Consider the following 136,914-nt stretch of genomic DNA (forward strand, 5'->3'; position numbering starts at 1 on the left):
CAACTTTCATTCTTACTCTTGTGTGACAATGATAATGTCGCGAAAACTTTCCCGTGGCTCGCCAAAATAAACGGATAATGTAATGTGCATGCCAGGCCACTAGTTGGCGCCACTTTTTATGGAGTTGTTTTAAATACACAAATGACTTTTTTACGGTAATGCGGGTGGCATTAAAAATACAGATGTCTGTTTGTTTTTTAAGTATTAACTATCTGCTTTTAACTGTCAGTGAGGCCAGACTAAATGTGCCTCACTTCAAAAGTACAAGCACAATAAACATATTGTTGAGTTAATGGCTACTATATATCTTTTGATGCAGCTCTTGCATCGGGTCATTGATGTACCTAATGAGCTTGGCTTGCTGCTGCGTTTGAATAAAACACGTCAGTAAATAAAGACTTGACACAGACACACGACGACGTAAGCATTGGACAAGATAAGCCGGACTGTTCTCATTTTCTGCTATATGGCAATAAGCTTCACGGTCTTGATTGGATTTTAATTGAGGGCACATTTTTACTGCTCATCAAACACGACACGGCTGTCGCGCATACTGTACACTGTGACCGCTGACCCGCCGGTCAACCCTGTTGAGATCCAATCTTCTCATCGGTGTCTGTTGACATTGTTTGTTCGCACTTTTTTGATAAAGGTCTCCTCATATCCTGAGTCGCTGCTCAAAATGTTGTAAAGAATGGCAAATATTGACCCTTTAATCTACAATATGGCATTGGTTTCACATCTTGACCAAATTTGTTTTCTTATTGCGCATCTGATGCCCGGCTTCAATGTTACATAAGCAACTTGCTATGTCTTAATTGGTTGTAAAAAAAAAAAAAGCAAACAAATGCGGTGAATTTATAGGGTTAGGAATCAATAGGTAGATTATTTTCATATACAGACAGCAACTTTTTACGCACGCAGGGGTGTAAAAATATATATGTTTTATCTATTTTTCTGACCATATACAATAAATACAAATACATAAATACATTTTCTGCACACATTCTGTTGACAAACTCATTTTGAAATCAAATGTCAACGCAAAGAATTTTTTCAGCATTTGTTCAATTTATTTTGAAAAGGAATTACAAAAGAGTGTGCTACATTTTAATGTTAGGCAATTTTGGTACAGACTTGAACAAGAAACAAGACATCTATGTACATGATTTTGTATTGAGGCAGGACAGAACTGGCCCCGGGGCCTTGAGTTTGACAGCGGTGCAAGTCAATCTTCAGACATAAACCCTAGAGAGGTTACTGCAGTACAATGCATAATCAGAAAGTTAAAAAAAATCTTGCAGACATATCAGTATACTGTCTTCAGTGTCATGTCCATTTTTGTCTCCTCTTCCCAAAAATATTTGATTTATGAGTCAAGATACCAAATGCTTGGTCTGCCTGGTATTCGCAATACTTTCACTTCCACTCTCCTCGGCTCAGTTGCTGGGAAACATACTGACAAAAACACACCCCTCCCTCCAAATGAGCCGGGCCGGGGCAAGGCTGTGGAAAGGGGAAGTGCCGCTTAGCAAGGCAGCAGGCGTACCCTGAGGAGAACTGGACTAGAGCTAATTTAAAGAGCTTCTCCGCGCTGGCCGGATGCTGAAACGTGTCCGCAAATTCCCCTTTGCAAGCGTCCAGGGAAATGTAGGTCAGATAAATGACGGAATTGGACTGACAACCCATCAGGAGCTTCTCCTTGCTGAGGATTGCGTTGGCTTGACCCGCAGCTTTTTGCATCTCCCTCACGACGTACTTCTGGTCATCGAGCTTCCAAAGAGCAAGGTGAACGAGCAAGCTGATTGGAACGGAGAAGAAACCTAGGATGGTTATGGCCCGCTCTCCTATGGAATTGTAGGTGGGGCTTATGGGGAAAATATGCATAGCGCACACTGTCAAATAAAAAAACATTGTGAATAACCCCAAAAAGACAGTCACCCCGGTAACATAGAACATCACCCTCTTCCAGAGTGGCCGCAGCCACACTTTCTTAGGAGACACGCTGTTGATGATGCCAATGGCCTCCTTGTAATTGGTTTGGTCTTCAATGATCAGGCGCAGTTGGTCCGGAACGTCCATCTCACTGAACTGGCCGGCGTCCCACGCCTGAAGACTTTCCACGTTCACGGCAGTTAAAGGCTGCAGGGCCTTCCCGTTGTAGATGGACGGCGGCTGGTAGGGAACCACTGTGGAGCCTTGGAGCTGCCGGTTGGGGGTGAAGAGCACCTTCAGTAGCTTGGCCAAGAATTCTGGATTATGGGCTTCCAGGTAGGTGAGGTGACACAGGTGGAGCGGGACGCAGATGTCCGGCTCCAGGAGCACGGGGACGATAGGCTTCCTCTCCAGGCAGTCTCGGAACAGAGACATGTTGGCCTCCAGGAGACACCAGCGGCTCCTCACAAACTCTGAGCTGAGGACCAGCAGGACTTTCTGGCTCTCCTGGATGCACTCGGACATGTTCTCCAACACCGTGCGTCCCGGCGTGAAGTCGCGCTCGTGGTAGCAGACGTGTAGGCTTTGGGCTTCCAGCTGCTCAATGAGCCCATGCGTCCACTGGTAGTCGGTGCTGCTGTAGCTGATGAAGACGTGGAAGCTCTCGCCTTTCCTCAGAGGTGGAACGTTGGCAGAAGGGACCGCGGTGCTGCCTGCACTAGATGATATCTCATCCATCTTCTGGAGAGAGATCAAAGCGTTTCAAGCACAATTACAACACGGGGTTCGCCGACATGTGCTCAAGAATTCCGACGTCGTAACTCAAATGGACATGCTGAAAAGTATGCAAGTACAAGGCAGACGATGGAGATGACGGGATCAACAGTGTTATTCGAAAGAACCGTTAATGTTCTCCATTGTTATTACTAAAGAAACTAGAAGAATACTCAAAGCCATTTCTGATGGAAAATTTGAGCCATCCAAGAGAGGACTTTGAGACGAGTGTAAATAGAACGCTTGTTTTGTTTGTTGAAAATGAACCCTGCAAAACAATCATGCACCGCACAAAACTGTCCCTTCTTACCTGACGGAGCAACGCACAGAAGTGAAAGTAAACACAGGAAGCGGAAAACAGCTGCAGTTTTCAAGTTTCCTTTTTTTTTTTTTTTTTTAAAACATGTTAAAGAGACAGTGCACAATTGTGCTTTCCGAGGCCTTTTTGTTTTTTTAAATCACAAAACTGCCATTGCACAGGGGTGTGTAGACTTTTGATACCCAACGTTTGAATCCATTTCGTTAGGCATTTCGATTTGTGTCTCTGTATCATGTCGTGACACGGTGAAGTCTGGTATGCGAAGCCTGGCAACGCTGTGGCCCTTGCGGTGTTTTAATATCCGAGAGATAGTGAAAGCCAAAGGGGAATTGATTTGAGTCAAATCCCGTCTGCATTCCTCATGGCATTCAATGACAACTCAGACTAGCAAATATACTCTACTTCCACTTAATGAAATGGACCCTGAATAAGCAATGCAGTGTTTTCACGTAGAGACAGATTTTGATGACTGTAATCATTGTAATCAATTTATTTCAATTTATTTGTTGGCGAGTGAAGCTAATTGAGTAAGATCGACAATCAATTGTGCTCCAAAAAAATTACCCACATGCAAATGGAGAAAACGAGAAGGGAGTGATGAGAATTAGCCCCGAGCGTGTCGTTGCCTCAAATTCTGATCAACCTTTCTGCCTTTTTCCATTCACTTTCCATTGCTGCGTTCCCACACTTTCTCTCCACAAATCATCTGGTGTGTGATGTTACTCGTGAGTTGTGTCTTTATAGGGGGAAAAAAAGCAAAAAGACAGTTTCTTCCTTATTTAATCTGTGGGAGTGTCTGTGTCGTGGAAACGTGACCCTATTCATCACATCGGCTCTGCTCTTCTCCCACATTGGGACAAATATCATAAACACATCTTTTATGCTGGGTTATTGTCACATGCGCTCAAAAAATATAAATAGAAATCAATTCCGATTGTTAGAAAGCGTGTTTATACCCAGTCAGAGCTAGCTTTGGCTAGCCAGCGCTAGCAAGCCAACGCTAGCAACACATGGTGGTTACATCTTCTGCTCTCTAGTGGCAGCTCATTTCATTGTTCTGCCTGTCACCATGCATTGCTGGATTGCCAACATTCAAATTTAATCTGACAAAGGGACCTCGAGTCCGAGGACGTTGGGCCTGTCCTTCATAAAACATCATCAGTCGCGCCACACCTCTTACGTACTACGCGTTCACTCTTTGTAAAGGAACGTCTTGCAGATGGGGAAAGAGAGACGATGTTTAAATCACTGCAAGTTGTTTAAGCCACAGCGCACTCTTTTATTTTGGACCGTAAATTTATAAAGTCATCTCCAAAATATGTCAATTAATATATACAGCCGCTAATGTTATTTACCGCTGTCATTGCGTGAGCATTGGCTGCTTTTTTTTTGCTTACATTGTCCCCTGATTGCCGGCCAAAAAGAAATAACACGCTTGACTAAAATGCACACAACGTGCAGCAGGTCCACCTGACAGTCAGGCTTCGACGTATTTCTTGAAAAGCTTTATAGGTTGACAGCCTTATGGAATCCTGCTTTCTCCGCACCATTGCTTCTGGAAAGCCTCAAACCACTTAAAGCAACAAAATGGAGAAATGAGACACTTTTATAATAACAGCTTGAAGAAAATGTGCACTCTAGCTGGGTTGTTACAAAAAAATAAAAACAGGAGAAAAGCTTCGCTTTCATTCCAATGATAATCCCGGATCACCTGCGTACTTTCTGGTAAGCCAGCCATTACGGCCCTTCTGTTGTCTTAGCGGTAGCGTCATGCAATTGAAGTCAGTAGGGAACAGATGTGTAGCTGGACTTTTGAAACGTATTAGCTTATAAAAAAGTAAAGTCCACAGGGTCTAATTTCAAGGACCGTGAATCTACACTGTGCCGTAAATGGTAACGGAACCAACACAAATCTTGTGTAATATAACGAATATTTTGTGGGATAGCTCAAGGGGCGACACAAACAACCGCAGGTTAGCGACGGTTTTCAAGGGCCACTTCACGGTGCAGATGAACTTCCACAGTGTCCAGACTCGAGCATGCCTCTTTAAAAGGGAATGGTAGAATTTACTATAATGGCTTCAAGTCGACTGTGAGCTCTCCCATAGCGGCGCAGCCCTCCCTGCGCAAAATTAGCGACATCGGGTCCAACCTGCTTCTGTATAACCATTTCATGTCAAGACCAGAAAGGCCTCACATGAAATTGTATTCCTTTTATTTTCATCTTTTATTGCCTCTCTCTGTACCTGCAAGCTAATGGCAGTGATTGTACTAATAATGCTCACAATAAGACAACATTGGATTACAAATAGAGCTTCTCTCGATACGCACGCTCGGGATTTGACCGCATTTCATTTGGGGTAAATAAAGTGGCATTACGACTGGTCCGCAATTCTGTCTTTATTAAAAATTCTACTGCGGAGAGATGAGACGTGGACAGTTGCACATCCCCCTGCTGCACATGTGATCACTTTTCATTAGAATTGCATTCTTCTCGTTTGTGCAATGCTGAAGATGAATGTGAAGTAGCAGCATGCTGAGCAGCCATTTATTTTCCAATGTGAGAGGAGACCTCCTACATGGCTTCTAAATGCTAATTTAAACACAGATATCCACAAGTTTGCAACAGTCTTCTCCGGCCCGTAAGCTACAAAATGAATGCACGCCACATAAATCGGCAGGTAAATTTGTTGGTGATATTGTATGTGGGTGCTTACGTCATTATTCTGACTGAGCAAAAGAGGAACGTCAACAAATAATTCTGTTCAACTCTTCCAACATGACACAGCAGCCAATCAAATGATTTATTGAGGCAAATGTGTGTGCGTGTGTGTGTGTGTGTGTGAGGCAGCCAAGCGGTGACGTCCGAGGAAGAAAGAAAGACCGCGTAGAAAAAAAAAAAGTCCGATTTAATATGCTACTGTCACACAATCAGATAAGTGGAGTGGACTATTGTTCTTATCCACTCAGATCAGTCCGGGATGACATTTTCCAAGTTGTACTAATGAAATAACATTTAGAGTACTGTGTACATATTTTAAATCTTTATCCGCAATTGGAGTGATTTTAAAATAAGATTTTATCGTTCAGCGGCCAGAAACAGTACTCAAGTAAGAATAATGTTACTTGAAAAAAAAAGACTAAAACTATTAATTTTTTTATTGAATATAACAATATTAATTATACTAATAATAATAATAATATATAAAGTTATTATAGATTTAAAAAATATTACTAAGGTGCAGTTTGGCTGGATTCAGACTATGCTTTTCCAATCACACGGTTAGCATGTGCTGATTTTGGGGGTGTCATAATCCTCATCACTTCCAAGTCCGCTCAGACAAAATTTTGGCCTTCACAGCCGTCGTCAAAAGATATTTCTCTGTGCATTTACCGCATTGCGGTGTCAACTTATTTCATGAAACAAATGTAACCGTTCAATATGGTTTCAATATCTTTGTTTCCCCTCATCTGAACTCTTTTGCCTGGCAGGCAAATGCAAATGAACGATGCTGATTTTTTTTTTTTTGGATGAATTCGTCTTGGCGATAAATCACACGAGCATAAGCGGGCTGACAAAGAAAGGGAGCAGGCCGACCGACCGACCGTCAAAGACGTTTGCCGTTCATCACGCATTGCCTCAGCTGCGGCTTGATGTGTTACCTGACAACCTGCGAGCATCCATCACACCCGAACTAAACGCATGCATATCGGAGCAGCTGCGGCGGCTTGTGCAACATATTTCCGTACAGATGACAGCGCTTATTTTTATTTTTTTTTTCCATTCTGTCATAGCCGCATGACCTAACAAGATAAATGACCTGGCCTTTTTCTTACAAAACAACCTTCTCACAGATCACTGTGACCGCCAATACTTACTCAACCTCAATGAAAAAAAAGAATTCAGACCACCTCCAACTATGTTGCTCATTTTCCAAGACTCAAAGATCCAAATTGCGATGCCCGAGGGTCCGAAGGGGGGACGGGATGTTTATGTGAAGCAGATAACATGTAGCCACTGAATTCCACCGCACGTATACAAAACAAGCCCGGCAGAGGAAAATGTATTTTCTCAGTGCGTGGGCCAAGAAAAGTTTGTCCAACCCTCAAAAATATGAGCTCGTCAGTTGCTAGTAGCGCTCAGTTGGAAGTCCCTTCACAAATGAATCAAAGTCTTGCTAAGAACCGTACATAACTTTTCCCTCAGTGGAGTATTATTTCTGTTGATGTGCAGCGTCCTGTTGCCTGCTTTACAGGCAAAACAAAGAAGAAAAAAAAGTACACAGAGAAAAAATTTAAATGCCTTGTAGTCCATATAATTAGCACTTGTAGCTAAAAAGATAAACAATAAAAAATATTAGGTCATCTTAAGTTTGCCTCTTTTTCCCAGTAAAAGCACCCTATTAGTGATTTTTTTTTTTTTTTAAGTAGTCAGACATTTAAAAAATCGTGCAAAGAACTAATGACATTTAACTCTCCAACTAAGGAAAATTTGCTGTTATTTAAAATGTCAGCAGACGCGGGTGATTTAAAAAAAAAAAAAAAAAAAAACAGTCACAATTGCCACTGTCTGGTTGTTGACAACAGAATTTAATAGGAAAAAAGTGAGAGGCTACAAAAAGTGAAGCCATTTGCAGCTCTTTTTATCCCTTGGCTAGTTACCCGCATACTAACGGCTCCTTCAATCGCCTCGCGGCAAAACAGATCGTTTGTGGCCATTTTTCTGCTGGAATGAAACAATCTCGAAGCTGTCAGGGACAAAAGTTTTAAGCCGACAATAGTCGACGGCGCAAAGCTCCTCCTGCCTCGTTTGACTCTCAGCTCCTCGGAAACCGAACCCCGTGGTGTCAGAGGTAGCTCGGAATGTCGGCTTTCTACGAACGGCAATGAATCAATTTGATTCCAAAACTCTCGCGAGAACGCTCTCGCACCGCAAACAAAGGCGGCCGTGCCGAGACAACAGCAAGCTCCATTAAGAAAACATTTGCTCACTTTCACATGGAGGGAGGAGAAGGGGGGGGGGGGGGGTGTTATGCCTGTTGCTCAGCCATCTTCTGCGGCCCTCCAACACATTTTGGATGAACTGCGAGGCTGACCGTGGGCCAAGAAAGACCTTTCACTCTGCGGTCGGCCTTACTATTGCTCTTGGGATGTTAGAGGAGCAGGCGCTCCGCTTGCAAAACTTCAGACACGCATGCTCATTCGCATGTAGGTGACGGGTCTCGCGCATATTTCAAGCCCATGTGGTATGTTAATTCATCAAAAGTTTGAACAGAGCACGGCTGTCTGGTGCTAAGCCCGAATGATATGTACAGTGCGGTGCAGAGTTGAATGTATCAAATCAGGCCACAAATTACAATGTTGGAAAAGATTAAGCACCAGAGGAGTCAGGGGAAAAGAAATATAGTTGTATAGTTAACCTGAGTTTTCATCAAAAAGCAGACAGGTTTTATCCTTCCAATGTATAATTAACAATATTATGGTGAGCTCCTGGTACATTCGAATATTAAAGACGTCCGCGTGGAAGACGAATAGCACCAAATTGTGTCTTCTCATATGAAAAACAATATTAAAGAAAGAGGAACTTTACAAAAGTTTGTAAAAGGCCTCCCCGATTGAGTTTGTGAGGGATTGCGCAATCTAAGGTGAGGCTGGCTGGCTGCCGCCTCACTTGACAACTACCTTGTGTATTTGAACAGCGGTGCCTTAGTCTTCACAATGCAGGTCCGTCCCCGTTTTGTTGACACGCACGCCACCACTAGGAAACCAGGTCTACGTCCTACCGAGCGCCCCCCCCCCATCTCGCTTGTTTTTTACTGTTAAGATCTGTCCAATTCCCCCGATGCTGCGCCGATAATAAACCGCGTGGGATCCCCGACGGGAGGCGTGGGAGGGCGTTGGCCGCTGGGAAATTGCGATTTGTGTCACTGATGCTTGAAGTTGTGATGCGTGTCAGGATGTAAACTGATGGCAGACATCCCGTTTCCCATGGAGGAAAGCGTGCGGGCCTTCGTGTAGTAGAGTTAAAAAAAGAAAGGGAGCACTGATGATGAATGAAATGCATTGGGGAAAATAACAAGCATTTCTGAAAAAGCGTCAGTTTAATAGCAAAAAGTTTGAGAGCCAGCACGCAATTGTCCCAGGTTGTCTTGGTAACAAGAGCTGGAGTGTTTGGAGGATGTTTTAGAATGAGCGCTGGTTCTGATGACTTTTCCATCGGGTTTAACGTGATTGACATTGAAACGCGACCCGGAGTGCGACTTCAGTGTGTTCACGCGGTTGTGGTTGTTCGGGTGATGACTGAAAGGAAAAGCAACCCGGCAATCTTCCGTCGGTCCAAACCATGCTGAAAATTGGCTTCCATCACTCATTTATTGGTGACGACTCTTTTTATTATTATTATTTTCTTTTTGAACATAACCGTTTTGTGAGCAATGAACAAAATGTTTCATCCTGATAATCACTGTAGTAAATGTTCAGATAGAAAAAGTCTACACATCCTTTTTACATGCAGTTTTTGTGATGTTTGATTTTTTTTTAAATTGATTTTATAGCAGAGTTGTACTAGTGATTATTTGTAAACACTGGAAGAGATTTTTTGATAAGTGTATCACAGCAAATGTTCAAATTGATGTTGGTTCAAATTAAAATGTAGTTTGCCTTTTAGTTGTGGTTCAAATTGTCCCACTTGTGGGCATTCAACTTTGGTGGCATATTTTAAGTATTCTATCCAAATTCTACTGAGAGCACAAATCCTTTCCAGAACTTTTTCTGTTTATCTCAAAGTCCAAATTGTGAATAATAGAAATGATTGATGACTTCGCGGAAAGCAACGACACCCTCCTGTCTCATAAGTTAGTACATCTGTGAACAACATGTTACGCAATATCACCCGCTGTGCCAGTTCAGCAACTGTTTTGACTTATGAGCTGGCAACACGGGGATTATGTGTCGTTCTTTTTTATTATTTTTGATTAATGGTAATTTGGAGATGCTTATAATTGAACCGTAAATGTAAATTTATCCTTTAGCGAAACATTTTTTTTGACAGCAAATAAATAGTGACTTGGCGCCATCTATCAGCTCTTCTGGGTCAATTTCATAACACGTTGTTTTTCTGCCGCTTGGTGATCCCATGAACATTTCCCCGACGCAACCATGCGTGGATGTCCTCACCGTGTCTCGTAACCTCTTTGATTCTCCGCTGCTGTGACTCAAAGTTTACCAGTGCGAAGTTCGATGAGAAAACAAGCAAATCTTTTCCAGATGTTCACGCCGACTGTCCGCATTTGTCAAGCGTGCAACGGGTCCAAAACACAGAGAGAAAAAAAAGGTGGAAAAAAAAGTTTTGTGACCTCGGTTGTTGACCCCACGGAGACGAAAACAGGACACGATCAGTGCAGACTTTTTGGAATTTATGCCAGCAGACATTGTGTTTTTTTTGTTAGAAGAGGATCATCGTATTAAAATGACTTTTCCTGCTTTATATCAAATAGAAAAATAAATAAATTCACCCAAGTGTTCCCAGACTGTCTTGACTGGCGTTCCAATTTCCTGCCACTTGTGACCTCACGTGTGCACGAGGCAAGCGAATGTTTTCTTATGTCACAGCGGGGGAATCCATTTAACACGGCGATGACCTTCCGAGTGAAGTCGCGGTTAGCGTGTCTGTCTCACGCTTTTGTGGTTTTGGGTTCCAAAGCTTCCTCACAAATTCCATAATGGACATGGAAGATTCGCATCTGACTTAAGGCGGCCATCTTGCTTTTTTCCGCACAAATTCCAAAATGGACATGCTAGCTCATTGTCCAGACATCGGACTTAAGGCGGCCGTCTTGCTTTTTACCTTTGACCTTATCAAGGAGAGCACACCTTTAAGTTCAGTAGTTAAAATTTTGCCTAACAAGAAAGTTTAATAACAAAAGTTAATTACAACAAGGGAACAATTTCTACATTTATCCCAACTATTATAATCAATTACTTTTTATTCCACAGACAAAACAAAAGTGATTTACAGAAAGATACAACTCCCTTCAGAGATAATGGCTCCAACACAGTTTGATTTATCTCGGGTTTGAAAGTTGCAGTCGATCACATAACTTAATAATAAATGACAACATAAATTGCGTATCTTCTTTTTTTTTATCCCATTCTGGCAGCGAGAAGCTGTAATGTTGCTGGGAAAGCCTCAGAGAAGTCTTGGAGGTCTTTTTTTTTTTTTTTTTTATTCATTTACTTTTTTATTCATTTATTTATTTATTTAAATGTTTTAGTTCCCTGGCACCCCAGGCTCGAGACTCATACTGTGTCTCTCCATGTTTTAAAGTCATAAGATGATTGATTGTGTAGTACATTCTCCTTTTCTGGCTTGGGGTGGAGAGAGAAAAGCGATTGCAGTTGAGACGCTTTCCAGACAGACTTTAGTGGGATGAGCTCCCCAACTGGTTTGAACTGGTCTCTTCTAGTCCCCTAGTCTAGTTGATGACACCATTAAGCATAGCGCCCATTAATTTGGAGCTCCTCAGGGATAGAGACGCTGTAGCTTAGCGACAGTTTACATTGAGATGACAACAGATTGGACATAAAAAAAAATGTTGGGCTGATTTCCAGGCTTGTGTTTCTGCATGCAAATGTAAACAAATGTCCAAAGAAGCCCCATTAAACTGTAATCTGGGAAGTAAATTGGGGGCACAACATTCCCATGGAGGGGTCCTCCAGTTTGAGGAAAAGGGAAGTCCGCCATGTCCCTTATCTGGCCCATCGCGTTCGTGGCGGCTTCAGTGACAACAACTCGATTGGTCCGAGAGCTTCGGGCCTGCTCAATTTTAGCTCAGGATGAAGTGAGTAAGGAAATGCTTGTAGAAATATCCCCTTCCTCAAATTGTCTCCGCTTTCCCTCTCCTTGACCTAGAAAATGGATTATACCATGATTGCGTGTATGTTTATGTGCTGAAAAATCAGGTTCAACTGGCTGACTGATAGTTGCGGCCGACTTTGTGGTTCACAAAGGCGGATGCGGCAATAGGAACGTTTATAAAAAAATTGTTTATTATTATGATTGTTATTTTATTATGATTGTATTATTTATTATTTTGTATATTCATTTTGTTTATATATATATATATATGTATTTTTTAATCCATATTTTGTTTATGCTGGAGGGGGAGGGCACTTCTGATTTATTGATTGGAAGTGATAGAGCTTGTTTGGGTAAAACAATTATTGATTTAAAGGTGAGTTGAAACCAAAATTTCTATTCTATTTCAAGTGTGCATATTTGATGTTTTATTTAACTCTGCAAAGTATTTACTGTAAAAAAGCAATTTACTGTAATAATTTAATGTGCTACGTTATACGATTTCAGTGGTTTTTGAAAAAAATAAATTAGCAAAAAACATTTCCAGATGGCTGGAAACATCCTATGACCAGCAAATGAATTACCCAAATAAAACCGAGGCATTAATTCCAAAATTCCTCTGTGAGGAGACCGAAAGGTGAGTACAGTGGTGTCAACTCGCAGGTATTCCAAAATAAACAAAACGAGTCTGACTGATTACAGATGTCGACCATTTGCGAAGAAACAAATTTGACTATTGATTTAGCACGCTTACATCGTCCAACGACGCAATTGCGTGCTCGGGGTCTTCCCGTCAACGCTGAGGCGTAGTTATGAGCCTCAGAGCTGTCTCGCGGGTCTCGACGTGCTCTCTCTCAAGAAACTAATCGGCACCTCATTAAAAATGATTGACAGCAAACAAATGATCCCTCGACAGGAAGTGGAAAAAATGGCGCCTGTAATGATGTTTTTTTTCCAAGGGTAAAAAATAAATAAATTTGCATATGAAATCAGCATCTGGTTTGCAGATGACGCCGTTCAGGAAATGCAGACCTGCTGCTTTGGTTAGAAGCTGTGCTTTTTATTTCAGGTCTTAAAAACAAAGACGATTTACACCCTAAAGTTGTCTTCCAATCTTCTCACTTGGTAGTGGACACACAAGACCGAGAAGTCCTTGTCGTTCAGGTCAGTTGCATCAAATCGAATGTGGGTAGTTCTCAGAACGCGTGGACCAATATCTGACTTTACAATCATCGGATTTCACCGATTCCAATACTGCGGCGTTTACGCTTATCAGGCGTGAAAGATATTTTGATCTCCTCAAAATACAGTTTTGATGTTTTAATCGGTCAGTTGCTATATTAGAACACAGCCCAGAGCGTCAGTGCACACCTGACCAATGAATGAGACTTTATTCATTCGAAATCAGATCGGCCCTGTCGTCAGCCACTCTTCTCGCGTCGTTAGTTGAGCGGCCCCATCTTCGCAGGGCCCACTTGGACCGGACTGTACCAGGTCCTTGTTGCGAAAGCCGCTGGAGGTGGCAGTCAATGGAAGTGAGCAGCGGGAGAGCCCAAATCTGGAGGCTCTGGAGGCGGTTATTCAACGTGTTCAGCTCTCGCTCCAGCATTTCAAAACCACATCGCTGGAGATCCAGGAACACATCAAAGTCCCGATGCCAGTCCCGTCCTTCATTGGCCGGCTGCTGGTTTTGAGACTTGCCGTCGTCCCCCGTCACCTCGCCGCTTCCATTGCTATCATTTTCCTCGTTGATCTCCACCTCCTCCGTCTCTGGAGGTGGAGGTTCTGCAAGACACATGGAAGGTCATCACGGGTCTCTAAGTGTGATGATTTAGAAGATATTTCCCAGATACGCCGGCCTCACCAATGTTCTGCTGATCCTGATGGAGGGAGGAGGACTCGGCATTGCTTTTGTCTGCCAGCATCTGCGCTTTGACATAATCAGACAACACCACAATCAGATTTGTAATGCTTGAAGTCAAAGCACTCACCCTGGAGGCCTCGTTAGACTCCTTCCCAGGTTCCTCCGAATCTTGCTTTACGGAGGAAGCCTGACTGAGATCGTCCGACTCCAGTCTAAGGCAAACATACAACGGTGTTACTTTCACGCCTCTAGCGGGTCGCCCGGCAAGTGAAAAGTTTCACCTCTGCTCGACCTCCTCGCTGACGGTATCAGCGGCGGCGTGAGCTTCCTTCTGTCTCAGCGCCGCAATGCACAGTTCCCCTTTTCTTTCGTCCAAAAAACTTGCTTGCTCCTTCATTTCTTTCATAACTTGGATGTATTGGGCTTCTCTTTCCAGTAGCTCGTTCTCCATGGAGGAGCCGTACGCCTTGGCCTTGGACAGCTCCTGTGTCAGGCTGGTCAAGGTCTCTTCCCGATTGGCCTTCTCAACTGGAGACAATAATGTTGTTACAAAATCTAGAAAAACCCAGAACATAAAACCCATATAAAAATCCAACCACTACTGACTTGCAAGTTGCTCCTTCAGTCGCTCTTGTTCCTCCTTTTCATGGAGCAGAGCTTTCTCCATCTCCAACCGAAGTTGCTCAGCCTTGGCCAGTCGGGCATTGGCGACGGTCACTTCGCACTTGAATCCCGTAATCATGTTGTTCCACTCCAAGAAACTTTGGGCATCAATGTCGCTGGTGAGTCGGAGATCTTGGCGAACATCTCCCAGCTGCTCATTGAGGGTTTCGTGCTCCTCCTTTTGTTGGATGCTGCTGTGCGCTTCCAGCTCTGTGCTCACATCCTCCTGAAAGATGGAGCTGATCTTCATGTATTTGAATCCTCAAATTGCTCCAAATGAGCTCCATCATACCTCACGATGTTTGCTCCTTTTGCAGTCCTTTTCCGTGGTCGTCTCTTGCTTGCAGTCGTGAGTCTTTGGTTTTTGCCGCTGCTGTGTATTTGCTTCGCGTTCCTGGCGCAACTGATCGTGGGCTTGTTGGAGTTCCTCTTCAACCTGGAACGCAAAAGACACATCAGATCGGAAAGCGCAATTGGACTCTTACGATTTGTCTACTTTGAGATGTTTGCTGCTTTTGCCGTCGTCTTCCTTAGTCTGCTGCTTGAGTTTTTGCTGCAGTTGGGTGTTTACAGAGCGTTCCTGACACAGTTGATCGTGGGTCTTCTGGAGTTCCTGTTCCAGCTGAGGTAGAGCTCAAAAGTCACATCGCTGCCAGATCCGCAACAACGTTTCAATTGGTTTCCTTGCTCACCTCGAGAATATTCACTTGGGCCATCTTGATGGTATTGAGGCAGTCTTCCTGCTGTTGCTTTGACGATGATCTGTTGATGTTGACAGAAGAAGAAAAAAAAAAAACTCAGCAGAGAGCTCAGAGATCATTAGAGAGATGATTGGCCCAAGACCGAGGTTCTACCTGAGGTTGGCAAGTTCATCTTCTATATGTATGTTTTTGTAAGCCACGACACAAAGATCATCTTTAGCCTTCTGCGCTTTAGGCTTCACTCGAAATTGGTCATCTGGTCAAGATAAGCCAAGAAAAGCATATGAGAGCAAGTCCGCAAATTAAATCAGACGAGATGTTGTTCTCAAGTTCCAATGAGTTTGGCATTAAAAAAATAATATAAATTAAATTAAATTAATACACTTTGGCATTACAATCAACATTAATTGGAGGCAAAGACTCCAAGTTCACCTTGAGTGAAAAATGACGAGGGCGTGAAGTCATCAAGGTATTCCGAGACGCCGCCGACCTTTTCCATGCGCTGAAAGCGTCAACAGAATTCAAACTATTGAATTTCACTTTGATACCACATTCAGTGGAAAGGCCATTTTGCTTTATTGGTTACCTGTTTGATCCCATTTTGCGTGGATTGCGATCTGTTGATAACAAATAATATTTGTTTGACCCGCAGTCAAATTTACCTCCGCATCAGCAAGAATTTCATCCAACATAAAAAAAAAAACACACAAAGGAGAAGCTGCAATCGTACCTTCCCTCATCGTCACTTAAAGCGATGTCATCGTACACTGCATTTCGGTTGTAGCGACCGGCTCGGTTCGAATGGGCCTTGCTAAGAACTTCCAGCAGCGAGATCTTCTCGGCCGTCTGTTCTTCCGATTTGTCTGCAATGGAGAGCCGCTCGGACAATGGCGATACCGTCCAAGCTCTGCTTGGGAAACAAACGCAAGGCAAAGCTGGAAGCTCCGTTTATGGTGATTTAAAAAAAAAAAATGTTGCTGTTCAAAATGCAGCTGTGCGTACCTCGCTTCCGGCTTCTCTGTGCACAAAGAGGTGTCATCTTGATTTAACACTTCTTTGTTTTTCAGCGAACTGCTTTTGCTGCCCACTTTGTCCTGTTCGTAGCCTTCTGATCCTCTTCCACTGTCACTGGGACTCCCACTGCACAGAAGATGCAGTCATTGGCTTCATTTATTCTTTTTCAAATCACGGCAACAATTTGCATTACCCAACCAGAATGAAAATATCAACGCTACTTATACCATTGCTGCCGATATATGTGTGTACACAAAGTTGGTCATTACCAAAATGAGAACATGGTCCTCTCGTGGTCCACGCTTGAAAGATAATGCACAAGATTTTTTTTTTCCAAATGGAATAGCTGCTAATGATGTTAGATGAAGCTCAAAATAATTGCTTGAACTATTTTGATAGGCATTTTATGCATTGTGCATATATAGAGCAGACTTTTCAATACATTACAACTTGCTCGTCGTATAATGGAACACAGGTGGAGGTTCCATACAAGAATAAATGATGCATGATTTATGGGGTGACGGTAGCTTCTCCCCTAATTGCATATCCAATACCCTTCACCGCCTCTATTCAGAGGGTCTGATGTGCTTTAAATGATAGATGACGCAAAAACTTTACAGAGCTAAAATAAAGCAGTGACATCATCTTCATTATGTCGTTGGAACCTCCCCCAAGGCCACCGCCCCCAAATCGGGGAAACATTGCTTTTTCTGAACAGGATATTCACAATCTAATTACAATGTATATCTGTGATTAGAAATACTTTAGTCCCCCATGTGGATTTCTACTTGCTGGCTTGCCAGGTTGCAAATGATTTTTGATGTTTCTTGCCATTCATTACTAAGGCAGCAAGGGAGGAGCCTGAGAAGAAAACGTCCTTACAAAGATAATGAGGACTGGAGTACCAAAGTAGAGCTGTTCACAATATCACATGATAGTTTGGCTTGCTCTAAGGGTGTAAATATTACACGTTGGATTATTCTAATTGCTTATTTGCATGTCTGCGCGATGCACTAATTATATTTTGCAATAATTGAAAATTATTGATAAGGTATCAGCTCTGGAGCGAACATGTAATGTTTCCTTTTTTTGTCAATGTCTTTGTCTATGTGCTCCTGCTACAAAATTAATTTCAGTTTCAGGGACAATAAAGAGATTCTGATGCTGGATGGAAAAAGAATGATGTCATGGCATTGCCTCGAACATTTATCATGCATTATTTTTGGGATGATGGGTTTTAATGTCTCAAATGGTGCTCTAACAATTATTTGTCATTCTGTCAGCGTCTCTGCATTCACGTGCATTCGCAATCGTAAATATTTTCTAGACAAACACTGCCACCTAGCGGTCAATTATGGAAACTCAAACCAACTACAAGAACATGCACGACAACGCCACACCGTTATTTGTGTACTTTTTTTTTTTCCGCTTTCAGTCGTCGAGCATGATAAATTGTCTCCGCACACTTTCCGCCCTCTTTTCTTTTTCAAATGTGGCGTTTAAAAACGTCATTAGGTGGAGAACTGAAGATAATTTCTCTGCTTTGAGGCGTGCAGTAAAGCAGCTTGACAGCATTGAGCGTATACCATGCCGCGTTTGGCAGGTTTTTATTTTATTTTTTTTTGCGTTTGGCAGTTTCATCTATCGCTATTTGCGGAGAGAAAAAAAAGAATTTATTTTAGACATTAGTAAATAATCATTTTCACAACAGCTAGGTGACTTAATTGCGTTTTTCTTGGGGCCTTTGTTCGTTTAATAACAATGGATTTGTGACAGGTTATCCAGGGTGTTGAAATGGGCGTTCTGTTGGTAAATTAATTTAAATACCGTTTTGGGGAGTATATAGACTTAATGACCTACTTTTTAGCGTTTTTCTACAATGACGTCACCCGTACTTCCGGGTGACAAAAGCCTGAGCTTTCTTGGTATCAAAAGTAAACAAACACTTTCATGTCATTTCACCCAGGCAGGACGATTAATAACCGTGGTCAGCTTGATTTTTAGACTTCTCTGTTTGAATATGTGAAGTGTCAGTCGAAAGATGTGAGGTACATTGCTTCAACGCGAGTCATATTTTACATTTCAGGTAAGTTTATGGAAGCTCATTGCTGCCACAATAGCGGGGAAAAAAAGTTCAACATCACGTTGTTGCATTCGGCGTCACAAAACGAAGCAATTATTTCATATACAAAAACTACAGTTACCAAGAGTAATGAATTCACTATGTGCGACTTTTCTGGAATAAGGAGTTTTTAATTCTACATCAATTAGGCCACGTTGCTACGCTCCTGCTGTGTCAAGATGAAGAAATTATTTGCCAGTTTCTCAAGTAAGATGCGATCATCAAGTAGTGCTTCAGACAGTGGTAGCCCAGCCACTGCTGGTGCTGGCTACAAGGTGAATAGAAGGAAAATGGAAAAGTTGCACAAGGCTGCCTGGCTGGGTGACGTCACCAAGCTGCGGGGGCATGCCATGTGTGATGATGATATTAATAAGGTGGACGAGCACAACAGGTAAGCCAGATGGATGTCACAAACGGGTAAATAAAAATGCATGCTTATCATCTCTCCTGTTTCCAGGACTGCCCTTCATTTGGCCTGCGCCAATGGATATGCTGAGGCGGTGGAATTCCTTTTAGGGATACAAGCCGACGTTAATCTGCGCGACAACCACAGGAGGACTCCCTTGATGAAGGTGAGCCGAAGCAATTTCATGCCGGATACATTTTGGTTGACGGCTTCCGTTTTGTCGTCATGTGACCAGGCAGTGCAATGCCAGAGTGATCTGTGTGTGAACCTTCTGCTGGACAACAAAGCTGATCCCAACTTGACGGATGTCGACGGAAACACAGCTTTACATTTGGCGGCCAATATCCCCTCTCTCTCTTGTGTCATCATGCTCATGAAGAAAGACGCTGACCTCAATGTCAAAAATCTGGTGATTCCATCTCTGTCCATTCTTAAACACACGTGACATCAAAATGCAACATACTGCTGGTAATTCCGATGTCTGTGATCTTATTTTGAAGAAAGGCCTTTCACCCCTGACCTTGACAGTCCGAGGAGACCACGTCGCGGTGGCCGAGTATCTGTTGAGGAAAGGCGCTGATATTAATATTTTAGACAAACACCAAAGGTTGGAGCAAAACGATGACACGCCCTACAAAATAAATCTTGTTTAAAAAAAAAAAAAAAAAAACTTTCAGGTCACCGTTAATGATGGCCGCTGGCAATGGACACATGGACATGGTGCGGATGCTTTTATCCTTTAAAGCAGATTTTACGCTGAAGGATAACAAGCAACTGTCGGCAAAGGACTACGCTGTTGAGAGCGGTCATCGAGCGTAAGTTTATCTTGTCTTTGCTACCATTTCTTTCCAGACACTTCTGCTTATATAAGTGAGTGGAATTGAGTTCACTGCCACCACTCAGCGCTTGTGTCTGAGGTTTTTGCGTGCAGGTCTAGTCGCCTGGATATGGACTTGTGGCCCCAAAACGTAGTGATGATGTCATCGTCTTGACTCTGTTGTAGCTGCGCCCTCGTTATTAGTGAGCACGCCAACAAAAGGAACCCGGCGGGGTCCCCGGCACCTCCATTTGTGTGTGACGAGATCGTCAACCTTGCTGAAGCCCTGGAGACTTGTGGAGGACCATCCACTAGCAAAGATGGTGATGTCGTCACTTCTTTAGAACTGGAGTGTTAATCAACTTGTTGGCTCGTTGTATAGCGCTTTCAGTTTAGTAGTCCCGTGAGGAGAAAATAAAAACAGCATCTTGAAGCTTTTGATTTGTTTAACAGGCTTCCATTCGCCTTTTAGTGAATTTGCCAGAGCTGGACATGCTATAAAAGAGAAATTTCAATCAAAAGAGGTAAGAATACAAAGCTAGCCAAATCAATATTATTTGTATTTATTATTATTTATTTTATTTATTATTTGATTTATTATTTTTTAACAATAGCATTTCCTCCCTCAGACAGACAAGAACAAATGGCTTTTGAACAAATGTGAAGAAGAGAGCCTGGAAAAGCTTGGTCAGTCTTTTTTTTTTTTTTTCATAACCGACGTGATTGTCTTTAACATCTTACTTGGTTCATTTGATAGAATTGACGGAAGAACTTGGTTTTGGACAATTTGACTGCAACGAAGGTAACGCTTGGAAATGTAACATTGCATGTTTGGTCATTAAATGCCATCCGCCATGCATCAGCCTTAGACAACTCAAGCATTTCCAGTCCTGAAAGTCTGCCTGGATGCAAAAATGACCTTAAGCTTGAGGACGTCCAAGAATGCTTCAGTTCATCTCTTGAAGAAGATGTTTTTTATGTGCCTCCAAAGGCGCCCTTTGCGCTACCAAAACCAATCAACCCGGATGACAAAAAACCCGTAGCATCTTCGAGATCACTCGTACGTCGCCATTCCCCAAACGTGATTCTTCAGGAGAGTGACGGTAAGACTCGAGTGGCTTTTCATTTTTTTCAAATATGCACATTGTTAAAACGTGTCTTTGGAATGACGCCGGTTCTTCAGAATCCGATTGGGACGATGACAGTTTGATTTCATTTTGTGACCGGACCCAAAAGGACAAACGGCCGCTTGAGGAAGCAGTTGCCCGAGGTAAAAAATGCTCGCTAATCGTTTCTCAGCAGTCCGACGAGCGAGAGCGTGTTCTCTGTGTGAAGATCTCACCTCCCCTTCAGGCTCCCCCGAAGTCTCAACGGCGTGTGACGGCAAACCGAGTTTTCATTCTGTTGAGCAGCGGCAAAAGGTGACCCGTCACAAACACACAACTGTATTGGGAAGTGATATTAATGTTAAAATATAAAATGAATGAAAATTCATATTAATATATTAAATATTAAAATAAAAATATTCTTATTAAATTAAATTGTTGTTTTACAACACACAACTGTATTGGGAAGCAATATTAAAGTTGAAATATTAAATGAATAAAAATAAATATTAAATAAATAATAAATAAATATTCAAATAAAATATTACATTAAAATTGTTCCATTTTTTATGCATGATAGAAATAAAATGTGCAGACATATTTTATGCATTCATATAAAAGCTTGCCTCTCTGTCTTTTTTTTTCCCTCCCCAACTCACATTTCAGACGGAGACAGCGCTACCCGAGACCTGTAATGACAGTCTGAGCGACCGAGAGGAGGAGAAATCCGTTTCAAGTCATGTTCAAAGTTTCCTGGAGATGTTCAATGCGCTTGCCAAATCAGGACAACCTAACGAAGAAAAGCAGAGCATCTGTACCTCCAGCTACGAAGAGTCAAACGATGAAGAGGACGCCAAGCCCCTTTGTTCCGTTCGCCAAGCCTGCCGCTCGGAGTCTGGATCAGACGACTCTGTGGCGGAGTCTCCTGGCTGCCCCCTGAAAAATAACAAGATTGCAGAGCGTCAGTCGCCTGCTCGTGAGAACATCATCGTGCTTGGGGAAGCAGAAGAGTCATCTCAGAATGAGGCGCCTCAGTTACTCGCCGAGAAAAAGGTCGTCTACATTGCCCCCGCAGTTTGCACTGCTGGTCAAAACACGACTGCTGAGACCCAAGCTGGACCTTTTCACAACAAGAAAATAGAAGAACCTGCGGTAAGGTTGATGTTGGCTTTACAACTTGTACAAGTTTGTGCTCTCAAGTCGAAGCAAAAAAAATTGAAACTTACTGGAGCTGTCCTAAATTCACCCCAGAGGTTGGATGCTTACAAAATAAACTCAGGCACTGTCTGGGTTTTTTAAAAAAAAATTTACTGTATTTTAGGTGGCCCACGAGACTCATTTGACAGTGGAGACGCCTCCAAATGAGCCTAAAACCAACTTGGTGAATCAAATTGAAGCTTCTTATCAAGTCCAGACAGCTGTCACCTCTCAGAGGTTTGCACCATTTTCCATGTTATGCTTTTTTTTTTTGTCTTCCACAACATTACACTTGAGTTTCTTACCACAGGGCGGAATCGCCACGTCAGCAGATTTTCAACCCGAGCCCCGACGGAAGGACGAAGGACACCTCACAGTTTACCGTGGTTAGCGAAACATGTGACCTCAGTGTCACTCAGATCAAGAGTGGAATCGACAAGGATCTCTTAGGCTTCGGCAGCAGTTTAAGCGACCTGTCAGAAGATGACGGAAGGTATACCTTCATGCTTGTTAGAGCACCTGTATATATTCCAAAATCTAAATTATTATTATTTTTTTTCTATTTTCCGTGGAATATGTGAAAAGAACACCAAGCACTATTGCCGTAAGTTTAATTTTTTTATTATTTTTTTATTTATTCAAATTTTTATTTATTATTTTTCATTGTGCCGAATTTGTGAATGTCAGATCACCGAAGACTGCGAGCTATCCAAAGATGCCGACGATGGTGTCATTTCAGAGGACTCTGACATCATCCTCCACATTGAGAAACTGGACGCGGTCACTAAAGGTAACATTGGTCGGAAAGCCAAATGATGTTTGCTCGATGATCTCTGATCTGGTTTGTATTTCTCAGACTCCAGAAGTAAGAAGAATCTGTGGGACATCGACGAGCGCTGCTCGCTGAACGCAAACGGTCATCATGACAGACAGAGGCTTCAAGAACTGGAAACCGCAAATCATCTCTTGGAGCAAAGCAATGTGGAGTCGAAAAGCGATGTGGAAAATCTCACGTAACGGCCGCTTCGTTTTCTCCTGGCTGCCTTAAATGAAATGTTCAGACCATTTAATTTGATGTTTTCGTGTGAAATTACCAGCTGGCATTGACTTGTTGACTTGATTTATTTTCCCCACACAGATTTCAGCTGAAAATGGCTATTAAGGCCATCGTGTCGAAGGAAAGTACCAACAAGAAGGTAAGGAAGAGCAACATGGAGGTGGGCCATTTTGTTGAACTCATTTGTTGGATTATTTTCATCTGGCCAGTTTGAGGAGGATCGCGCGGACACGCTTTCGGCGCTGAATCACACCACGCTCAATTCATGCATGCACACGTTAAACAGTCAACACGTCAAGCAGAAAGAGATGGAAGAGCAATACAAAAGAAGCAAAAACAATGAGGTCTTGGAATCTATCTCATCCAATCCCAAAGACGATTTTATACGTCTTGGTGTTAAAAAAAAGTTCAGCGTGTCTTCCCCCGTTATCTTTCAGGAGCAACTGAGAGCAGAACTTGAGAAATTACAAGCCCACACCAGCATCAAACAGCGAGACCTCGCCGAGGAAAATGAGGCCCTCAAGGACCAGGTGGAAGATTTTCGCCTAGAACTCCGACTAGCCTATGACAACGACAACCAAAACGCCTTGGATTGGAACGATACCATGACCTCGTTAAAGTACGAGCTCAAACTGGCGAATGAGCGCCTGGAGACTGAGCAACAAGCCCACAACAATTTAGCGGCTGAGTTCCAGTTGGCCCGCACCTGCCTGGCTGAGGTTGAGCGAGATCGGTCGGACTTGAAGAAAGCTCTGCGTCAAGAGAAGGACGAACACCAGCGACTCGCAAGTCAGTATTTGCGTCTCTACTCTCGGGACGGCTCGTTTACAAAGTTTGTTTCTCGCCAGGCGAAGTCGCATGTCTTCGCGACAACGTCAACAAACTGTCCCAGAAGCTGTCCAAGACCAAGACGCAGGCAAATGCACTGGAGAGCGACGTTCGTCGATATGACGTGCAGATGGCGGAGAAGGACAAGCAGCTGAGCTCCGCGCAGCGCGACAGCGACCAGACGGCTTTGCGTATCAAAGAGCTGGAAGCCGCCCTGCAGGCCGAGAAGGAGCTGGTCGCTCGGGCCGCGTTGCACCAAGAAAACGCTCAGGAGCACCTCAAGCAGGTTCAGAACGAAGTGGCGTCGCTGCGGCAACGGCTGGAGGAGGCGCAGAGCAAAGTTGCGGCCAAGGAGAACGCTTTGACGGACGGCAAAAAAGGTTTTGAGGATGCCTTGTTTAAGCTTCGCAGTGATTGCGAGGAAAAGGTCCAGCAAGGGCGGATGGCGCAGAAGGAGCTTGCCTCCAAGGCGAATGAAGTTGAAACTCTCGTTCGGAGATTGGAGCAGGAGAAAACAGAGAGGCAGGTGAGATCAATACTTGATAACACCTTTTTGGTGTACATTACCTAACGCAGTCGTTGGGGGGTTGCCCGAATTTGCTTTGGGCGGCACAGACTTGCCAAAGGCAGCTGCAGCAAGAATTCGATGACTCCTTAAAGAAGCTCTCAAAGTGCGAAGCTTCTTTGGAGTTCAGCACGCGCTACCGCACCGACTTGGAAGAAGAGAAGACTCGGCTCCTCCAAGACAATGACAAGCTAAAAGCAAAGGTGAAGTAAAAAAAAAAAAAAAAAAGATTCAGTGCTGCTTACATTGTTGCCATCTGTAATAAAGCCCAAAATAATCAAGCAAATTAATTGACAACGATTTTCATAGTCAATAAATTGGCGACCCCCTCTTAATCGATTAATCGTTCAAATTAATTTCTTGTCATCCGTATTAAAGCCCAGAATAATAATCAAGCAAATTAATCGACAACTATTTTCAGAGTCGAGTAATCGTTTTAATCGTTCCAATTAATTGGCGACCCCCCTCTAATTGATTAATCGCTCTTATATTTTAATTAATTTACAAATATGTCATAGTCAATTAATCGTTCTACTCGTTTTAATTGATTGACAACTTTTTTTTATAACCAACTAATCGTTCTAATCTGAGCTCCTTGGGAATACCGTTTTTTTCCATGTATAATGCGCCCCCATGTATAATACGCACCCTAAAAATGGCATGTCGATGCTGGAAAAAAGCCTGTACCCATGTATAATACGCACCCAAATTTTGACTCCTACTTAAGTCCGTAAACGTAAAATTATTTCAGAAAAAAGATCATCTTTGGGAACAACCGGATGTTATTCTGCCGGTCAGTATCACTGTGCATGCGCTAGCAAACTCGATAGCGAAGAAATGTTTCGGATTTGTGTAGGGTACATTGTGACAGCAAACGAGCAGGTGATCGAGCAAGCGTCTGATACGAGAGCATTGTGTTCGTATGGAGCGTGTTTGAAGTGAACAGCAGAGAAGAAAGGAACAAGGCAAAGTGTTGTGAAATAAAATATTACCTGTAATACGCATTTAGGTAGAGAACTGAACTCTCGCTCTTTATATAGCTGACGTGTCTTGCGCATCCGTTCTGCGCATCTCTAATGGCGGCCTCCGTATGATATCCGGTTTGCGATGGAGATTAAAAAACAAACAATATTTGACAATAACACACCATCAAGGATTGCATCATCGCATCAAACGATGTGTCGTCAATTATGAATTTTACTGACTAAGTGTGTTGGGCTGGATGGCTGAATGCTATGCGCGATTGACAACAAACAAGAAGAAAGGTGATTTCAAGTTTTATTTCGAGGGAGATTTTCTTCCAAAAAAAAAAAAAAAATGTACCCATGTATAATGCGCACCCCAGATTTTAGGACAATAAATTAGTTAAATTGTGCGCATTATACATGGAAAAAAACGGTATTTCTTAGCACAGACAGTGTTTTGCCGACGATGCCTCTCCTCCATCATTTAGCTGCAGGAAAGCAAAGCCCAATGCATCCAAGCCGAGAAAGAAAGAAATGAGCGAGCGAGTCTTTTGGATGAACGAGAACGAGACCTGAGCATTGCGACGCGCAAGCAGAAGGAAGCTCAGGCTGCCGTGGACGCCTCCAATCATGTCAGCAAACAGCTTGAGGAGGCTGTGCAAAGGCAAACTCACTCTCTCAACACATGCTAGCATATGTTTTGACTGTTTGAATGTCATGTCAACGTGTGCCACACCAGGCTGGAGCTGAACAACATCAGGTTGGAGGCTTCGGCAAAGCAACAGTGCAACAAGTTTGATGCGCTTCAGAAGGTGGCTCAGGAGGACGCCAGGGTGAGCAGCGCTAAAAAAAAGAAATCAAAATCTCACACCAGCTCTAAAATGTGAAAAAAGATATATTTCGACAGATGAGAGCTCAATTGGAGGACTTGGTGACAAATCTTCAGAGTCGGAAGCTTACGTTGGAGGATCAACTCAACAAAGAGGCAAGCGCCGTGTTTTGTCACACTCATCGAACGTGAATAGATGCGGTACGACTTTTGTGGTCTTCTGTTCAGGTTCAAAAACATAACGTGTTGTCAAACAGCGCTCAAGACACTCAGGTCATGTGGGCGGAGGAACTGAAGAGCCGCTCCAAGTTAGGACTCCGTCTAGCAGAGCTGGAAAAGGAAAAACATGACATGAACACCCAGGTGGCCGTTAACTCGTTCATTTAATATCTTTAATAACCATCATTGACACTAAATGTTAAGTAGTGGTCAAAAACTCCAAATGTGACAAATGTTGAACAAGTTCTATTTCAGGTGGAAATGGCCCAAAAGAAAGCCGAGGAATTAACAGAACAAAAATGGTCCGTCAACTCTCGTCTGGACCAGGAGATAAAGAGAAACTCGGAGCTTCAAAAGGAAATCTACAGGTGCTTACAAAACTTAGCCTCATATATGTCATTGCTGCATTTCTGAATTTCACTCCCACATTTAGGCTTCAATCTGTGCTTAAAATTGCCAAGAAGAAACTGCATGATCAGCAAACGAGTGTAGGGGACAGACAAAAGGTTTGTCTCTCGCAAAATCTGCTTCAAATCGACTCCATGTTTTGAATTTTTTCCCATTTGTTCAGTTAAATCTCCAGGTTGACCAACTTCAGGCCAAGCTGGAGAAAGAAATGTCCTCCCGCAGCCAGTTGGAGAGGACCAAGAAGCAGCTGGAGGAGGAGGTGCTCAATCTGAGACGGAATCAAGGACCCCCTTCGGACGGAGTCGGCCCGGCGCCGCCAGCCAACATCCAATACCGATGCCACTGCTCAAAAGTCCCCAACCTTCCGAGCGAAGGACCGAGCTGCAGTGTGGAGGACTACCTGGCCAAGGTTGGTGCGATAAATGTGTCCAAACGTTGAATTGGTAATTGGCCATTTTGTATCAAATTTATTGTCACCTCTTTAGCCTAATGTCGTCCTTAAGAACCAATTGGTGATTTATTTTTATTTTTATTTTTTTAATGTTCTGTATCATACCATGATGGTAGTTGTACTTCATTTTTAGTATGTCATTTTCTCTGCCTTTTCGTAATTCCATTTACAATTCATTCTGTGGCCGTTATGATTTATTCCATTGCGTTGCAGATGCGGCAAGATCTGGACGAAGCCATGTCAAGAGAATTAGGCAATCGTAAGTACCCCGAAGCGATTTTTGCCGCCTTTGTGTACATTCTCAAACTGCCTCCTAAATAACAATGTCAAAATGATGCGGCGTTGGACCTGAACGTTTTGTAACCAGTGTTCCTTCCTCAGCCTCTGTGAAACTGGACATGCCTTCGACGTGTGTGTCGCCTGTGAGTCGGGCAAGACAGCAGTATGTCAATATATTGAAGAAGAACCGGCAGGTATAAAACCAGTTTGGACAAAGACACCGAATTGGACGATCTGAGAAATCCCAACCCAACTCATGTTGGTGCTATTTTCAATCTGTAATATTTTTATAAAGTCTCATTCAAGTGTTACATGAATCGACAAGTCAGTGTAAAGGACATAAATCAGTCGTATATATTGTAGATATATTTTGCTATGTGGGCACCCTTTAGCCAACCAACACTGTCCCTTTGTCCATTAATGTTCTGTATTGTGCAAAGCAAGAACTGACAGATGTGACACATCCAATTCCATTTAATAAACAGTCTTTTCTAGGAAAGTAGCAATTTTGAGTGGTAACGGAACTTATTACATCGACCAACCATCTACAATGGCGAATTATAACATGGGTTCAGTCGTGGTTCAAACAATTACTGTGATTTTTTGTTGTACAAAAAAGTGCTGGAACAAGTTGGACGTGCATTTAAACGTTGGTAGAAAATTTCTACCATCATTTCTACTAGAAATGATAAATGCAGTTCATATGTAAAGGTTATAAGTCATGTTTAGGTTCATATTTAAATTTCCCCATCAAGCGGAATATGACACTCCTAACTTTTTGTCAGTTTTGTATTCCATCATTTAAAAAGAAATATTGAAACAATCATGGTAAAAAATGGTCAGGTGTCCCCAAACAATAACCAGTATGATTAAAACGGACAAAATCAAATTCTGGTCTTCTTTTCTGGGACGTCACGTGACAAAAATGTTTGTAAATTAGGCCGTCCCCCCCACGCAAATATGGTATCTTCCACAACGTTCTTTAAGTGAAGGTCCGGGAAAACCCATTATGAGTGATGACGCAATGACCCGCACACAGCAGGTGAGCAAAATAACTAAGCGCGTTCTAGTACGCCACCGGTGTTAATGAGAGCAAACCACAACGCAAAAACCCAACCGCCATACTAAGTGTACATTGTTCCATCCTTCCTTCCCCCCTTGAAAAAAAACGTGACGTTTTAAATGACGTCACTCGGTAGAGGGAACTAGTAATTTATATGTATAGGCTCGTGTGACAATAAAGCCATCGATACCAATGACCTCATGACGCGTCTGAGATTTTCGTGTTTGCCTGTTTACTTGCAATTGTAAAAATTGGAGAGAAAAAAAAGACAAAAATAAAAAATGAAAAAACGGGTTACAGAAAGTAAGATGGTTTTTTTTTTTGGTTGATCATGAAAATGGTCACGAAAGTTTGCTCGAGTTTAGAGTTTCGGTACCGCGACGATCCAGCTCACTTTAGAAAAGTGTTGGTATGTACGTCATGCACCTGTTCTTATTCTTAGTTTTGTTTATGGAAAATGCATATCTTAACAAATTAGCTAGCTTTCAATCCAAAATGACTCGCCAATTGTTTAGTGAATGAATTTGAGAGCTTAGCTTCATTGTTGGGACGTATCACATGATGCAGGCTATTCTTTTTTTGTTGCCATATCACTTGAGGAAGCTGGTGTGCAAATGACATCATCAAGGTGTTTTTGTTGTTGTTGTTGAAAAAGTAGCATTTTGGCCCTACCTCAATCTATCTATTCAGGGATGAGAGGCGCCACCGGTGATCCTTTAACAGCAGTTAAGTAGCGGAGCGTGGCGGTGCAAACGCTGCTGTGTAAGGATGAAGAAATTATTCAAGTTCCCGAGATGGAAGTCATCAGTTGATGCATGTGACTGCGCTTCCGTAACCACAAATGCCAGTGATATAAGAGAAAATGAGATGGGCAAGTTTCATAAGGCAGCCTGGCAGGGTGATATGGCCAAACTGGAGAAGCTTGTCAAAAATGTTGATATCAATCAGCTTGACAAACACAACAGGTCAGTGTGGGTAGAAGACAGAATGCTTGGTTTAAAAAAAAAAAAAAATATATATATATATATTATATATATTATATATATCTTTCTCTCCTGTTATAGAACAGCACTTCACCTTGCTTGCACCCGTGGAAATGTCGAGGTGGTGAAATTCCTGATCAAGAAAAATGCCCAGGTCAATTTCTCTGACAAACAAAATAAAACTCCTTTAATTAAGGTAAGCCCGGATAGACTTGTAATACGTTTTGTGACTTTGTGGTTTTCTTTGTCCTGATGTGACTTGTTCATTTTCTCAGGCAGTGCAGGAACAACATAATCTGTGCACCAACATTCTCCTTGAAAACAAAGCCGACCCCAACCTGGTGGACTCTGATGGAAACACAGCTTTACATCTGGCCTCCAGCATCCCGTCACTCTCCGTCATCATCTTGCTCGTGAAGCACGGCGCTGACATCAACGTCAAAAATCGGGTGAGCACTTTCTCTTAACTCCTTCAGCGGCAGCCCAATTCAAATGGAAATTTGACATCCATCGTGGTCATTGGCAGTCATTCGCACATACCCGAGTCATTAGTTGTTACATGTCTTAAATTCTGACGCTATTTTCAGGAGGGCATTTCACCCCTGACTGTGGCAGTCCAAGAGGACCACATAGAAGTGGCAGAGTTTCTGCTGAAGAAAGGTGCCAATGTTAATATTGTGGACAGACATCGGAGGTCGGAAAGCAGTGACACGCTTCTTATTTCAATGAGCCCATCTTGTCAAGTGACTTTGCGTCTCCAAAAAAATACACAGGTCGCCGTTAATGTTGGCCGCGGCTAACGGACACTTTGACATGGTGCGACTGCTCCTAAAGTATAAAGCCAACATTGAACTAAAAGATAGCCGAGGACAGTCAGCTGAGAACTACGCCGAGTTGGAATATCATGACACGTAGGTTGATCTTGCGTTTTTTTTTCTTTATAAATCATCTGTCATGGCACAATCATGGTGACGTTTCATTTTGTCCTCTAGCTGTAGCGTCCTCATTACTGAGCACAGGAAGAGACCGCCCACCTCCCTCCTGGTCTTGCCAAGCCCAAGTAAAAGGAGGTCCAAATCCCTGGAACGTATCTCGATTAAAGATGGTATGTATTTAGTGAAGCTCACCTGTGTTGCAAAAACAACTTTATGTTTTGTGTTCACTCCTGCAGTTGGAAGTGTTGACCGACGAAGTTCTACAGGTGGACACAAAGAGGAACTGAAACGGAAAGATGTAGGCCCAAACAAGAAGAATTGATATTGCTGTATTTTGGTGATTCAAATTTATTTTTGTGTGTGTGACCAGAGTGAAATGAGCCACTTGGTGAGGTTTTCGACCCTATTGGATAAAGGAAAAACTGAAAAGTTTGGTGAGTGGAGAATCACAAGTCACAATAGCCAAAGCATGCGTGATTGTCTTGAACATGTCTTTGCTTCTCTCACAGACAACGAAGAAACGGGTTCAGGTGAGCTTCGCTCGTCTTGTATAAAATATTTTTTCTTTTTTTTTTTTTTTTTAAGTTCAGCCGAGCGTCATACTTGTCGCGTTCATTCGATTATACCTTGTTTTTTGGATCAGAATGGGATAAAGCCAGCAACGCCAGTAAAAGGGCTGTGCCCGAAGGATCGGTGGCTTCGCAGAACTCTGAAGAATTCGCGGAATATTCTAATTCCTCTGTGGAGGCCAAGAAGCTTGAGGTGTTTCCAAAGGCAGCCGGAAGGAATCTCTCGGACAGGGTAAACTTGAGCCCACATCATTAAGATGATGTCATCATCATCATCGGTTTAAAGTCCGCTTTCCAGGCGCCGCTGGGTTGGACATCATTAAGATGATGTCACTGCTTTATATCAGATCTTTAAAGTTTTTGGTATCCCCTATCACTTAAAGCACATCAGATCCTCTAAGTCAAAGTGGGCACGCTTACGGCATTTGCAATTGGCCCAAAAAAACGTGCACGTGTTTGGCTGACTGTCATAAATCATGCAAATTGCATTTATTTATTTATATACCTCGTGTCGGAATATATTGAAAAAAAGTCTCCTCCGTTGATAATGTCTATTTAAATCGCTCAAGCCAACATTTTGAGCATTCGCTGATAATGTAATTTAATTTTGGAAAAGTCAAGCAGTAGTGATTCACCCTTCTATTTGGGGGAAAAAAAAACAATTTGAGCGGAGGACCACAAGAAGACCATGTTCTCATTTTGGTAATGACCGACTTTGTTTTCAGGTTTGGATGTCACGAATGTCGAGTAGCTCGATTAGATCTTTCCGTTGCGCTTAAGTAAAGCTAATGTAAGCTCGTGTATTGAGATTGCTGACCTCTGACCTTCTCTTGTAGTGGCTTTTTCAGGGTGCCAAAGAGCCTTCTCAGAGTCTTCCAGTGAAAAATCCAAATACTGCTTTTGACCTTGTCGCCAGAAGATTAGAAGGACATGCAAGTGAGAAAGCTGAGAGTTCAGTGAGCTGCAAAGGCAGTTTATTGGGGAACAAGGAAATGTCAAGTCCACCTGACGCCTCTTCAAATTCAAAGAAGCCAACAGTAAGGTACGCACGCTTCGCACATTAAATTTGGCCGCACACTCCCAAAAGATGGCTGGAAAATGTATGTAGTTATTTTTCATTTCATTATTTATTCTTGTATCTTTTATTTTATTATTTATTTTATTATTATCTATTTTATTTATTTTTCATTTCATTATTTATTGATTTTGTTTCTTTTATATTTTATTTTTCATTTCATTATTTATTCATTCTGTATTTCTTTTACTTTGATCTAAATCTCAATATTTCGTGAATTGAGATTCCCAAAAACGGGGGCAGTACGGTGCCTTAGTGGTTGGCCCTTGTGAGGTTCAGGGCTTGTGAGGTTCAGGGCTTGAATTTCTACTCTGTCCTTCTTCTCTGTGGGGACTGCGGACTCCTCCCGCCCACCCAGAAACCCAAATTAGGTTCATTGAAGCCTGTAATTTCTTTGTAGGTTTGGATGCTGTTATGTCGATTTTCAGCCCTCCAATGATGGGCGTCCAATCGAGGGTGAATCATCACCCAATGACAACTTGGATAGTCCCCAGCACACCCACGACTCAAATGAGGACGCTGGGTATAGAAAATGAATGGTTGAATTTCAATTAGGATTTTTTTTGTCCCAAATCCGGCTAAAAATGCATTCACCAAATTTACTTTCGGGGTCGGGGGTCAAAGAAGCGTAGAATGGCTCTTCCCAGCTTGACTTTGATGGCGAGCTTCGTGTTCTTGTGTTTCCGTAGCAGACCACGGACCACATCACTGCTGCAGCGGTTCTCCATAACAAGGAAACCGGACGAGCAAGCCGCAGAGAAGATTTCACAACTGGAATTAGTTAGCAAGGCTCACTCCAGCAGAGCCGTTACCCTCAACCGAGATCTTCCTGTAAACGACGACACTTTGAGTGATGACTCGGAGGATGAAGGAAGGTAGATATGCAAAATGACTTTTGCTGAGATGAACGTGACACAATTCTACAATAAATTTCTGTTTGTTGGCAACAGGTCGCAATCCAAACAAAAGATGAAGAAACAGGTAAGCAATGGAATGGTTTTTTCCAATACAGTTTGTGGTGCGGAAAGTGAATTCAGTTAACATGTTCTGTTCCAAATCCAGCGCATTGACGAAATGGAGATCTCCGAAGAACTTGATGAGATCACGTCCTCATCGGATGGGACTCTGGAGGAAGGTGAGTTCCCACACCCCCTTCTGAACTAGAAGGCATCGTCTCTAATAAATTTTCTTTCTAATACCAAATTGTCACGGGTACATGATGTCATTGACTTCCTCGTATGCTCCACTTTTTTTTTTCCAGTGGATAACCAATTTAGGGTGAAGCTGGAAGACTTCGTGAGTCAACCGATCAAGCACCCCATTCTCAAATCCACAGACCATCACGGCTCCTCTGTCAAGGTGACCAGACTAAAAGAGGAGACGGCCCAGTTGAAGAGCAGAATGGAGGAGGCCAAAGACGACCATTGTGTCATGGAGCACAAACGCATGCAGCTGGAAGCCGAACTCGCCAACCTCAGGTAGAACCTCAATCATCTTATGATCTTTGAGCTTAGCTGAGCTTGCTTTTTATTTCTTCCGTCAACAGATCGTCGTCAAAGCAACGGCAAGAAGACTCCCTCAATACCATCAACATGGCCAAACTCAACAAAAGCAAGGTGAGGAAGAAGCGTATCCAATTGTTGAAACGCTCTCGAAGATCTGGCGGCCATGTGACTTTTGTTTCATCCGCCCCAAGCTCGAAGAAGACCTCCGACAGGCCCATGTGCAGTTGTCTCAGGAACGCTGCACAAATGCACAACTGCAGCAAAAACTAAAGAGTCAGGACTGCAAGCAACAGACCATTGAAGAGGACTACAAAAGAACAGAACATAATGTGGTAATTTTCAACCCCTCCTCCTCCCCCCAAAAAAAGACATTCCTCATAAAAAGTATCCCAACAAATTTCCAGTCATCTGCAACCTTGAATCTTGTAGGATCATCTAAGAACCGAGCTTGCGCACAGCAGCACCAAACAAAAGGACCTTCTTGAGGAGAACGAAGCCCTCAAGGAGCAGCTGGAAGATCTTCGCCAAGATCTCCGACTCACCAGCGACAACCACGCCCAAAGCGCCTTGGAGTTGAACAACCTGATTACGGGATTGAAGTGCGAAGTGACCCTCGCCAACGCCCGACTGGAAGCTCAGTGTCAGGCTTATAGCCGATTGGAAGCCGAGACTCTGCTCCAGGGGAAGGAGGAACAGGAGCGACTGAAAGACAAACTTGCAAGTCAGTAAACACCATAGCTCGCCCGTACTGTAAAAGCATTGACCGATTTTTACTCATCCGCCGAAATGGATCTCCCCAGGTGAGATGGCCATTCAACGAGAAGCCTTCAACAAACTGTCCCAGAAGCTGTCCAAGGCCAAGGCGCAGGGCAACTCACTGGAGAACGACGTACATCGAATGGAGGCGCAGCTGACGGAGAAGAACGCGCAGATCGCTACCCTGCAGCGGAAGATGGACCAAGTCACCACGCGCGTGAAAGAGGTGGAAGCGCTTCTGCAGACCGAGAAGGACCTGGTCAGCTGGGCCGGAGCGCGCCAGGAGGCCACGCAGGAGCTGCTGAGCAAATCTCAAAGCGAAGGCGCCATGCTACAGCAAAAGTTGGACGAGACCCAAAAATTGTGTGTCGCAAAGGACATCGCCGTGTCGGACGCCCAAAAGTGTTTCAGTGAAATTTGCGAAGACAGAGTCCAACTGGTGCAGGACAGGAATCAGGATCTCACCGCCAAGGCCGCCGAACTTCGAGAATATCTCCACCAATTACAGGAGGAGAAAAAAGATAAAGAGGTGAGGTCATCTTATCACGTTTGGAATGATTTCACGGGTGGCCGATCGCTGTCTAAATGTCGTCTCCGCCGCTCCAGACGAGTCTGAAGCAGTTGCAGGCCGAGTTTGCCGACTTACTGGTGAAGGTGTCGAAGTGTGAAACTTCTCTAGAGCTCCACGAGCGATATCACGTCGAAGCGGAGGAAGAAAAAGCGCGACTGCACAAAGAGGTGGACAAGCTTCAACGAAAGGTATTCAACGTCAATACTCTGGTTTTTTTTTTCCTGATGCCGGTGGTGTCGCTAATACTGACACATTCCAAATATGAAAAGTGATGCATTTAAAAAAACAAAACAAAACAAAAACATTGCTGTTAATGCTCGCACTTTGTCGCCTAGTTGGAGGAACGAGTCAAACAGCTGGAAGAAGTCGTGCACCGGTACTGGACAACGCCACACAGTCGTGTCAGCAGATTTTTGACATTCTTCTAACATTTCCTCGTTTGAATGCATCCAGGCAACGAGCTCTACTTAGAGGCGCTAAGAGGAAATTGCAAGATCACCAAGCAAGTGAAATCATGAGGGATAAGGTTTGTTTCCCCGATGGATACGGTGCGTCACCTCCGGACAACTTCTCGTGCCTCACATTTGCCGTTTTCTCCCACACCAGGTGAACGAGCTGCAAGCCGAGCTGAGGAGGCAAATGTCCTTCCGCGGCCTCCTGGAGAGAAATAAGAGCCAGTTGGAGGACGAGGTGCAGAGCCTGCGACGCCTAGTGGAGATGAACACGGTGGAGCACAGGAATGCGGAACAGTACCGGCGGGAAATCGAGGAGAAGGCCCGACAGGAAATACAGAAAAAAATCCACGAGGTCAACCTCTTCTTACAGGTAGGATGACGCCGAGGCCACGGCAAAAAGACCAGACGAAGTCAGCTTTCGGTTTGATCTTCTCCCCTCAGTCGCAGGCAGCGACGCAGGAGGCGCAGGACCAGATTAAAGCCTGCACCGAAGTCAGCCTGCGCTCCAAGATCCAAGAACTGGAAGGAGAACTGAAACGATCTCGCAGCATCCAGCACGACACCATCGCCCAGAGAGACGCCTTGCACAAAGAGCTGAAGCGCTACCGGCAGATGCACAGAGAAGAGCAATGTCTGCGCAAGTCCCTCAGCAACGACCTCAAAAGGTACAAGTGTGAGTGAGGACGGCGGTCTCCAAAAGCACAATTTCGAGCGAGTCTTCTCAACTGCTCCTTTTTCTCACGTCTGCAGGAGTAACAGTCGCCTGACGGCAGCCAATTCCAAATTGCTCAGCGAGCGCTGCAACTCTCTGGTCGCCTCAGCGACGCCGGTCCCCGTGGCTTCCACCTCCAGCGGCATGGCAGCGCCGTACCGGATGCGGACCTCCAGAATCCTCAACCCTATGGCTGAAGGAGCCAGCGGCAACGTGGAGGGTTATCTTTCCAAGGTTCGTAAAGTCTCTCTGATCATCTTCTGTGTGCGAATGATTATTTTTACACATTGTTTAAAATCTTTTCCTGACTCATGCAAATATAAGCGACACCAAGTGATGGAAGATGTTAAGGCTTCTTCACGTGTGTATGTATTCTTCCTATTCTTGTGCCTAACACCAACCTTGTCATACTTTGGCCTTGGCTGTGGCTCATTCAAACTCTTTGATATCCCCCTTCGTTAATGTTTACTGTCAAACGAAACATAAAATGACACACGGTTTATTTCAAACAACTGCAAAGCTTTGTCATGGAAACGTTTGCTTAGCTTAAAACAGACCTGAGCAACACATGTAGATGGAAAATTTAACAATTCAATTAATTATCCTTTGCCCACAAAAAAACAAAAACAAAGAAAAAACGCAACTTACTTCAAGCGTATGTACGGTTGTGGTATACTGCCCCCATGTGGCCATTATTCCTCACTGCACTTTGTGACCCTTCAATATACAGTTAACAAAAGTCAAAGTCTGCTTTATTGTCAACCTCTTCACATGCCAAGACACACAAAGAAATCGAAATTACGTTTCCACGATCCCACGGTGACAAGACATAGTACACGACATACATACAAGCAAACAACACAAAATAAAAACAAGAAGAAACTTTTTTCTTGCCCCAAAGTTGAATGCTTGTGCTTGCCTTTGAAAATAAGATGCGTGTGGTTTTGTGGTGAACAACAAATGATGCGCATCTGTGTGTGTGTGTGTGTACTGTTTTGTACTGAAGAAATGAAAGGCGAGTAAAAAGTCCAGTCCCCTTCACTTCGATCACCAGTATGTACGTCAGTGTCAGTTGAGCAGGCGAGTGTAAAGAACACTTGGAGGAAATAAACTCTTGTTTTGCTTCGATTTCAGCGCTGAGCGGTGAAAACGGAACAAACAGACTCACGCAAATCCAAGTCGACGAGCAAAGGTGTGAGCACTTTGAATGGCTTTCACAACTTGAGTTTGGCAGGCCATGCATGTCATGTGGCCAACATCTCATGCACTCACTCATCCCTGTCCTCAGCCAAAGCGATTGAATGGGGATGGATTTGGCCAACAGCATGCATGGGTGGAGCTGGGCCCCGTTACCAGAGCGAAGCAGCTGAGCTTCAGGGGTCCTGAAGAACAACCACGAGGAAACAACAAGTTGAGGTCGACGCGATGGACAGGTTGAGAAGCGGCCGACTTGAGCTCACTTGAGGGCTTGCCGCCCGCCGCCGGCCGACCGGCCGGCCCGAGCACACTCTTGTGATTTTGGCGGGCTCCATTTTTAGTGATTACTTTCTTTTTTTTTCATGCATGATTATTATGATTTCAGATAGGGACTGTGCCAAGCTCCTCTGTCACGTTCCACCAAGATTTCCCCATCATGAAGAAATGCAAGCACACAATGTACATTGCACTTAAGCACTCACACGATTAGCCGCACGCATGAATCCGATCCCACGTGATAGTTGAAGCGTTCCCCCCAGAAATCGTGAAATTGGCTCAGTAGGTTGTAGCCCAATGTTACACTGCCAAGGTCAACCACCTAACATTTGTATTACCTCCCATGGCAGTGTCGGTCCAAACAAGTAGCTAGCTTGTGGATGAATGAATGAATGAATGCATGCCTGCCTGACTGACTGAATGCATGAAATGTCATGAAAGTGGCTAATTGCTGTGCGTCAACTGTATGTTGCATCACACGAGTGCTGTTATTTTTAGAAGCAACATACAGTACAGATTTAATCCTGTTTTGGGATTTTGACCTCTTTTTGGATTGGATGGATGGATGGACGGACGGACGGACCGATGGATGGATTTGATATGTGCCATCACAAGGGGAAATGTTTGCCTTGCTTTTAGTGTTAGACTTTATTTTTGTAGGGACAAGGGAATGCAACTGACTTTGATATTGCTGCATTTATATATCTTGCCATTTACCGCTGTTTGTCCTTTGTGGTTGTTTTGTTACTTTTGCGCTACATATCTTGTATTTGGAAGTCACTATGTCAAAAGAGAGAAATCTTGTCAATGAGCAGAAAGTTGTAAATAAATGAATGCAACAGCCTGAACTGGAGGATAGATATTCTGCGGGGTTTTTTGTTGTTGTTGTTGGGTTTGTTTGTTTTATGGCGTAGTTCAACTCTTATTTGTGATCAGTTTGAACCAATTACGTATTGAATCAAACCAATTCCACTGACAGGTGGCCTGCATGCTAAAAGTTCCCGAAGGTTGTTTGACGGACGGGACCGGAGCGGACCGGACCGGACCGGACGGTGTGTTGCAAAAAAGTCTCTCTCTCGCTCTCTCTCTGTGATGATGACTTTCTCTTGTTCCTCCTGGCTGGACACATGAACATTCCGGACCCGTGACGTCAAACAGCTCCGAGATGACTTTGTTAACAGAAAGGCCAAATGTACAGGCGCTCGTCGACTTTTCAAAGCGGGACGATCGACTATATGACGAGCGAGCGACACGCACGCACGCAGCCTTTGCAGACTTTGCTGTCACACCACACGAGGTTGGGGCGCGCCGCCCTCGTCGCCGCCTCACTCACCCCGCTCGCCACAAAGCCGCCGCGCAGCGCATCCAATCCAGATAGGCCAAATGTGCACAAGGCTCGTCAACACTTCACAGCGTCCTTTGGGACAACAATGACGAGCGTGGGCAACCTTTGCTGCCACGTGCTCATATCCGTCGCTCGGCCGAGCAAAAGCGGCTCGTCTGCTCCTCAGCCGCATTCGCCGCCGCATTCGCAGCAGCGTTCGTTGCACCGCTGAAGTCAGGAAACACCACTCGATCACGACAAGATGGTCCCGTCCCGGCGTTGGCGGCTTCAGCTGCTGCTGCTGCTGCTGCTGCTGCGGGCCTCCGCAGCAACGGATCCGGAGTGCCAGATAGCTACAGCGGGGGGATCGAAGGAGTGCAAGTGCGAGATAGGCAAAGCGCTCACGTTGAAAATCTCCACCGCGGCAGAGCCAGGTAGTTCATTCAAATGGAAGGACCCGAAGAATAACGCAATTAAGGCTGATGATGTTGGCTACGACTTAGACACAGAATCAAAATCGTTGAAGATCAAAAATTTGAAAGCCGCTGACGCCGGGATCTACAAGGCTGAGTACACTCTTCAGAGCGCATCCAAAACTGAAGAATTCACTGTTCAACCTTTGGTCGTGTGCGATGCGTCATCAACATGCAAAGTCAACAAGGGCAACAATGTCCGATTGAAGTCTGGAAGCTCTACTACCACATGGAAGTTTAAAGACGGCACTCTTCCACCGAGGGCCACCGAGGAAAGCGGCAACGTAGACATCATCAACCTGGATGCGGAAGAACACAACGGCGTCTACACGGCGGGCGCAACGACCATCACAGTTGAGGTTACGGCGAAGGCTATCGTGGAGTCCAACCAGTCAGGAAACAAGATTGCGACGGAGTCAGGAAACAAGATTGCGACGGACAACAACAAGAGAGTTGTTGTGGTCAAAGCCAGCAGCAAAGCGATAACAGGCACACGATTCACCCTGGTTTGCGCCGTCACTGGGAGCAGCGCCACGGCCACCGTCGCCAACAACACCTACGAATGGCAGAAGGACGGCCAAGTGATGGTCAACCAAAAGGGCGCCACTGCGATCTTTCCGGCCCTCCAGAAGACGGATGCAGGCACATACGTGTGCAAGGTCGGCGCGGACCAGTCGGCCGGCTACCCCTTGACGGTGACCACGGCTGGGGGCGCCGTGGCGGCGTCCTACTCACCGGCGCTGCTGATGACGACGCTGAGCCTGCTGCACGTGCTGCTTCGCCTCGTGTGCTACTAGATCCCGGGACGGCGCCCGCCAGCTCGTCCCCGGCCGGGAGACGCCAGCTCGGGGCCCGTCCGGAACCGCCGCCATCATCGTGTAAAAAGTTCAAACAAGCAAGCGACCATTCTTTCTGTTTGTCCAGCATATGTCCACCTAGTAAGTAAAAACAAGCAAGCGACCGTTCTTTCTGTTTGCGCTTGGCTTTAGAATCAATCAATCAATCAATGAACTCCTGAAAATGTGTGTTTATGCAACACGCTTTCATGATTGAATGCGCATATCTAATGAAGGCAATGTTTCGAATTTGTCCAAAGAGGCCTTAGAAATGTACATACAGTTGATGGAATATGCTGAGTTAGTTGTCTGTCTCACTCGAGATAAAAGTCTTGCTCAATTAACCTGAATCATTTAATCATTCTCTCATTTTGCTGTGCATGCTTACTATAGTGCAATAAAAATACAAACGTTTTCACCAACGTACTCTGACTGATGATTCAAATGATACAAATTGTTTTTGGTTTGCGTATACGACTGAGCGATTTGGAACACAGCTTCTGGGTGGGTGTTTTTTTTTTTTTTGGTCACGCACACGCGCGCTGGGCTGTTCAGTGCACGAAGATGACCGGTACAAACCGACTGAACGCGTCAACGCCTTTATTCTGCTTCAAACAAGTTTACAGTTGAAAGAATGGCTCACCTAAAAGTCAACTAAATCGTTAGAACACATCTTATGTTACTTCAAACCAACGAAGAACTCAATGACGTGTATTCAATTAAAGCGTGTTTTTACGTCCACACTTTACTTTCCACATAAGCGCAAAAACGCCATCGTTTGGCCTCAACGCTGCAAAATGTGCTCCCGTGAGATTATCTTGCGCAATAGTCAAGAGGGAACAACAGGTGGCAAGCGCTAAAGAAACAAGAAAAAACGTTAGAATTAAGCCGATTGCCGTCGACGTGACCACGCCATGCAGACAGGAAGCGGCGCTAGTTATGGTTCGCCCAGGGCGCAAAAGCCAGGACCGCCTCTGGAAAAAAGGGATGGAATTCAAACACGCTCCGTTGATTAACCAGGTGATTATTAGTGTTCTTGGTTGTCTTTGTGCCCTAAAACCGGTTTAAGGTGTGAGCGAGCTATTCGGCTGCTTATACAGCTGAAGCCAAGATTTACGAGGTACTTGAACGTGACACGGGAGAAGCGATGGTTTCCTGGTTTGTGATTGGATATCAGGCTGTCACTTCTGAGCACATGTCAGTCGCAAGTAGCCAATCACCTTGCTTGTTCTTGGCACGTGCACCGGCCGGCCGATGCTAAGCAGCTGTGTCGGAGGGGAGAAAGAGGAAGCTCAGGCCAGCCAGACATCAGCAGCCGAGCTTGCCGGACCGGTGCGATGGACCCCAGCGACGACGTTGGGACGGAGAGACACCGGGCATCCTTCTGCGTGCCCATTCCAGACGCATCCTCGGCTAAGAATGAACAGGAGAAGCTGTCAGGGGTGGTGAAAAACGTCCACCGAAAGCTCCGCAGGAAATACAGAGAAGGTGAGGCCCTCTTCGTCTGCGTTTGGACAATCGAAGGCTGGCTAGCTTCTCAAAACGACGCACAAACTCTCTTAGTCCAACTTTGGAATGATGTGACATGTTATCGTGTGTGAGATTTGAAGTATCGGCTGTCGTCGACTCTAGGCTGCGGTTTTTGTTTGGTTTGGTTTGGTTTTCCACCGAGGGAGGCCAGCGAAAGCATTGACAAGTCAATGAAACCGAAGCAGGCTTGCTAACGTTTGTGCTTAAGCGTGACTTGACGCTGCAATGATCGGCAGCACTTCAACAACTTGCTTCGTAGGCCTCGATTGAAGCGGATTGAACCATCCCTTCTTGTTTTTGGGTCATGCATAGACTAGTATGGCTAGCGATTGAATCGTCGTCTTTAAAATGTTCCGACAGGATACTGGCCATTTAACTAAACCAATGTTAAACATGAGCAAGCACTTGACTAAATATTAGCTCATAAGTGAGTCTGGACAAATATCTGTTGAAGAACAAATAAAAGCACTTTTGAGTTGCCTTCCTTCTGCTCTTCATTTGCTGAATCCTACTTTCTGCCTTCAATGTTGTTTATTCCTTTTCCCCATCAATTCCCGTGGACGCCTTGCGACTCGGAAAATGCCCTGGATTTTGCAACCTTTGTCCCGAGCAGCCGACGTCGCTTCTGTCGTCACGCCTCTACCTTTTGCTTTCCTTGACAGTGGGCGACTTTGACAAGATCTGGCGCGAGCACTGCGAGGACGAGCAAACGCTGAGCGAGTACGCCGTCGCCATGAAGAACCTCGCCGACAATCATTGGGCTGTCAACTGCGAAAAGGAAGGACGCATCGATTGGTGTCATAGGTGAGACTTACTATTAAGGTCGATTGGCAACCTACTTACTTGGCCCACAATTTAAAAATAATAAGCAATTGCAATTTGTTGGTTAATGAAAAGAGCGCTATCGTTGAAGACGCTGCTTGTTGTCTCGGCAGTGTCTGCCAGGAGTATTTTCGAGATGGTGGCATGAAAAGAATGTTGGAGAAAGATGAGAAAAGTGCCTCCTTCTCCGCCGGTTCGACTGAAGCGCCTGCGAGTGGACGGCCGTCTTCTTCTATCCAAAGGTAAGACGAGTTCTGTGTGCAAAAGCTTGCGTTTTTTTGACACGAGTCCAGCGCGCCCTGCATTTGCATATTTCGGTGCTCTGTTCTAAAATGGCGGCCATGTCCCAGCTTAAAAGAAAGTAGTAAACATTTGACACATTGTTTGGGAGACTTGAGGTATTTGTATGCCGGGGAAGAGACAGTGCAAATGTTTTGAAAGAGAAGGTGTTGTTGTGCGTTGCAGTCCGGGCGGTGCTCATGTGGGGAAGATTCGGCTCCTGGATGTGGGCAGCTGCTTTAACCCTTTCAAAAAGTTTGACGGGTTCCTCACGGTCGGTATTGACATTGTGCCTGCGGTGGAGGTGAGGGCGTCTTTTCACGTCATTTCTCCGTCCCGATGACGCTGACGTCTGCGCATGCTCTCCTTTGTCTTCAGAGCGTGTACAAGTGCGACTTCCTCAACCTTCAGCTCCAGAGGCCGCTTCAGCTGACGGGCGAGGCGGTGGAGGCCTTCCTTCGCCACCTGCACAGCCCCATCGACGCCCTGCCGGGCCGCCTCTTCCACGTGGTGGTCTTCTCCCTGCTCTTGTCTTATTTCCCGTCTCCCTACCAGCGCTGGATCTGCTGCAAGAAAGCCCACGAGCTGCTGGAGCTGCACGGCCTCTTGCTCATCATCACGCCCGACTCCTCCCACCAAAACCGCCACGCCCTCATGATGCGCAGCTGGCGCGTGGCGGTGGAGTCGCTGGGCTTCAAGCGCTACAAGTACGTCAAGTACTCCCACATGCACCTCGTCGCCTTCCGCAAGGTGTCGCTGGCCACCAGCAGCGACCTGGTGTCGCGCAACTACCCCGAGATGCTCTACATCCCCCAGGACTTCCACCCTGCCGAGGAGGACGAGGGCGGCGAGCCGCAGGCCCGCTCCGACATGGACGACGAGCAGCTGGCTTGGGCCTTCGCCGAGCTGCCCGACGCCTGTGACTCGGATTCCGGCGAGAGCCAGAGCGGCTCGCTGCCCGGCTTCCAGGAGCTGGAGGACCCCATCCTGCTCCAGACCTAGACCACACTCTTGTCGCGCTTCAACTGCTGCGCTGCCAAACGTAAACCGGCTGCATTCTCCTCGCCCTTCCCTTCCTTTCCCCTCAAACCACTTGCACAGTGTGAAAGAGATATGTTTACGCAATATTTTCTGAGAACACCCTCGCTCGACATATATTTTGATAAATAGATTGACTTTTTCTAAGAGTTGGAAAGCGAGCGCCCCAAATATATCAACGCCTCATGCTCTCTTGACGTCCAGCATCATCTTCCGGCGTGTCCGCGTGCTGACAGAGCGTGGACGTCGAGCCGCTTTTTAGCAAGAAAAAAAATAAAAAGACAACCTGACGGTCAGTGAAGAGACTGAAGAAGAGGACACTGACGGGCTAGCTGAAAAATGTTAAGCGCACTCTTCTCAAAGACATTGGTGTTGCCCGGTCTTTTAAACCATATTTGCATCCTTAACAAAAAATGTGGTGTTTGTAGCATTTTAGGATCATGTAACTGGAGTATTCTACTAATGTGACGTAAGTGTGTGTTGCTCATTGTGTCACAAGGTACTAATGTTTTGAAGTAGTCCTGTTTTTGGGAGAGCCTATATCGCTTACCTTTCGTATCTTAGTTTTTGGTTTTTAAGCAGAGAAATGATACAAATGTGTTGCTGCCAAATAGACTGATTGCAGTAACTTTGCGGCTGTAAATCCAGCGTAAGCAACCAATGAGCAAGATCCAGCCAGCCGTTTGATTTCAAAACCCAACTCAAACCACATTTCAAGCACAAATGCTCACGATAGAACAAAAGTGTACGCAAAAAGGTTGCTCATTCTGGTTGGAAGTGTCCTGCTCCCTCAGACTGAAAATTCACCTGAACTGAAAACGTTTGCACTAGTTGAACCTCTGAAACAGGTTTGAGATGATTTTTTTTTTTTTTTTATTAACCTTTAACGCAATAGATGCTGCTGAGGTTTTTAAGCTAATAGCTAACGATGGTGTTTGTTGGGTTTGTGCGTGTGAATGACGGCGTACTGGCACTTTATCTCATTGATCCCAAAGGCCGTCGCAAATTGACCTATTTTCTTACAATGACCAGCAAGATGAGAAAGCGGCACGTCTGGAAGTGCTTTTAGATACCATCACACTCTTAAAGATGTCACACTTGGGCAGCACACAAAAGTTATTCTTGTCATCTAATACATGTTCATACGGCTTCTGTTTCTGAATAGAGCATCACTCAAAGTCAGTGGTAGTGTTATGACGTGGTGCAGTAGTCTTCCAGTCTTTCCTTGAGACTCATTTGCATGGTTTATAATCATCAAACGTTTTCAACAGTTTAGAACAGTGGTTCTTAACCTGGGGTCGATCGAACCTAAGGGTTCAGGGGGTCGGTCTCAGGGGTTGGGCAGAGCCTCCACTGCGGAGGTCCGAACACACCTGAATATCGCAGAAGTCACACTGATATGCTGGTATGTAATTTGTTGTGAGTTGATGCACGGTGTTGGTTTTGTTCTTTGAACAAGGTGATGTTCATGCACGGCTCATTTTGTGCAGCAGTGATAAACATCTGTCTTGAATTTGAAGGAAAATATATTTATATATTTTTTTGTCACTAAAGAGGGGTTCAGTGAAGAACTGGTGGGGTTCGGTACTGCTAACAAGGTTGGGAACCACTGGTTTAGAACAATGTGTGCTTCTTGTATGGTTGTGTCTTTTATAAATGAATGTAAGTGGAAGGTGTCTGTGTTTTCTTATGGAGCAAATTATCCAAGCCAATTTGTACTGTACATTTATAAACTTAATCATCTAATCATACACCTTAGTGCACTAGCTTTGCTGAAATGCACTATATTGCATTTTTAATGTAAGATAGATTCTGAACAATGACTCAAAAGTAGCCGTTTTAGAAAGATAGGACTTCTTAACACAATTGTGGCCTTGTTTTTAGAACGGAAATCTATCATTTATTCACAATTCTGTTGCAAATGTTCCTTTGTATGCGTTTGCTTTCATTCTTATGTTCAGCTCAAACCAGCTTAATGATGTACTTTCTTTCTGTTAAATGTCAAACGTATTTTTTTTTCCCGTTTGGTGAAGCTTTACTTTTTTAAAACCTCTGAAAGTTTACCAACTTAAAGCTACTCTTGGGACTTTATTTATAAAGTTCGTGACGAATAAATAGTAGCGTGCGCTTTCTTCGGAACTTTTCGGTGCTTCGCACTTTCCGTAGACAGTGCTCATTCGTCAATCATGGCGTTTTGAAAACTTTCGACGCGTCGGAAGTTCCTGAACTGAAATGCCTTCACCAAAAGGCTACAGGTCCGAATCTTTCCAATTAGCGACAGAAAATGCCACTCTCGTAACTTAACGACGATCGTTGTTATGCACGCTAACGTCAACCCGGCGAAAGATGGTAACTTCAGCTAGGCTAGCCACTTTTGCCAAGTTAGCAACGTAGCTAACCTTTGGCTCTCTCGCGACGTCCATGTCCTTAAGTAAAGCGAAACGCCCTATTGAAATACTAACGCGCCTGTTTTGAGCGTGAATAGATATATATTCATAATGTGGCGTTTTCTGCGGTACTGCGTCAGCCACTGGCTGCAAGCGGCGATGACCCGACTCGACGTTCAAGGGGAGGGGAGCGTGTGGTCTTCGGTCCGCTGCCTGGGCTACATGTCCGGCCTCAACCTGCTGGTGGCGCTGTGCCTAGGCCTCTTCGTCCGCTGGGAGGAGACGGCCGACTCCACGCTGCTGGTCATCTTCATCTTGGCTCTGCTCGTCCTGCCGCTGGCTGGCGGCTTGTACTGCTACTTGGGCACGGAGCGGCTCAGCCTCAGCCTCCTGCATCTTTGGTTCGGCTTCCTTCTGGGTCTCCTGTGCTTCGTCAACAGTCCTGAGCTGGAAGGCAACAGCAAGGAGCAGGTGGCCAACGGTCTGCTGCTGTCCAGCGTGTCCCTGAGGACTCTTTGGGCTCTGCTGGAGAGGATGCTGGGCTACGCCAGGCACCGGCCCGCCTTCCTCACCTCGGCCGAGCGGCTTCAGCTGACGGGCTTCGCCGCCGCCAGTACGGCGCTGCTCCTCCACAAAGCCCTGAGCGTCACGGTGCTGGCCGTGGCCCTCTCCGCTGTGGTGGTTGCCCTCAGAATGAAAGCGATTCTGGCGTTGACCAACCTGGCGTGCTTTGTCGCCATCGGCGGCGACTTCTTCCTGGCGAGCCTCGGAGTCCGGACCAACGCGTTTGCCCTGGGATGCTTCTTCGGGCTGCTGGTGTGCGAGCCGCTGCTCGACGTCTACTTCAGCGGCCTCTCGGTGACCGAGCGTTGGCAGCCCTTCCTGCACCGGAGGGGCTTGTGGCGCCGCCTCACCCTGCTGCCTTTGCTGCTTCTGGAGGTCACCTTCGTTGTTCTGGCAGCACAGGTGCTGGGTCGCCTGGACCGCTGGTACCTAACCATCCCGGCGTTGGCAGCATGCACGCTTTTCTGGGCCGTCTGCCACTTGGTGTTCTTCATCAGCCTGTGGGGCTTTCACAGCAAGCTCAGCGACTGCCAAAGAGTTTGCCTGAGCCAGGCTTGCGGGGGCAGCGGGCTGGATAAGATCATGGCCTCCAAGGGCATGAGGCACTTTTGCCTCATCTGTGAGCGCCTGCTGCGCTTCACGCTGGTGTCCACCGTCGCCCTCGCCGCTCTCTCCTGGCAGGTAAGTGGCAGCGGCTTTGATGTATCCGCATGTGATCCAGTTGTCTTGTTTGAGAAGTTCACTTGGCTGAGCTTTGTGTTTGTTGCACCCAGGCGTCCAGCAGCATCTTCTTGAGCACCTTCCTGCTGGTTCTCCCTCTGGAGTCCGTCTTTCACGGCCTGTTCCACGAGCTGGGTGGCAGCCTGGGAGGAACGTGTGTGGGCTACGCCATGGTCATACCCACCAACTACTGCAGGTACGACGCATGCCACAGCAAATATTGCATTGTCAAACGTTTCACCCTTAAAACATAGACGACTCTCCAAGTGCTACAGTACCTTTTATTGAAACTCCACAGAAAACAAATCAGCCCAAAAATTCACACACACAAAAATCCACGTTAAAATGTCGCTCTGCAAAATGTTTTCCATGCAGCCCCGACGGGCAGCCTGTGCTGCTGCCCCCCGACCAGGTGCAGCACCTCAACCTGCGCTCCACGGCCATGCTGAGCAATATCCAGCGTTTCTTGGCCCAGCACCTCATCGAGACGTTCGGCTGCGACTACTCCACCGGCGGCATCACGCTGGAGGCGCTGCAGGCCAAGCTCAAGTCCTTCATGGATCTGCGCACAGCCGACGGGCCGCGCCACGACACCTACCTGCTTTTCTACAGCGGGCACACGCATCGCAGCGGGGAGTGGGCGTTGGCAGGTCTGTTGTTATCATGATGTCACACTTGGGTCCGGGCGCCAAAGCGCGAGTCTTCTCGACTCGTTTTTCTTTGACTAATTTCAATCCAAGTTAACGGTTGTTCTTTGTCTCTTGAAGGCGGGGACACGCTCAGTCTGGACCAGCTGTTGGACTGGTGGAGGGAGAAGAACGGCACCTTCCCCTCCCGCCTCATCCTGGTGCTGGACTGCGACCACTCGTCGGCCATGGTGAAGGCAGCGCGGCGGGTGGAGGGCGTGCACGTGGCCGTGCAGGGCGCCACGCCGTCTCGGCCCGCCGAACTGCAGCGGGGGGACTTCCTGTCGCACTGGGTGGCGTACAACTGCGACGGGGACGGTGGCGTCCCGTGGTCGCGGCGGGGTGGGGCGCCGCCGGCCGTCTACGGCGTGTCCCGCCGCTGGGGCGACTACGTGTTGCACCTGCCCACCGGCGACGACCTCACTGACCACTGGAGGGCCTACTTTCCCCGGGTCACCTACCCGCTGGTCCGCCTGGCCTTGTGGTGCGGCGGGCTCAGCCTGCTGTGGCCCTGCAGCGCCTGCCTCAGGTGCCTTAAGAGGGTCAAGCTCAACTGGTTTCCTCCCGCCATTCTGGACACCGGACAAGGCTTCAAACTGGTCCGATCTTAGACAGGGAAACCGCCTACAGCCTTTTTGTTACATCGGCAGCTTTTCTTCTTACCAACCGGCATCCATTTTGTTACTGACCACAAAATATAACAGGGGCCTACCTACTTCTTCTTGCCCAGTCAACCAAGATTCGCTCCAATTCAAAGTCAAGCAATGTAGAAAATTGTGCGAGTTGGAGGCTTGATGCTAGTTTGCACTCGTTTTTTTGTTGTTTTTTTTGTACGTGTTTACAGTGTTTAGCAAATGTATTGGACCAGAAAACACCATCCGGCATCTTGAAGCGCTTGAACTTTAATTTGCTGCCGTCATCAAGGCATAATAATGTGTTTTGCTATTTATTTTTCCTTCTTTTGAAAAGGAATAACTATATTTTAGCATTAAAAATATGATTGGTGTTCAAAAGCAAACAAAAATCTCACCAGTTACAGGTGCTGTGTGGCCTCAAGCTTGCATAGGCGGGTCCAATACATCTGTCAAACATTAATTTTGCTCATATTTGTCAAATACAAATTCCCAATGTGCCTTTTTCCAACTGTGATGACACCAAAGTGTTGCTGATCTTTGCACACATTTAAACGCCAAAGTGCTTTATCAACAGCTACGAAGACCTCAACCAGCCTTTTTAAAACAACTATTTTTAAAATATATTTCTAATATTGTATCCTTACACTTGTTTAGCTCAGTGTTTCCCAACCTTTTTTCATTCACGGGACACCTTTTCATTGGAAAAAATCTCGAGGCACACCACCAACAAAAATCTGTGAAGTGTTACACCAGCTTCTATATTGAAGTCAGTTATATTACAACAAAAGACAAAGTTCTATTCCTATATATATGGAGAGTCGAATAATTGAATACAAATAAATACTAAATATTCTTTAAATTGTATTTCTTTTGTCAATAAAAGTGACAGGTTTTGAAAAAAGGTTTTAGACAGTGTAAGGAATAAACTATTGAAAGTCATTGTGATCAAAATCCAAAAGAATCAATATGGCTTTGTTTACTGTTTTAGACTAGCTCTATAAAATATTGCGGCATTAAGAACAAAGTCACTTTTAAAGACACTCTGCTGTTCTGACAGCGGCTGAGTGGCTATCACAGTCGAGGTGTTTCGACTTGGCTGTGTATTTTACGTTGGTGAAACATGCACAATCCAGGTTCTCCCGTTGAACTACATGCTCTCATTTCCATCGGACCGAAAACGCACCACAGCCGTCATAGTGTCAGTGTGAGTAAAAGCACACAGCAACTAGTGATGTGCATTCCAGTTCTTTTAAATGAACGGAATCTTTAGAATCAGTTCATTCAAAAGGTTTGTTCAAACGAATCCTTCAACAAAGCGTTCCCCCCCACCCACACACACACAGACGCACACACTGAACAGGAAGTTGCGTCACTGGCTCGTCTCGTTCGTGAACGGGAAATTACGTCACTTAAAGTCCCTCCTCCATCTATCACTCGCTGCTGATTAGTCGTTCGCGAAGATTCACGAGTGAGTGACAGCGTTGCTGCTATACCAGCCAACACACGTTATGCCGACATTGTTTTAATTTTGTATTTGTTGGGTTAGGGTTGATGGTGTTATGCTAATAGAGTGTCGGAATGACGTCACAGATCAACCAGCCAATCAGAAAGAGGGGGTGAGGGCGGCGGGTGTGGCACTTTTCACTTAAACCAGGGGTGTCGACCTCCAGTCCTCGAGGGGCTGCGTTCCAATATGTTTTCCAAGTTACCCTCGTTAAGCGCACCTGCGTGAAAAGTTTTAGCTCCTTTCACGTTCCGCAGGAGCTAAAAGTTTTCACGCAGGTGCCCTTAACGAGGGAATCACACGGACACTCCATTAGGTACACCGCCATTTTCAAGTGTACTTACTAACAGGTCACTTTATTAGGGAAATATCATGGTCAAAGGTCACAGGTGTCAAGCTCTAGTCCTCGAGGCCACGTTCCAATATGTTTTCCAAGTTACCCTCGTTAAGCGCACCTGCGTGAAAAGTTTTAGCTCCTTTCACGTTCCGCAGGAGCTAAAAGTTTTCACGCAGGTGCGCTTAACGAGGGAATCACACGGACACTCCATTAGGTACACCGCCATTTTCAAGTGTACCTACTAACAGGTCACTTTATTAGGGAAATATCATGGTCAAAGGTCACAGGTGTCAAGCTCTAGTCCTCGAGGCCGCGTTCCAATATGTTTTCCAAGTTACCCTCGTTAAGCGCACCTGTGTGAAAAGTTTTAGCTCCTTTCACGTTCCGTAGGAGCTAAAAGTTTTCACGCAGGTGCGCTTAACGAGGGAATCACACGGACACTCCATTAGGTACACCGCCATTTTCAAGTGTACCTACTAACAGGTCACTTTATTAGGGAAATATCATGGTCAAAGGTCCGGGTGTCAAGCTCTAGTCCTCGAGGCCACGTTCCAATATGTTTTCCAAGTTACCCTCGTTAAGCGCACCTGCGTGAAAAGTTTTAGCTCCTTTCACGTTTCGCAGGAGCTAAAAGTTTTCACGCAGGTGCGCTTAACGAGGGAATCACACGGACACTCCATTAGGTACACCGCCATTTTCAAGTGTACCTACTAACAGGTCACTTTATTAGGGAAATATCATGGTCAAAGGTCACAGGTGTCAAGCTCTATCCTCGAGGCCGCGTTCCAATATGTTTTCCAAGTTACCCTCGTTAAGCGCACCTGCGTGAAAGGTTTTAGCTCCTTTCACGTTCCGCAGGAGCTAAAAGTTTTCACGCAGGTGCGCTTAACGAGGGAATCACACGGACACTCCATTAGGTACACCGCCATTTTCAAGTGTACCTACTAACAGGTCACTTTATTAGGGAAATATCATGGTCAAAGGTCACAGGTGTCAAGCTCTAGTCCTCGAGGCCGCGTTCCAATATGTTTTCCAAGTTACCCTCGTTAAGCGCACCTGCGTGAAAACTTTTAGCTCCTTTCACGTTCCGCAGGAGCTAAAAGTTTTCACGCAGGTGCGCTTAACGAGGGAGTCACACGGCCACTCCATTAGGTACACCGCCATGTTCAAGTGTACCTAATAACAGGCCACTTTATTAGGGAAATATCATGGTCAAAGGTGTCAAGCTCTAGTCCTCGGGGCCGCGTTCCAATATGTTTTCCAAGTTACCCTCGTTAAGCGCACCTGCGTGAAAAGTTTTAGCTCCTTTCACGTTCCGCAGGAGCTAAAACTTTTCACGCAGGTGCGCTTAACGAGGGAATCACACGGACACTCCATTAGGTACACCGCCATTTTCAAGTGTACCTACTAACAGGTCACTTTATTAGGGAAATATCATGGTCAAAGGTCCGGGTGTCAAGCTCTAGTCCTCGAGGCCACGTTCCAATATGTTTTCCAAGTTACCCTCGTTAAGCGCACCTGCGTGAAAAGTTTTAGCTCCTTTCACGTTCCGCAGGAGCTAAAAGTTTTCACGCAGGTGCGCTTAACGAGGGAATCACACGGACACTCCATTAGGTACACCGCCATTTTCAAGTGTACCTACTAACAGGTCACTTTATTAGGGAAATATCATGGTCAAAAGTCACAGGTGTCAAGCTCTAGTCCTCGAGGCCGCGTTCCAATATGTTTTCCAAGTTACCCTCGTTAAGCGCACCTGCGTGAAAACTTTTAGCTCCTTTCACGTTCCGCAGGAGCTAAAAGTTTTCACGCAGGTGCGCTTAACGAGGGAGTCACACGGCCACTCCATTAGGTACACCGCCATGTTCAAGTGTACCTAATAACAGGCCACTTTATTAGGGAAATATCATGGTCAAAGGTGTCAAGCTCTAGTCCTCGGGGCCGCGTTCCAATATGTTTTCCAAGTTACCCTCGTTAAGCGCACCTGCGTGAAAAGTTTTAGCTCCTTTCACGTTCCGCAGGAGCTAAAACTTTTCACGCAGGTGCGCTTAACGAGGGAATCACACGGACACTCCATTAGGTACACCGCCATTTTCAAGTGTACCTACTAACAGGTCACTTTATTAGGGAAATATCATGGTCAAAGGTCACAGGTGTCAAGCTCTAGTCCTCGAGGCCGCGTTCCAATATGTTTTCCAAGTTACCCTCGTTAAGCGCACCTGCGTGAAAACTTTTAGCTCCTTTCACGTTCCGCAGGAGCTAAAAGTTTTCACGCAGGTGCGCTCAACGAGGGAATCACACGGACACTCCATTAGGTACACCGCCATTTTCAAGTGTACTTAATAACAGGCCACTTTATTAGGGAAATATCATGGTCAAAGGTCACAGGTGTCAAGCTCAAGTCCTCGAGGCCGCGTTCCAATATGTTTTCCACGTTACCCTCGTTAAGCGCACCTGCGTGAAAACTTTTAGCTCCTTTCACGTTCCGCAGGAGCTAAAAGTTTTCACGCAGGTGCGCTTAACGAGGGAATCACACGGACACTCCATTAGGTACACCGCCATGTTCAAGTGTACCTAATAACAGGCCACTTTATTAGGGAAATATCATGGTCAAAGGTGTCAAGCTCTAGTCCTCGGGGCCGCGTTCCAATATGTTTTCCAAGTTACCCTCGTTAAAACACACCTGCGTGAAAAGATTTAGGTTATTTTCACGTTCTGCAGGGGCTAAAACGTTTAATTTTTTTTCATCTAATCATTAGATGACTCTCACAGTTAATTTTTTGGGGATGGGAAAAGTAGATATTAAACTGTGGATGCATCACATTTTTGTTGGGTTTCAAAGTAGCTTTTTATTGACACAGAAGCAAATGAAACAATCCTCCAGCTTTGAGCTTGTTGTATTTTATTGAAAACAACACCAGCATCTCTCAGGTTAGTTACGTTCTTTGACCAGTGTACAAATGGAGACAAAAAACAGAATTTGGCTTTCGACACATCAAATTAGTATTCAGGATTTTCTATTACTATTTTGTTTACACTTAATGTTCATGGCTTCACTTAAATCCAAATTGACTACCACACACAAAGCATTCAAAATAATAAAAATAGCAAAAAGGGTTGTTATTGCAAGTTCGATGGTGACTAACTGTAAACAACGGAATAGAACAACAGAATAAGACTCACAGCTACGGAATGTAATGAAGCAAAATAAGGTGCAAATATTTGGTACTTGAAAAAGTCTAAATGTTTTATGGCTTGAGCAACAAAAGCTCTCCAAGCATTTGGTCTGTGAAGTGAGCAGATGTGAATTGTTGATTCAAGTAAGAGGACACCTTTTGTGAGCAAGGTGAGCTCTTGCGAAGCACATTCGTAACCCTGCCTACGTGCTAAGCCCACAATAAGGAAAACCTCAGCTCAACCATTACAAAAGGTTCCCAGGTGCTCAAAGGTATCATGATCACGTCCTCTTTAGCTTAACCACAACATATTCAAATGTAAAAAAAGCCCAAAACGTTTGTTTTTATGTTTAAAGCAAGCTTCCACAACCGCTGAGCAGAGTGCGATTGTCATGATGGTGTTTGGCTATTTAACACTGTACAATCTAGTCTTCGACAACGACAGGAAATTGCCCCTAAAGGATACCTACCACACTATAAGTAGCTTAACACGTTTCAGCAGATACTTGGAGGATGAACCTGAAATGCATCTGAAGGACTTTGGAGAGAAAGCTGGAGTGGAACGTTCAACCAGTAATTCCCAACATTAAAGTAAGGTGAGTAATCATTTGCGAGAAGCAGAAAAAAAGAGTTCCAGTTTTGAAAACCATGATTCATGTCATTACAAGTTGTGTTTTGTTGTTCATCTACCCTCGAGATGTTTCTTTGGTGGTGTGTCATGAGACTCGATCTCCAAATGTAAAATGAGTTAACTGAGAACTAGAGGCAGCTGACGTAATGGTGCAATGCCCAAATGTCTGCCAGATATATTCATATTTCAATAAAGATGATTTATTTCGATTAGCTTCATCATATCTTCTGAATCTAGAATCTATGAATATCAATAAAGATGATACGTAACATTCACATATTATTATGCCCAAGCTAAATTAAGTGTTGAGGGTAACAACAGAGCCACATGTCAAGACAGGAATGATACATTTTCTCCACTCCTGCTCGTAACTTAGCCAACTGTAGTTCTCATTTTACATTTGGGGACAATTCCTCACACAATTTTTGGAAGCAAAGTGAAGTTCACTTTAATACTCACGCAGTTAGGGAATTTTGGATTTGAGGTCAAGTTTCAGGCTGAAGCAAAAATAACGACTTAATTTGACCTTTTGAAAGCGCTTGTCAACTGTTCAGTGTTTTACTACTTTTTGCACAAGTTCTGCAACGAGGAGCTGAACGGCGCTTTTTACAACATGTTTGCTAAATGTCAGGAAATGTCGTTCAGACGCCGAGCAAACGCCGTGCGCTGGACTGTGCGGGCACAGCATCAGCGCCCTTGCAGCACTCGATTGGTCTCTTCTAATTCCATCGTCTTCGTCCCAAAACGTTGCATATAAATAAAGAAAAAGTTCCATGTATGAATCCCAAACGGGGAACACAAAAAAAAAAAAATAGCCGCGGCGGCCGTGTGTGTCTTTGCGTCGTGCTTTGTTCCGTCTTAGTCGCCCGCTCAGGACTTCCTGTGGCGCACGGCGTCAGAGAGGCCGTTGAGTTTGCTGCGGCCCGAGGTGGCGCCGTTGCCCAGGGGGCGCTCTCGCTCAGCGGGCTCCTCCTGCTTGCGCCGCCGCGTCTCTTTGTAGCGGAGGGTGATGTCACTGCAGTCAGGATAGACATTTTTCAACTATTCAGCAATTTACAAGATAAATCTGCTTAATCTACGTTTCAATCAAAACCGCTATTTCTGCTTCTTGTCAAGCGTACGACGCTTCTCACCGAATGAAGAAGCGCCACAGCGTCCAGACGAGGATGATGAGGAGGCCCAGCAACCAGCACTGCATGATGAAGAAGGGAATGGGCAGCATGATGGTGTTGGGGTCGTACTTGAGCACGATAAGGAACTCAGTGACGGTGATGGCCGCTACCAGCCACGCCTGCTGGCCCAGCTTCTTGTAGAACTTCCTGTCGGCCATAAAGAAGAGAAGCGCGGTTATCGGATGGGCGTGGAGGAACGCTCACCGCGATTCTCGTCGCTGGCACTCACGGGTCATCCATGAAGTCGTAGATCTCCCTCATGGCCACGCCCCCCACGTTCACAAAAAACACCAGTCGCAGCAGCACCAGGTAATGTTCCGGAGGCATCCACAACACAAACTTCAGGTAGAAGGTGTTCAGCTCGGCCAGCAGGAACTTAAACAGATGACAATAAATCTCGAAAAGAGCACAAAGGCCAGAAAAAAGATGCTCTTCAATTTTACCATGAATATGATGCCTAACACGGCAAGCCAGCGACGAAGGTTGGACGCCGGCTTCCACTCGAACTTCACCCAGCTGTACGGTGTGAATTGGAAGGCGATGCGCTTGATCTTGCCCCTGGAAAAACACCACCACCTTGCTCCAGTTGTCATCTTTCAAACAAAAGAAGACTACTAAAATAAATTTCTACTTGTAAGTGGGAATATGCCACAGGCCCTGCCACTGGTAAGGCTTCATAGATAGCCAGGCCAGCGTCTTCATGCCACAGTAGATGCCAAGACTGTTACACAAGAGCACGTCCATGATCCACTGGAGAAAAAAAAAAAAAAAAAAAAAAGTTGATTACATATGACATGCTATAAATAAAAAACATGCAAGCAAAAACTGGTGCACCTACATGGTCCCACCAGCATTCAGAGAAATTGGGCAGCTGGTGCTCCAGGCTGTACTCCAGGAACTCAAACATGACACTAATGATCATGCACATCCACCAATCCCGAATCATCAGCGTCTGAGGGGGGGGACAAAACAAAAACAAAAAAAATCAACGCTAAACTTAGGGGTTAGCTGTTAGTTTACCTTGATGTACCACCCCAGGAAGTGAGCCGGAACAAAGCCGTCCATCTTGTCCTGCCGGGGAAAAACAAAATGGTTCAAATATAATGATGTGAGGAGAAGATGGAATGGGCAATCAAACAAAAGATTTGTACCCAAACATTGTGGAACGGGTCCGTGGTGTTGCCCGGATCGTAGAAGAGGCAATTCCCTCCGTAATCTCGTTCGGGAAGGGGCACGCCCAGTTTGGGGTCGATGTACTTCATGAACTGTCGCCCGTCGTGCACCGTCTAGATGGAAATGACATTTGAAATTTGAGCTGAAACAAGCGCTCGGGTCCTTATACAAGCGCTATGAAAATGATTTTCATTTCACCTGAAAGAGGATGAAGATGAGGAAGAGCTCATAGACGACAGTCACACAGAGCCAGAAGCGCCAATAGGCTGTGGAAAGACATAAAAACACTCCGTTGCTGCGTACTCACAGCCGTTCCTGATATTTGGATAAACCGGATTTGGGAGCAGCAAACTACAATTCTTCAACAAACATTGCAAGAGAGAATACATTTCGTCTGTCGAACCAGTTCTTGTGTAGGACCTCGAGAGAAGTTGTGGGAAATGCAAACAAGTATGTTAATCACACTGACCCAGCGAGAGATACAGGTTTGCGCCTCCTGAAATCCCGCCGGGTATTTTTCCCCGCGACACGTAACGAGGTGAACAACAAGCCAAAAACCCTTGACAATGTGTTTTGGACCATAAAACAAAAGCGGGCAGGAAATGTAAAGCCTTGAAAATGGGTTTTGTGGGCACACCCAGCCATCTGCATTTCCCGCTGGAGCTTCAGGAAGTCACAGAGATAAGAAAGTTGCCGTTAGAAAGGAAACGCGTTTGGCTACATTCGAGTGTCTCGCCCATGCCGACACCCGTTGAAACTGACGGCCGCGCTGTGAAATGTGCCTTTCTGCCAGCGGGTTCTGCCAAAAAGAAGAAGTGACTAACGGCCGTGGTTTGGATGATGTCTGGAAAACAAACCGCACAGGTGTTCAAAACTCAACTCAATTATGTTTTATAGAACACAACCGCCGCCGCATATAAAATGCTCTACACAAAATGAAAATTTCTCATGCAAAGACAGTTAAAAGAAACAAAACAAAACAAAACAGGGGCCTCAAAATCGAACACTGTGGACACCATACGGGCAGAGTGGATGTCAACAATGGCTAACACAAAAAACTTCCTTCTCTGCCTTCTCCTCTTGCTCTTCATTATGCGCCAATGAAATCTAGTATAGATTTCGTTGAAATTATACAATAACAATAATCAGAATTGACAGCGGTCTGCTTTAAACGGTCACGTCCAACGTGCCGAGCCGCACCGGTTTGATTTCATGCTCGCTAACCAGCTCAACCAACCATCAACACGACAGGTTTAATGGGTCCGAGAAAAACCGTGTGGCCAGATTGGCATCCTGTGATAAAATTGAAGTGCGGAAAGTGAAAACAACTGCAGGTGTGGGGCCCAAACCAAATGTGGTCAAATTGCGGCTCCAAAGATTGCCAAGTTAATGACTCAAAATGGCTTCCTCCCCCTTTCCCATATCAGTTGTGAACTTTTGTTACCTGGATGCGGACGAGTAAAGGGTCCATCTTTAGCTTGTGTGACCCCAAAACAGAGGAACACGAGGATACTGGCCACAATCCCCCTAAAGGAGAAGACAACAACAGAACGACATTTTGATCAATTGAGAGGTTCTTGTTTTTAATGTGATGGTTGGATGTTCTTAATTCCGGTTTTGATGTGCGTGCGGAAAACCATGTTCTTCCATTTATCTTTTCACTTGTGTTTCTGGCCGACTTGGAGTGTGAGTCAAGAACCTCTTGGTATTGAAGGCTGTGTCCTGCGGCGTCTCCTCCAGCAGCGTGACGTACACCAGAGCGCAGGTCAGGATGAACAGAACGGTGACGGTGTGGGCCCGCCTGTCAAAACAGAAGCCGCACTTATCCATAATGACGTGGACACGCTGACTCACGGCGGCAAATTAAGAATTCTTGTCTGTAGAGGACGTTTGAACCAGAGATACTCAGGGGGGCAGTATTCTCAGTACAGTAGAAATTATATTTCCAACTATAATGAACGATAGATGGCTAAAAAGCAAAGCGTGAAGAGTCTCTATGCACCAGTGCAGTCAAGGAGTATGCTTGGTTCACTCCATGCTTCGTAACATTAGATGTTCGCCATGAGTACCACTTCTTAACGGAAAAATAAAAAAATAACTAGGTTGCCAAAAAAAAAAAAAAAAGTGAAAAATACAGTAAATTATGACAGGCGAAATCAATGCCGCGTTGCTTGTTTTAGTATGACGCAACTATGCTGTCTTTCTGGTATGCCGTGTGACGCTTACTTATGTTCCTAGAGGAGAATTGTAGTTTATTTTCCCTTGCTGAAAAAGCAGCGGCAAGGAAGCAAGCAGGCTGCTATTACACAACGTAAGCTCGACAGAATGTCAATTTTCCAGACTGGCCACTTCTGCACCAACAGCTAGCTGCAAGCACAAGCTACTATCCCACTTTACGCTGTATGCAATGTCTTCAGATGAAACTGACAGATATCAACTTCTGGCTCGTTGCAAGAGAAAGCCGGCCTGCAATGTCCCGGTCTGACCAGTAGGGCTAATAGATTTAGATAAGAGATGACCAATATAGTAGTGTGGATGGATTCTGTTTGCAAGTAAGTCGATGGTTGCCATGGCAATGTTGTGTGCTGAGCTATAAAAGAAGTGAATGGGGGAGGGAAAAAAAAAAAAAGTCCAGAGCTAATAATGGTCTTTCTGCTAAATCGGGTGGTGTGAAATTGAGGAAAAAATAGGCGCGCAGCTCAATAAAGGTTGTCACGAGCAGAGAACACTCACCAGAAAAACGTGTTGGTCCCGTCGTCATACACTTCGCACTCCGTGTTGTTCCGTTGCAGGCTCTCCCTGGAGCTCTGCTTGGTGAATTTGGCTTTAAGCGCCGAGCTCTGATCGGGGCAGCCGGGCTCCCCCGTGCCATTGTTGAGCGGCGGCGGGTGCGCCGTGGCCACGCAGCTCCTCCTCGCCTCCAGCTTCATGGCCGCGCCGCACCTCAAAAAGATCTGTCGTGCGGGTTCGACCGCTTTTCCTTTGACTTCTAAGCTGAGGCGTCGCTGGCGTCAGCGGCACCCGAGAGACCGCGATGCATGCTGGTGTGGAAGAAATGAGTGTTAGTCAACTGAGCGGCGAGGAGGGAGGAGATAAGGAACCGCCTCCTAGCGCGGCGGGCCAGGCAAGCCAGGCGATTGCTTTTCCGAGAGATGCTGTTTATTGTAAACAGGCTTTGGCTGCGTCCATTATTTCATCCGAAATATTTGCTTGAGGTTGTTCCGGAAACCCCTCTGAGCACCGCATCTGACTTGACGAAAACACGCGGCTGCAAAGGTTGACTCGGGTCTACGTGACTTTGTTGAAAATGTTTCATTTTTAATCCAAATGTCTTCGGGGGTCTGAAAGAGGTGTGAAAGATTTTTTGTGTCAATCTCGAAACAACCACCCCTAAAGTGACCTCTAAGGTTTGAGGAAACACTTAGAGGTCACCAAGAGTCCGGATCCAGTGCTATGCACAGTGTGAAGGCTTGCCACAATTCTTCAACACATTAAGTAGAAAACATGACGCAAGGGGCAAGTGAAACTACCTGGCACTCAAACTACTCACCTCACCCATAAACAAAAATAGAACAGCCCAGCTCTGTCGAGCAAATGGCATGGCCCGCCACGTGTTTAAAGAACAACATAAACATAGTTCCTCTGATTGTTCTCACGGAGTGTCATGATTTAGGTCTTTAATATCACAATAACTCAATTCAGCTTCTACGTCTTAAAACAACAAACAAAAGATGTTGCACTTTTGTTTACATTGTTTCACGATTATGACTCCCGAGGGCAACCCTAAAAGTGATGGGATGAAAACCAATTTGACATGCATGACCTTTTTCCCCACTCACAACGTCCTCCTGACGTCACTTCCACGTGAAAAGTGGCCCGGACGACCAGGACGAAAGAACAACACCACCCTAATGACTCCCTGGGGTCACACCCACCAGCGGCATAAATAGAAACGGCACACCTAAAACAAAAACAAAAAGTGACTTGAAGCCACCTTAAAGGTGAAACGTCTCCAACAAATAGGAAAAGTCCAGCTGCCTGATTCAACCTTTGCGGTTGGAGCGCAGACAACGCTAATGTGCTTTTAATAACAACATCAACATTGTTACGAATGTCACACGAGTGAATGTTTTTGTAGGTGACAAAATCGTCGCATATACTTGGGGGGGGTGGGGGGGGGGGGGTCAACTGTGAATCCTCGTCTCCTGTCCTATTAGCCTCGCTGGCTAATGGTAGCATGCTGTTTGACCTTGTCTGCCAGGATTGTTCACTTCTCCGCGGTTTGGAATGCCCAACGAACAATGTTATTAAGGCCGCGTTGGAGCGAGCTGTTGTCCAAACAAAAACGCTGACGGTCCATGAGTCATATGACCGAAACAAAATACCTACCGAGTCAATGTGCAGCGTCGGTGGTTCTAGGCGGTTGGAGCGCCACTCGGACTCCATCTATGCAAGCGTTTCAAACGCAACTGCCGTCAAACAACATCGATTTGGCAAGACGACAAGTCAAAGCCGCGTTACCGTAAACAAATCCAGTCAGTTGAGCCCAGACAACGTCGTCACATGGGGCATGGGGTAGTCAGTCTTTCGTATCGACTCACAGAAAGGAAAGAAACAGCCCCGGTTCAACGTTTCAAAATAAACGTCCCGATTACCGGAAGTCATTAGCATTAGGATTTTATTTTGAAATCATTCCTATTTTTCGTTTTAGTGTGACTAACGTGCATGATAATCTCACGGGAGGGCATTTTGCAGCGTTGAGGCCAAACGATGGCGTTTTTGCGCTTATGTGGAAAGTGTGGACGTAAAAACACGCTTTAATTGAATACACGTCATTGAGTTCTTCGTTGGTTTGAAGTAACATAAGATGTGTTCTAACGATTTAGTTGACTTTTAGGTGAGCCATTCTTTCAACTGTAAACTTGTTTGAAGCAGAATAAAGGCGTTGACGCGTTCAGTCGGTTTGTACCGGTCATCTTCGTGCACTGAACAGCCCAGCGCGCGTGTGCGTGACCAAAAAAAAAAAAAACACCCACCCAGAAGCTGTGTTCCAAATCGCTCAGTCGTATACGCAAACCAAAAACAATTTGTATCATTTGAATCATCAGTCAGAGTACGTTGGTGAAAACGTTTGTATTTTTATTGCACTATAGTAAGCATGCACAGCAAAATGAGAGAATGATTAAATGATTCAGGTTAATTGAGCAAGACTTTTATCTCGAGTGAGACAGACAACTAACTCAGCATATTCCATCAACTGTATGTACATTTCTAAGGCCTCTTTGGACAAATTCGAAACATTGCCTTCATTAGATATGCGCATTCAATCATGAAAGCGTGTTGCATAAACACACATTTTCAGGAGTTCATTGATTGATTGATTGATTCTAAAGCCAAGCGCAAACAGAAAGAACGGTCGCTTGCTTGTTTTTACTTACTAGGTGGACATATGCTGGACAAACAGAAAGAATGGTCGCTTGCTTGTTTGAACTTTTTACACGATGATGGCGGCGGTTCCGGACGGGCCCCGAGCTGGCGTCTCCCGGCCGGGGACGAGCTGGCGGGCGCCGTCCCGGGATCTAGTAGCACACGAGGCGAAGCAGCACGTGCAGCAGGCTCAGCGTCGTCATCAGCAGCGCCGGTGAGTAGGACGCCGCCACGGCGCCCCCAGCCGTGGTCACCGTCAAGGGGTAGCCGGCCGACTGGTCCGCGCCGACCTTGCACACGTATGTGCCTGCATCCGTCTTCTGGAGGGCCGGAAAGATCGCAGTGGCGCCCTTTTGGTTGACCATCACTTGGCCGTCCTTCTGCCATTCGTAGGTGTTGTTGGCGACGGTGGCCGTGGCGCTGCTCCCAGTGACGGCGCAAACCAGGGTGAATCGTGTGCCTGTTATCGCTTTGCTGCTGGCTTTGACCACAACAACTCTCTTGTTGTTGTCCGTCGCAATCTTGTTTCCTGACTCCGTCGCAATCTTGTTTCCTGACTGGTTGGACTCCACGATAGCCTTCGCCGTAACCTCAACTGTGATGGTCGTTGCGCCCGCCGTGTAGACGCCGTTGTGTTCTTCCGCATCCAGGTTGATGATGTCTACGTTGCCGCTTTCCTCGGTGGCCCTCGGTGGAAGAGTGCCGTCTTTAAACTTCCATGTGGTAGTAGAGCTTCCAGACTTCAATCGGACATTGTTGCCCTTGTTGACTTTGCATGTTGATGACGCATCGCACACGACCAAAGGTTGAACAGTGAATTCTTCAGTTTTGGATGCGCTCTGAAGAGTGTACTCAGCCTTGTAGATCCCGGCGTCAGCGGCTTTCAAATTTTTGATCTTCAACGATTTTGATTCTGTGTCTAAGTCGTAGCCAACATCATCAGCCTTAATTGCGTTATTCTTCGGGTCCTTCCATTTGAATGAACTACCTGGCTCTGCCGCGGTGGAGATTTTCAACGTGAGCGCTTTGCCTATCTCGCACTTGCACTCCTTCGATCCCCCCGCTGTAGCTATCTGGCACTCCGGATCCGTTGCTGCGGAGGCCCGCAGCAGCAGCAGCAGCAGCAGCAGCTGAAGCCGCCAACGCCGGGACGGGACCATCTTGTCGTGATCGAGTGGTGTTTCCTGACTTCAGCGGTGCAACGAACGCTGCTGCGAATGCGGCGGCGAATGCGGCTGAGGAGCAGACGAGCCGCTTTTGCTCGGCCGAGCGACGGATATGAGCACGTGGCAGCAAAGGTTGCCCACGCTCGTCATTGTTGTCCCAAAGGACGCTGTGAAGTGTTGACGAGCCTTGTGCACATTTGGCCTATCTGGATTGGATGCGCTGCGCGGCGGCTTTGTGGCGAGCGGGGTGAGTGAGGCGGCGACGAGGGCGGCGCGCCCCAACCTCGTGTGGTGTGACAGCAAAGTCTGCAAAGGCTGCGTGCGTGCGTGTCGCTCGCTCGTCATATAGTCGATCGTCCCGCTTTGAAAAGTCGACGAGCGCCTGTACATTTGGCCTTTCTGTTAACAAAGTCATCTCGGAGCTGTTTGACGTCACGGGTCCGGAATGTTCATGTGTCCAGCCAGGAGGAACAAGAGAAAGTCATCATCACAGAGAGAGAGCGAGAGAGAGACTTTTTTGCAACACACCGTCCGGTCCGGTCCGGTCCGCTCCGGTCCCGTCCGTCAAACAACCTTCGGGAACTTTTAGCATGCAGGCCACCTGTCAGTGGAATTGGTTTGATTCAATACGTAATTGGTTCAAACTGATCACAAATAAGAGTTGAACTACGCCATAAAACAAACAAACCCAACAACAACAACAAAAAACCCCGCAGAATATCTATCCTCCAGTTCAGGCTGTTGCATTCATTTATTTACAACTTTCTGCTCATTGACAAGATTTCTCTCTTTTGACATAGTGACTTCCAAATACAAGATATGTAGCGCAAAAGTAACAAAACAACCACAAAGGACAAACAGCGGTAAATGGCAAGATATATAAATGCAGCAATATCAAAGTCAGTTGCATTCCCTTGTCCCTACAAAAATAAAGTCTAACACTAAAAGCAAGGCAAACATTTCCCCTTGTGATGGCACATATCAAATCCATCCATCGGTCCGTCCGTCCGTCCATCCATCCATCCAATCCAAAAAGAGGTCAAAATCCCAAAACAGGATTAAATCTGTACTGTATGTTGCTTCTAAAAATAACAGCACTCGTGTGATGCAACATACAGTTGACGCACAGCAATTAGCCACTTTCATGACATTTCATGCATTCAGTCAGTCAGGCAGGCATGCATTCATTCATTCATTCATCCACAAGCTAGCTACTTGTTTGGACCGACACTGCCATGGGAGGTAATACAAATGTTAGGTGGTTGACCTTGGCAGTGTAACATTGGGCTACAACCTACTGAGCCAATTTCACGATTTCTGGGGGGAACGCTTCAACTATCACGTGGGATCGGATTCATGCGTGCGGCTAATCGTGTGAGTGCTTAAGTGCAATGTACATTGTGTGCTTGCATTTCTTCATGATGGGGAAATCTTGGTGGAACGTGACAGAGGAGCTTGGCACAGTCCCTATCTGAAATCATAATAATCATGCATGAAAAAAAAAGAAAGTAATCACTAAAAATGGAGCCCGCCAAAATCACAAGAGTGTGCTCGGGCCGGCCGGCCGGCCGGCGGCGGGCGGCAAGCCCTCAAGTGAGCTCAAGTCGGCCGCTTCTCAACCTGTCCATCGCGTCGACCTCAACTTGTTGTTTCCTCGTGGTTGTTCTTCAGGACCCCTGAAGCTCAGCTGCTTCGCTCTGGTAACGGGGCCCAGCTCCACCCATGCATGCTGTTGGCCAAATCCATCCCCATTCAATCGCTTTGGCTGAGGACAGGGATGAGTGAGTGCATGAGATGTTGGCCACATGACATGCATGGCCTGCCAAACTCAAGTTGTGAAAGCCATTCAAAGTGCTCACACCTTTGCTCGTCGACTTGGATTTGCGTGAGTCTGTTTGTTCCGTTTTCACCGCTCAGCGCTGAAATCGAAGCAAAACAAGAGTTTATTTCCTCCAAGTGTTCTTTACACTCGCCTGCTCAACTGACACTGGACTTTTTACTCGCCTTTCATTTCTTCAGTACAAAACACACACACAGAAGCGCATCATTTGTTGTTCACCACAAAACCACACGCATCTTATTTTCAAAGGCAAGCACGAGCATTCAGCTTTGGGGCACGAGAAAAGTTTCTTTTACATAAAACAATTCATTACACGTGGATAGGTATTTTTATGAATGAAATTATTTTGAAGCAGTTGTGTGTCGCCCCCTCTCTCTTTTCTTTTCCGGTCTCTGCTGCCCCCTGCCGGCCGGCCACCGTCCATGGCAAAAACCCGGCCCTGCTCTTTTCACGGACATTTCGAAATGACATTTCGAATGATTTAAAATTGCTATTGATTTCATTGGTTTAGTCTGTCAGGATAAAAGGCCAAAAAGTTGATCATTGTTTTCCAAAATAAACGTTTTATTTGGATTCTACTTTCATGAAGGACTTCTGAAACTGCAGAATACATACTGTCAAGAAGATGAGATTTTTAATAAAAGGTGTTCATGATTCTCAGAAATTATTTGACAATCAATTGATTGATTCATCATTGCACCTTGTATACACAAATACATGGAAGAAAAAAAACGTAATTTTAAAATGTGACATCTGCTGGTTGGCCGCTGTTACTTTTTTTCCTTTGTCTTTTAGCTTTGATTTGCTTTGATGGCTTTTATCTTGAGCACTTTTGACTTTCTTTGTGGCGCCGTTGTGTGGCAGCCTTATGAGAGCCTGTTGAGTTGCGCTTATGCCATCTGTGTGTCTTTTGTATACCCACTCTGTGGTATGGATACTGCTGGGGCCTGAATTTCCCCACCCCTGGGGATCAATAAATATTCAATCAATCAATCAATCAATCTAACATCCCAGCACAGCACATTGATTTTTAGTTTTCATTTACATCCTGCGTGTACATAAAAGTCAGCCGTGCGCAAGTGGGCAGAAGGTTTAGTCATCTTAAACTATTTCATACAGCGCATGTAAGGCTTGTTACCCTTTTTAATTCCGTCCTAAAAAAGACCCTTTATTTAGGTGTGGCATTTAATTGCACAATGCACCCAAGCCAGCGATTGAGGTACAAAGCGGGTTGAAATGACACATTGTGTGTTTATCATTCAAAAGCCAATCAATTGCATTGCAAAAAAAAAAAAAAAATCCTTCGTCTATATAGCCAGGAGTGTTTTTGACATAAACGACACAGATGTGAACGTTACATTGGAATTTCCACAACAAGTTTGCTTCCCATTTAGCCTATGGAGTTGTCTTTCAAGGACTGTTTTTCTCCCTGACACAAGAGCCACACCAGCGTAACCACGTAGAGGCCAAAACATGCCAGAAAATCGTAATAATAAGCCGTCAACGCAAATACTGCTAACAAGCCAACGTACAGCAACGATTTGGAGATGGAGCTGCAGGAGGAGCGGCTGTCGCGCCTCGCCGCGTTTTTGCCAGCGGGTTCCGTCGGCGGCGACCGGACGACGTTATCCGCTTGGCTTTCCGGACGCAAGCCGACACGGTCCTCCTCCGCAGCCTCGCTGATGGACGGCATGGGTGAGGAGAGCGCTTTGGTTTTGCTTAGAGAGGGCCTCTTGCTAAGGTTGAAGGCCGCGTCGGCGCTCGGGTCTTTGGTGCGGACCGCTCGCAGGCAGTGCATGTAGAGCTCCACCTCGTCGTCCGAGTCCGATTCGGCCGATGCGCCGTCGCTCTCGGATTGCGCGTCCTCACTCTCGATTTCTTCATCAAGGAGATGGGCGCTATCCGGATTCTGTTGAGTAGGATCAAGCGAGTGGCCCGATTGTGACCCCCTGATGTCATCACCCGGGCTTTGCTGCTCTTCATCTCCTGGCTTTATGTCTTGCTCCTCCAATTCCACATCTGCTCCATCTTCATCTAAACATATCTCTATGTTACCACCCTGGATCTCCACACAGTGTTCTTCAGCTACGTCGAAATTCATCTTCACGTGATCGTTTTCGACATCTTCAGGTTCTTCTGCCTCTGGAGATGCAATTTCAACTTCCTCCTCTCGCTCATCTGGTTGACAGCGGCGCTGAATGTCCTCGGTTTCACCTTCGATAGCATCGTCAGCCCGATTCCAAGTGTCTTCAGGAACATTCAAATCGGTGTCAATGAACTCATCAGTGAGCTTTTCCTGAAGCTGCCAATTCTCGAGCGGGAGATCATTTTTGCTTTGGTGCAAGGGCAGACGCGATGGTACAAACGGCTCTTGGTGAATCTTGGTTACGTTGAAACTTCTTTGTTTACTAGAATCCTCTGCGTCACTCCTTGTGCCGTTTTCCACAAGAGGAACATTCAGGTTGGCATCGAAGCAACCTTCAATCGAGTTCTTTGTCACATGTTGATGATCTCTTGATCCAAAAGCGAAGCCGTTGCTTTGATTTGAGCAGCTCTCGTTTGTTTCTTCAGCCTCGGAGACAAAAGTGTCGCGATGTTGAGCGGGCGGGGTCTCGTCGGTTGACGTGTCCGGGCTAACGTCGCCTCGGATTAAAGATGTCAACGCGGCATCGTCGGGTGTCTTCGGCTCATGGCGTGCCTGCGTCTCGTGTGCTCGGGTTGGCCTTTCCCTCAAAGTGGTTTCCAGAAGGGCGCAAGAACCTTCAACTTTGTCTTCAGACCAAGATTCCCTCGCTGGGATTTCGTTGTCGTCTTTCGGACTGGACGCATCGAGTACGCCGCCGTCTCTTTCACAAAAGTAGTCCCTCACCAGAGCCATGCGGGCCGCCTTTCGACGTTTTCGTCGGACGCAGTTCTGTCTGATCTCATCCTGTCCAACGAGATGGAAAATTACAAATGACATCTCTCAGATTATGTTCTAAACTTAATACAAAATATTCAAATAAAAACAAAAGGCTGTTTGATGTCAAATTCTGCCGACTGCAGGTGGCGGTAGCGGGTCGAAATGGCGACGCCTTTTGATTGATGAGATTATTTCATTAGCAGTAATTACTAAATTTGATGGAACTCAAGTTCCATTAATTTTGTTTTTATTTTAAAGTTGAACAAATAGGAACACGTGATGCTGAGTCATAATTAAGGCCTGGAACTTTGTCAAATAAAATAAAAATTAAAAAAATAATAAATAAATAAAAATAAATAAAATAAGTGAAAAACAAACAAACAAAAAAAATCAAGATAAATGAATAAATAATAAATTAATCAATAAAATCAAAATAAAATAAATTTTTGGTGTTTGGCAAGATTTGAAAGTAGTCATCAGCATACCTGTGAATTGTTCCCGTCTACTTCTGACTGATGGCGAATTAGGATGACTTGCTCATTGTCAACCCTTTCTCCATTTGTTGACCCATCTGTCGAGTAAAAAGTCTTTGTAGTTTTTTTTCATACATTCATTGATGCATTGATATGAGAAAATAAAAGTTTGTACCTGCTGACGAGTTTTCTTGGCTAAGTGTTTCATCCGCAGAGGCTTGACTGTCACATCTACAATTTAACACACAAACTTGAGTTGAAATGCCGCTACAAACATTGTGCACTATCTGGACAAATACCTCAAAACAGTCTTTAGGCAGCTTTTCTTCTGCCCATTTTGCTTCTGGGGGTTCTCCCTCTGCTCTTTGCTACTTTGCTGGCACAACAGGACGTAGTTCCTGTTGTCGTTGTTGGCCCAGAAGGTACCCACGGGCGTCTCGTATCGCAGACAAAAATCAACTCGGGATCCCTGCTCTTCAAAGGGCGGCACTAAGGTCAGCTTGAAGGAGAAGCGGTCCATGTGAGCGTGGCCCGACGTGGGGATGTACTCGGTCAGGAGATCAAAGTGGCTGGCCCAGCAGTCCAAAGTGGTGCGCACGTACACGGCCTTGTGGAAGGACATGTTGAGGACGCAGATCAGGCCTTTCAGCGTGGTGGTCCCCGGGATCAACTCCAGGGACTCCAGCTCGACTTTCTGCTCCTGGACCCTAACCAGCAGATCCTCGGGAGACAGCGGGGATTGGAAAGTCAGAGGAGACATGCGGTACTCCTCCGTAGCTAGTCCCTCGCCATCCAGGAACTCCATTCCCGGCGGATTGGGCACATCCCACAAATCAAACTCCTTCACTTGCACCAAACTTCGACCGAGGGCGTCCGCGAAGGACACCCTCCTGGAGCCGCAAGGCGGCGGCTGCTCGAGCTCAGAGTCGTCCTCGTCGGAGAGCGAGCTCCTTCTCCGTGGCAGCGGGGAAGATTTGGGCCTGATGCTGATCACCACGTCGCCGTCGTCCTCGTCCGCCTCCGGGCCCGGCAAGAGGAGGCGACAGGCCGGGGCCGGTCTGGCTCGTCCCTCAAAGTCCATGGGGGCGCTGGGCTGCGGAGAGCCGAACGGAAGGTGATCGCGACGCCTCGGCCTCTGTCAAGTGACATTCAACAAGCTCTGACTTAACACACGGCGTCGGGTTGCGCGTGACATTGTCGCGGGGGCCAACGCTAAAAATAGGCAGGAAGGGAGTTCAACTATGTACAGTAGTCAAAGCTCAGGCGCAGAAAATATCATCCCGCAAGGCCGCCCGCCCGCCGCCGCGAGTCAGAGCTTTCGAGTTGTCACATGTAGCGCAATGGCTGCCTTGACAGCTTTCCATCTGGTTATTGCTTTTTACATACTACCTGTGTGTCTTCCTCCCCGCACAGCAGGAACAAGCAGCACGTCGGTGATGTAGCGAAGGTTCGCTCTTCAAGAACCTTTTTGAACCAATGAAGTTTGACAAGACCTTATGACATCATAAAGACATAAAAAGGATGTGTGGCTTTACTTTTGTTTCAAAGAGAGAAAGACACAATTGATAGCAGAAATGGTGAAGTGGAACAAAATTCCCAATATATGATGCTTCTTTGAAGCGTTACAATCTGCTGCTTGTTGAGTTTGTTGTCATCTCACAGCAATCTCACATTTTTGCTAGCGGGCAAAGACCAAATGCTTCCTGTTAGATTTTTGGAATATACGTACACTCCATTTAAACTATTTCAAACCAGGGTGTATCTAATGCTAACATGCAAACACTTGATATGCTAATATTTAAGCGTTCCATGTCAAGTCTATTAACTAGTTGTACAGAGACAGAGATCAACCGGAGTCAAATTCCTTGTTTTGCATGCACAAACTTGGCAAATAAAGCTGATTTTGACTTTAATAAAGTGGAATGCTTTAAACAACACAAGCCAATAAAAAAACATCAGCGTCACAGTTTAACTTCTGTCCAGCCGAATCTCCTCCGATTGCAATTGACTATATCAGCCTTTGATAGCGTGTGTGACAGATGTTCAAAATGAGGACGCACGCTCCCAAAAACGAGACTCGTCCTGTGCCAAAGACAAATCTAAACGAGGCTTGCTTGTTTGTTTGTTGTGTATTTATACTCGACCGTCTCTCGTGTGACTCTCTGATATATTTATTTAGGAGAAATGTAACAATCAAGTCATAAATAGATCTAAAGCGCCTGCTGATTTTCCCACACCCCCCTCGTCTAATTTGCGGCGCCTCCCACTCAGGTAGCGTCTTCGTCGCATCTTCATCCTCACTTGGAGGCAACACCGACTGCAGGCTTCACTTCGCTGCCACTCCATAACGGTAAGTACACCTTATGCATAACATTCCGGAAATATTTATTTTATGTTTGAGATGAAGAAAAAAACAAAAATAAAACCATAAATGACGATCTAAATTAATCTTTTTTTTTTTTCAAATTGCGTCACTTTGAGGTGTTTCTAATATTTGGGAGACACGCACAAAATATTAGAAAAATCTCCCAGTATGACGGCCGGCGTCAACAACTATGAACTTGAACGGCTACAATAAGGATTATCGAATACTGTACCATTAAAGTTATTTTTGAATGAACAAGAAACAAATTCCCCAGACATGTTTGCCTCGATTCTAATTTTGTGGATTGCCATTACTTGGTTGACACCAAGAATAAGTCAATTTTTTGCATGCAAATTTATATATTTCTTTAATCAATATTATGGCAGTAATTTAAAAATGTCATGCAATTATACTATTAAGATGATAATATTATAATAAAAGTAGAATTGTGGCTAGTGCTCAAGGATAATTACAAAAATCCTGAATTGTTGGTTCTGTATAGTACGATAATTGTAATTCAAGATAATTAGTGATATGATTGTCCAGATATTTAACAAGGGGAAAAAAAGCATGCGGAGAATGTAGACGGAAAGTCAAACTGTACTTCTCTGCTATAAGCTTATGCAATTGTTGACATTTTATAAAGATTTATTAAAGAGCTAAAAATTGTGAGACAAGACAAAACAAATCAATTGCAATAGATGTCAATGTTGAAAAGCCTTAGCGGTCATTTCTTGACATGTTAATGAGTTTGGTTATCATTCAGCGTGTGCTCACCTTCATTAACAGGCGTCCACTTCTATTAGGGCTCACAACAAGCATGTCATTGTGCTGCTTAATGAACTTCTCAGCCCGGCGTGCACCTCACTTAGATTTTGCTGTGTGTGTTTGCCATTCATCTTGCGATCGTCGCCATCAAGGTCTTCCTCGCCATGATGACTCTGAGCGCCGACCAGCTGCAGGCTCTGATGCAGCACAAGCAGCAGGCCCTCATCCTCCACCAGGTATCCCAACGCTCCTATTTCACAACAAAAGAGGATCAACAGGTTTGCTTGTTTTTTTTCGGCACCACTGCTTTTACTTCCCCAGCATCATCTCAAAGAAATCTACAAGAAACGGCAGCAGATCAACGTGCGGTTGCTTCAGCAGCAGCCGCTAAAGAAAAGCAAACAGGTAAAGACTGAGAAGCTAACTTTTTTTGTTGTTGTTGTGACATGTCGTGTGAAGTGTTTTGTCTGCCTGCCAGCTTCTTGCTCATCAACTGGCGCTCCAGCAGCTCCTGCACATCCAGCATCAGCTTCATCGACAGCAGTCAGCACGCTCCTCTGCCGGTGAGCAATGGCTCACAATTTCAATCTATCTATAATCATCTATATAAGCATCATGTCCAAAACCAAAGTTGTCCCAAAGCACTTTACATAAACGAGCAGGCGAGGATCCGCAGTCCTGAATTTAGGGCTGTCCTTTGGTGCAGTACCAATTTGAGTCACAACACGTGGGGCAGCAGTGAGCGCAAATAACAGTAAAAGAAGAGGCAGAGAAGATCCCCTACTAAGCTCATCCCCGGTGTAAATGGATTTAAACAGAGGGAAATCACATTCTGATGTTCTATTAATTAAGCACCACATTAATAATGAACTAATAATCCAATATTGAAAAATAATAAAGCAAAATAATGCAAATGTTTTTTGGCTGCTGTTAGCGGATATAAGCACAGAGGAATCGAGGCAGGTTTGGAAGGAGATGACAAAAGGAGCAGCAGCAGCAGAAGAAGAAGAAAACAGCATCAAGTGCGATCTCAAAGGCGCTGATCACACGACGACAGTCAGCAAAAGTCAAACGTGCGACCTCCTGTCACGTTCTACTCACAAGTGGTATGACACCACTTCTTGAGCCAAAACAGAAAAAAGCTGATTTTTTTTTTTTGGATCTTTGCACCACCTGTTGTGGTTCTTCATCTAGTTTGAGTCAAGACGATTTCACAGCTCCAAATGTTCTCTACGGTCACGGTGTGTGCAACTGGCCCGGGTGCGAGTCCAGCTGCCAAAGCTACAACCAGTTTGTCAAGTAAGTGGAAGAATCACGTTCATCCAGCCAGAATGGTGAGCTAAAACTTCTTCTGGCTTTTTAAAATATTTAAAGTGTGTGTGTTTGTTTTAGGCACATGCGCTGCGAGCACACACTGGACGACAAAAGCGCAGCGCAGTGTCGAGTCCAGACGCAAGTGGTTCATCAACTGGAGATTCAGGTGGGCCTGGCCACAACATTAGTTACACCCCCACGATCTATTGATCAGATCCACTCAAATGCGCCTCAAGTATAAGCACATTTTTATCTTCGAATATACACCCCTTAAAGTCTGAACATGTTACCTGTTGGTCACGCCAAAGGGTTTGCAACCAAAAGTTTAAACTTGTCTTTTTTTTTTCTTTCCTTCAGCTGCGCAAAGAACGAGATCGTCTGCGCGCGATGACGGCTCACCTTCAGCTGATGCCCTCTGCGGACTCCCGCTTTGCACCACGCGACGCTTCAGCCGACTTGCTTTGTCCGCAGGTAGTTTGCTGATGTCTGTGCGGATAACAAAACATTGTTGTTGAATCATGTTTTTATACTCTTGTAACTTTGCATACATCCTCTGAACCACTTTATATTGATAATTTTTGAATATACTCCCGTATTGTTCTGTCTCTGTACATGTGTTGCTGCACCATTTGTGTTTAAATATGCATTAGCTCGTCTATACTGTTTTGCATTTTTGTGCTTGCATCGAGCTTTTGGGATTTTAAGTACACAAGATGACAAGACTCTCTTTTTGTTGTGACAGGAAACGTCAACTGGGACTTATTACTAACCAGTAATTGCTTTCTTGCTTATTGTGATCACTTAGACTATAAACAAATAATAACCACCCCAAACAGTTCCCCCGGCGACTAATGGACTTCCTCGTGTGCGCTTCATTAGTGTGATAATGACCTCGAAGGTGGCCGATCCAATCGCTCCGTCACGCCGTCCCCCTCACGCGTGCTTTTGTTCGCTTGCAGTCCAGCTCGGTTGCCAGCGAGCCCCCCTCGCCAGGTCCTCCTGGTCTTGCGGCCCCCGTCGGCGACTCTCCTACTTCGTGTGCCGAGGCCGTGAGACGCCGACATCACCCGTCGGTCTATGCTACAGGTCATACATTTCAAAGATGCATTGTTAAACATGGATATATATTTTGTTAAAACTGGAGAAAATTTGCTGCAAAAATTAAAATTAAACCCCCTGCTTAAAAATTGACGTTAAAAAAAAAAATCACAAAACCTTTGCAATATATTTCCCCAAATAAGAAATCACATTCCTGTAAAAATAAAAATAATTCTCCACAAAACTAATTACAAACAACTTCTTTTTCTATTTCCTCTCTGATCCTCGAAAAAGAACACGATCTCTACAAGAACGCCGACGTCAGACCGCCTTTTACGTACGCAACCTTAATAAGACAGGTGAAGTCTCGCCAGTCATCGCTTTTTTTTTTTGGTGTCTTCACTAGTCATAAAACTCACTAGAACCATCCGGTTGCCCTCATCCCCGCCGTAATGTTTCCTTCCTCCCTTACAGGCCATCATGGAATCATCAGACAGGCAGCTAACGCTGAACGAGATCTACACCTGGTTCACGAGTACCTTTGCCTTTTTCCGGCGCAACGCCGCAACCTGGAAGGTAACCGCGCAAGATTTACTGCTGGACCAATGATGTGATGTGCGTCTCAATATTATACTGTTTTTTTTTCTTTCTTCGTCTTTCCATGTCACAGAACGCTGTTCGCCACAACCTGAGCCTGCACAGATGCTTCGTCCGCGTAGAGAACTCCAAAGGCGCCGTGTGGACGGTTGACGAGGCGGAATATCAACGACGGCGATCCCAGAAGGTGACGGGGTCAGTAGAGGAATGCTCGGTGATTCAAAGTGGCCTCCAAAATCCTCCATCATATAAAGCCAACTATACTGATGTTTTTTTTTTCTCTCTCAACTTGAAGTTAATTTTTTATCTGGCAGGAGTCCACTACTGATGAAGAGCGTTCACTTTGGCTCGGTTTTGAACGAGGAGGACCCGCGATAGAAAACAATGGCTAACTGAGGCTCGACAGGACTCAAATCAGCAACGATGACGTTACAAGTTAATCTAAAAAACGACCGGATGAAAAATATTCGACTCTGCATTATGTAATTCGAAACCTGTGTCTGTATTGATTATTCACACTTGCACAGGGAGAACATGTAAACTCCACACGGGAGGCCCAGAACTGTCCACTGTGAGGCAAACGTTCTAACCACCCCGTGTTGCCCTAAATTGCGAAAAAAAAAAGAAGTAAAATATCTTTTGTCAAAGTATTTTGTTGTGCTATGAGCTTGTGTCTCCTCAATAAACTTTTTGATCAGTTGATAATTGACTGTGGATTTTTTTTTTAAAATTATTCAAATAGAATTATTTTTCTCATGTTACATCTTCATGACCAACTTAGAGATCAAATTTGAAACAAGTTTGAATTTCTTTTTTCGATAACGTTTTTGGTTACATATTCCTTTTAATTGTATAAGTTTTGGGTTTTATCACAGACATCTTTGAAATAGTAGTAATTGCTCTGAAGTTGTCCCCTCCACTTTTAGAATGACCTAAATGTCTCCTTTTCACCCCATTTTGATCAACATTTTGGGAATATTGTTTTGCTTCCGCGCATCATTCCGACTTGCGAAAAAAAAAACAAGAAAGCGTCAAATTAGGCGCTTCGGGCGTCGGCGCGCTGTCGTCTCATGACACCGTGGAAAGTGCAGCCTTCACAATCCAAGCGAGAACAAAGGCGCCATGTTGTGACTAATGTCAGTAATTGTCTGGGCTGATAACGAGTTAGCTTTAGCGTTGAGCCTGCCCCCCCCCTGGGCCGCCTTTGATTTGATTGGCTGTCACTGCCGTGACACCCTTCGCCGTTTGTGTGTTTACCGAGAAGACAACCTGAACATTTTGTGTGTGTGTGCGGCTTTGATCTGACACACACATTTACACATTGTCAATGTGTTTTTAACACTTTGGACAGCATCATCTTCTCATTGAGGTGTCATAAAATAATGATGCTAATGAAGCTGTCGCACATGTCCGATCATCAAGGTATCCGCCGATCATCAAGATCAATACTTCCCTTTAAATGTATAGCATGAGAGACTTTTTACAATAGCTGTGATTTGCAAGCAAACGTCAATCACATCTACTAATGTTATGTTCATTAAAGCTCATCAATGTGAAATATAGTATGGCTGGATGAAGCCTGTGGCGTTAAGACAGAAAAAGCTCACAGCAGTATGGGACATGTGTCTCTATTGTGCGAAGGCGTTCCGCCATCTTTGGAGTAACGGGGAAGGGGACGGTATCATATTTGTGCTCTCCCCGAGAGGTGAGTCAGGGCCACATGTTGGCTGGGTGGATTTTCTTTGACTGAGATTGGAACTTGGAGAGCTGTCCTGCTACCATGGCGATGGACCTCATTGACAGTAGGTTGCCTTACTTATTTGATTGGGTAGTTTGGATTTTGAACAGATTGGATTTGGTCGGGCTGAAGAGCTGAAGCTGGTCTGCTTGATCTTGCTTAAGACGTGAAGGCTAAGACTCAGTCTGTAGTTTACGCTCGCCTCTGCTATAGTCTAATCTGACGGGTAAGGCAAATGTGTTTTACATTTGACTCTAAAAAAAAATATATATAAAATAAATAAATAAAAATCACCCTCGTAGGAAACATATTCATCAGGTTTCTCGGATATCCTTGGCCAGTCTATGCCCCCCCACCCCGAGCAAAAAAAAATCCTAGCTCCGTCAGTGCTTAGGAATGAAGATTACGAATGATTCCTATTGCACCTGTGTCGTTCAGCGCAGCCCCAGAGATGTGCATCGTCGCCACAAGAGAAATCTGCAGTGCCCGGCACCCGTCCACGACTCACCTGCACACCCACCTGCCCTCGATGCGGTCCGACGCTCCCTAATGACCTCGCTGGATCCGGAAGCTCGGGTCAAGTACGCAGGACGGTGGACTCCAAACCACACGCTGCTACACCTTCAGGCAAGCACAATCTGGTTTCACTTGCTGGTTTTTATCACTTTGCTATCAAGTTAGACACGAAACAAATCCAAACTGCTCGTTTTCCCATAGACACACCTATTTGCATACCTTATATGTAAATTTGTGTTATTTGGTTGGCTAAAGTAGGAAAAGGCCGAAAGCCTACCCAGGGAGAATCTGCCCCCTTCCTTCATTCCTCGCGGAAGTAAACAAGATAAAACACCTCGATTTGCATGAGCGTGCTCGGTCCTCGTGAGGATGAAGACAAGAGACGAGCGCTAAAACACCGCGTAGCGTCACAGAAGAGCCGTGGAAACGTACCACGGGGGTTAATGTAGGCAATTTCACACGCACCTAATTGAGGTAGGGCAGCAATTACGCAGTGACAGTTTCTTTGTGGTGGAAACTCATCACTGGCGAGACTTTGTGGCCTTTTCCCTTTTTCTTGATGACTCTCCCTAGAGGGCTGAACAAGGCTTTTGTGATTAAGGAAACGCAATCTCACATGATCAGTGCGCCTTTCAAGTTCTCCTTGGCACCACAAACAAACATGGGGAGATTCATTTGAGGGTTAATAGATCAATTACTCCGCTGGTTTGATGCCGTCTGACAGGCTTTGAGAACATTTCATGACCTCTGGTTGGTTCACACAAACATATTAGCGGCGCAGTTCTAGTCGCGCTACAGCTGAGATGTCACTGACGTATTTAAGGCGCCAAAAGGAGTTTTTGCATTTAACCAAAGTGAGTTTTTTTGGTTGCTCAGACTCGTGCGCTCACCTGCTACTGGCCTGCCTCTCTTGCCAATGCTCGGCGCTGCTGCTGGCCCCGCTGGAGGCCTGCGCGTCCGGCCTGCTCCGTCTCTGCGCCTGTTGCTGCGGTGCCTGCGCCTGCTGCTGCCAAGCGTTGCGCCGGACGCCGGCGGAGGAGCTCAACTGCCACACTCACTGCCACTCGGTCCTCTTCCGGGAGCCGACAGAGTGCCTGGAGTTTTGTTTGGAGTGCTGCCTGATTTGCCACCGCAGCTGAGAACTGATAATTATTTCCTGTGAGCTTTTGTGGAGGGAAAATAGAAAGAAAAAACAGCAAGTAGCTTTTCAAGTATTAAAATAAATGTGCCAAGGCCATTTATCTGTCTCCTTGGACAGCCAACATGGGACTCATCAACTCATTTTTATTTATTTATTTCAAAACGACATTTATTTAGGAATAAAAGAATCCTTTTTATGCATTAAGTGGCATTTAATGACTGACCGGGATTTGAGGGACGCTCCTTGTTTGTTATCGGAGAGCAAAGTGTCTCGTTATCTTATCGCGGCGTTGACTTGTGCGTGAGGAGCCGAGGAGCAGGGCGACGCCGAGCCTGTCATCTCTCCCTTGAATCTCTTCACGTATTTATCTTAGAGGAAAAAAAAAAAGCTTTAAGTCTGCCTAGATCTTCACGACGGATGGCGGATTCTTTAAAAGGACGTCAAGCGGGATGACAGCACAGAGTAAACAGCCAAAAATAAAACTGCGAGCAAAAAAAAAAGAAGACAACATTGTCAATCTGTCTGGAGGGCTAGCCGGGAGGTGCGTTTAAATGGCGTTTAAGACATTCGTTATTCTGTCGCCGCCGACAAGAAATTGCGCTGATGTCTCATTAGGACTGTGGCGAGCAGACGCTAACAAATAAACACCTGTGTTTGTTCCACTTCTCCGCCTCAATTTGTTTTACTCTCAAGCCACAACTGAAGTCTGCGACATCCTCGCGCCGTAAGGAGCTTATTGCCATTTTCTTTTTTCATGTTCTCTGTAACTGTGGCATTTCAGGCTAGACAAGAGAGATGGCATGAAAAGAAAATTCCAGTTATTGATAAAATTGTTACATGAAGTTAAAAATGACTTTTTGAACAACGCATCAAATTCAAATTGAGGTTGGGGCGGGGGGGGGGCAACTAAAAAAGTAAGTAATGTGTCCTCCATGTTAATTAATGGTTTGTTTGTCATTATGTTAGAGTAGGTAGTAATCTAAATGAATCTATTTCTTGTGTTTGATTAAAAAATAAATGAGCATACCTTGAAAAAAATAATTGCATATTAATTTGTCAAAAAATGTCTATTGTTTTTGAAAATCTTCATCCCTACTTTTAAATCCCATTTTGTTTGATTGTGCCTGTTTTTCTCACATGCATGCGCCTTCTTATAGAAAGAAAAAAACAACCTCTCCAACCCTGAATTAAGGCAACAGTAAAAAGTTTGATACACTGATGTATTTGCACATGACAAGACTTTGCTTTTGTTTCTTCTTTTTTTTTTTTTTGACTGAACATAAATGACAAAAAGACGACCCGACAAGGAGAGCTTTGTTTTTAACTATCATAACTTTTCAAAAAACAAAAAAAAAACAATCCTTTCAACTCCTTGCCGCCTTTCATTCATCATGCATCTATTTGTATTCTTGGCCGCATGTAAATCAGACGCGAGTAACCTCCTCAATCAAAGCAAGCTTTACATGTACCGTGTGAAGTGGCATCAATTTGAGGGAGAAAAGGAAATAATAACACTTTAATAGTCAGTCTGTCAGATGTAGCCATCTGTTGTCGAGAACACCAAAATAAATCTGAATATCTCACATTTGAAGGGTGGATCAAAGCGAGGAAAAGATGCGGCAGAAGCGTGGGGGGGGGGGCAATCATAAGCGCATCGTGTCATCTGAATAAGTGAGGGGAATAGTTTCTTAAGCAACGTTCCACTCTCGCACATGGAATATCAAGTAAACACATCAAAATCTAAATAATGAGGGGCGGGTTAAGACATAAATGTGTTTATGAAATATTGACGGACTGCTTTTTTTCCCCCTCCCATTATGAGAACAAGACATGCCTGCACGTTCTAAACAAACTAAACTTTGTAATCAAGCCAGTGAAGCTAAGCTGTAATTATCGACCTTGGTCAGCAGCTTTGAACGTTGCTGACTTTGTGACATTTCTAACAAGTACACACACTTAAAATAATTTCATTAGCTGTCTCATGTACAGCAAGGTCGCCGCTTTCCAATTTTATTTACAAGTCTGCTTAAAAGACAAACATCCCGTGAATTCTTTCAACACTGTAGAGAGAAAAATCACGAGTGGTGCAAAAAGAAAAATGAAATTTGTGACGTGAACAAATACTTTAGTCGAGTACCTCTGTAGAAATAACTGTTAAGTTCACTGAGATAAATGTTGACCAGTAAAATGTAAAATCTTTTCCCTTCAATTAAATATCGCCTGAATAATATATAGATCACCCATAACCAACAGTTAACCGAGCGACAAAAATCAATACAACCAAAGAATGACAATTATTCCAACACTGTATATTGCTGATTTCAATCTAATCCAAAAATATTTGTAATGTTCATAACATGTTAGCTGTCTTAATCAGTAACATAAGAGGGCTAAAATATTAAGAACATTTGATATGGTTCTCGTACCGGAGGTGTGTTTGAACTTCCCCGAGTGCTTAAGTGCAATGTGCATTTGGTTTGCCCGTCCCAATCCCGAACTGATTGTGCGATCTGGCTTTGGCGCCGTCCCAGTTGAGCCAGGCGTGACGATACAAACCTGCAGTCATTTCTACCTCATCTTCTTACTGCTGGCTGTTTCTCAAACCTCATGGTTCTTCTTCAGGAACCTCCAAGTACCTGCTGCTTTGCTCTGCTAACAGGGTCCAGGTCCACCCTCGAGGCAGAGCCCACCGGAGACATAGGGCCAAAGAGGATGTCAAGTTCCGTCGAGGCTGAGAGAGGAAAACGGTAGTCGGTCACGGGCGGAATACACGTAGTCGTTTTTGCATATGTGTCTGTTCTCGTACCTTTGTTAAGTTCCCTTGATATGCTTCGATCCAACTGACGCTGCATCTGAAGGAGACCAACAGTTAAGCAATTGGATTTCAATAAAACCTTGAAGAATGGAGGGAGGAAAACATTTCTTTCTAAATTGGGACTAACTCTCCAAAGCCAAGGTAGCACTGAAGTTATGACCTACCAGGGTCAGGTAGTCCTCCACACTGCTGCTTTGCCCTTCGGCCACAGGGCCGATGAGCCTGGAGGCAAGGCCCCTGTATGGGCCCCCCAGAGTGGCCACGCCCCCAGACGGCGTTGGCGGCGGCCCAGGGGAGGCTATGAGAGACCTGCCTCGCTCGGTGACCAACATGGAACTGGCCTCCGTGAGTTGATGGTTAGTCCTGCTCACAGAAAACAGCAAAAGTTAGACAGTATTATTTCAGGCTGAATAATTTTTTTTTTTTTTTTTGAAAGCCGCTATTGCACTTCCAGACCGTTTTAGATCAGCGGACAAAGACTTGCGGAGCTTCTGCTCCTCTCTGTAGAGTTCTTTGAAGCGCTCCAGTTCCGTTTGGGTGGACTCTCTCTGGCCGAAGGTGTCGTGTTGGAAGGCTCGCGCTCGGTTCAGTTCGCTTTCCAGTTCTTGGATCCTCAAGCGCAGGACTGGCCTCGTTGGCCCGCTTTTTATCTGGTCCTGTGCCTCCTGCGTCGCCGCTTGGGACTAACATTGAAAATACAACCATGATGATGCTCAAAGTGATGTCGCTGTGTACTAACTGTGCCACGAGAGCCGATTCGAATCGTTCATTCAATCGACAACCGCAAGAATTACATTTTTTTTTATCGTTATTTGATTTTCTTTTAACAATTTATTTGATTCTACTCATGATTTTATAGTCTACCTGCAGAAAGATGTTGACTTCTTGTAGCTTGTGCTGTATTTCCTGTCGGGCCTTCTCCTCCACCTCCCGCCGGTACTGCTCCATCTGCCTCTGCTCCACCGCTGAGGCCTCCACTCTACGTTTGAGGTTGAGCACCTCCTCCTCCAACAGCCTCGTCTCCGACAGGCTGCCTTGGAGCGCTCCCCTCTCCAGATCTCCCTGGAGAGGACCAGAAGGCAGAAGAAAACACTTGTGTTTTTGCGAAGTAGTTTACAATGACAGCGACAAGGCACATGGACGAACCTTTTCTCTCCTTTCGTGAAAAACTCTGTCAGCCCGGCTGTGGTCCATCTTTAGACTACTCAGTGGCGAGGTGAAGTCATGTCCGCCGCCACCGCCGCCCGTGCTCTGATCCCGCAGCCTCTTCTTGGCAGTTTTAAGTAGAGTCCGTAGCCTTAATTCAATTTTTTTAAATTTTTTTTTTAAACAGCAAACTTGTCAGTAAGCAAATAAAAACAAACTGCTCATGATTGTTGTGTTACACATCATAATGGATCTTGTAAACTACAAAGGCAAACAATTTTAACTGAATCAAAATTAGAATATTTTAGGCCTTTGCTCTCCTGTGGGCCGCTAAAGGCGGCTCTTGGGAATCACCTGTATATTTCTTTTTGAAGCGCCGTGTTTCTCTCCATCTCTTGTTCCAGACGACAATCCACAGCTTTTTTCTGCTCTGCAACTTTCTTGGCTTTCTTTTTCTCCATTTCCACCTTAACACGCCACAACAAATTCATCAACATCCAGGAAAAACAAATTTGGCAATGTTTACTATTTGATAACTAAGATTAGTTCAGGTCAAACTTAAGCACACCTGACCGCCGAGTTCTCCTTTTTCCTTTTCGAGCTCTGCTAGACGGAGTCCTAACTTGGAGCGGCTCTTTAGCTCCTCCTCCCACATGGCCTGAGAGTCGTGGGCGCTGTTGGACAACACGCTTTGCTTCTGCACCTAAAAAATATATATATGTAAAACAAAACAAAAAATAAGTGGGCTTGGCATTTGCTTAGGAAAAAAAAAAAAAGAAAAAAAGAGAGCTACGGTAACTGCAGGACTCACCTCTTTGTTGAGTTGGTCTTCTAATGTCATCTTATTACTTTGAAGGTTGGTCACCAAATCTTCCAACTGAGCTCGGATCTACACAAATAAAATCCCATTTTTGTTGGTTGAAGAGTGTTGTGTTTTGATTCTTAAAAATAGAGAATCCAAATAGTTAAATAGATCCTGAAGACATTGGATAGATTTTAACATGCAGCTTGAAAAAGGAAGAAAGGAAGACTCCAACGACAAAATCAGGGAAAGGAATCAACGAGGTCACCAAGAAGAACCTCCCCCAATGTTTTTCATTGTGTTAAAGGACGCCCGAAAAACACGGCTGAATGTCACTGACAATAATTCAAAGGTGCACACAGAGAAGCTAAATCTAAAAGCAAAGCACCGACCATTCCGCCGTTTGCACTGTCAGGCAGCTGGGAACAAAACAAGTTTCCTTCAATATGTCACGAAGGGCCGTACATGTCGCGTAGTGGTGTCCAATATTATAAAATTGGAAATGCAATTACGTTGCACTCACCCTCGCCTCCTCCTGAGCGCCTTTGTGAAGTGCTTCGAGTTTGTTAGACTGTTGCTTGGCCGCAGCCTCCAGCCTGACATTTTCAATCTCCAGCCTAAGGCGACGTATGGAGGACATCAAGATTTGATCAGAGACTGAAAAGCGCGCCGTCCATTTTACCTTTGCACGGCCTCTTCCAGTTGTTTGACGACAGCGTCGGAAGCGGCGGCGGCAGACAGCGCCTCCTGCTGTTTCTGAGCGGCGGCGACGAGTTCGCTCTCTCTTTCATCCAGACGACATCTGAGATCGTTCAGGCGTTTCTCAAATTGAAGGCATTGGGATTCACGTTCCTCTATCTGTGTGACAGAAAAATGCAAAATGCAAAAAATTAATAAAAAAACAACAACACTACAAATGAGGCTGAGGGGGAATTAAGAAAGAAAGAAAAAAAATCAGTCGGCACCGTTCCTTGCCGTTTGTTACCTTTCCCTTAAGGTTGTCCAGGTCTTTGAGGAGCCGCGTCTTTTCTTCCTCCAAATCATTTCGATAGCGAGTGTTGATCTCCAAAGAGGCTTCGCACATGGACAGCTTCTTTAATGAGTCCGCTAACTCCTGCTGCAGCTGCCTTTCACTTGCCTATGCCAGAGGGAAAAAGAAAAGACACTTGTAATATTTTTTTAAAACAATGTGCAATATATTTTAATTAATTTTAATTACTTTCCATTAATTCCTTAAGTAGTTACCTTCCTGTATTTAAGAACAGTCTTGATTTCCTCACTGTTCAAAACCTCTGTTATTTTTATTTTATTTTTTAAATAAAGTTTTTTTTTTAATATGTGCTGTCACAGTCACCTCTCTCTCATTTTTCTCCTCCTGCAATTGATGGATGTGATCTCGAAGCTCAGCGGCTTTTGTGGCCAGATCCTGATTGCGGCCATGCACCAGTTGCACTCGTTCCTCGCAGTCGGAACGAAGCTTGGATAAAATGTCACTGAAAGACTTTTGGGCGTCTGTCACGGCATTCTCCTTCGCGGCTCCTTTGTTTTGCGCCTCCTCCAGCTGTTGCCGTAGCAACATGCCTTCACTTTGCGCTTGGGCTAAGCGCTCCTGCGTGGCCTCTTGGCGCGCCACGGCCCGAGTGAGCAGCTCCTTTTCGGCCTGCAGCGCCGCCTCGAGCTCTTTGACGCGAGCGGCGACGTGGTCGCTCTCACGCTGCATCGTGTTTAGCAGGAGGTTCTTCTCTGTCAGCTGCAGCATGACTCGATGGGCCTCGTTCTCCAGGTGGTTTGCCTGCGACTCTGCTTTGGAAAGCTTCTGAGAAAGGCTGTTGACTGCTTCGTGCTGACTGGATGCGTCACCTGAACAGGTAAGGAAGAGTCCGTCAAAGATTTGACTGTCACTTAAAACAGAATGTTGATATTTAGTATAGCTTGTGAATTTGTACAGTAAAGACCTAGTCTTCCATCTCCCAAGATTCCATTTTTCTATAATATGGAGTTCTATAATTTTTTATATAATATAAAAAATATATAATATATAAAATATATAATATATAAAAATATTTTATATAATAAAAAAACTGTGCGAAACATATTTACGTATTTTCTGTCATCCACAATCCCTTGAGAAATAATTCTTATCATTAATGGTCTTTAATTTCATTTGACTCCTCTATAAAGGACGAGCCTGAGCTTCTAAGCGCTTTATTTTTGTTGTTGTCATCATAGCACACAAACTCACTTGAGAGTCTGTCTCGAAGACGACGATGTTCCTCCTTCTCATGGAGCAGAGCTTTCTCCGCGTCTGAGCGAGCCGCCATGCAGCGCTCGGCTTCCTGCAGCGCCGCCGTCAGGCGGGCGCGGACCGACTCCAACTCTGCCGCCAGGATCTCTCGGGTCTGACGCTCATTCTCCAGACGCCCGGCGGTGACGGTCAACTCCGACTTGACGGTGGCCGTCTGGTTGTTGAAGTCCAGGACGGTTTGGTTGAGGGTGTCGGTGTTGGATTTGAGAGCTTGCCGGGCCTCTTCCAGTTGCTCCTTGAGGGCTTTATTCTCCTCCTGGAGGTCTCTTTGCCTGATGCTGCTGTTGGCTTGGGAATTCTCAAGGTCTCTTCTGAGGGTGCTCAGCTGCTCGTGACAGATGGAAATCTGCTGGAGTAGTTCCCGCTCCCTGTCGCTGGCCTCCGTGAGTTGCGACAAAGCCTATGGGTGTTTAAAATGTACAAATGCAAAGACTTACAACCTGAATCCCACAGATTTACCTGAACTTCAAAATATACTTTTCGACCACATGAGGAAAAAAATTGTACATCTGACATTTATAGGCTGTCAAGTGACTTACTATTATGAAGCCTTAAAATAAATTTCCATGTATAGTGTCACATTTTGGATTAATTTGCAAACAAAAGAAATGAATAAAATAATAAATTAGGTTACATACTAAATAAATCAGTTTAAAATGAGAAACTATGTATTATTTAAGCAAATTTATAAACCAAATAGTAAGATAAAAATACTACTGCTAATAATAATAATAATGATAATCCATCTGAGGGGACGGCCATTTTGCCACTAGCTGTCGACTGAAAATGACATCACAGTTGCTCAGGGTTCAATCAACGGGAATTACCTGGTGACTTTTGCTTATGTTTCTTTTGTTCTCCTCCTCTACCTCTTGCTGCTTGCGCACGTGACTGCCGAGCAGATTCTCCAGCACCGTGCGTGCGCTGCGCTCCTGAGCCAAAAGTGTTTGGGTCTGACTGTTGTCCTCCTCCAGCTGGAGACATAAAAATGTCACCAACAGGACACGCCGACTCGGCATCTCATCAGAACATGCGTCTGTACCTGCTTCTTGTTGTTGACTAGTATTCGCATCTCCAGCTCCAAGTTCCTGAGCGTCAGCTCCACTTTCTGTCTCTCCTGAAGCTCAGCCTGTCGCTGCTCTTCCGTCCTCCTCAGTTTATCGCCGGTGGTGTTGTACATCATGGTGGCGTTACGTCCCTTTTCTTGCTCCTGTTTCAGCTGGAATCTGCGCCGCGAGAATGACATGACAAAATATGTGTAAAAAAAAAAAAAAACTAATACAGTCCGGAAGTTTTTACTTGAGGTTGGTGACTTCCGTTTGCAAGTCCAGCTGGTTGCGCTCCAAGGCCGATTTGACGTCTTTCACCTCATCCAGAGCGCTCCTCAGCTGCGCCTTCTCTGTTTCCAAGAGCCTCACTTTGTCGGCGAAGAAGCTGTGCCGGCTTTTGGCCTTTTGAATGGAGCGTTCGTATTTGTGGAAAATGTTTTGCAGCTTTACCATGCTCCGAGAGTCTGTGTATACAAATACAGCCATAATATTTTTATTTGATTCTTTCTGTATATGGAGGTCTTTTTTTTTTTTTTTAGTTAATCAAATGTACCCGTCACAAATGAATCCAGGTTCTGAATGAAGAGGGAGCTAGGGCGATGGCCGGAAGGGCGAAAGTCTGAATCATCCGTGGTCACGTCAGATGACGAATTGAACTCATCAATATCTTCAGACATCTCGATGTCTTCTGATTGCTGAATGGATGAAAATGAAATCTACAGACGTACGGAATTGAAATGAGATGGAAAAAAAGGGCAATATAATGACGTTACCTGTTTTTGCCTTTGTTCTCCAGTTTTATGCCTGTAGCCAATAGAGAAAGAAAAAAAAAAACATTGTGAAAACGTAAGGATGAATTATAAAAAAAAAACGAGTGGACTGTTAAAAAAATACCTTCTTTCATGGTCCGACGCGTCACTTAAAGTGCTGTCGTCAAACAATGAGAGCTCTCTGTTGTCGATTTGACGGGTACTGGATTCGTGGGCCTTGCTGCCTCCCGCCGGCAGCGAGGTCTTATCTCCGAAAACTTTTTCGGGTTTGCGACTGAAATTGTGGGTTTGGCATCGTAAACATATTAGAAGCCAGGATTAAAGAAAGAAAAGAAAAAAGTGCAATACCTGTCAGAGGTTGGAAGCTTCTGTGTTTGTTGGCAGTCTTCAGCTTGACTCGCTGAGGCACTCTCAGGTTTCTCGACAGCCAAGCCCTCGAATGCGCTTCCACCTGAGCTACCGAGAACGTTGTGAATCGCAGCCTTGGGGGTCTCCTCGATGACCTGAAAAGACCACAGCAAAGAGAAAAAGACGTACAAGGTCATTCTTCATATAGTCTCCTCGCAAACCTAAAACCTAACCAAGGAGTGAAAACATTTCCTTCACTCAATAAATGACTGCAACACATGCAAAGTCCACACAGGAAGCAAAGGTCTACTGCTAGAAACGAGACATTAACGAGAAACGAGAGCAAACGTTGAAAGGACTAAAGGAGCCAGGCGGTCCATCTTCTACCTCTTTCTGGACTTTCAAGTTCAAGTTCTCCACGTCCTCTTCACAGTCCTCATGGGCAACCAAAGGATAAGAAGTAGAATGTCTGTTCTTCTCAGGTTCTTCTGGTTGATGTTTGTGACGAAGCTCGGGGTTATTGTGGGGGTCTACCCTACTGTGGAGTGGTTCTTCTGCTTCTTCATCCATGACTCCCTCAGCAGCGGGTAAGCGGCGGTCTGGTATCTTCTCCTCCTTCAGGGATGAGTCGGCAGAATCCGCCGCAGAGTCTTCTGAAGCAGACTCTCGTTGTTCCGGGCCAGAAAGCGGGAGCAGCTTCCGTGCTGGAGCGGCGGGGCGCAAAATGGCTTCTCCTTCCTCTTCATCGCTTGATTGTTCGTCAGCAGACGAGAACTTCACCTGCTTTTCATCAGTGGAAATGTCTGCTTTCAATTGCTCTTCACATGCTAAGGTGGATTTAGCGTCTTTTTTCTCGACTTCTTCCCACAGCTTCTCAGACGGGGCCAGTGGCAGACCACCACCACCTTCATCATCATCATCAGGACTTTGTTGGGCTCTGGCCACATTCTCAACCAAGCCGATCAGGCCAAACTTGTGTGAGGTGAGGTCACCTAACTCCAATGCATCATCTTTTTCCTTGGATGGCAGCGGGGGAACAAAGGGGAAAAAAGGAGGAGGGGGTTCAAAATTATCTTTTCAAACAAGGAACTACATTTTAACAATATTATTCCTGGAATGGAATGGAAGCTGTTCTAACTCCAAAGGGGAAACCAATAAATCTACATTTTTTATATATTGTCATCATAATGACACATTTACACGAGTTGGAGTAGAAAGCCAATTTCAAATATAATTGTCACGTGTCATGTCATCAGCTTGTTATTTCTGACCTCTTGCTTCTTGTCGTGTTGCAGATGACTTTTTGGGTCTTCTGCCATTGTTTGGACTTCGGGGCGGCCTACGGACGAGGAGAATTGTTACACAGAGAACTCGTGCGCAGAAATGGCACTATGAAAAAAATGCTTGGTGGGACTTTGCACCTTGGCTGACCACTTCCTGTCGCTGCCGATTGTCATCATCGGCCTCGATGCACGATGGGGCTGAATCGTCTTGGTCGTGATCCAATTCTGAAGGAAAACGTGCTAAAGAAATAGAAATCATGATGTGAAGTTCATTTGAATGGCAAGTCAAAATAAAAAGCGCAAAGTGCTTACTGTCACTCTTTTGAGGCACCGTCTTGGAACGAGGCTGAGGATGAGGACGACCCGGGACCTGGTTCTCGTCCGCCTCGATCCTCCTCGGGGTAGCGATTGGAGCTTTTGGAGACTCCTTCTCCTTACTGGAGGATTGTGGGGATTCCTCGGGTGCGGGAGAAGTGCCGTCGGGCAGGCTTTTTTTACTGATGTTGCTCGATGTATCCCAGTCCGATGCATCTATTTAAAAAAAAAAAAAAAAATGATGTTAAATCTTTTGAGGGCAGCGTGTTCATAAAAAATTCATTCTGACCTTCAGCATAGTCAAAATCTCCCAAACCGAGTTCCTCCATCAAGTCTGCGAAAGAAGCAAAGAAAGAAAATGTACGTCGAGTCATTCAAAAATATTGTCTGGGCTCTTTCGACTTACTGACCTGATTTGTCTTTGCTTTTTCCTTCACACTTGCTCAAAAGCAGTCCCCATTTCGTTTGCTCATTCTAGTGGGGTGAAAAACAGAATAAAAATAAGAAATAATTATACATATATATATATTTATTTAAAAATAATATTCTGGTGATGAGCTTACATCTTTTTGCGTAGGATCCTCTTTCTGAACATCTCTGTCTTGCACGCTGTCTTTATTCTCGCCAATGGAAGCAACAGCACCAAGGCCTGGCAAGTCAGGAAGACATTTCAGATTTTAATTTGTGCATTTAGCCCAAACGGAACTTGCTCTCATCCAACTAGCCTATAGCCAAAAATGACGTTACTTTTTGAAAGCAAAAACAGTTGAGAACATTTGAGCGGTCAGCCGTGAATTGCAGTGAAAAGACAAAATATGCAAAATGGTGGATGACTCGTTGACACGGATGTAAAAGGTTTCATGCAAATGAGCTCAGAGTTAATGAAAATATTTAGATGGGAAAGCAAAACATTAAGAATGATTCCAATTGCAGATTGGGCAAAAACTCAGCATCACAGGTTATTTTCAACAATTGAACACTTGACAACGCTGCACTTGATTTTCCCATTTTGGCAAACTATGAAATGCTGTCGTGCTTTGGACGGCCGGATGGATAATTTGAAAAACGAGAATGCCATTTATGAACCGTGCATGCATACGGCATACATTCAGTGCATATATGGTGGGTGCACAAATAACATGCAGCGGCCCAAAAGGAAGTCGGTCGGGTGAGCATTCCCGTTTCCTACCCACTCCCAGGCTGCCTCTTTGCCTGCCTCTACTCCACCAAGGCTCGGGCATCCACCCGCCTCCTGCCCCTCTTAAAAATGAGGGACTAAATAACAAGTCTACAAAAAAAAAAATGCAACAGGTTGTTTTGATCACACAGCACTGAACTCTATTTGGAAAATCTGCGTCTACAACACCAAATGTTGACAAATAAAAATACACCTTACCGTCTTCCAACGTCTCTGGAGCCGTATTCTGTGCTTGTGCGCTCTGTTTATCTTCGTTCTGGTCGTTCACAAGTCATAAAACGGAAAAGTTGAAGTAACATTTATTCTAACGTGCGTATTCAACGGACTGTACCTCCGAATCCCAGGACTCCTGCTCTTCCTCTTCCTTCTCCAGTCCCGACTCGGAATGATCACCTGAGATTTTCAAAATAAGGGCAATAAATAAAACAAGTTATCGGAGGTGAGTCTTTTAATTTATTCACTTGTACCATATTTGTCGAATGTTAATAAATCCAGATTAGCAGCATTGGCTTTCTTTCACGTTCATGTCTAACCTAGCTGTCCTCTAAGCAGCTATCTGCAGGTCCTCCCTCATCCATACATCTCATTTGTGCTCTTTTCCTTTGGCTCCTACCTGGCCACTCCATTTCCAGCATCCTTCTCTGGACATTTCCTCTAGCATCTCAATCTGGCCTGTCTAGCTTTGCTTCCAAGCCTTCCAGTCTGTGCTGTGCCTCTGATGAGAGCATCTTCAACTCTCCCTTGCTGTAAACTTTTTTTTTTAATGTTAGGTTCATTGAAGACTCCAACTTGGTGTGAGAGGCTAGAATAAGGAACACCTTGACTTGTTCTTACCGCTTTTTGCATCTTTGGAAGCCTCAGCAACACTATTCGTAGCATCCGGCAGGACTCTGTTGCCTTCATCTTGATCATCTGACATGTCCTCCTCCTCTTCCTCCCCATCGTCATCATCATCATCATCATCATCATCATCATCATCATCATCGGCTGGGTCTTCGTGACTCGCATCATTTTCTTCTTCCTCGTTCTGTATAAAAATGTTACCTCATGAGATATTTGCATGTGTGGGAATGAACTATGAGGAAAAAGGCGGTGCCAGAGGCGCACCTTCAAAAACAAAAATTCAAAAAAATGCAAGGAACAATCTACGCTATCGATTACCTACTCCAACACGGTGGTACCTTGACCGTGTCCTCAGAAGCTCCCTACCTCATTGGCTGAATCCAAATCAACATCATCAATGTCGGTTTGCGGCAACGGTTCCGAAAGCGCGCTGCCGTCCGAGTGGCCGCCACTGACTCTGCCAGATGGAATAGCGAACATCTTCTCTTTGTTCACTTTGCAATTGTCGTCTTCTAACATCTCATCATGTGGCAAACCCGATTGCGGATTCTGGAGAGCCACGCGATCCTTCTTGTTTTCTGACAGCTCGGGTTGATCATCAGCCGGTTGGTTGTCTGGTTGGTCTCGGTTTCGTGTGGCGTGTTCGTTTTCCTTGGATGCCGGAGAAGCTTCTTCAACTAACTGTTCCTCTGCTGTCACTTTTGGGTTTCTTCTAGCATGTGGTGCCCCGTCTTCTTCTGACGGAGAGTCCCAATCAGATTCGTCTGGAGACGCTCTTTTCTTGGACCGAGGAGATTTTGGCAGAGGTGTTTCGTCAACGGCTATTTGTTGATCCTGCCTCGTTTTTGGACAGGACGTCCTGCTGGTGATGTCATCTTCGTCCTGGCAGCCATGGTTGTCCGTTTCCTCTAAGGAGGAGCCCCAAGATGATCTACGTTTTTCAGTGCGTCCAGTTGTGCCTTTGGCCAGCATATTTCTTTGGCTCGTTTGATCGTCATCATCATCAACCTGCTCCTTTTCCGGCTCTTCCACCAACATCAATTCGTCATCCTCGTCGGAATATTTGGACTCCACTCTGACGGCCGACACCACCAAATCCTGGTCGGCGTCCAACGACTGCAGCCTATGAGAAGGTGATGTTCCAGGTGCTTGTGAGGAATTCTTTACAGGCGCACCATCAGAGCTGTGTTTGTTTGGAGCTTTTCCATCATCAAGCTCAGCTTGGAGAAGGGAGGGCGGCTTTGGTGCGTCTTCTGAAGATGAAGTGTTAGACTGACCAGAGGCCAAACAAGAGTCCTCCTCCTCTTCCTCCTCCTCTTCTTCTTCTATCTCTTCACTTTCCTCCTCTTCATCCTCCTCTTCATCCTCCTCTTCCTCAGAGCCATCACCTTCCGAGCTCGGGTCTTCAGATTCTGAACTTGACTGATTTCCCGACAGCTGCTCTATCTCACCACGTTTGCCCTCGGCTTGTTTAAAAGTTTAGAGGAGGGGAGGGGGGGGGGGGGGGAAAAAAAGGAGAGGAACGGCATCAAAGGAAAGTGACACAAGAATCAACAGAAAACATGTTACCTGCGAGTAGTTTAGGAGAGGGGTAGAGGTCATCTGGGAGGCTTTGGGACGGAAAGGAACGGGTGAGGGTTCTACTGGGGGTTTATTGGGCACAACTCTCGCGGCGCTATTGTCACTGTCAGAGTCGGAAGCACTCATGGATTTGTCAAGCACTGCAAAGGCTACGAATGTTATGAATACAATTACCACCACGACAAAAAAAAAAAAAAAAATTCTGAGAAAATGAGCTGCCAAGTACCTTTTCCTCTTTTCGATTCAAGCATTTTTCTAAGGTTCATTTTTGGTGGCGTCTGAAAGGAAAAAAAGGGAGGGCGGCGGCTTTAAAAAGTATACAACAAACACGGATGAAAACAGAACTTATTAGTGTTCATTCCAGAAAAGAATTTATGCTGACTCAACAAACCTTTTCAACTATAAGTGACTCACAGTCGTCCTCAGATGAGACCCATTCATCAGTCCCGCCTTTTTTCGACAACCTAAAAACATAAAATCAGACTTGGAAGCTGGACCGAAAGATTTCAGGCGGTGAAATGAAGAAGCTTACCGGCTTAGTGACTCTGCTTGGGAATTATCCTCAAAATCTGAAACAATGCAGGGGAACATACAAACTCTTGATTCAAGACGGAATTTTGCAAATACGCACACTCACAGCAGAGCCATTTGACCTTTGACCGACACACCCTGATAACGGCAAGCTAAATATTTGAAGCTCACCATCTTTGTCAATGGCAGGTCCTCCCACGGAGAAGCCCGTTTCCAGGGCTGGGGATGCGTGACCCAACTCGGATTTGGACTTCTTTTTACTCGGACCTGGATGAGACAGCGAGGCTGCCCGGTTCCTTTGAGTACTGTGCTCAGTGATGAGAATGGCGCAGCTGCAAGAGAGTCAAGACCACAACATTGACTCCAACCTGTGATGTTTACAACGCTTCAGGTTCAGTCAGTTCTTGACTTACGGATGATGGCCTTCGATCACGGCGTAATCCTCAGCCGAGTGTCCTTTGTTATCCTTCAGAGAAATATCAGCATGAAATTGCAAGAGCATTCGCAGCATGCTGATATGTCCGTTGCCAGCAGCTATCATTACTGGTGACCTGCGGGTTTATTTGATGAGAAAAAAAGGCATTTAGAAAGCTGCATTAAATACCGCGTACGCTCCGAGAGGGGCATTTTTTGACAGTGGCACTGACCTTCCATCTCTGTCCAAAATATTGACATCAGCACGTTTTTTCAGGAGAATCTCAGCTACTTCTATGTGGTCCTCTTGGACTGCCACAGTCAAGGGTGAAATGCCCTCCTAAACATGAGACGACATCGTAAAATACAATTCTGTAGTCTTCATCACCTTCATTACCTTATTCTGGGCGTTGATGTCTGCGTCATGATCCACGAGGGTGTCAACAGTGGAGGTCGATGGGATGCTTGAAGCAAAATGTAAAGCTGTGTTTCCCTCCGTGTCCACCAGGTTGGGATCAGCGTGGTTTTCCAACAGAATAGTAGCACATACATCATGCTGGCCTTGTACTGCCTGATAAAAAATGAGGGAGAATAGTCATGATGATGAAAATCACTGATATGCATCAAAACGTGTCTCCAGGCTTACCTTTATTAAGGCGGACTTATTTTGATTGTCACATAAATTGAGTTTGGCTTTTTTTGCCACCAGAAATCTCACCACCTCAGCATTTCCACAGGCACAAGCTAGGTGAAGCGCTGTTCTGGAAGTCAAAAAAGAAGAAAATTCATTAAAGGGATTTACTTGAAATGTCTTATTAGTGCTGATGGTTATGTTTAAAGTGGACCATGGAGAACTTTCTTAAAGAATTTGCTCAAATTCCCAAGAATATTCCGAGGAAGAAGAACCTGTCGCCCTCACTGACCTGTTGTGTTTGTCCACCTGGTTGACGTCATTGCTCTTGACGAGATGCTCCAGTTTGGCCACATCTCCCCGCCAGGCAGCCTTGTGAAACTTGCCCAGGTCTTTTTCTTTCACCTCGTAGCCAACACACAGCGCGTTCCCCCTGTCAGCCGCGCGGGACGGCGACTGTTTCTTCTTGGAGAAGCTGAATAATTTCTTCATGCTTAAGGCTTCACCGCCACTATCTGTCTGCGACTTAAATTAAATCGGAGTACTGACGCCTCTCATGACCGGACAAATAAGACGTCCAAAGCGGATTAACCTCGAAAAATTTCGTTGGAGTACAACATAACTGAACGCGACTATCCGAGAACGGGTCACGGTCAAGTCATTTTCAGCAACTTCGCCGCTCACGGAGCGTCGTCATTGTTTTTATTTGAATGGAACGCTCGATAGTGCCATTGAGACCGCCACAAGCGGCGCCTCGGTGCTGGGAGACGTTTATGCGCATGCGTAGAAGCCCAATTTCTTATTCTGCGAGTTTTATTGAGAGCTGTTATCTAGAATTTTGGTAAACAGCGCCACCCTCCGTTCCGGGACGAAACAAATCAGTAAATAATGAAACGAGAAGTTTCAATTATTTATTTACTCAGTCAGTCATTTTGGTACTCTGAACGCACCATATCATACAATATTTGTCTGTTTTTATATGTCTGGTTTTTACTACAACACTGTGTGCAACTTTGGTTATGTGCTCTATAAATAAAGTTGAGTTGATGAAGTGACCAGAGGGCCGTAAAATGCTCAGGTCTGCTGTAATCCCGGTGAATGAAGTGTATTCCGCTCTATGTGTGATATCCTCTGCCCAAGGCCACATTATCTGAGTCCTAAGAGCCATAATGACTGTGGTAGATCATAAACCGCAGTACGGCTTTGTAATTAAAGAATAAATGAATGGCAAGATAGCCCAAGGCCTTGGGGGGGAGGAGGGGCTGTCTGGGACCTGTCTGCTTGTCATGTTGTACTGCACGCATTATAAAACAATTAGCTTCCCCAAACATCAACTTTGGCGAATTAGTGAAAAGGAAACACATTTAACACCCATTGTCTCGAAACAATGACTACGCCCTTTGATTTATTGTCACCCTGCCTGGTCTACTGCACAGAGCCCGAATCCCATTAGACCAAAGAAACTAGAAAAGACAACAAAAAAACACTATTACAGTATATGCAAAGAAATGTGTGCATGTGTATATATTTAGAGGTTTAATAAAATCAAATGTTTTTTAATGTATTGCTGAATGGTATGGTGAAATGTTATGATATTAAAGAAAATACATGCAATTTTTTTTTACTTTGTTACAGCAAGCGCTTACATTGATTTGAATATGAAAAATATAACAATTTAAAATAATATTCAGAATGTAAATCTGTTCTACTTCCTCCCCCCCCCCCCCCTTGTCGTTGTATCCTACCTACAAGGATCTAGAGCTCATTGTGCAAAGATCTATACTTACAGAGCCACTCATATATAATTTGGTAGAGTGGGTCATTAAGTGAGGAAACAGAAGCTAACTCTTTGAGGAAAGCGCTTTAGCTGGGTGTGACTCACTTGAAAGCCCGCCTGCAGTTTTACAGGGATCAGATGACCATCCAACCTGCTGCCAAAAGTCTTTGTGGTGTTGCCCGCAGCCTTTTGACACAAAAAGGTACACTCGCTTCAGGTCAGTTGTGGATATGTGCATGTGGGAGGGGGATGGGGGTCCTGTTGTGGAAGTGCCATTCAAGTAACAGCACAAAACACACAACTGGAAGAAAAAAAGACATGCAAAAGTAACTTAATTGTGTTCCAACAACATTTATTTTTCTTATTACCATTTCGCCACTAGATGTCGCTATGGCACCACACATGCGATAACCGTCAACGTTGCAGCGCGACAGCTCAACGTTTGTTTAGATGACATTGCTTTGAACTTGTCAACATATGAAATAAATCATTTTAAAAATACATATCAATTCGGGGAGGGTTTAGTTCTTGTTGCTTTTAATCTCAGTCAATTCCTTGTGAAACAATGAAAATCTTTAGTTTTGATTGTTTCAGCACACCATATTTTTTTTATAATTTTAAAACATCAGTGCATCTACACGAGTTCAATTTTGAGAGCTGTCAGCACACCAAATGCAAAGCATGACATTTATACATGTCCTGCATTAAATCTATCAAAGTACAGTTTCTATCATTCTGAAGGCGCTCTTATTTTTTAACCTCTAGGGGACGCTGTGCGTCCACCGTCTAACACAAAGGCGTTGGCCGTCACTTTTTATTTTTCCGAACACGTAAGCACCTGAAGTCAGCACAATGGAGAAACCGCATCTATCAGAGGAAGCTTTATGAAACTCAGCGTTTGATTCAAATTAAGATGCATTAACTAGTGCTTGAATTCATTCAATTTGTAATTAAATCCCACGCATTTATTCCCACGAACATTTGTTACATTTTGTGTATTTTCAATGCAATTGTACGACAGTATAACTGCTTTTTTAAGTTTCTACAACAATTGATTTCAAAGCAGGTGGAGGGTGTGACGAGAAGCCGCAGTAAAAACAGAACTGCGCACTATTGTATGCATTGTGTTGATTACGTTGCTTCGTGTGCGTAAAGAAAAAAACCCAAAAAGACCAAAAAATGGAGGTCTGGCGTTGCAGGAGTGATAAAGCCAGGAGGCTGTGTTGTGTAAGAGTAAATCGTAACTAGAAAATAAAGAAAATGAAGTTGTGGCACTCTGTCAGCGGTGGTGTAAAGTAATAAAGCACAAAAAAATCTTGGTTACAGTGCCAGTAGTTAAATAAATTTGATCTGTACTATTTTTTTAACACATGTACAAGTGTCTATTTTTATAATAATATGTGTAGTGAGAGCAGCTTTGTTAACTCATCAATCGTGTCTCGGATCCAATTTCACTTACTAATTGGTCCCAAAGAGAATTATTGACTGTAAAAATGTCTTTTGGTTATTTTTGTTAGGATTATGCTAAAATATGTTGTCACCACTAGCTTCATTTAAGTTCCGACCTACAGCGTTCTACTTCTGGTTTATTCCTGTCAATTTCCATGGAGGGTTTCCAAGCTGCAAATTCCCGGAATTTACTAACCTAATAACATATAGGTGATCTTTAGTTGTGCCAGTAACTAGTGACAAGTAAAAAAAATTAATGCGCTTCCACTAACAACTAACGTGTGTTCGCTTTCTGTGATTTATGCGATTTTCTTTTTATGTCAATGGTGTGCCTCGGTTCGGTGAAGATTGTGAAACACTGCGTGGAAGCAGCGCGTAAAGACGCGGCCAACTCGGAGTGGGGGTTGTGTGTACGTGTGTGTGCGCGTGTGTGTGTTTTGGAGGGAGTGGGGGTTGGACTTGTCGCAGCCAATCACGAAGTCGTCCGAGGTGTCTGCTGACTGACGGCTTGACTGGAGGTTATATACTCTGACTTTTACTAGTACGGTACATTTAAACGTAACTGCGCAGCGTGGGACACGCACACGAGGAAGACGCACTCATCACTTTGTTGTTGTTGTTGTTTTTCCCAAATCAGTCCGTTTTTTCCCCTGTCCTATGGGGGACATGTCTCACGCCCAGTTATCGAGCATCGCCATGGAGAGGCTGGTGGCCAGGAGGACCTTCCCCTTCCACAAGCGCACCGGCGTATGTCGGAACCTCTTCGGACCGGTGGACCACGACGAGCTAAGCCGGGAGATGAGCGTCAAACTGCGGGAGATTTCCGAGCGCGACCGGCAGCGGTGGAACTTTAATTTTGAGGCCAACACCCCACTGGATGGAGACTACGAGTGGGTGGAGGTCTCTTCGGACAGCGCCCCGGCGTTCTATCAAAGCTCGTCAGTGCAGCTCGACGTGCCCGCTACGCCCGTCAAGCTGCACCCGGACGCACTGGAACGTCTGGCCGCACCCGAGGGTAGCGACGGCGCGTCGGTGGAGCTCAACCAGGAGAACCGCGCAGACAAGCTCAACTCCCGGAGGCTGGCCCACAGAATGGCCCCTTGTGGCGGACGGAAGAGGCCGACGGCCCCCGCGGATAACACGCACATCACAGGTAGGTTGAGTCGCCCAGCATCCACGCTGAATGCCACGATGGAAAATTCCGTGCAAAAGAGCGTCAACGCCAATTTTCTGCCTTGTTGCGTTTAGATTTCTTCGTGAAGCGAAGAAGGGCCGCGGAGAGAAAGTGTGTGGAGGTGAGCCATCACGCCAAGTCTCCCATTCCCATGGAGCAAACCCCCAGGAAGAGGATCCGCTGAAGGTACATTTTTACAACTCATTGCAATGCCTATTAAGTACTTGAATTCAATTAGATGTGTCTTTATTATTATAGCCCACGTAAAGCTTTTGCGCGTGGTCTTTTTCTTCTTCAAGGTTCAGTTACAAAGATAGTTTACCAGGCTGGATTGTGTTGTGATGATTTCATTCGGCCATTTTAGTTGTTAAAAAAACATGTTTGGGATATTTAATTGGAGCTATTTTGGCTTTATTTTGAAGATCGTCGCTCTTTACTTGATATAAATCCATATTTCATGATGTTTACTATATGATGAGTCATAATTGGTCTTTTTAATTTGATCTTTGCCTGGTTAATCTGGGGAACCATTTCTATTTAAAAAATGTAAACATTTTAAACAACACATTTTAAAGCGGCAGTCAGTTTCTTGTATTTTATAAATTATTTTTATTTATAAGAGTCGTTAAGGCTTTTCAATATTGCTGTATTTGAGCATAATCGGATTGATTCCATCCTGTTATTTAAACATTTACTGTTACGGGAAATGTTACGGTTATTTGTTGAGGCTATTCCGTTATATTTTGTTTTGCTCACCTTATTTTGAAAGGATTTAACACGTCAAAAAAAACCCGAAGTGGATGGGGGAGGGGTGATTGTGAAAAGGAGGTAAGGGGGGGGAGCAATAGTAGGGCGGAGTGGGGGAGGGGAACGACGTCACACGCTGTGGCGGGAAAAAAGAGTACCGCCCCTTTGCTGATCTTGCATCCTGGCGAGGAAGACGCTCGGGTCTATTGCTTGTTGTTTTTCTCCATTTTGTTCTACGAGGAAAACTCAATTTGTAATTTTTTTTTTCTCCTCAGGTGGATTTTTTTGCACTACTACTGCTTGTGTGGGCATGTTTGATGGAGGAAGGAAAGAAGAAAAAAGGAGGAGGGGAAGAATGGACTATCGCCGGCTCCCCCCCGGTCCCGTGGATCAGCGCTGGCCGGACACCCATTGCCGGCCTTTCAGGACTGAACCGGTCGGGCTCTCGGGGTGGGGACGATGGAGCGTGATTTTTTCTTTTTTCTATCCAGTACAAATGTAGCATTCATTGTTGCTGCCACTCGACAGTGTTAACAGTGTTTTAACATCTGTGCAATCCTTAAGAAAAAAAAAAAGACTTTAAATTGTCTACACTGGCCAAAAGTGTACAGCTTTATAGAAACAACCGCCTATTAATGGTTAATGTGTCGTTGGGTTTTATTTTCTCCAGTAAATGTATATTTTTAAGTCTATTTTAATTTATAATTTATTTATGTTTCTTTTGTACGTGTTAAGTGAATTCTTGATTCAGCCATATGGCCTATGTTTATTTTAGTTCCTTATTTTTGTATTGGTGGTGTATTTGCAATCATGTAGTTTGTAGCGTACACTAGTCGTCTTTGTCTGAGCCATTTAAAAAAAAATGTTTGTTCTCCATGCAAGTTCCCTCATGAGCAAAAAAAAAAAAAAAGATGAGAATAAAATGTTTTTTTAAAGTCAAATTTTGTATTGCTTTTCTTTCTTTTCTGGATTGCTAAAGGCTCAGGTGCAGCCTTGATATACCTTGTGAGAGTGGGGGTGGGTGTTTTTTTTTTTTTTTTTACGGGGGGGGGGGTTGTATTGAGACTTTTGGGCAGCATGGCAGCTGTGGGATATAGGCTGGGATTTAAAGGCCCTTTGGCCCTCTATAGAAGCAGCAGCTGCCTTAGGATCCCCGCATTGTCCGCAATCGAGACTCCCCCACATGCAGCCGCACTCAACAAGCCCCCAAAAGACCCACTCACACACACACGCACGCTGTTTACTCCGCTGTGGATACACCGGGCGTGGAGGCCACCTGCCAGAGCTGGAAAGAGAAAAAAAACTCAAGTCTTTGTATTTGGCCTCTTCTATTGACACGTAGCATTCAACAGGTCATACTTGTAAGTTTACACTAAAATGAAAGAAGCCAAATGCGCAGCGAGCGCGTGACGCATCAATCAGCAACGAGAGTGATCAAATTGATCGTTTTTTTGGATAACCGTGGCCGCTTTTCGACCTACTGATTTGATTGTGGTCACTTTTGTATCCAAACTATAATAGAAATGGGATGTACGTAGCATTATGTCAAATAGTAACTATTTCTTACAATGCAAAAGATGAACATCTTGTTACATATGTATGACAAAATGTTAAAACGTTTATTGTTTGTAAATTGTATCTTTTTTTTTGTATGACAGTTAAGAATGGTAATTAAAACATTGCCAGGCTAGTTTACAATGTTGACAATTTGCTTTAAGGATATTTTTTTTTTTAATTTCATTTGTTTTTTATGGGGATTTGATTTTTTTGTAATTCTGACGCATCCCAGAGAGGATCGCGTCGGGCCTCGGAGTCGACACGGCATCTTCCTTTAAGTGGCGTTTATTGACATATTTGCGTCCACGCATGCCCAGTGGCATTATGGTAATCATCCATAGCATTGCTCCAATGGCTTTGACTGTGTGACATGATCAAAACGGAGACTTTTGATGGCAAGAGTGACTTTGTCGGCTCTATGCAGCCATAAGCCGCCGGGGCTTGTTCTGATTTCCAACACAAAGCGCTCTCGGGCTTCTTTCTTTGCTTTTTGTTGCCATATGGCAAATCCATGTAGACATAGCCAAGACCCATTCAGTCAGCCGCAGAATGTCCCGCATCAGAGAACAAAAGACACTTTGTCCACCCGCTCCATTGATACCAATGGCCGAAAAAAATATTATAATTAATCTATGGCTATATCCAGCTAATTAACGCCCATATGCCCGCGGGGAGCCGCGGGGGTCATTGAGTGGACTTTTAAAATCTCAATAGTTTACATGTTAAAGACAACAGCTGTTCATGTGTTACTTTAATGAAGTCCCCTCTGTGCTGGAGACGGGACACATTTGGGGGGCTGGGGTGCCTCCCCCTTGGGGTTAAAGGGGGTCACCTTACACTTTTTCTCTCTTCAGCTGTGCAACCCCATAAAGCACAATGGTAAAGATGCCATCCATCCATCCATCCATCCATCCATCCATCCATCCATCCATCCATCCATCCATCCATCCATCCATCCATCCATCCATCCATCCATCCATCCATCCATCCATCCATCCATCCATCCATCCATCCAATTTTTCATCCATCTTAATATGGGCTCTCTCTGTCCAGGAAGTGGCTGTTATGACTCAATTTGGACCACTTTGATGGCCACAAAGGGAGGAGATGGCAGTTCTTGTCTCGGCCTCACTAACAAGCCTTCAATGGAATATAATGACACAAGCAGCTGCCGATGTGGCGCTGGGGGGGAACGCGCTTATGAGACCCTCGCCGTGTCCCGTACGACCTTTGAACGCAACGCCGACATCTCGCCTTTGGATGTGTTACCGCGTCGCGACATTCCTTCAATGGGATCGTTTAGGGAGTCACAAGCACAAGAGCGTTTCCATCCGTGGCATTGACTCCAAATAAAGTTCCGCTGTTCTTGTGGGCCATTAACGTGATTGTGAACAGTTTTGAGAGGGTGTGCACACTTTTGCAACCACATTATTTCTGCCATTTATTTTCACTACTCCTCTCTCTAAATATTTATTTTCAGCTAAGTTGTACAGGTTACAGGTTACATTACTGGTAGAAATTCTTTGGAATTAATTTATGTTGCAAATACAAAAACCGGGCATTTGAACAGGGGTGTGTAGACTTTTGTCAAACGATGATGTAATATTCAATTCATATTATTAAACAACAATGAAGAGAGCAATACACTTGTAACTGGTTTCCATTCTAGCAGGATTGTGAGCATAAAATCGGATCCATCTGTCATGTTTATTCCCTTCATGAAGGTTTGCAAGTCAGCAACCAAAGCCAATCCAACCCGTGCGGCATAAAAAAAAACAACTGTCATTTTCGAGCAAAAAAACTTTGAGTCACATCCTCCTCCACCCGACGGCAGCACACAATTAGCGAGGCCCTGTGCAATTAAATGCAGAAAGGAGGCAAACGGGGCCAGAGAATTAGCATTTTCCATGACCATCTGGCATGGGCGCAGGCGAGCGGCAACAAAGGCGAGCTGCGCGGAGACGAGAGGCGAGTGTGCCATCGCATTGACCTGCAAATGAGGCTTTGTCACAGAGTTAAAGCTCCCTGACCCCCCTTTTACACCCACACCTTCTTTTTTGGAAAGCCCCGGCGTGATGAATGGGATGCTAAATTTAGCCCGGTGTTTGTTTTCAATGTGCCGACCAGACACCATTGGACACTTTCAGTTGGGCTAAGATTAATCTGTCTGTACTTTTGCATCCGTCTAGTTAGTTAGTGTCATCCTTTTTTTTTTTTTTTTGGAGGGGGGGGGGGTCTTCTTTCAAAATTTAAGCTTGAAATACAAGGGCTGAAATTGTGTGTTTACAAAAGTCATAAAGTTGAAATGTTACATTTAACCGAGGTTTTAGCGGACTATAAATGTTTGCTTGATTGGGATTTGGAGCCTGAGGTGAGACACGTGCACATGCACACACACACATACACACACACGCACGCACATAAGCGCACACAAGGCACCACGTGATCGAATGCTCGAACAAATGAGAGAAGTGTGTCTATCTTGGATAAATCAACACTCATTTTGAGAAGGGCCCCTACGAAAAAAAGCTTCAATAAAACTTGAGCGCTTGTATACAATTTATTTTATCATCATTTATTATAATTTTTTTAACAGTAGTAGTACAATTTATTTTATTATTTTTTATTATATTAACAGTAGTAGCAATTTATATCATTAAGATAAACCATACACGATTAAACAAGTAATAGAAAATTTATTTTGATATTCTGTATTTTTATCAGTAATTTTATTGCCGGTCTCTATTATTTAAGTTCCCGTAATAATGCGCAACATTTATAAGACGGTGTAATGCTGTTGAGCTTCTGAGATGACAAAATGTATTGCATTTAATCATACACATTATTTTATAACTATTGCTTGTTTTTAGTTAAATTATTATAATAATAAAAAATGTAGTTTAAAAATAAAATAAAACAGATTTGCACACGTGCAGCTTCCACGTAATTTCGCCTCTCTTTCCATTTTCAGACTGGCCACGACAATACCAATTTTCCCTTTTCTCCCCCTTACATCCACTTTGTATTCATGCCGGCGTCGGACAAAAGGGGCCTGCGGGCGGCTTCGTCCACGCAGGAGGCGGCATGACAGGCAACTTGTGGCTGCTTTACAAAATATCTTCCTTTATGTCTTCTTTATTTTTGCATCTCTACTTTGGCGTGGAAGGAGGAGGAAGGGAGGGAGGGAGTTCCTCCCACTTTCTCCTCATCTAATTCATTTTGCTCTCGAGAAGATAGCGTCATACACAGAGATGGCCGTTATTTATTTATTTAAATTATCGGATGTTTAAAAACTATTTTTGGGTTGCAAAGTGGTTTCTAATTTTGTTGCCAAATCACCAAAATATTAGGAAGAGGTCTCAGAGTCTCCATGCACTAAATATAACCAGATAGTCAAGGTGTACCTAATAAAGTGTCGAGTTGGCCTCAATATTTTGGAGTTGTAACTTGACTTTGTTGAATTTAAATTTTGGAAAACTTAGAGGAAAGTTTAGAGGTGCTTCAAATGAGTGACTCCTTCAAGTAAGATGAACATTTGTGCCAATTAGAAGCGCGTGAAGCGAGCAGCGTCCTCTCAATGGAATGCTCTGTTTCTCCACTTGAGAAGGTTTAAAGGTCACGCGGGTGATTTGGCGGCCAAAGTTAAGGCACATGATCTTTGCTGGAGGAATCTCCGAGACAACAAAGGAAAGAAATTCGTTTTTTTTCTGGCTCGTAAGTCAAGGTCCAATTACACTAGTTGTACCTTAACTTACGAGCTGAAAAAAAAAAACTACATTTTTTGGGTGATTTTAATATTGAAAAATAACATCGTACTGAATAAAACAATAAATTAGTATTTTAATTAAGTTCTGTAGTATTGGTGTGTGCTGTAAAGGGGTGTGGCCTAATGAGCTGGTTGGTTCGTCTCCATGTGAGCTTGTGAGTGTGAGTTGTGGCCTACAGCAGCTTCTTTACAGTGTTGTCATTTTTGTTAACTGAAGTGTAATGGCACCTGTGGTCGCTTTCCGTAAAACCTGACACAGGATCTGTTTTACTTTCTGCAACCAAATTTGACAAAGGCTTCTTTAACAACATCAATGGTGACACGTGAGCCGCCACTTAAACAACATCCAACATGCCAGCTGTCTCCGATTCCTCTTTGTTTTCCTGTGCGGTTGACCCCCTCCCACCCCACCCAAACGTCCCTCATACACAAAATGGCCACCGATATGCCAGCGACAACATATGGCGTGCCGGAGACACAATGAGCTTTTGAATTCCCACAGATGAGAATTCCACAATGAAGCTGTGAGATGGTCGAACGCCTTCACAGCAGTGAGGGGAAAAGTTGTACAGGAACTTTACAATCAATATATTGATCAATCGGGGGCTTGGGCTCTTATTTCCGGAATCCTGACGCTCCTGAGATGCCACCTACGTGATTGTCATCCGGCCTCAACGTTAGTCAGCCCAGCGAACAAGCTCCTGGGGATCCTTTGGAGTCCGGCGCATACTGTACTCATCAAAAGCTCATAACCCGACCGGACGAGCATACGCGGACTCTGCAGGAAAGCAGGGGGGCCATTGTGGCGACAGATAGCGCCATGACACTTGAGGAATGAGATCTTACTCCGGCCCAGTGCCAGTCCTGACCGCCTCCATTCTTCCTTTTGTCCGGAGCCCTTTCAGCCCCTCGGAGGAAAACCTGTTCCCCTTCACTTCCTGCCTCGCACGGGGATGTAAGGCTTCTGTTGGGCATTCGCCGCCTGGGTTTTTATCTCGTCTATCCATCCAGCCATCCATCGGCGCCTCCTTCTTCTCCACCCGTCTTCTTCTGGCTCCCTCGATCATCTCGCCTGATACAAGTTGGGGTGGAGGCCTCGCAGGTGGCGTTTCAGGCCTGGCCACACAGCTATGGGTGCACTGACTTGCACTAACGCTATTCACGCCTCACTTTTGCGGGCCAGCTCTTATGAAAAGGGGCGGCGCGGCAGCCTTTATGAGATACTCCACAAAGGGTCATCATTCATCAGACAGCACAAAACTGAACAGCTTCGTCCTTACTGCCGGCGTCTTGTTTTTAACCTTGTTGACTTATCACCAAAATCTCGAGGAAAACCACGCCAGTCCACTGACCCTTTTGAAATATTTCATTAAAAAAAGAGAGTGCGGAATCTGACTGCCTGCACTTTGATCTAATCTACCAAATGCGCCACAATTTAGACCTGCTTTTAGCTGGTCTAAGATTTATTGTCAGGTGCGCTGGGGATGTGTCAAAGAAGTCATCGATGCGCCAAAACACCCAAAATGGCGCAGTGCCATCTGTTAAATTCCCAAACACGGTAAACTAGACTGACCCCGGCACGAGAAGGAAGCTGAGTGCAAATGTCTACGAAACCAGGGGCCTTAGTGTCAAGCGTCTCTCGCTGATATGAATTTATCAGGGAGCGCACAGGTCACCGGGCTGCCATCAATCTCCGCCTCTCCCCCGGCTGCTTCTTCTCACGGGGGCCTTTTGAGACCAGTTGGCAGCTCGCAACAATACCCAGAATGCTGCGGGCGTCTTGTCGCCCTGTCCTAATTTGTGGCCGCCGTCCCGGAGTTGAATTCAACCGCCGCTGGCTGCTTGACCTGCGGCTTTATGCTGGGGGATTAGCAACATCTTTGAGTCGCCATGCAGCGCGCAGCCAATGGGCTGATGGGCAGCCCGCAATTACACAGCGGGAAAGGGCCGCATGTGCGCACACACACACACAAAATTGTACATAGATGGCCGAGGAGGCGGTAAGGGCAGCTTTGATGAGGACTTAAGCGTCTGTGTGTGTTTTGGGGCGTCCACACTGCGCATTCAGCCGTCAATGCGGTCACAAAAATGCCACTGTACCCCGACGGGCGTGACACACTGTGTGCACAATACCGGACAGACATGAAACGGCCACGTCTACCAGGCAAATGGCATCGTAGGGGTTCAAAGTGACCCATGTCCCACAGTGTGTGGGCTTTGCAGGGACCAAAACACTCTTTGGCAACACTGAGTGGTGCATACTGTCCGGGATTGATGATAATTTGGCCTTTTGTATGTCATGGAAAGGTTGAAAATGGAGTGTGTGAGACCTGGCCACTTTATTAGGTACACCGGCGCAGCAAAATCTACTACATTAGTGAAATTGCAAGCAGCAACGACAAATATGGAAAATGATTGTCTTTCAAGATATAAGCTGATCGCGCTGTTTATTTATTTTTTAAGTTACGAGCACTAAATTTTGACAAACTTTAAGCACAAACTTGATATACTTATAGGAATTGGAAAAAAAAGACACTAAGGAGTTTAAATAATAATTTCCAGCCCAATTAAGTGAAAGTGGCTAATTTCCCAGAGCACACCTGTCGCTCTTTCACAGCACACTTTGTTGGCGATCGACAATATTCTTTTATGGCGAGGCTTGGCCGTTAGGAACACAGCGCACCGTGCGCGCACCATGAGCGCACCACTGCAACAATTACACTCAGTGAAGGACAGATGCACGGCCGCTTCCCCGTGAATGGGATGCGGGGTTCTCTAAAACTGTCCACACACGTGCGCACAATGGCTGAAAAGCTGCACGCAAAGCCGAATAACAACAGGCAGATCGCAGTCAAGCGCGCCTCGGAATTGGCAGCGTCAATGGACGGCGCACAAAGCCCCCCAGCCATGGGAAAAGGGCAAATTGGCAACGGCAACATGCTAGCCTGCCATCATCCTTTGCTGCCTCCCTATTGTTTCACAACAGATGCTATGTCCCATTAAGACGCCGTCAGCTGGGCAAGAATGCCACCAAATTTGTCCACAATGGGAGACAAAAAAGTGAGGAGAAAAAAAAAAACGCACAAAGGTGAACTCGAAAAGTCAGCGTCAGATGCGCTTCATGCATACGATGAAAACAAACATTTTAGTCGTAAAACAAACTCGCAATAACGATAGTTTTTTGCCAATTAATATCATACATGAGCATTCAAAGTGAGACATATTTTGGTACTACAAATAAATCTAAATCTAACTAAATACAAAAAATAAAAACAAATCCTTTTTGGAAAAAATAAGCACTAATCAAAACGCAACAAAATTCCTCTAAAAGAAAGTCAATACAAAACATATTTCCTTTTGTGGTATATTAGTGTGTTTGTCTGACGTTCTGTTTGAAAGTAAAGGTCATGCGGGAGTGACAAAGAGCATTGCGAAGCCTCGTTTTGTGACAATCGTTTACCCGCTGCCAAACCGCTGCTTGTTGTGCAAACAGAATCTCTTCCCCACAACACAAACACGTCCAACAGCCGAGCCAGCAAATGTACGACGTCCGCTACAATTACAATGATTCAATTAACCTCCGATGGTATCAATTTTTCACTATGGCGAAGATGAACACGCTTGTCAGCTGCAGGCCAGGCGCTCAGCAGGCCCAGATGGCGGCCAACTGCAGAACTGGCTTCTCTTTCCGAGGCCTCTATAGGAATGCTCGAAGGCCTCTCCAATTCCCAGTGGATGTCACCAAAAAGAGATGAGAGAGAGAAGACTGCCATCTGCTTCTAAATACTTCCTCGTTTCTCACTCCGTATCCCCAAATATTTTTGCCGCCCCCCCGGTGAAGGCGGGCAATGGTTGCCGAGGTGAGGCTTTAGAACAAAAAAATGAGCCTGAGAATTACGACGGATAAAAAGCTGCTTTGGAGAATCAGCATTTATTGATTGGTGAAGCAAAGGAATCTGCGTTTCATTCATTTTTTGTATTTTTAACTTGCAATCAAATAAAAAAGTGATTTTGAAACTAGAAAATGAGCCACAAGGCAGAAACTGACTTTAAATTTGATTGTTCATTGCCACATTTAGTCAACCAAGATATACAGTCAATACCAAAAGTCTACACACCCCTGTTCCAATGTCAGATTTTGGTTATGTAAACAAATGACACCCAACTTTCTATTTCATTTTTTTCAATACATTTTGAGAAAAGAAGTAAAAATAAACAAGAGAAATTGTTACGCGTGTGCGCACAGCCTCTCAAATCAGCAAGTGCAAATGTTTCAAAACAATTGCACAGACACACACTCTTGTAGGAAATCTTCCCTAAAGTGTGTAAACCATCACATCTTCAAATTTTCTATTTTTCGCCTCCTGAAGACCTGTCTGTAAATAATATGGCCGTTTTGCAGCGTGAAAGGCAACTGTGGATTTTCAAAGGGAGGCGCGGCTGGTGGCCCTCAGTGAGGAGAAGTGTGTGCATCTTTGTGTGTGTGAGTGTGTGTGTGTGTTTTGCATCAGGCCAACAAGAGTTTTACTGTCGGTTCAAGTATGCCCCCATGTGACCGTTGTGAGAAGTCGTGGCGTGGCCAGGGGACGACACTTACTTCACATGAACTACCCTTCATGAATATCATTACCCGGTTAACTAATAGTTAATTGTTTTGTTACTGTGACTCAAATGAGGCAGTACTAAAGAAAATGGATGGATATGCTGGACAATTAATGTTTGGAAGGATGAAATCAGACTGTAGTGTATCATCACGTACTGTAAAAAAATAAAAATAAATAAAAAAGTCGTTAGAGCGAAAGACTAGAGTGGCTCCTGCTGAGATGCTGTTGTGGGAAAGAGAAAGCTCATGCCGGGTTCTAAACTGGGTCAATTGAACTTTGAGCCAAAAAAAGCTAAAACGGTAAACAGTGCTCTCCCCATCACAAAGCCTTCGATAGCTCAGTTGGTAGAGCGGAGGACTGTAGAGGCCCCTGCTGGAATCCTTAGGTCGCTGGTTCAAATCCGGCTCGAAGGAAAATATTTTATGTAACGATTGACGCAAAGTTAAAAAATTGTGCATTGCGGGCTCGCTTAGAAAACTGCTGACACAAAGCTCCGCTAGTTTTTATCTAGCGCGAAAGAGGCGAGTCTGACTGGGCTCCAAAGCGGGTCACATGGTGCCGTTTTGTCCTCAAAACAACTGAAATGGTAAACTTTGCATTCAAATCAGAATTGGATGAAACAAAAAAAGAAAATCAGGCTGAACATTCCAACCAGGAGAGTATGAAACATTGTAAATTACAATGAATAGCGTTCTTGGTTTGCCAAAGAACCACTCAGTACTTAAAAATGAAATTACTTTGTTAAGAAATTTAGACCATCAGAGCACCGAAATTGAAAGGAGGCATGTTGACACAATCGACACACACACACCATCCTTATCCGCCTTAGTCATCTGCTGTCAGACAGCGGTCAAAATAAGATGAGCCCAATTCTTTGAGCAGTCCAAATAGAATTTTTACTCAGCTAAAAATGTGGAAGATGTCGCCTCGAAGGGATGCTGCAGCAAGAGATGTGTTTTCCTTTTGTCAAGACATACAAATCAGATGCTTTGTTTTGCCCTTTTTGTCAGAACGAGCCGCTTACACAACGGAGTGATAAGACGCGGAGGTAATCAGAAAGGCCATCCTTATCGTCGAGAAGAAGACATCAAAACCCAGCGCAAATGTTTACGACGTAGCGCCGGAAGTATGTCTTGTATCTGCTTCCTTCCTGTCGCGTTAATCTCCCAAATCGCTTTTCCTGTTGCCAACTTGCACCTCACCACAAAAAAAACGAGGGGGTTCATGAGAATGACATGAAATGTGTCACAATCATTTTTTTGTTTCTGGCATTTCAAAAATGTTTACCAGATTAAGCTAGCTGGGTTTCGGGACACAATCACGATTTTGTAGATCAGCAAATAAATGGCAACGACCGCATCTGCGAGGAATAAACTTGGGGCCCTTTTTTTTGCATTTGCAACTTTTAGCCGAAGCGTCTCGTGCCTCAAGATGCTTGTTGTGTAAACTTTATCAAAGTGACTTTGATCCGTCAGCGGCGCCACATCTGGGCCCGTTCGCCTTGTCACATGTGGCTCCCCACGAGCAGCCCTCGACAAGGACGGACATAAAAAGAACAGACGGAGACGGTAAAGTCACTACACAGCCGCCTCGGCAACATTTGTCGCGATCAAACACGTGCGGACCTTTTTGGGCTTTGGGTGTCGGTGAAAATTTGCGGCTTGGTTGCTCGTAAGTTTTTGTGACTACAACCTAGGCTAGCTTGATGACGCTAAAGTGCCAACTTATGACGCACAAGTGTTGAACAGAAGATCGCAGACTGTTGTAAAGAGGAGACAGTGCGCTCCAAAAGTATTGGAACAGCATCTTGAATTTCTTTGTTTTTGAGTTTAAGTTGAATAAGAAACAAAGTTGAGAATTTCAGATTTGACTTCAAGGTATTTCCATGTTGATATGCCCCCCCCCTCCATTTATTTGTACATGGTGCAGCCCATATTGCTCAAGAGCGCGGTGCGTTCAAGCTCGCCTGGAATGAAAACACCGCCGACCCAAAGCGGGACACGATCAAGATGAATGTGGCATCGAACTGCAGCTTTTTTCTTTGGAAGAAAAAGATTCATTTCGATTTTTTCCTTTTCACTCATCTCTATCCATTTGTTGCCCAAACCGAGAGAAAAATATTTCAAAACATTACAAAGAGCAGATTGACATTACAGAAAAACAGTAACATTTCAAAGATGTCATGTTTTGGATAAATTGGATATTGACCTCAAATGAAATGTTTCCTCGCTAATGTCACCTTCATTTCTGTATTTCTGATCGCATCAATTCTTTGTTTTCATTTCCCTGTTGACTTCCAATTTACTTGCCTCCTCCTCGTCCTCATTGTGGCACTGGCAAGTCAAGGACGGTCAGCCCGTTATTTCAACAGCACTTTTTGGCTAGCTCGGCCTACCGCCCTCCCTCCCCTGTGCACACGACATCCTTCCCTGCTCTAGCGTCTCTTTCGGGTCACTTTCGCTCTTTTCCATTTCTTATTATAAACAGCTGAGAGAAAGAAGCCGAGGGGTCCTTTGGAAGCGGGCCAGAGCAAACACTGATATCCAAAAATCCTTCCCAAAAAACACACTCCTCCTCCTCCTCCATGCGTAACTCCCTCCTCTGGTACTTGTCCACGTCCAAACACACACTCGCACAGGCACGCACACACACATTTCAGCCCACTGAGAGTCGCGAATCTAAATTTAAGAAAAAAGAAAAAAATCGGATGGCGCAATCCTGAAAGTGTTTCTTATCATGTATCAAAAGCATTTGTGGGTCAAATGTGATTTTCCTCTTGAAACATTCTTGCTGAAATACTTGGCAGGCTAGAAATAGATGGCGTCCAAGTAACAATCAAATCCTTTGTCATATTTATTCTCCACTAAGTGCTGCAACGTGTCGATTGCGCAATTACTTCACACTTTTTTGTGTGTGTGCGTTTACTGTTGCGAAGAAAATCCATCCATCCATCCAAAACATAAACTTTTGTGAAGTGGTCAAGCACCTCCGCACACCTTCGATGACATCATCAGCGACACTGACGACCGATTCCGACGACTAACTCAAGAGTGGCTCGCACATGTCTCAGGATTGTAACCTTCCATTGTTTCCACACGCACACATGCTGACAGCTCGTCAATGAGCGGCAATAAAGGTGCCGTGTAAACACATCTGTTGGCGCTGAGTTAGCAGACAGTAAAAGGTCCGCTTGTAAAAAGCGCCGCCCGTCGGGTCCCGGCACAGAGCGGCCATTATCAGCACACTCGTCCTCGCTCCTTCTGCACAGCTGCCCGCCGGCGCCGTGTTTGCTCGTTTGCCATCTTTTGTGCAAGCCTTGTTTGAGGGATGCGCGGGCGAGGAGGTCCGCTCACGACGCTGTGCGTGTTTTATCACCCCGGCTTTATCTTAGCGCCTTAAAACACCGGCAATAATTGGAGTCGTACAAAGCGGCCATTATTTGCGAGACCTGTTTCTGTATTACGGCAAAGTTAAGCATTGGTTCATTCGTGCGCTGTAGCGCGAGCCCCCCGGTGACCAATCAGAACCGGGTGCGCTAATCAGCCCAAAAGCTTGTCTAGTTTCTGTCCGGTTCGACGACACACGACATTTCCAAGCCCTATTGGAAATGCAAAAATCATCTGCTCTCATGGAGCGCATCTGGATGACGCTCGAAACAGATGGGAGGGGGCGAGGAGGGCCGTATCATTACCACGGGCACCTGATGAGATGACACCAATAGACGCCATGAAAACATTCAATGGCGGTCATCAAATGAGACTCATTCATTTATTGCAATGACATATATTAAGCAGACTTAAACTGAAGTCAACCCACTTTTGGAAAATATTCCTTAGCAACTGCTCTCACTCAATTTCTCCTTTGGGAAAATTTGGAGTGCTCAACGCTGCAAGAACCAAAATGGAAGCAATGGGACAAGTACAGACTTCTTCTTCTTCTAATTAAACCTCGGCAAACTGTCAAATCAGCACACCGCAGGCTACTGCTAGATGAGGTGAGCGTGTGTGTGTGTGCGTGTGTATGTGTCAACCACACTGCACGCCAGTTTGGCAACCCGCGGTATCATTTTCAATGAAAGTAGTGAGCAACAACGCTGACGTGATCTTTCGCTGAAATGACGCGGTGGAAGCGACAGCAAACCGTTTTTTGTTGTTTCGATTTGTGAACTTTGCAGATGAATGTAAAAAAAACTGGATATTTTTAGTCTTAATATTGGACCACAACGGACCCGGTTGCAGCTGCACTCGGTTAAATCCTGACCACTTGCTGCCATTTTTGGATTATCACCCTCCTAAACAGCTGCAAAGGCTAATTAGACGGGCACGGAGGAATAAAATACAACACTCACAAAGCCACGTGGACAAAATTTAAGTCCCTAATAAATGCATACACCCTCCGGTGCACACACACAAATACAAATGGGCACGCTTTTGGCGAGGACCACCCAAGAAAGCTTTGAAAACGATGAAAATTCCTCCCACGGCTGGTTGTGCACAGCGGGTGGAGGCGACTACAAGGATGGAGGCTGGCTGCCTCGCATCACACCTGCTCGCAATATTTGCTGCCCATCATGCATGTAAATATTGACCTACGGACAAAAGTAGTACCATGACGCTCTCATCGATACCCAGAGAGCCAGTCAACATTTTAGAGGCCATTATCATCATTTAAATGGATTTCCCGGACCCCGAAAGACATATTGGACCCCCCCCCCACACACACCTAGACCTGCCTTGAAATTCACACACAATGAACACATATCTTGCACGAGTCCACGCCGGGCCTGCATATACAAACAGCTCAATTTAGCTGTGGCTAGCCTCAAGACCCCCCCTCCCACCCTGAGAGAATTAATAGGTAGGGGGGGGGCGGACACAGGCATCGCCTTGTCTCCGTCTGGCAGACTCTACACCCCCCCCCACACACACACATATTAAGACCCAGTCAGGGCTCCACACAGGCTACGTTATACTAAGAATAGACTAACCACACCTTGAGCTCGTGATTTGACCGGGAGGCAGCCCACCCTCCACTTTTAGAAGCGGTCGGCGCATATAAACACACTGAGCTATTTCCAGCAGTCCTTGTTGACGGGAAAAGGCCGCCGGTGACAAATTTGTATGAATAAAATCGATTTCAAATAGAAATGAACCTTTTTTCGAAAGACATGAGCTTAAGTTAGCAGCAATCGGGGTGGCGTGATGCGCTTGTGTGCTGTGGCAAATCATCGCGATGGCCTTGGGGAAATGAAATGACAAATCTGCGGGCTGAACTTCATCAATCCCTACTTTGGAACCCTCATTTGAACCATAACTATCGTCTTAACCCTACTAACCCAAAGTCTCGATCAAAATAAATCAAGCGGAAGGGCGGGATTATTGCGGGACTCCCGGGTCAAGATGGTACCTGCTCTGAATAATCCAGATTTTCCAAGTCCAGGCTCCAATTTGTTTTATATATCTATGCTCACGTCCGTCTGATTGGTGCCTGAAACTAAAGAATTATTTTTGACACCCTGTATAGTGTGTATTTATTGACGTACGGTATTCTTGAATAAATTTAAAAAAAAATTATGTTACAAATAATTTCTTTTTTAATTAAAAATAAATAAATTATGTGATTTTTTTAAATTCTTTGATATAATCATCTTTGGCATCACTTTGGACAGTGGATGTATTTAAAGAAACTGGCTGAGCCTTTTAGGGAAAATGTCATCAGAATTTACAGAATTTAATCAGTGACTAACACCTCCCACACTCGAGCTTTTTTTTTTTTGGTCTTTCAGCCCATAACACAAGGTCGAGTCACTTAAAAGTTTTCAAGCATCGTTAACAATGTCACGACCCCAGACGACAATGAGAACAAATGACGCAGTGTGTCGTCGGGCAGCTGGAGGACTCGGCGGCTGAGTCACCGCAACCCCGACTAGCAAATAAACACCATGGCGGCTCAACTTCACCTGGGACCAAAACCAACACGGATTCATCCTGCTATCTGCACACCCCAAAAATCTACTAGCAAGAAATTCAATGATGTCATTTCGTTCCCAGCCACACTCCCACACTTAACAACCTCCTGAAATTTGGACAGCGGCGGGTGGGCTGCCGACGCCCTCCAGTCTGCGGATTCGCATGTCGCCGACCCCCCCCCCCCTCTAGTTGAGAGACAAAACTCATTTAGGTAAGCCTCAATGAAACAGTCGCTCCCGTTTGGTCAAGTCGTTCATTGCCGCCTATCAGTTTTTATTTAGTGCTCAGAACATGCGTCAGACTTTTATTACGTTCATATTTTTCGTTTCATTTGTGCTTACAAAGAGCATTTTGGGGCCAAAAAGAAATTCACCATAATGCCCACAAGGGGAGCAGCTAAACACAAAGTCAACCGGCACTATCTTTTCATTTATTCCTTTTATGAGCCACTGAATGTGAAGCGAGTCAGGCCAATGATGTCATCGACTCTCATCAACTTAGCGTGGGCAATAAAAGCGTGGTCAAGCGACCCCTACTGACACCGGACGACACATTTGCGATGGAACAAAAGCCGACCCCACCGAACGGAGGCTCAGTGTTTCCTCCCGCGGTGAATCACGCCGGATCCGTTCATGTGGGCGGGCGGGTTTCTGTCAGCCTCCATCGCCACAGGCTCTCAGGGCAAAGGCCAGCCTGACGATGACTTTGTGTGTGTCTGGAGATGAGGGTGCAGCACTCAGCAGGTGTGCCAGTGGGAGGATTTACGTCGACCGGTGGCGGCGGCTTATGTGGTGCGTGAAAAGCGTGTGTCATATGCGCCAATCGCTTTCTCTTTCCTCCGGTCCAAAGACAAAACTAGAATCTCAAAGCCTCAAGTGCCGAAATATAAAAATGGCACGTATTCCTGCTTGGTGAATATTTTTTGTGCAACTAAAGCACATTTGGGTCACATGACTGCTTGCAGTGAGACGTGAGTGGGACAATCCTCCTAAGCAGGGGTGTTAACAAAAAAATAAAATAAAAAAAACAACAACGTACTGACAGGGCTGGCGTGTTGTAATTGCACTCTGCTGCAAGTTTTGGACACAAAGTAAATACGAGCATCAGTCTTGGCTGTCACTACTGCACCACTTAGGCTGCAACTGCTTAGATAACATCTATGTGTGTGTGTGTGTGTGTTTGTGTGTGTGTGTAAAGAGTAGGGGAGGGGGGTGAGTAGACCGTACGGCAGCGTTATCTCAAATACTGAAAGAGAGCCAAGGACAGATACGTGTGCGAGGGAGGAAAGAATTCTTATTTTGGCAAGTGTCGGCTCCCCCCTTCTGAAAAAACAAAAAAAGCACAGTTCTTTAACCTGCACATGTGGGAGGAAGTCACAAGTCTTAACCTCTCAGTTTTTGGCAAGGAGCAAGTTAGCGTGGTGAGCAAGTCACAGCTTGTGAGTCTGTGAAGAGAAGATTGAGGTTTTGCGTGCTTTTTTTTTTTTTTAATAGAACTCAACACCACAATGTCATCGGGTCTAAAATCTTGCCAAGCTTCAATGTGATACAATTGTAGCAGGTTAAAATAATACAAGATGTTGATGACCCAAACACAGGGAAGAAGTGGTAACTAATGAGAGATACTAATTAAAAGGCGGCTTTAGTAGCCACCATCTGGATCAATGTCCAGAGAGCCTTGTCATTACACAACTTCGACTAAATGGCACCCGCACCTCCGGCACAAATCAGGAAGGGATGGCGGGGTCATATTGGGAAGTCCAAACCGCCCTCTGATGCTCACCGAACGCTTGTAATCAAAGGAAGCGGCATGAAAGAGAAGCAATTCACGATGCTTCTCTTTGGTGTGAAGCTTTAAAGTCATAAGCGAGGGGAAATCCATCACTCGGAACAAATCGCAAATCCACTCTAAAGAGTCTGTCACTTCTAAGTGTACTTTTGTGCGGTTACGTCAATTGAGGTCTTTATTTTGGATCAAGTTTACGGGGGCCAAACGGCATCAGAAGGAAGAAGAGGGGGTGGAGAAGTCAGCCAGGCGGGACGCCGTCGCGCTTCCTCCAGCCAACGTGGCATCATTGGCCACCAAATGATGACTCAACGCAAATTATAGTGGCGCTAATCGCATGCAGATCGCCACACATGTCTGCAGACTAACGCTTAGACCACTGGAGCCGGATTGGAAGCCTCCCCAGACTGATTTGCCCGGAGGCTTGAATGTGCCCTTCATGTTCCTCCAGACCTACCCTCCCCAAAAAACAGCAATTTGGTTCCTTTGAGGTTCCTTTGGCTTTCATGAAGGATATTTGCCATGCACGAAGCGAGCTAGCTTTAAGTCCCGCTCCGTTTTTTTTCAGTGTACTGCTATTTCTATTGATATCATACGTGACAGTAAGTTCAAACCGACGTATGCTAATATGCTAATGAGCTAACGATATGTTGCCGTTTCATTTAGCGTGAAACAAAAATGTTCATTCCGCGGAAAATGTTCAGCACAAAATGGATTCAGGTAGCGTCTCAAATAGCCTCCGAGTACAAACATTTGTTTTGGATTAAGAGGCCAATAAAACAGTAGCTTTAAAAGTGCTGGTGCAGCGAGGCCTCTGTCCCCCTCTCATTAAAATAATGTGCTGAATTTGGGCTGTAAAAACAAATGCAGCAATTGCCGACATGAGGACTCAATTACAAGAACAACTTGAGCGAGGGGGGGGGGGGGGGGGGGGGGGTATGAGTTTTTTCCAGTGTGCGTGCCAGTGCCTTTTTTTTTTTTTTACAGCTATCGTTTGATAAATGGCTTGTCAACTGTGCGCACTGTAAGATTGTGTCTATTCAATTATCTCTGCTCTGATTTGTACTTCACGGGCTGTAAACTGTATTTGCTGAATAGGAATACTTATTCCAGAAGCGGGCAAGCTTGGCTCAACTCAGCTCTGCTTGGCTCGACTGGACTCGGTTTTGGGGCCGTTTCAAAATTGTAATTTTGGAACCTGACAAAACCGCGGCACATCCAACACATCCGTCAAAACAAGGCACAGTCAAAGACAAACACATATGTCATTTTGTCATAAACTAAAAAGCTTTCGGTCTGACAGATCTGTGTGACCAAACGCATTATTTTACCAATTACTGATTTTTGCCGACAGCTCAAAACAATGCCATTGTTTAATTTGACACACGACTCATCACAAAAGTTATGTTCCAGACCACCCTGATCTATCCATCCATCCATTTTCTGTACCGCTTAGTCCCCACGGGGGTCGCGGGCGTGCTGGAGCCTATCCCAGCCGTCATCGGGCAGTAGGCGGGGGACACCCTGAACCGGTTGCCAGCCAATCGCAGGGCACACAGAGACAAACAACCATACGCACTCACACCTAGGGACAATTTGGAGTGCCCAATCGGCCTACCAAGCATGTTTTTGGGATGTGGGAGGAAACCGGAGTGCCCGGAGAAAACCCACGCGGGCCCGGGGAGAACATGCAAACTCCACACAGGGAGGGCCGGAGGTGGAATCGAACCCGCACCCTCCTAACTGTGAGGCGGACGTGCTACCCAGTGCGCCACCGAGCCGCCCACCCTGATCTAGAAATACACAATTTAATTGCGCTTTCTGTTTCTTTTTTTAATCATAAAATTGCAAAATGAAACTACAGCCTTTTCCTGTTTCGTTCTTCTTTTAAACACCATCTCAAACTAAACAAGTGTGCTGCCATCGTGTGGTCGTAGTCAAATTACAGCCAATATGAACAAAATTTACAGTAGACTAAAACTGTTATTAACTGTACCCCCAAAAAATTGCAAAACCTGAGACCAGGATGGAGGCGGGGTTAGCGTATTTGTAACCGAGCCATTAAAAAGTCACTTTTTGATAATAAATGCGAGTTGTTCAAGTTACGAGCCATTGCCACAAATGAAACGAGAAGAAGCAACATGGCCGAACATCTCCCTGAGCTGAGCAACCAAAAAATCTCCATCTTACATTTCTCATGTGATGCGCAGCACAAAATGTCCCAGGGTTAATATCAAGAGCAGCTGTATAGCCCGAGGCTCGACAAGAATAAACACATCCCGCTCTCCCGTGGGCCGCACGGAATTGAATACCGTCCAACGTGCATGAAGAAGAGGGGGAGTAAGGGGAGGGGGGGCACATGCACGGAAAGAAAGTGGCAGCAGGAACGAGTGATGAGAGGAACGAGAAAGATCAAGATAACAATCTTTATTTTAAGTGTATTTGGATTATGAGCATATTTATTTAAAGATGAGGTTCATCGTATAAACCGAGACAAAATATTCCTCTCGTAATGGACTTTTATTCATATATCAGACGTGCCAAATATTTATGGTGTAATATATTTAGAAGGAGGGAAGGTTTGACCTTAAGTCGTTTATATTTGAAGCTGTCCAAATTGTGAGTGGTTGTATGGGAAAGAATTCCACTCTGACAAATTGCTGCGCATTATTATCAAGATGGAGACATAATATACTTCCTGGCATGATTTCCATTCATTCACAGGTTATAGTCATGTCCAAGCATGTTCGCTATATTTTACAGGTCTAACCACTAAAACGTTTTGTTTTTTTAAATACTTTTGCTTTCTTGTGGCATCTCAGATAAAACCCCAATGTTCTAAGTATGAGTCATGGTCAAACGGATTTTTTTTTTTTTTTTTTTTTTAAACTGCCTGTACAAATTTATCATCTCGTGTATTTAGACTTTATTAAAACACACAACATGGCTACTACTAACGTTAAATGTGTGCTTTTCTAAACCAATAGGATTGTTCGATGAAATAGATGAGTCAGAAAATGAATGTGCCTCGCCGAAAACGTCTCAGTTAGTCATTCGTGTTCTCTAACTATGCAGGAATGTGGCCGAAGCGCAATGACTTTCACTACGGGGACAAAGGTGAATTTGTTTGCTTCGTTCCCTCAACACAAGAGGGCAGGGGGAGACGACTCAGGTGGAGTCGGCCTGCCGACTCAAAACGCTGCTGTTCGACGCCATTCAAATGCTAATTGATGCTAATGCCGGCTAAAGTTACGTGCTAGGAAGTTTTAACCGCTAGCGCTAATGTTGGTTCAAAAATTATGTCAGTGAATGCTAACGGCTTAAAGTATTTCTGTGAAAAGCAAAAAAACATCCTAACTAGATTTTACACAGACTAGCATAAAATGTAAAAGTGTAAACATTAGCACTAATGCTAAAGCAACATAAGGTGTGTCCGTCTAAACAAATGTATCAACGTTAAGTAACGACATACACTCAAGCACAAGTGAGTTACAACTATTGAGATGGAGGAGATCCAATCTCTGCTTTCAGATGTGGCTTGCTCCTTGCGTTGACAAAATAAACAGCGTAAGAGTGCCAAAATCAAAACAAAGGCACATCTCCAAGGCCAAAGAAAGCCCGAAGGCATTGCTGTCATTTGGGCAAAGAAGGTTTGCTTCACGTTGGCACAACTTCCACTGGCCAATGATGTCACCCGCAGGTGAAAGTGACCCTGCTGTTTTTGGTTTCTGCCCCGCCTGTGCCACCATGACACAATCTCATGTGAAGAAAGACCAGCAGATACTTAGCTGTCTATTCAGCGTACATGATAGTGTGGTATCTGTTACCTGCGCTGAATGGCGCTTAGTGGAGCGGCTTCTATTGTACCTACGGATATGGAGACGACGACCCGGCCGCTGATCCGGTGTCCTACGCTCTTGGGTTTCCTTCAGGGACGCCCTGGTATCTTTCCATTTGGCAAACATTCTGTCTGACTTCCTGTCCAGGGCAAGGACATCTCCTGAGACATGGTGACAATTTAGCTCATCTTGAGTTTTCCGCTCGTATTTTATTGTGATCAAGGTTTGTCCCACCCTTAAATAAAAGTATCTTTATGGCGATGTGCTGTTAATCATCGCTCGACATACTTCATTTACAATAGGAGAAAGTCACATTATTCACACTACAGAGACTCTCCACACTTCACTTTTTAACCACTTGTTGCAGAACCTTCGCACACTGCAGTCCGGCATTGTAACACCACAGCAATTCATCTGGGCTAAAAGGCCGTCATGTTTTCCTGAAACTGAGAAAAGCGAGAGCATCCTCGAGGGAAGCTGGTAAAAGGTGAAACTCAAGACGAGCGCTGCTTGGCGTGGCGCTGGTTAAAGCGTCCTCCTTTCAGCAGCGCCGGGAAGGCAGACAAACGGCTTCCCAGAGGCGGAGGGGTCAGCACTCCTGGGAAGGCGCTCAGCTCTTTTCTCAGTCAGAGAAAGAGCCAAGGCTTCCACCCAGAAGCTCACAATCGGCTGGTGATGCATGACAACATGTCCCATTGACACACACACACACACTCATATGACACACACTGCATTAACCTGCAGCTACATTAACCCCCTCTGCACGATCCCATTTGTTTCCAGGCCTGTATCAATTTCCTCAGCGAGTTCCCTCACACATAAATCAAATCCAATAAAGGAGATTTTTTTTTTTGCGCAATTTAAAAGTATTCCCAGGTGTCTCCATAAAATTAAATTCTGCAAAAACGGGTACAAACATCATTTTTTTAATGTAGATGCTGCCAAAACGATCAGAGTATTTGTTTTTGATTGTCTCGCACGAACAAAGATAGTCAAAGATCCCCCGCCATCGATCTAGGCCCTAGATGTGTTAAATGTGTTAAATAAGCAAATAAAGCAGCGTTACGTCGGCTTCACATAACGCTCACTTCAGCGAACACGAACAGACTGTCATTTTCATTTCCGCATCAAAGTCAAACAATCTATTTCAGATTCCCCCATTGATCCCAGGCGCTCGCCGCGACCTGACCTTTCATCCCCAACCGATAATCCCGCTGTCCGCAGACACGTGCGATGTTTACGAGAGTGACGAGGCGCCTTGATGAGGGATTTTGGGACACACGCGCTAGCTCGCGCCGCCGCCGCTCCAGCGTCTCCTCGCGCTTCAAAGGAATTCACATTCAAGCGTCTTATTTGGGACCTTGTTTAGACTGTATGCATGTATTTGAACAGGGATCATTGTGCGTGCGTGTGCATGTGTGTGTGTGATCATGTGCCGCCTCCAACGAAAGCCAATAACAGAAGTCTTTATGGCAAAGGTCGCGCGTTTAACCCCTACATTTGCAAATGCATTTCGCTAGCTCTCTGTTTGGATTCTCCCGAGGCGGAGTTCGAACACTGCGCCGCTTGTTCACTGCACAAATACGTCAAGTTGCCACGTAAATGCATAAAGGTCAACTTCGAGCCCACAAGGGGCCGTGTACATTAATCTGGCTTAACGAAAAAAAGAAAAAATGTTGGTTTTGGTCATTTACATGTTGACGTAAGCCCATTTGGGTGTGCCAAAACACAAAATATGGGTCATTCTAGAATTGGAGGACATTTTGTGTGCGCAAAAAGCAGAATCATGCATTGTGGAGTAAATCATAGTTGTCATGTGACTAAATATAATCGGAGTACAAGTGATTCCTCAAGTCGGCTCTTCACAATAAGCAGCAGTTTGTCAAATAGTCGACAATTTATCAAAAAAGAAGCTTTGAGCTGGTTTATTGCCAACCTTGACTGTCAAAGTAAACATAAAACAAAGAGACTACACATTTAAAACAAGCAAATAAATTATTGAAGAAAAGTCCCACTAGCTTAAAAGGCAAAGTCAAACCGTAAAATAAGCAAGAGTGAGTTATTTTATTTTTCGCCACTTGCTGTCGACTGAAACGGAACTGATTATTGGTATTTCCATTTATTTCAATGGGGAAAGAGGATTTGAGGTACGGATGTTACAAGCGTATGTCATAATGTATTTTATTGATGCTTTCCTGTTTGTAAACGTATGTTTTTAAAGGTACAAAAGAAATAAATTCATTACTTTTAGAAGGTACACTTCTATTGCCTGTAAACCACACTGGCTGACGACGTACTCGAACACCACATGTGGCCCGCCGTGTCTCGTGCGAGAGGAAATAAAAAAAAAAAAAAAGTAACGTACAAGATGTTCACAAGCACTTTGCTGGTTTTGCGGCCTCGCGTGTTGCCCGCCATGAAATTACAGCTGTGTCAGTCACAACACATCAAAATCAAAGATGCCACGTTTGTCATTTACCATCTTTGAAGGCTTTTTTTTTTTTCTCATTAAATCTCTCGACTCAGTTCTTCTGAAGTAATACTTCACAGAGAAGAAGACAAACAATTACGCTTCTCACGGGAAACGCCGCAGACGAGACACCTGCCAGCCTCCGGAGCCCCGACGTGACCCCGATGCTTCTTCCTGTCTCGGCACGGCCCGTCTCGCAGGAAATAGCCAAGAAGGTGATTTCTGCTTTTTTTTGTGTGTGTGCGTTGACAGGCTATACCTCAGAAGTGTGCCAATACGGCAACTGTCTGCGTGGGAACAATAGCACCTGTCGCTCCGGGCAAGCAGACAATAAAGGCCAGATGGGAGCCAGGACGGAAGCAAACGCCAGCCCGAAGCAGGCCCCCCCAAGGTACGGAGAGCTGCCATGTGATACACGCATATCCATCTGACAAAGAACACGATCGCTTTTGATTGATACCTAATACAAAACGGCCAAGGGCGCTTGTGAAAATGTGACATTTTTGTTGAATCTCGATTGACAATCCACACAATCCTCAAATTCTTGAACCTAAAGGGACTTTTTGACAGTTCAATCGGGCTTCCGACCACAAAACAGTCCAAAAACAAGTCTTACTAAAGTACAAAACGATGTAAGATTGAGTCTGATTAAATATGGGGTACCCCAAGGGTCAATGCTAGGACCCCATTAGTTCGGTCTGCATATGTTAGCTTTGGTTCTCATGCTTCAAAACGGCAAAGTTGATTATTGTGGCGATGCAGACAACACGCAACTATATTTATCAATGTCCCCAGCAGATCAATTTTCGTGTTGTGACTAAAAAGTTCAGCCTTGATTTCATGAGATCACTCAGATCATCACGTCCATCTGAAGTCAACACCAATGGCCTTCCATCTGTCCGCGTTCCATCAGCTTCGTCCGTATTTGTTTCAAAACACACGTGTGGAGGAGCTATCCAAAATGAGAAGCACGGTGTGACTTCACGCCTCACGAGCTGCGCAAACATGTTAGAGGAAATTGGCTACACAGTATTTACATTTTGAAATGACAGCAGCTTGAGGAAAAGCTCCTTTGTGGTTGAGTGTTTGAATAGATCCAGTTGAAGGCTAGTTAACTGCTGTGTGGGGGGGGAAGGAGGGGGGGCGTTACTCAATATGACTTTTTTGCATTGAGTTTACTCGAAATGTTAAGATTTTTTGAAAGAATGTATTTTTTTATTTTCTATTTTTTTATTTTTGTGTATTTTTTTTTGTTTTACCACATGTTTAATAATATTTTATTTATTTATTTTTTTGCCACATATTTAGTAAGAATGTTGGTTATTAATTTAGATTTTTTTATCATCTTACTCTCTGCTGCATTCAATAGCTATAGATGACAAACACAACTCACTAACCTCATTAAATCCAGTTCTGGTGTAGGCCCATTCTTTCAATAACACAACATACTGGGCTGCCCACTCGAATATATTCAAAAGTGTTTGTTCCTTTTCCTCGCCTGGTGACATCGATGCGTTCAAGAACCAAACTAACCTGTCGTCCCGCCGCCGCCGTGCTGAATAGACGGCGAGGAAAGTGAATGGCTTGGCTGCCCGGTCCGGGTCGCCATCTGCTCTTTATCCAGCGTGGCAGCGAGGCCTCGGCCGGCTCCTTGGCACCTGAACACAAAACAAATATACAATCAGCGTGCCTAATGTAAAGTGTGTACGATAATTGCAATGAAAAGCCCGGCGCTGTTCTTTGTTTGCAAGCAAACAAACGCTCATTTGAACATGAATGATGACGCTTTGAGTCTCAGGGCCTTTTCCTCCATAATGAGTCAGTCAATTGAAGAACAAGAGTAAGTGTTTATTTGTGGCCGTCATGTGCGGAGAAAAGGAAGGAGGAGGGGCGGGGTAGTGCGCATTTGTACACTCCAAAAACAAAATAAAGAATGTGTTTGGCGTTTGAGTGGCAGGACAAGAGAGGGATTTTTTTTTATAAACGTGTCCGTGTGTACTTCAAAAGCAAAGCCAGACTTTTTGTTTTTCCAAAAATAGTGCGACTGGGGAAGGTGCGTGACGAGTGAGAAGAAAACATAGCAGCTGTTTGGACTCACCCGGAGACAAGACTTAAAAAAAAAAAAAAAAAATCTGTTTACACTCCAACATTGCACATTTTCGAGGGGCTTTTTATTGTGGGCAGCCTAAAGCACTTCTGCGCAATAATCATCGTGATAAGTCACACTTTTGTGAAAAATATTTCAGAGAAATACGCTTTTTTTTTTGTACAGACAAAAAGTGCATATGATTACATGAGGTCATTAGTTCCAAACCAACATGTAACCACTTCTCCATTGATCCACACTAAATGTTCCCTTAATAAACTGATCACTGTGGAATTGATCAAACCATGTAATTTTTTTTTTTTTTAGTTTCTTTGTGATAATATATATAATGTAATGGTTTCAAAACAACATTCGGTGACCTATTCGGTCAGAACGTTTTTAGCAGCTTTATGACACACACACACACGCAGAGCCCTCGAAATCACTGAAAGCAGTCAATCTCATCCGAGCCTTTGTGTCGATGCGTGCGTACGGATGCGTGCGCTAGCGTGTTTCTGGTTTTAGCGGTCCATGCACCGTGATTAACCCCTTGTCACGTTGGAGAGACCACCCACGTTTGCCTTTCTGTGTGCGTGTGTGGCCTGGGCTGCGGCATTGTCCTGCGTGTTATCTCTCCACTTCAGTCCTGCCCGTTTATGCCACGAGGATAACCATCCCGTCTGGGATCGCAAGCGCCGCCATCGCAAATAGCCACGCGACAAACGACTGGAAAATAACAGGCTTGAGTTGGCATTTCATGAGACGCAACGGTAAATCTGAAAAATAATCGACTTGCAGATTTTGAAAGTGAGCGTATTACCAATTGAATTTGTCATTTTCGCTGACCCCGGTGTTCATGCATGATGGCGAACATCCGCAGACAAGCGTCCAGAGTGGCGCTTTACTATCGTTCCTCCTCAATTACTGCTCCTTGCATTGTATCCACACAGCTGGCCCTGCTGAAGGGGGTGTATGGAGAGCAAAGTGTGTGTGTGTGTGGGGGGGGGGGGGGGGGGGGGGGGGGTCACTGTTGACATGGCGCAAAGCAAACGTCTGAAGAACGACGCGGCCTTGAAAAGCTAAAGTCAAGCCAACATGTCACTCAACATCAAAACAGCATCGGTCCGCAAGGCACAGGTGTGCACGCGCACACGATAAGAACACACACTCGGGAGGTGGAGACGGTTCAATCACGTGTAAAGAAGACGATGTGAAAATGATTTTTTTTTCTCTCAGGTATTTGTTTTCCTGGAAGTGAACTATCGTCATCATTGTGGCCTGTGGCACCTCCCAAACAGATTCATAAAAAAGATACAGCTGGCTTCTTCGAAACCACGACTGGGTTGGTTTCCTGATATGGGTGGGGTTCTGACACGGTCAACATAAACATGAAATTATTATTATTAAAGGTCATAAAAAAAAATAAAAAAAATTAAAAAGCTGATTACAAGCTACGCTTCAGAATGACAGAGGCTCATTGGAGAAACAACGTTTCCATCCATCTCGGAGTATTTACTGGCCCGCTTCCTTCCTACCGACCGACCGACACCGTCAGTGTGTTGGACCTGGCCTCTGAACTTTAGCCTCCATATCACCCACCATAAATGTCCAACGTTTGAACAGAGCATTCTTAGCCAGGGTGAGGCAACAGCGGAGCTCGGGGGGGATCTGGAGCCGGCCCCCTCTCTGCTTTATGGTGCTCATTTAGGAGGCTGCCGACAAACCACGTTTGTGTGTGTGTCTGTGTGTGTACCTGAGTTGATTTAAAGTTACAAATAATAACGATTGAGCAGTCCTGGAATCCGGCTGGCTCCATAGCAAGCTAACCATCAACTAATAATGAGTGTTGGAGACAGACAGACAGACAGACAGACAGAAAGTGCTTTTACTAAAAACAAATTAAAATCTTGAAGGAACTGTAGTAAACATTCCCTAAAAACCATCACATTTGCCAAATCTCCAACAAATTATATTGCACTTTACTTGCGACACAATATTGTAGAAAAACTTGGTCAAATTATCTTCTCATTAACCCGCAGAAATTTTTTATAGTGATTTTTTTTTTTTACAATAGAACACTGATACCACATTTTTTTAATATTATTAATTAATTATTAATAAATATATTTAATATATGATTTTTTTAACAATAGAACACTGATACCACATTTTTTAATATTGTGTTTTAATAATTTTTCGTGTTCAATGTAGGGACACGTCTTGTACTCATACTCTGAAAAAGTGCACCGATACATCGACACCGATACTTAACAAGCCTATGCAAGTTGTTGCCATGTCAGCCCTGTTTAAGCCCGTTTTTTTTTTTTTTTCCTTTAAACAAATATATAATTAAAATAAAATCTACAACTGGCATCATCACATATTGCTACTCGGTATCAGCAAGTACTCAAATGACAAAATTGGTGCCTCAACCATGTGGGAGGGATTGAACTCATTTCTATACTACTAAAAAATTGTTCTATGATATGTTTCCATAAATTGAGCTTGCCGTTCAGAGAGTCACTACACTTGCTCTGGCATAAAGAGGCGTACCTAATGTTGTGGCCAGGGAGTGCAGCCCCTGGTGGTGCATATGAATGAGAAGGCTTCATTCCATCACGACTAGAGAAGGGCAGCGACAGCATCAATACAGGCAGTAGTATCTTTTAACAAGGAGGAGGTGTTTATAATTAGTCCTGAAAGGGTCAGATGCCCCCGCCGCACACTCAAATACGGCACGCCCCTCAAGCTCCTGAAAGCAAGGGAGAAAAATGGCTGTCAATTTGTTACGCACTCAACGGGGGGGACATCTGTTTGAATGTGGGGGTGCCACACCGCGCAGGAAACAGGCCCGAGTTCCAGGAAAGAGGAGCTCAGGAGTTTGCTGTTAGACGGAAGCGTGCACCCGCCAGGGTGTGGAGTCGTTGCTGTCTAGTGAAAAGCAAGTATGTCCAAATTTTGAAGTGTGTCTGTTCTGAAAGCCACTTGTTTGTTGTTTGGGTTCATGGGTGAAAATAACTTTTGGTATTATAACGCAAATGAATGAAATGACTAAAATGCAATTTGTAAACAAAAAAAAAATAGAATGAAAGCAGTATATAGTAATTTACAGCTTTTCTTTTCTAAAACGACAAAGAAAAATCGTGACATTTTCGTCATTGTCAATTACTTTCATACATTTCGGGTGGATTTTAAATGTACAGTATTCCCTGGGAATTAAATTTGACTTCGTTTTAATTTATTCATAAATAGATTTTTTATTATTTATTTATGAATTAAATGTTACTCTATCTATTTTTACTACACAATACTTCGCTCAACAAATGCTCCATATGTTAACTAAAAGTAACGAAAGCTCAACTAAAACAAAGCAGCTTCTAAAAAAAACACCAACACGCTCTAAAAGACAATCAACACAAAAAACCAAGGTCAAAATGAAATCATTGCCAACAATAAGGGAATTCTTTGGCACTGCTACTTTATCCCATACTGTAGTTCACACTCGGACCATCAAAATGTGGTCGTCATGTAAACGTACGGCCTGAATGCAAACCGTTGCCACGGAAACATCCAGCGTAATGAAAGCATCATTTGACACCTGTGCCTCCGCCTGCGGCCAAACAAGGGCGTCGGTCAGCAGTCTTTTGGTCTGTCTGAGATGACTTCCTGGAGCTCGTCGAGACAAAACGTTCAATGGCATCCGTCCTTTTGTGAGGCCACAATCATGCAAAACAAGCGTGGCACCCACCCAAGGCTAGGACATGACACGCCGAGCACAAGGAAGGATTAAAGACATCAAAACGCGCCACGTCTTCCTTTTCAGCGCTTATTGTGCGGCCTCATCTTTTTTTTTTTTTTTTTTTTTTTGGTATAAATAAAGGAGGTTTAGCTTACACGAGGCGGCAGATGGTGCGCACCAAGTTGGGAACGCGCCTTTGAACTTGTAACCGCATCTTGCAAATCCACGTGAAGGCATGGAGTCTGCTTCCAGAAATCTCTTCTATCCACTGAGCACCGACACAGTGGCGAGGATGTAAATGCAACATCGTCGCAAAGTAGAAAGCAAATAATTATGGATTAAAGCCTTGAATTTTTAGGATTTATTGCGTGTAAGGCGAGCTATACTCAACTCGTCTTTATGGAGCATAAAAAACAGTCACAGCTAAAACTAAGCAAAAAAAAAATGGTAGTGTCTTTTCATTTCCACTCAAAAAGAAAAAGTCTCTTCAGGTGCACAACTTCTTATATGAATCGGATGAATTATGAACAGTTCAAAATAGCAACAAGTGTTAGCATAAAATCTTCAAGCTTATGCCAGAAAGCAAAATAATACATCTAATCTAATATAATAAATATAATATAATAAAATACAATAAAATATAAATAAAATATAATATAATAATAAAAGTAAGCACTTTCAATTTTGCCAGGTGTGTGCTTTCTCTTGCATGCACCAAAGCAGCAGTCATGGCCATTTCAGAGAACTGCTGGTTGATTTCAGGCCTGCTGCACATCTGCACAGATAGTAAAAGCCTGCACGGCATTATTTTCCTCCCCACCAATTTTCCAACCCCCACTTGACTTCCTCCTGTTTGGTGCGTACATCTGCACCCCCCCCCCAACACCAAGCTCCCATTGGCTGGTCGCATTTGTTGGAGGGAAAAAGCCTGCGACTAGCGGGGAAGGCGGGGCAGCCGCAGAGTGCTGACTCAGGCTGGAGGCCCCATTGTTCTTCCAGCAGAGAAACCCGACACCTCACGCCTGCAGCCAGACAGGGAGACAGACCAGCGGGTCGGCCGCTGGAGCCAGAACGACTGCCGCGTTAAACACTGCCCGCTACTCTTATCTCTTACTCCATTAAGTGTCACAATGAGACAAGTCAACAGCCCGCAACCAAAATGGACGCCGGGACCCTTCGGGTTGCTGGAACTCTGTCCAGGTTTCATTGGAATTTCCAAGGGAAAAGAATGCAAATATACAATCAGCGGGTGGACGCAACTACACATTCCAACCAAATCCAAAATCCAACCAGAGAGAAAGCAAGGCCAAAGAAAAGCACTGGAGCACAGCAAAAAAACGGGAGTCAGACATTAAATGAAGATCGCTGAAAATTTAAAGGTTAAGACTCGAGGGTGTACTTATGACTTGCACATGTTTGGGATGTTACGCGTACAGCATATCAGCATCAAATCTGGTGGGGAAACATTTGGGATTTTTGTCGGCTCATGTTCTTTTGTGTCCTCGTTCTAAAATATTATCCCTCAAAGCTATTAACAACCTTCCATTCGTTGGCTTCACAGTGAAAGAAATTCTCTGTGCCTGGGTTTCAATATATCATCAATAATAAGACGGTATGTTTGTCATTTAGATAAACCCAACACATGATTCATAGTGAAAAATGGGTCAAGTGGTTCAACAGCTGCCCGGGTACAAACAGAAACTCACCCCAAAAAAAACAAAAAAAAGAACATCAAGATGTGTTTTGAACAAAACAAGTGAGCTGACAAACACGGAAAACCAAAACCAAGACGGAAACAAACGAGTTCATGAGTCATATAGATTAGACGTGATACTTCCTGTAGTGGCCAGCCTGGCATTACCCACCATGCTCTAACGATTGTTCTTCAACCTCAACCAAACAAGGTTCTCTTCTTCTGTGGAACTTTCTAAAATCGACCAGTTGGAGAAGTAATTATAATTTATTTCCAACTATAATTTCAGTTAAAACGCAACCTAAGGTCCCAACTGCCCACATGCATGTTCACATGGTTAAATCCACCCTCAAAATTAGGCTCTCAATAGTCGATTTATTTGGGATAGCCCGCATAGCGGAAGCATTGTCGGCGTGTGACGCCGGATAACAATTGCTTCCCCTGAGTCCAAGGTTTTATTAGATTCCACCCTGCTTGGATGAATATGGAGGAGTTAGTGGTCTCTGAGGGCACAATGGACCTGAAATTCTGCCCACGGTTGCCGGATGGGACAACAAGCTCCTTTCAGCCCTTCTAAGGGCAGCCCACTGGCAAAGCCAGAGCTGCTGTGTCAGCAAGATTTCTCAGAATTTGTGTACGGCAGTGGAACAGCTAAAGTCAAACATGCCAGAAGTTGTACGGATCCAAAATCTGCCTCACACAGAAGGTAGACTAGATTTTAGACCTGGTGAAAGCAGGTCTAAGTTGTGGCGCACTTATGGTCTCAGGGATTTAACATAAACGGAGCTTCACAATAATGATTTTTATCACACCAAACAAATCAGAACTCAAATTCAAGTTGATATCATTGAGCTGGCCTCGATCCTGAATCTCCAGGCTTGCGACTTTTATGCTGACTGGACCCGACCTTACAAATTGTGTCTTCAAAAGAGGCTTTTAATTAAAAAAGCTTGGCAATTATGGCTCTGCTTTTATGTGTCTCATGAGTGTCATCCTCCTTCGCCCTCCCTTTTTTGGATTCTGTCTCTACAATCAGCTGTCTGGGCTCCTTTCTTGAAGCTCATGTCCCTTCAAAGAGTCAAAGCAGGGCCCCTCTGTGGTATTAAATATCTTTATTAAACTGCTGCTCCAAGGGACTCCCCCCCTCCACCTGACCCCCTTTGCTTCTTTTCTCCTCTCTACATCCCAACTATCCCCATAAACTCGGACCCCGCTGGCCCGTCTTCAAAGACTCCCGCCAGGCGGCTTCTGCCGGCGACCCGCTGCGCCGCAAGACCTCGCACAATGGCCTCCGCCGGGCCCCCGCCGCGTTAAAACCAGGCAGACTCCACCACACTTGGCTAGGCCACATCTGACGGCGGGGCGGGGCTCGGCCCCCAGGTCGGGTCTTCGAGAAACAGCGGAAGGCGATTCGCAATTGGGCTTTGTGGCCCGCGTCACGGATTGGCGAGCGCTGGCAAAAGGACGGGGTCGAGCTTGTCAAACGGCACATCTGTTTGGTCGGCCAGGTAGTGTTGCTCTAAACAACGGATGGCATGCTACAATTTGTCCCATCAAGCTAGCTCCATTGTCGCAGTACCTGGTCCAGACAATGTGGGTTCTGATGTTCTGGGTGTCACGGAAGATCCTAATCAGAGTCACTTTTCCCGATTGTCCACCCTTGCGTGTGTAAAGTAGTTACTTGTAAAAGTACACTTTGAACACACACACACACGCACGCACACACACACTGACTGCCGGCCGCAACGCACCCTTTGTCCGCCACAATACGAGACCAGGAAACAAAGGCGCCGTTGCGGACCCGGAGGAGATTTGGGAGCCTCCTGTCACTCAAAGCCATTGTTGACGTGTGCAGGGCTCAACGCACAATGCCACTTTGTGCAAGGAGAGAGGACACACCCTCCTTGTTCCTCCTCCGCCTGTATCGCTACCTCTTATCTGCCTCGCCATCACATTTCTCTACAGCTCTCACAGATTTTTTGACTCCCCCCCCCCTCCCTTTCCAGTTTATTGACTTCATTCCATCTGCATTAGTTGCATCTCATATTTGGGCAATAACTCCAAAAGAAGTGTGATTGAAGTGCATGATGAGCATCTGTCACCATGGTAAACCACTGTGATGACATCGACACATCCAATTGGACAGATGTCACAAAATCTGGGTGCAGTTTATAATAAAAAAAAAAGTCTTAACTGCTTGGTTTCCACATCATCACTTGCCACATGTGAAAATGATCTATGGTTCACTTCTGACTATTTCTCTTGTGCTCTGTAACACGAGCAGCGGGTCAAGCGGGTCCAATAGAGTCGGGTTTTGTTGTGAAGGCCAAAGGCAAGGCTGCTTGCGTTGGCTTGGCAGCTTCCCCTCCGACCCCCGATGACGTCACATGACGGGCTACGCGGGCGGGTCGAGACGGAGAGTTAACTGATGGCACGCTAGGACAGTTGCGAGCATTTGCTGCACGTGTGGGCCGCTGGACTCGGATATTTCTTTCTGTGAGAGATCATCACGTTTGCTGTTATCCAATTTCGATAATTAGTTTCGAAAACAATGAGGCGCTCTAAAGCAGCCGCCACACATTGGCTGTCACGCAAAAAATAATATATAAAATAACTTATGAAAATAATAATATAATATAATAATAATATAATATATATAAATAAAAATATAGAAATGTAGTCTGTGTGGAAAAAAAAACACTACACACCTACAACAAACATCGCAATCACACACACATGCACACGCACTCACACACAAACACACACACACACACATGCAGTGATTACCGCCTAAGGCTTGAGGAGCTCTGAGTGGCCTGTGCCGGCCTCTTGAGTCAACAGGAGCAGGAGGTCAAAGGTCAGAGTTGATCGAAAAGAAGGCCAAGGAGAAAAGGGAGGGTGGTGTGCTTTTGGAGGGAACAAACATTTGCGAGGGGGGTGAGATTTTGGCGGGAAACCAGAGGAACACAAGGAAAGGGCCACCTCTGGCAGACAGACGGTGAGTCAGAGTCTGAATCACGCTCGCACGCACAAAAGACTATCCGCATGCAATGATGTCATTCTCTTTTCCTATAGCGCAACACTATAGAGGCATGACTCAGCAACCTATGTGTGTGTGTGTGTGTGTGTGTGTGTGTGTGTGTGTGTGTGTGTGTGTGTGTGTGTGCGCACATGGGGGTCAAGGTCCACATGTTCAGTCTGATGTCACTTCTCACTGACTAATCCTCTAAAACATTCAGAGGGCGGGAAGTAGTCGGGAAACGGAGGGAAGTTTGCGTTTGTGTGTATTTCTATTGTCCACCACCTTGTGGGCGCGCGCACACAAACGCACACACACACACACACACATACACACACACACACACACACACACACACATAGGTCATTAACGAGACAAACTCGGCTCATTTAAGCTCCCAGTAAGTGCAAGAGTGGATGCATTTTAAATACCGCAAAAGGCTGTTAAACAGCCCGAGGCATTTCTTTCTATTGTCCATTTTTATTGGCAGCGGCCATTTTGGCAAATGATTCACTTTGGATCTCAACACCGCCCCGCCCCCAGTACCGGTGCTGTTGTTACTTTTGTAAATTTCCAGGTGATGTACAGAAAAATGGCAGTGAGGGCTAAAATTCCTTACGAGCACTTTGGCTATTTTCTATTCTATATTAAGTCTGGCCCCAAATATATTTAATTAAAATTCTGCGCTTATGTCATAAATGTGACATTGAGAAGCACAACCTCCTGCTTTGACCGAGAGTGTGACACACAACTTGACGCTCTCAGCGAGTCAGCATTTCCTCCCGATGAGCGGAGTGTAAACACATCATCAACTCTGCGGAGGTGAAATTATTTGACAGCAGGACTCCAAATCAAACATCCCCCGGAGCTCGTGTGGTAAATGAGTGAAAGCTCAGTGGACACAAAATGTCTCCGAGGGATCCATTAAGCCAATTCAGTCGGGGTGAGATGCTCATACAAGTTCTGGACCGATTTTTGTCCTAAAAGGTGAAACACACAAGAGGAGCCACACCTTGCATATTATTCATAAAGCAAATCAAACTTCCCCATTGAAATGAACTGTAATGCTGTTAATTGGGGCTATATCTTTCTCAAATTACAAAATTTACAAATGAAGATTTGTGCCTGTCTGCGAAATTGAAATTGAGGTCACGAGTCTTCAATCAACATTGGACGGCTATTTTTGGAACTCGCAAAGAAGCCGCACTGCCTGCCGACACAATTCACACGTGATCCCAACCACAAATCTCTTGCCTGTATATGTGCAGCAATTCTAGTTTTTTTAAACGAGTTTCATCGATTCATACTGAAACAACTACAACCATCAGGAAGTGAAAGCGACCTGGCATGTGGGCGGTGGGTGAGTCCACGCGTAAACTCAGCACATTACATGGAAAACGTTGACTCTCTTCTCCTTTCCGCTGAGAACTTCACTGAAGTGCTGCAGATCGAAGGTCAACTATAATTCGGGCTCAAGTTTAGCCCAAAAATCTGAGACTAGATATCCACGAGCCCGAGGGCTTGTTGGGAGTCACATCAGTTTTCACGCCAATGTTTTTCGAGTAAAGTGACATGTTTGAAATGCTTGTTGGAAGGTGAACTGCACCCCGGGGCGCTCTTATCTCTTTTCATCGCGAGCCTCGGGCCTCATCAGTCACTGAACTCCCAACGTATACGTTCTCTTATGTAATGGACGCCGCGGGTTCACTTTGCCTCCAATTTGCTTTCTGGTTCTCATCTAACAGTGTCGAACACACGCGGGGACAAGTTGGGCTTTAGTTTCTGTTGTCCATCGCTGTGGCAACAGCCCATTTGACTTGAAAGTTTGTTTGTTTGTTTGCACCCAGGTGAGAACAATGGGAGGAAGAGGGCAATGCCTCTCCCCTCCTTCTCCCCCTTTTGGTTACACAAAGCAACACAACAGGATCTTTCTTCATTCATCATCGGTGACACACGAGTCTTGTCATGAGCATTATTTTGTAATCATGCAATTCATTTTATTTGAAGGTGCAGCTGGACAGGAGGAGAGGATGGACCTCTACTGCCCCCTTGTGTCAGCTGTGAGAATGACTTCTGAATAGTCTATCCTGTGAATCACCAAATCTTGTCCTCAAACATTTTATTAATTGTACTCGAGTACAGGTACAGTTACTTTAGAAGAATGAGATTTATAAAGAAAAATTTACTTAAGTATTCAGTAAGAACTTTTTTTTTGCCAATGGAAATTAACACATGGCGGCTCGGTGGCGCACTGGGTAGCACGTCCGCCTCACAGTTAGGAGGGTGCGGGTTCGATTCCACCTCCGGCCCTCCCTGTGTGGAGTTTGCATGTTCTCCCCGGGCCCGCGTGGGTTTTCTCCGGGCACTCCGGTTTCCTCCCACATCCCAAAAACATGCTTGGTAGGCCGATTGAAGACTCCAAATTGTCCCTAGGTGTGAGTGCGAGTGCAAATGGTTGTTTGTCTCTGTGTGCCCTGCGATTGGCTGGCAACCGGTTCAGGGTGTCCCCCGCCTACTGCCCGATGACGGCTGGGATAGGCTCCAGCACTCCCGCGACCCCCGTGGGGACTAAGCGGTTCAGAAAATGGATGGATGGATGGAAATTAACACAATGTACAGATGTCAAACTACAGGCTATGTCTTAACATTTGTAACTTTCTTAAAAGTGTAAAAGAGAAAACAGATGGTCAACAAAAGCGTTATGATCGCAAATGTGTCAGTAAAAGTCTACGTCGGCGCGCCTTTACCTTAAACAAACGCGCAGTGTGTTTCCAAAAGTGAGACGGTGTTATTTTAAAGCTCAGAAACCATAAGCAGACACAAATAGCACATGTCTTGGTTAATCTGTCACTTCGACCCAACCCAGAAGCCCAAAGACGAAGCCCACGCTTTCAAACCCTCCTTTATACCACCAAGGCCGCCTCGTGCGCCCAAAGCATCTTCACGGTGGTCAAGGTCATCTCCATAGATCTCAAAAACAGACAATCGTCTCATACTGTAGGTACATTGTCAAGAATTGCGAACTACCCCCGCAACAGTCGAGTCTAAATGGGGGGGAAAAAAAACTTCAGGAAATGTCCCCAATTACCTTTAAAGTTAAATCTATGAATAGTGTTGCAGCCACTATTTTACACAGAGCGCTCTTTCACATCCAGTACAATCACCGT

General features: G+C 44.9%; 13 protein-coding genes, 1 long non-coding RNA gene and 1 other non-coding gene across 22 annotated transcripts in view; 9 read left to right on the forward strand and 6 right to left on the reverse strand.

Moving 5' to 3' along the window:
* Positions 1–1,048: 1,048 nt before the first annotated feature.
* On the reverse strand, positions 1,049–3,096 carry LOC119124808. The gene is made up of 2 exons (XM_037255098.1): positions 3,020–3,096; positions 1,049–2,676 (listed from the first exon to the last, which is right to left on the reverse strand). Exon 2 carries the CDS (start codon positions 2,671–2,673, stop codon positions 1,420–1,422), a length of 1,254 nt encoding a protein of 417 aa, XP_037110993.1. The 5' UTR covers positions 2,674–2,676; positions 3,020–3,096; the 3' UTR covers positions 1,049–1,419.
* Positions 3,097–12,924: 9,828 nt separating this feature from the next.
* Positions 12,925–16,675, reverse strand: LOC119124939 (putative golgin subfamily A member 6-like protein 3). Its single transcript, XM_037255316.1, has 13 exons — positions 16,397–16,675; positions 16,116–16,253; positions 15,844–16,020; positions 15,700–15,730; positions 15,546–15,615; positions 15,267–15,369; positions 15,105–15,174; positions 14,909–15,034; positions 14,705–14,848; positions 14,356–14,638; positions 14,031–14,277; positions 13,750–13,961; positions 12,925–13,670 (listed from the first exon to the last, which is right to left on the reverse strand). The coding sequence occupies exons 1-13, from the start codon at positions 16,408–16,410 to the stop codon at positions 13,276–13,278; spliced, it is 2,010 nt and encodes a 669-aa protein (XP_037111211.1). The 5' UTR covers positions 16,411–16,675; the 3' UTR covers positions 12,925–13,275.
* A 1,366-nt stretch (positions 16,676–18,041) lies between these two features.
* On the forward strand, positions 18,042–19,124 carry LOC119124446 (ankyrin repeat domain-containing protein 7-like). 2 transcript variants are annotated; one of them, XM_037254434.1, is made up of 4 exons: positions 18,042–18,213; positions 18,399–18,640; positions 18,707–18,821; positions 18,891–19,124. In XM_037254434.1, exons 2-4 carry the CDS (start codon positions 18,429–18,431, stop codon positions 19,098–19,100), a joined length of 537 nt encoding a protein of 178 aa, XP_037110329.1. In that variant the 5' UTR covers positions 18,042–18,213; positions 18,399–18,428; the 3' UTR covers positions 19,101–19,124. The 2 variants fall into 2 exon arrangements, with proteins under 2 accessions (XP_037110329.1, XP_037110330.1); XM_037254435.1 differs by lacking the exon at positions 18,042–18,213 and having other exon boundaries at positions 18,312–18,640.
* On the forward strand, positions 19,093–25,895 carry LOC119124442 (ankyrin repeat domain-containing protein 26-like). Of its 2 annotated transcripts, XM_037254428.1 has the most exons (21): positions 19,093–19,262; positions 19,333–19,470; positions 19,659–19,795; positions 19,926–19,996; positions 20,102–20,159; positions 20,230–20,274; positions 20,336–20,575; positions 20,656–20,742; positions 20,826–20,893; positions 21,245–21,730; positions 21,900–22,012; positions 22,086–22,268; positions 22,361–22,379; positions 22,463–22,565; positions 22,632–22,788; positions 22,914–22,971; positions 23,042–23,176; positions 23,270–23,621; positions 23,681–24,186; positions 24,276–24,428; positions 25,679–25,895. In XM_037254428.1, the coding sequence occupies exons 1-21, from the start codon at positions 19,108–19,110 to the stop codon at positions 25,880–25,882; spliced, it is 3,468 nt and encodes a 1,155-aa protein (XP_037110323.1). In that variant the 5' UTR covers positions 19,093–19,107; the 3' UTR covers positions 25,883–25,895. The 2 variants fall into 2 exon arrangements, with proteins under 2 accessions (XP_037110323.1, XP_037110325.1); XM_037254430.1 differs by lacking the exon at positions 19,093–19,262 and having other exon boundaries at positions 19,284–19,470.
* Positions 25,895–29,225, forward strand: LOC119124445 (ankyrin repeat domain-containing protein 26-like). Its single transcript, XM_037254433.1, has 9 exons — positions 25,895–26,023; positions 26,098–26,175; positions 26,248–26,382; positions 26,494–26,606; positions 26,672–26,744; positions 26,810–27,055; positions 27,311–27,356; positions 27,479–27,570; positions 29,130–29,225. The coding sequence occupies exons 2-9, from the start codon at positions 26,098–26,100 to the stop codon at positions 29,133–29,135; spliced, it is 789 nt and encodes a 262-aa protein (XP_037110328.1). The 5' UTR covers positions 25,895–26,023; the 3' UTR covers positions 29,136–29,225.
* A 117-nt stretch (positions 29,226–29,342) lies between these two features.
* LOC119123914 (ankyrin repeat domain-containing protein 26-like) lies at positions 29,343–37,353 on the forward strand. Its single transcript, XM_037253305.1, has 23 exons — positions 29,343–29,414; positions 29,698–29,871; positions 30,010–30,116; positions 30,196–30,333; positions 30,415–30,527; positions 30,867–30,887; positions 31,001–31,158; positions 32,430–32,524; positions 32,691–32,876; positions 32,952–32,982; positions 33,064–33,136; positions 33,263–33,479; positions 33,548–33,617; positions 33,698–33,838; positions 33,936–34,227; positions 34,307–34,791; positions 34,869–35,021; positions 35,169–35,209; positions 35,287–35,359; positions 35,440–35,658; positions 35,730–35,953; positions 36,039–36,234; positions 37,135–37,353. Exons 1-23 carry the CDS (start codon positions 29,343–29,345, stop codon positions 37,138–37,140), a joined length of 3,285 nt encoding a protein of 1,094 aa, XP_037109200.1. The 3' UTR covers positions 37,141–37,353.
* Positions 37,354–41,347: 3,994 nt separating this feature from the next.
* bmt2 (base methyltransferase of 25S rRNA 2 homolog) lies at positions 41,348–43,873 on the forward strand. Its single transcript, XM_037254432.1, has 5 exons — positions 41,348–41,594; positions 42,299–42,440; positions 42,572–42,700; positions 42,924–43,041; positions 43,116–43,873. The coding sequence occupies exons 1-5, from the start codon at positions 41,444–41,446 to the stop codon at positions 43,737–43,739; spliced, it is 1,164 nt and encodes a 387-aa protein (XP_037110327.1). The 5' UTR covers positions 41,348–41,443; the 3' UTR covers positions 43,740–43,873.
* A 2,056-nt stretch (positions 43,874–45,929) lies between these two features.
* Positions 45,930–49,253, forward strand: tmem168b (transmembrane protein 168b). The gene is made up of 4 exons (XM_037254431.1): positions 45,930–47,407; positions 47,500–47,642; positions 47,822–48,096; positions 48,214–49,253. Exons 1-4 carry the CDS (start codon positions 46,274–46,276, stop codon positions 48,741–48,743), a joined length of 2,082 nt encoding a protein of 693 aa, XP_037110326.1. The 5' UTR covers positions 45,930–46,273; the 3' UTR covers positions 48,744–49,253.
* A 4,237-nt stretch (positions 49,254–53,490) lies between these two features.
* Positions 53,491–61,348, reverse strand: ptdss2 (phosphatidylserine synthase 2). Its single transcript, XM_037254587.1, has 13 exons — positions 61,147–61,348; positions 59,491–59,798; positions 58,457–58,558; positions 58,202–58,284; positions 56,956–57,023; positions 56,736–56,870; positions 56,605–56,655; positions 56,423–56,536; positions 56,216–56,334; positions 56,028–56,142; positions 55,814–55,959; positions 55,546–55,731; positions 53,491–55,427 (listed from the first exon to the last, which is right to left on the reverse strand). Exons 2-13 carry the CDS (start codon positions 59,685–59,687, stop codon positions 55,283–55,285), a joined length of 1,461 nt encoding a protein of 486 aa, XP_037110482.1. The 5' UTR covers positions 59,688–59,798; positions 61,147–61,348; the 3' UTR covers positions 53,491–55,282.
* Positions 61,349–66,194: 4,846 nt separating this feature from the next.
* On the reverse strand, positions 66,195–71,856 carry ppp1r3ab (protein phosphatase 1, regulatory subunit 3Ab). Of its 2 annotated transcripts, none has more exons than XM_037255320.1 (7): positions 71,708–71,856; positions 69,955–70,058; positions 68,865–69,658; positions 68,741–68,796; positions 68,578–68,663; positions 66,488–68,119; positions 66,195–66,370 (listed from the first exon to the last, which is right to left on the reverse strand). In XM_037255320.1, the coding sequence occupies exons 3-6, from the start codon at positions 69,644–69,646 to the stop codon at positions 66,581–66,583; spliced, it is 2,463 nt and encodes an 820-aa protein (XP_037111215.1). In that variant the 5' UTR covers positions 69,647–69,658; positions 69,955–70,058; positions 71,708–71,856; the 3' UTR covers positions 66,195–66,370; positions 66,488–66,580. The 2 variants fall into 2 exon arrangements, with proteins under 2 accessions (XP_037111215.1, XP_037111214.1); XM_037255319.1 differs by having other exon boundaries at positions 68,865–69,700.
* Positions 69,538–75,272, forward strand: LOC119124943 (forkhead box protein P2-like). Of its 4 annotated transcripts, none has more exons than XM_037255321.1 (15): positions 69,538–69,679; positions 69,979–70,180; positions 70,836–70,915; positions 71,851–71,934; positions 72,020–72,103; positions 72,177–72,261; positions 72,633–72,804; positions 72,893–72,997; positions 73,091–73,178; positions 73,370–73,483; positions 73,972–74,097; positions 74,338–74,409; positions 74,525–74,626; positions 74,721–74,842; positions 74,962–75,272. In XM_037255321.1, exons 4-15 carry the CDS (start codon positions 71,863–71,865, stop codon positions 75,023–75,025), a joined length of 1,206 nt encoding a protein of 401 aa, XP_037111216.1. In that variant the 5' UTR covers positions 69,538–69,679; positions 69,979–70,180; positions 70,836–70,915; positions 71,851–71,862; the 3' UTR covers positions 75,026–75,272. The 4 variants fall into 4 exon arrangements, with proteins under 4 accessions (XP_037111216.1, XP_037111218.1, XP_037111219.1 ...); XM_037255323.1 differs by having other exon boundaries at positions 73,972–74,091; XM_037255324.1 differs by having other exon boundaries at positions 72,633–72,771.
* Positions 75,273–79,244: 3,972 nt separating this feature from the next.
* si:ch211-272n13.3 (ankyrin repeat domain-containing protein 26) lies at positions 79,245–94,902 on the reverse strand. 2 transcript variants are annotated; one of them, XM_037255317.1, is made up of 43 exons: positions 94,366–94,901; positions 94,089–94,203; positions 93,840–94,013; positions 93,676–93,782; positions 93,442–93,579; positions 93,200–93,360; positions 93,030–93,066; positions 92,889–92,961; positions 92,724–92,775; positions 92,486–92,646; positions 90,908–91,100; positions 90,405–90,466; positions 90,272–90,329; positions 90,065–90,163; positions 89,439–89,524; positions 89,286–89,349; positions 89,165–89,209; positions 88,873–89,091; positions 88,699–88,800; positions 88,549–88,616; positions 87,665–88,294; positions 87,278–87,432; positions 87,054–87,203; positions 86,933–86,963; positions 86,713–86,854; positions 86,410–86,623; positions 86,153–86,336; positions 85,938–86,084; positions 85,048–85,510; positions 84,160–84,665; positions 83,791–83,943; positions 83,488–83,663; positions 83,329–83,422; positions 83,198–83,224; positions 82,815–82,892; positions 82,572–82,706; positions 82,358–82,470; positions 82,004–82,154; positions 81,722–81,919; positions 81,314–81,540; positions 81,022–81,220; positions 80,849–80,894; positions 79,245–80,773 (listed from the first exon to the last, which is right to left on the reverse strand). In XM_037255317.1, the coding sequence occupies exons 1-43, from the start codon at positions 94,563–94,565 to the stop codon at positions 80,661–80,663; spliced, it is 6,546 nt and encodes a 2,181-aa protein (XP_037111212.1). In that variant the 5' UTR covers positions 94,566–94,901; the 3' UTR covers positions 79,245–80,660. The 2 variants fall into 2 exon arrangements, with proteins under 2 accessions (XP_037111212.1, XP_037111213.1); XM_037255318.1 differs by lacking the exon at positions 83,198–83,224 and having other exon boundaries at positions 94,366–94,902.
* Positions 94,903–97,827: 2,925 nt separating this feature from the next.
* On the forward strand, positions 97,828–99,884 carry cdkn1cb (cyclin-dependent kinase inhibitor 1Cb). The gene is made up of 3 exons (XM_037255326.1): positions 97,828–98,452; positions 98,548–98,659; positions 99,496–99,884. The coding sequence occupies exons 1-2, from the start codon at positions 97,957–97,959 to the stop codon at positions 98,655–98,657; spliced, it is 606 nt and encodes a 201-aa protein (XP_037111221.1). The 5' UTR covers positions 97,828–97,956; the 3' UTR covers positions 98,658–98,659; positions 99,496–99,884.
* A 60-nt stretch (positions 99,885–99,944) lies between these two features.
* The window catches only part of LOC119124946, a 42,787-nt gene continuing 5,817 nt past the window's right edge, over positions 99,945–136,914 (reverse strand). Inside the window, exons 2-3 of the long non-coding RNA XR_005098373.1 lie at positions 124,744–124,868; positions 99,945–100,505 (exon numbers count right to left, since the gene is read on the reverse strand). This is a non-coding gene — a long non-coding RNA (uncharacterized LOC119124946). The remainder of the gene's footprint in view (positions 100,506–124,743; positions 124,869–136,914) is intronic.
* trnay-gua lies at positions 109,474–109,560 on the forward strand. The gene is given in 2 exon segments: positions 109,474–109,510; positions 109,525–109,560. It is a non-coding gene; the product is annotated as a tRNA-Tyr (tRNA).

The sequence above is a fragment of the Syngnathus acus genome, chromosome 6, assembly GCF_901709675.1.
Source record: "Syngnathus acus chromosome 6, fSynAcu1.2, whole genome shotgun sequence".
Taxonomy (NCBI): Eukaryota; Metazoa; Chordata; class Actinopteri; order Syngnathiformes; family Syngnathidae; genus Syngnathus; species Syngnathus acus.

Bases quoted from the DNA above. Each gene is read 5' to 3' on its own strand.
- cdkn1cb (XM_037255326.1), top strand. From the start codon at position 97,957: ATGGGGGACATGTCTCACGCCCAGTTATCGAGCATCGCCATGGAGAGG. The intron at 98,453-98,547 runs GTAGGTTGAGTC...TGTTGCGTTTAG, and splicing joins GGATAACACGCACATCACAG to ATTTCTTCGTGAAGCGAAGA.
- ptdss2 (XM_037254587.1), bottom strand. From the start codon at position 59,687: ATGAAGCTGGAGGCGAGGAGGAGCTGCGTGGCCACGGCGCACCCGCCG. The intron at 56,656-56,735 runs GTACAAATCTTT...TTTCCCCGGCAG, and splicing joins ACCCGTTCCACAATGTTTGG to GACAAGATGGACGGCTTTGT. The intron at 55,732-55,813 runs GTGAGTGCCAGC...TATGGCCGACAG, and splicing joins TACGACTTCATGGATGACCC to GAAGTTCTACAAGAAGCTGG.
- LOC119124939 (XM_037255316.1), bottom strand. The intron at 14,278-14,355 runs GTCAGTAGTGGT...TATTGTCTCCAG, and splicing joins ACTGAAGGAGCAACTTGCAA to TTGAGAAGGCCAATCGGGAA. The intron at 13,671-13,749 runs GTGAGGCCGGCG...TGTGTCTTGCAG, and splicing joins TCAGGATCAGCAGAACATTG to AACCTCCACCTCCAGAGACG.
- tmem168b (XM_037254431.1), top strand. From the start codon at position 46,274: ATGTGGCGTTTTCTGCGGTACTGCGTCAGCCACTGGCTGCAAGCGGCG. The intron at 47,408-47,499 runs GTAAGTGGCAGC...TGTTGCACCCAG, and splicing joins TCGCCGCTCTCTCCTGGCAG to GCGTCCAGCAGCATCTTCTT. The intron at 48,097-48,213 runs GTCTGTTGTTAT...TGTCTCTTGAAG, and splicing joins CGGGGAGTGGGCGTTGGCAG to GCGGGGACACGCTCAGTCTG.
- si:ch211-272n13.3 (XM_037255317.1), bottom strand. From the start codon at position 94,565: ATGAAGAAATTATTCAGCTTCTCCAAGAAGAAACAGTCGCCGTCCCGC. The intron at 92,776-92,888 runs GTTTGTTGAGTC...TTTTCCTTTCAG, and splicing joins AGTCACTTATAGTTGAAAAG to ACGCCACCAAAAATGAACCT. The intron at 88,617-88,698 runs GTGCAAAGTCCC...CCTCGTCCGTAG, and splicing joins ACAGGAAGTGGTCAGCCAAG to GCCGCCCCGAAGTCCAAACA.
- bmt2 (XM_037254432.1), top strand. From the start codon at position 41,444: ATGGACCCCAGCGACGACGTTGGGACGGAGAGACACCGGGCATCCTTC. The intron at 41,595-42,298 runs GTGAGGCCCTCT...TTTCCTTGACAG, and splicing joins CCGCAGGAAATACAGAGAAG to TGGGCGACTTTGACAAGATC. The intron at 43,042-43,115 runs GTGAGGGCGTCT...CTTTGTCTTCAG, and splicing joins ACATTGTGCCTGCGGTGGAG to AGCGTGTACAAGTGCGACTT.
- LOC119124943 (XM_037255321.1), top strand. From the start codon at position 71,863: ATGATGACTCTGAGCGCCGACCAGCTGCAGGCTCTGATGCAGCACAAG. The intron at 71,935-72,019 runs GTATCCCAACGC...TTACTTCCCCAG, and splicing joins AGGCCCTCATCCTCCACCAG to CATCATCTCAAAGAAATCTA. The intron at 73,179-73,369 runs GTGGGCCTGGCC...TCTTTCCTTCAG, and splicing joins TTCATCAACTGGAGATTCAG to CTGCGCAAAGAACGAGATCG.
- ppp1r3ab (XM_037255320.1), bottom strand. From the start codon at position 69,646: ATGGACTTTGAGGGACGAGCCAGACCGGCCCCGGCCTGTCGCCTCCTC. The intron at 68,797-68,864 runs GTATTTGTCCAG...GTTAAATTGTAG, and splicing joins TGCCTAAAGACTGTTTTGAG to ATGTGACAGTCAAGCCTCTG. The intron at 68,120-68,577 runs GTATGCTGATGA...CTCGTTGGACAG, and splicing joins TAGACGGGAACAATTCACAG to GATGAGATCAGACAGAACTG.
- LOC119123914 (XM_037253305.1), top strand. From the start codon at position 29,343: ATGGCCAAACTGGAGAAGCTTGTCAAAAATGTTGATATCAATCAGCTT. The intron at 30,117-30,195 runs GTCGGAAAGCAG...AAAAATACACAG, and splicing joins ATTGTGGACAGACATCGGAG to GTCGCCGTTAATGTTGGCCG. The intron at 33,137-33,262 runs GTGAGTTCCCAC...TTTTTTTTCCAG, and splicing joins GGATGGGACTCTGGAGGAAG to TGGATAACCAATTTAGGGTG.
- LOC119124808 (XM_037255098.1), bottom strand. From the start codon at position 2,673: ATGGATGAGATATCATCTAGTGCAGGCAGCACCGCGGTCCCTTCTGCC.
- LOC119124446 (XM_037254434.1), top strand. From the start codon at position 18,429: ATGAAGAAATTATTTGCCAGTTTCTCAAGTAAGATGCGATCATCAAGT. The intron at 18,641-18,706 runs GTAAGCCAGATG...TCCTGTTTCCAG, and splicing joins AAGGTGGACGAGCACAACAG to GACTGCCCTTCATTTGGCCT. The intron at 18,822-18,890 runs GTGAGCCGAAGC...TCATGTGACCAG, and splicing joins GGAGGACTCCCTTGATGAAG to GCAGTGCAATGCCAGAGTGA.
- LOC119124442 (XM_037254428.1), top strand. From the start codon at position 19,108: ATGCAACATACTGCTGGTAATTCCGATGTCTGTGATCTTATTTTGAAG. The intron at 21,731-21,899 runs GTAAGGTTGATG...ACTGTATTTTAG, and splicing joins AGAAAATAGAAGAACCTGCG to GTGGCCCACGAGACTCATTT. The intron at 22,789-22,913 runs GTAACGGCCGCT...TTCCCCACACAG, and splicing joins AGCGATGTGGAAAATCTCAC to ATTTCAGCTGAAAATGGCTA.
- LOC119124445 (XM_037254433.1), top strand. From the start codon at position 26,098: ATGAGAGCTCAATTGGAGGACTTGGTGACAAATCTTCAGAGTCGGAAG. The intron at 26,607-26,671 runs GTGCTTACAAAA...TCCCACATTTAG, and splicing joins CTTCAAAAGGAAATCTACAG to GCTTCAATCTGTGCTTAAAA. The intron at 26,745-26,809 runs GTTTGTCTCTCG...CCATTTGTTCAG, and splicing joins GTGTAGGGGACAGACAAAAG to TTAAATCTCCAGGTTGACCA.